At 37.5% G+C, this 144,179-nt stretch overlaps 1 protein-coding gene across 3 annotated transcripts; it reads right to left on the bottom strand.

Moving 5' to 3' along the window:
• Positions 1-71,737: 71,737 nt before the first annotated feature.
• On the bottom strand, positions 71,738-128,410 carry GMPS (guanine monophosphate synthase). Of its 3 annotated transcripts, none has more exons than XM_031449601.2 (16): positions 128,075-128,410; positions 108,865-109,046; positions 105,645-105,759; positions 99,225-99,322; positions 96,788-96,891; positions 88,957-89,150; positions 88,543-88,708; positions 86,188-86,339; positions 85,523-85,696; positions 84,064-84,169; positions 82,596-82,711; positions 80,214-80,339; positions 77,418-77,533; positions 74,195-74,325; positions 73,072-73,244; positions 71,738-71,857 (listed from the first exon to the last, which is right to left on the bottom strand). In XM_031449601.2, exons 1-16 carry the CDS (start codon positions 128,099-128,101, stop codon positions 71,756-71,758), a joined length of 2,082 nt encoding a protein of 693 aa, XP_031305461.2. In that variant the 5' UTR covers positions 128,102-128,410; the 3' UTR covers positions 71,738-71,755. The 3 variants fall into 3 exon arrangements, with proteins under 3 accessions (XP_031305461.2, XP_031305465.1, XP_064348275.1); XM_031449605.2 differs by lacking the exon at positions 128,075-128,410 and adding an exon at positions 127,878-127,959; XM_064492205.1 differs by lacking the exon at positions 128,075-128,410 and adding an exon at positions 115,585-115,641.
• Positions 128,411-144,179: the final 15,769 nt, after the last annotated feature.

The following is a 144,179-nucleotide window of genomic DNA, read 5'->3' as shown; positions in this document are numbered from 1 at the left end:
CAGTTGTCTACTTGAGAAGGGAGTTGTGTACCCTCATAAACCCGAGAACAATCCACAGAAATGTGAGAACATTGAAGCTACTAAGGTGAAAGAGAATTGTAACAGGGATAAGATTTATAAAAATACGAGCGTTTTCAATCTTGCATTCAACATTTCCCCCACCCACTGGAGAGAATTTTGCCTTTGCCCGCTCAGCTCTCCCCTCCTCACCCTCCAGATGCAGATTTGAGAGAACAGGTAGAAAAAGGTCGAGAATAAGAAGAAGAGAAACAAAAACAACAACCCTGTTGACTAAGGTTCAGAAAACATTTGAGGCATTTGGCTGGGCAGAGACTCTAAAAGGAGAGTATTGTGACATAAGAAAAAGTTATTTGGGATGAATTTGTGGTATGAAGTGGATCTCTTCACTGGTCTTTGAAAGATGCAGGTTAAAACTGGATTCCCCCTCAGTCACTTCTGCCTGCTGGACTGGACTGCTCTTGATGTAACTCTGTGCAGAGATGGGGCCACGTGGGGTCCAAGGATTTGTTCCAGGTGACATTGTGCTTGTTTTCCATTTGCGAAAATTTTTATGTTTTGAAAATTCTCTTTTAAATAAGTTGCTATTGAGGGCCTTTTGGCAAAGGACAGGTACAATTTGTGTTACCTTTAACAGAAGGTAGAGATAAAAATAAACCTGCTCCAACATGCTTCATGAGGCTAAGCATATCAAGCCCAGCTAAAATTCTGGTCACAGAGAGCAGCAATTCAGCAGGTAGTAGTGAAAAATTCATAGAGCAGTAGTTACAGAATTCAGCTGTCCTACAAATCTTGAGTAATTATGGTCCTAAGCCAATTGTCTTTAGAGATGTAATTCTAGATCTTATATTTCCAAATTAGGGATAATTCTGTAAAACACAGAACTGTAATTCACTTACTTATTAATTACTCACTATTTTTCCATAACTAATGTTTAGTCTACTTCAGAACTTGAAATAATTTTAAATACTTTTTACAAATCCATGTATTCCTATTTCACATTTCATTAAAAAAATTGTTTCCTCTCTTACATTCATGGACACAGGTCTTTTTCCCAAATGTAGCAGCCTTAGAACTAAAATTCAATGTTATATTTTTTTCACTGAACAGAACATCCAATAGTTTGGATGAATTATAATTTTTATGATAAGTTGTCCACATCTATTTACAAAGATGGCTCCAAGGCCCTCTTTGCCAAAACATGTTTAACCTACTTGCATTTTAATATCAATTTAAAAAAATGATCATTTCTACCTGGTTCCCATGACACATGTCCATCAGCACATGGGATGCAGTCAAAGCAGCATATTGGTTCCCCCTGATGAATCCCCGTCCAGGTCCCGGGATGACACAGATCAGTACACACTGAATGGCGAAGCTAGCAAAGACAAATACAATGCGTGTAACAAAGCCCTTTGTCTCTACCACTTGCCAGGTTGAGAAAGTTTCCACCTGGATTTCCTTGCCTTTTTTTTTTTCATTTTTGTTGGTTCTACCTCCTCTACCTACCTCATTACTGTGGGCATTTTGGGGTTTTATCCTTGATCCTTTACTTTTATCTCTCAATATAAAGCAGCACATTCATTCTCTTGTCTTCAACTAGCACCTCTACATAAGAACTCCAAAATCTTGACTCTAGCACCAACTTCCCCATCGGACCTCTAATTCCATATGCTAACCTTCCAACATGCCCCTACTCTGAGATTCCACCATCTCCTCAAATTCAGCATTTCCAAAACTACCCCCATTAGCCCAGTCCTCCTTCCAAATTCCCCATTTCTGTCACTGGCACCACCTGTCTCATCCATCATCTCCAAACTTATCTTCTATTATTTGCCTACATGTACCCTCTCCTTCACTCAGGCCCATCTGCTCACTGACCTTCAGACTCAGTATATTATCATGAGTTAAATCATTCCTTATACCATTTACTAACTGTTGATGCAGGGCACTTCCAAGTTCACTCCATCAGCAAATCCAGTGAATGCTACTGTTGTCCCCTTCAGTCTATTTGCAACATGGCAGATAGAATAATCCTTTAAACTCTAAGTCAGATCACGACTCTTCTCTGTCAAAAGTCTTCCATGGCTCCCCATTTCACTCAGAGTAAAAGCCAAAGTCCTCCAACAGCCCACAACACTCGATGTGCTCTGACCCTCGCACCCCTCTCATCTCCTCTCCCACTGCTCTCTCTCTCACTCTTCCCAGCCACACTGACCTCTTTGCTGTTCTTCCAAAATGCCAAGCACAACCCTGCCTCAGGGTTTAGAAGTCCTGTTTCCTCCACTTAGAATGCTTTTCCCCTAGATAATGCATGGACTCACTTCCTTTCAATTCTTTGTTCAAATGTCACCCCAGTGAGGACTTCCCTAACTACACAATGTGAAATTACAACACTCCCCCCAGTACCCCTTGTTTCAATCCCTGCTATTTTTCTCTCCCTAACATTATCACCCATTAAAATACTATATCACTGATTTATTTATCTTGTATATTGCCTATTTCTTCCCACTGAAATGTTAGTCCCAATAGGTCAAGATTTGTTCTATTTTGAACACTGACATATCCTCAGTTCCTAGAACAGTGTCTACTACATACAATATTGTGCTCAATACATATCTGTTCAGTTAATTAATTATTAGATGGTAAGTGCTGTGAGGGCAGTGGTCTTTTTGCAGTTTTTAATACAGAGGTGGACTCACTGTAGATGCTTAGTGAATCTGTACTGAATTACATTCAAACCAATTCCATTGTACAAATATAATATAACCCTAGTTTTGATAAAGATGAGAAAAATAAAATTATTATGCTTTAATGAAACATTATTAAAATAGAAATCTACTACTACATTTTACTATCTTTCCATCAATTTTTAGTAGAACGCACATCATATGAACTTTGTATACACAAGTAGTAACATTTCTTTTTTCATGTAAAACATTATATTGAGCACCTGCTATATGGTTAGCCTAGGAATACAAAAGTGAAAAGCCTCAGGCCCCGTTCAGGAAGAGAGCTCTGGGCCACAGAAGGTGGTTTCTACTCCAGGCCTAGGGCAGCCCTGTCTTCCTGCAGTGACAGAGTGTTATTGATCTGTGCTGTCCAGTATGGCAGCCTCTAACCACATGTGGCAGTTGAGCACGTGACATGCAGTTAATGTGACTAAGGAACTGAATTTTTAATTTTAATTAATTTTAATTTTAAAAGCTACATATGGCTAGGGACAACTGTGTTGGACAGAACAGCTCTAAGTCAAAGAAATAAAATGCAGAAGAGAGCTGTGGCCCCTATAGTGGCAAACGCTAAGGTTTTATTTTTGTATCCTGCCATAATGTATTCAAGAGCTGCTTAAGGATGGGCCCAGAAAGGGAGGAACTAATGTGTGTGTATGTGTGTGTCAGCATGTATGAGTCTATGTATGTTTACTGCTACCCATGGAAAGCCAAGGACCAAAATCAGAGATAAAAAGAGACTTTTTAAAAAGATCCCCTAGGTACCTGGCACAGCATAGGAGCTCAGAAATCTTAATTTTTTTGTCATATATTCGTATATCCTTTCTCAGCATGATTTGGAAGACTATCTGGAGATCTCTGATCTCAGATCAAAAGGCCACATGAGAAGAGGGAAGATACATTAATAAGAAACGAGATGAAAAAAGACATCCTCCCCCACCAAGAAAGTTCTTGCATTAGCAAAGAAGAAGCGCCGGCTGTCCTGACACCTACTTTCAGCTCTCTCTCCCTCCTGCGGGTTCCTCCACCCTGGGATTCACGTGGAAGACTAAATTGCCAGGCTCTTCCACCACCCTATCGCTTTACTGTAACACTACAGGTAAACACTAAACTAGAATATGAAAAGCCCTACAGTTCTACTCTCCAGAACTAATATTTCATTCAGGGTAGAAAGTTCAGCCATCTGACAAGTGATGACGCTTCCTCCGAACTCTCCTCTCCTAGCTTCTCTAGGTGTTCTCTTTGCATTGCGTTAACCAGGGGACCCAGTCTCTAGCTTCTCTTTTAAAATGTTCAGAGCTGCAGTTCTGTATATCAAAGCCCTCCTGTTGCTATAGGAGACAGAGGAATCAAAATTGTAATAATAATTAATAATGCATTATTATTAATGAATAACAATAATAATGAAAGTAATAGCTTTTTGTCTGGGATAAGTACTTTATAGACAAATCCTCAAACCTTACGTCTACTACTTTCCAAAACAATTTTAAAAACAATTCTTAAAAAGAATTTTAAAATTTATGAAACTCATCTTTTTCTCCTAAATAACCTCTCAATAAAGGACTTTTTGAATGACACATTAAAACTTATTGACATGTTTGTGCGCCATATATACATATATATACCATACTGGAAGCTAGTGTTCCCTACATCAGCTTATGTTATGAACTTGTAAATCCTTCTTCCCATTCTTTGACCCTGGGAATAAATGAGAAAAAAAGGAGGAAGAAATGAAGTTCCTCCAGGGCCACAGTCAGACAGGGAAGGGAAGGACTTCTGGGTTACCCCAGAGTAATGGTAGCTGCTAAACTCTGAATCTCTCCACCCATTCTCTGAAAGAGACCATACAGGTTTAAAAGGAAAAAGAAGTCAATAAAACCACACATGACCCATGACTTCAGCATCATAAAGAGCCTGAAAATACTGTGAATTTCAGAGTGCGTATAACTAGAGAAATAGCCATTAAATCTCAGCAAGGCCATCTCTAGACTCCCTCCTCATCCCTAGAGGTGTGGAAAAGGAAGAGAAACTGGGAAAACTGCAGAGAAGAGTCAGGAAAGCAGACACCCAAAGGTTAATGGGGGAGAAGACAAAATCATTCCTAGAAAGAAAATGCCCATCCTACATTAAAATAGATCCAAACTTTGTAGAGACAGCACTGGCTTTAGGGCAAGGTCTTGAAACATTCAATCCCCAGTACCGCCATTTAAAAAGAAAAAGAAAAAGAAAAAAAGATATGTATTATATTTGGGAAGATTAACTTGGAATCACCAACTTCAGGTTTCTAATATTTCATAACACCTGAAACAATACAAAAATGCAATTCTCTGTACATATAAACAAGATAAGATGTCAGAGTAACTAACCTCCCATGATTCCATCTTCCAAAATATTATCGCGTTCTTATTCATCACGAGTTCAGATTTAGAGTTTGTGAATATATGTTCTCCGACCTTCACAAAGGCAGTCTCTCCATTATCATCTAATTGCCAGTTTAGAATGTCATAGTATCCAGTCACATCTCCATTATCATCCATTTCTGTTCTCATTCCATTATGGGTTGTAAACTTAAGTGTCTTCAAATAGTACATTAACTAGAAAACAAGGGGGGAAAACAACAGAGGAAAAAACAATTGTAAAAATTTGATTGCCTAGAAAACAGGGTTTTTAAAGAGACTAATCTCAAAACTCATATTTCACTCATGGGACTGAAGTTTTTCCTTTTCTTCTATACCTCTGCTGTCTAATACAACTTCTGGCCACATGTGGTCATTGCAACTTGAAAAGTGGCTGGCCAAATTGAGATGGGCTCTAAGTGTAAAACACCTACTGGGTTGCAGAAAGTTCAAAATAATGTAAACTCTTTCATTAGTAATTTTATATAATCATTTTAATATATTAACATGATGCTAAAATATTATTTGGGGTTAAATAAAATATACTAAATTTAATTTCATCTGTTCCTTCTTAGTTTTTAATTTGGTTACTAGAAAATTTTTAATTACCCGCATGGCTTGTAAATTTCTATTGGACAGGCACTAAGGTAAAATGGTGCCGAATATCTCCGAATACCTACATACCTAGGGAAGGGAGGACATTTCTTCTTAGATTTCTTCCACATGTAGGCTTTCAGGGACCAGTCTGCCCTCCTACCACCACTCCCGCCCCTGTTCGTCAGGAGCTAGAGACAGGAAAGTCAACAAGATCCATTTCTTACCCTTGCAAAGCTCACGGTCCAGTAGAAAGGCTAGACAAATAAACAGGTGCTAATAGTAAAATTCAGTCTACTTTCTGTTGCTGTTGTGGAAAGAGGGTTAAGAGGGCATAGATGAGGGAGTGGCTAACTAACTGCTTAGGAAAATTGGAGGCAGTTTCCCCAGAAAGTGGCCGTGTGAGCTTTAAAAACTTAGTAGCACTCTGCCTGACGATTACTGGGGACAGGGAGAATATTTCCTAAGCCAAGGGAGTAATATGTGAGACAAGGGAGTGCCAAAGAAGCCATGGCCAAGAGTACAGTGGTAGATGGGAATGACTGTACACCAACAGAATGCTTTTACAGATATCAGCAAGAATCCCCTAACAAAACAATACCTCTCGTACTCTTGCTTCACCCAGTCAACCTTAGCTGGAGTAAGGGCATGTATTCCTCAGTATGAAGGTAATCAGTCTGCACTGGGATATATCATATGCCCTTGGTTTTTCTCAGAACCACATGCTGGACTTATGTTCCCAACCAGAGACCCAGTCCAATCCCTAACCCTCCACAAACCAGAGAAACCACCCAACATAGAGGAGGGAGCCTGAATTATGGTGTCTGATGATTCAGAGTCATATTTTGGCTCTTGTCAAATGACATGGCCTTGGGTAAGTCATACATCCTAAATAAGAATTCGTTTTCTGGTCTCTAGAAGGGAAATCATTCCTGCCCTACCTCTGTCATGGGGACTAAGGTAACACAGCTGAAAGCCGTTAGTAAGTCAGTACGCCAAGGTGCCATAATAATCACCATGCACCACGGGGGCTCCTCCAGGTCACTTGCACGTTTATCTCCCCCTCGCCCCCTTTTACTGTGTGCTAGTCTCAGTCATCATGAAATCTTCACCAGAGTTCACAACAAAGTGACTTTCACTGCCAAGTCCATTGGGGAGAGGCACATTTTTCTTTTCCAATCTTCAAAAGAGTAAAGCAAGGAAATTTTAAAAGGCTGCCACTTTACAACCTTTCCATAATTCTATCTGTTTATCATCATTGGATGGTAGGACACAGTTCCCTACCACCAGGCATGCAAAAGAATTTAGAAATGTCTAAATAAACCATAAGAGTAAAAGGGTATCATGAATATATATATATATATATATTTTCTGACCAAGCCTGATAATGTGATAAGCTGAGGAAAATGAGTATGGAGTGCATTATCATTTTGGTTTTAAATAAGTCACAATTTCTTACTTTGATACATTTATGAAGCATTCGTAAATGTGCCTATTAACCCTCTCTACTGTGAGGTCTTTTTTTTCCCCCAATTTTAACTTACACCATTCAGGGAATGAGTCGAGGAGCATGAATTCTCTCTTGGACTAAACCATCAACATTCACCTTGACACTGTGTGGTCTCTTGACCCTTCCTAAAAACTCTTTTCTCTGCAGTCCTAAGATATATTTGTTGCTTTTGGAGCAAATTTAAATTGTAATATTGATATCTTCAAATAATAAATTAGAGGGTTGTTGTTTACCATCAATAAGGATCCTTTTATTAAAAAAGAAGTACTCAGAGGATTTCTTTTAAAATTAAAGAACTCACCTATAGCATAACTTAATTTCTCATTTTTAATTTACCACAATTTCCCCAGTACCAGTGAACAACTTAGTACTCAGATCTTGCTTTCTAAATTCCATTCTCCAGTAAATGGAAACAAGACTCCTTGGAGAAATGGCTGACTACAAGACTGGGGCAGAGAAATACAAGATGAGCCTGGAACACCTTGGGTTCCAGAAAGTAAATTAATCTGAAATTATAGTGATGTGTCAAAAGGAAATAGGAGGCAACTCAAAGTGGCTGCCAATGGTCAAACCTGAATTTTGAGCAACAAAATACATAATGATAGTTATGAACTATTATACTCATAGAATAGAAATAAATACCCATGAGACTATATTGATATAAATAAATTAGTGAGGAAAAAGTATAATTCCAGTTAATAAATGTAGAAGGAATGAGGGAAATAGAGAAATCACTGTTTTTAAAACAATACAGTAATAGTTGTTTCAGGCAAGAATCATCATCAATGGATGCTAAAATTTGTAGACCAAAGCCTTATGAAAAACACAATATTTACAGAGCCTCAAAATATTGCCAAAAAAGATAATTATTAATTACAAAGGGAAACATAGTAACCTTATAATGGAAAAACATGGTGACATCACTATCACTAAATAATCCAAATTAATGTCACCATTAATGAGACACAGTTGACATCATATACCTCCTGCTATGAGGCATAGAAAAGGATACACATCACTTTTACAGCATTCTTGCAAAAATGCATAACCTCAACCTAATCTTGAGGGAAGAAATTAGACAAACACAAATTGAAAAACATTTTATAAATAGCTGGACATTACTTATTAGAAAGCAGCAGGTTTGCAAAATACAAGGGAGAATGGTAAACTGCCACAGACTGGAGGAGGCTAAAGAAACACAAAACCAAATGCAATGTGGGATCAATTTAAAAATAAAAATAAAAATGCAGATGCAGTGGTTCTAGCCACTGTGGAGTCTGTTGGGAGTGACAGGTGATTTGGTGTTGCTGGAGAATAAAGTGCTAAGGGTCATGGAAGAAGCAATGGAGTTAGAGATGCTGACAGTGCCAGACCGGGGATGCTCATGCTCTGCCCTTTATAGGAGAGGGGAGGGACTCAAGGATGCAAACAGAGGAGCACTCTGATTAGCTGTGCATCTTGGTGAGACCATTAGGGCTTCTGTACCCCAAATGAATTGCTGGGACATCAGATCTGAGACAGGCGATATGAGTTCCAATCTCCAAGGTGATCCCAGTAATATTCACGTCCTAGACATCACACACTAGCATGGCCCCTCTAACGCTACACAAAGACTACATCTTCCCTTTGCAGTTAGATGTGATCATATAACTAGATTCTGGCTAATGGGGTGTAAGGAGAATTGTATGTAATTTCCAGGAAATATTCTTAAATAGAGAGATATACACATCTTTGTCCTTTCTCCTTCCTCCTGGTTTAGTGTGGACATAAGGGTTGAAGCTCATGTAGCCATCTGGGATTATGAGGTGAACCCACAGATTCAGAGTGGTAAAACAGCGAGGTAGAAGGAATCTTGATCCCCAAGCCACTCTTTCAGTCCCAGAATGCTAATCTTTGAACTTCATTTATGTAAAGGAAAAAAACCTATCGTTTCATGGTGCTGTTTGTTCTTTTAGGTTTTCGATCATTCACAACAAATCTAGTAATAACTCTGTGAACAAATGGAAACTCTAAGATGTGCATTTAGGTCACAGAAGGAAGTCATTCTTTTAGGTCTCCATGTGATAAAATCATACCTATTAAGTACAAAAGCAGATCAATGGTTTTAATAGTATGGATACTCTTCATGACAAACTATATCATGAAGTAAAACAAACAATGACTTACCTGCCAAGGCTCAAAATCAGGTATATATGCACAGGTGTTTCCTGGAATATGTGGTCCGTATCCTTCTTCACATCTACTTAGATGATCCAGGGTATATGCCATAGAGTACACAGCTTGTTTCACATTGTTTGTAACTCTTAGCTGAGACACATCCAGATAAGTGTTTTTAAGATCTTCCAACTTCTCCTCTCCAGTACAGAATTTATCAGACATGGCATGCAATCTGTCCTCTTTACCAGTCATATTCATTCTATGGTCAATGTTGTACGGAACACTACTATTGGGCCACGTACAGTTAAAAGCAGTTTGCCAAAATTCAATGGTCAGGACATCATTTGGATCCTTGCTGGGATGGACATCATAAAGAAATTCCTTTAATCCTGATATATCAGCTCTGGGTACTGCAAATCCAATACTTCCACCAAAATATGGGAAATATTCAGGCTTTGCAATGAGGGCTGAGGTGATCCAGGCTTCACTCGCTATCCATGTTCTGTCAGTTATGTTATGGTGAACCATTTCCAGCACAAAAGGACTTAGGTCAATATCAGATACATAAAGCACAATGACTGGCAGTGGAGTTCTTTACAGCATTAATAGCTTTCTGCATTTTCTCATTAGAATGGACCTTGGGAATGATTTTGGAGAATGCAATACAGAGGTTGGCACTCTCCTTTTTTTCCTTAAAGATTTTTACTCCGTATTTTCCATAATCATCATCAGCTGCTATGGTGCCTATCCAGACCCAACCAAAGTGTTGGATAAGTTGTACCACGGCCTCCGACTAGATCTTATCACTGGCTACTGTGGGAAGATAAGATGGAAACTGGTATTTGTCACTGAGAACTGAGCAGGTAGAAGCACAGCCCACCTACGATTGAAAATATTCATGTAGTTATTAGGAAGCAGTAGCCAAATCCCAAATGACACCATCTCTGTGTATTTGTACTGGAGAAGGGGGGAACCTAACAGTTCTCCCTTTGTTCCCACACCCTTCCACAGGCAAAAGGACTTCTCCTTCTCTCCCTACTCCACGGGTGATGGGGACTGTTAGAGGGAGCACTCTGGGCTTTCCTATCCCTCCTTCTCTCAACCCAGCCCAAGGGAGTTGGAGGAGCTAATTATTAAGATGATGACATTCAATGCACCACTTTTCACAGGTGGGGTCATGGCAATGAAAAGGAAGTAATCTGCCCTCTTATCGATGTTTTCCTGAGACTAGGTGCGTGATTCAAGCCATGCAGGCTCTTTCTCAAATCTAACTCCTCAACCACTCAGATGATGGCATAAGTAGACTCACAATTTATTTGGTAGGTCCAGTTTCTCCCCGTCTCTCTCCCTCTCTGTCTCCTTCTCTTTCTCTCTCCATCACCACCACTTTCCTTCTTTTTCTCCTCTTCTCTCTTTCTCTCTGCCAGGACTTCTGGGTATTTAAGTCCTAAGATTTAGCTTGAGAAAGATGGTAGGGAACGTCACTTTAAGCCCAACAAAGTTCTCCAACAAAGTTACTAGAAGCCTTCAGTTTATAAGCACTTGCCTAGATATATGAACAGGCATTTTTCTCATTTTGCCAGTGATTCTTGTGCATAATTTCCATGAGTGAGAATTTAAGAATGAGCGTGGCCAGTACCATGAATCTCTCACAATCTTACATACGTTTCTGTTGTACCTCACCCTTAACCTCAGCAACTCTGCAGTTTAGAAGACATGCCGCATTTCCCCAGGCCAGCCCATCCCATGTTATTGCCGCGTTACCTCCAGGAAGAGCTCCCGTAGTATAATTCCACAGCTCCATCACTGCCAGTTCTTTCATAAGTGACAGGTGATTCCTATTTTCTCTTTACCCCATCCTTTGTCCTATTCTTACTCCGTTGGCTCAAGTTTACATTCTTCTTTGAAACCTCACAAGCAGCAACATCATGGAAGTCATACGTAGGAGAGAATCTCTTTTAGGAAGCAGAGGCACGTGATTTCTAATTCTGGCTACATCATCATGTAAGATTGTGGACAAGTTACTTAAACCTTCTGAATCTCAGTTTCCCCGTGAGAGAAATCGAGCTTATGACATCTACATTTTAGGGTTGCTCAGCATACTAAATGAAACAACAAATGTGAAAGTGTCTATTGTATATAATATTTCTTTTACCTTCTTTGCAGATTTACTACAGGATTTAAATGAGAAAAATCTATCTAGAGGTTCCTAGCCGGTGCCTGGACCAGAGTCGGTATTTTGTGGCAGACAGCTCAGTGCAGCAGCAGTTTGTCTGAGCTGCGTGAAGCTCACACCAAAGGTATCAGCTGTGTCACTTGGCCCTTCCTCTTGGTTCTGTTTCTCAGTGTTACCCTGTTCCTCCTACATTTGTATTTGCAGCTGTATACGCTGCAATGTAAATGCTACTTTTTACAATTATTTCAACTTGTCCCATTACTTCAGTAACACAAATAAGCTTAATCATCATCCACTTTAATAAGTCCTGACTATTGATACTTTTGTGAACCATCCCTGGAAATGAATGTAGAGCTTTATTCATATTTTCTTAATAATCCATTCTTCCTAATATCATCTTTCCTTAGATTGAAATGTGTCACTATCCCTGAATTTAAAATATTCTGTACATTAGCATCCCAACACCGTCTCTTGTAAAATTCCCAAGCTCATTTCAGTAGCTAGTGTATGAACAAAACAGGTCATGATTAATAAGTATTAATAGAAGTTAGTAAGTATTAATAAGAGACAAAATGAGTTCCTATACCACCTATCAATCAACCAACAAGTACTTCTCAATCACCTACTCTGTGCTTCAGAGTGTACTGCCTAGTGAGATGTCAAAATACAGATCACCGGGTCCCAACCCCAAGCTAAAAATTAAAGCAGGATCCTAAGGGATGTAGAAGAGCCTGAAACCACCAGCCACACTTGCTGAGGCCAGACTGAACAGAACAACTAGGGGCATCTGCATCACCACCATCATGTCTGTCTCTGCAACTTACCCCAGCCTCACCTGAGCACCTTACTTTTTGCTGCAATTTCCACAGACATCGCTTGTGTTTCTTTATAAGTGAGTACTCAGCACAATATTCTGAAATACCGGATGTAAATAACACAGCCCTAGGATTCTTGAAGCAGCAGTCAGCAAGGATGACCCGCCTGCTCCAATAACTCCTGCCAGAATTGCTCCAGTCCTGTTTCTGAAATTGGGCTTGTTTTCTTCCTGCCTGGTAAGGAATACCAATGCCGCTTCCACAGATTTGGAGACGGTGAAACAGTTACAAAGATCTAATAGCCCAAAGTGACTTGGGGCAAAATACCCTCCCTTTCATTAATCTCCTTGATGGAGTGGATCATGGTTTTCATCCAGCGGAATCCCCGGAAGTTGAACCTGAAAAGGAAACAGCTTTTATAAGGCCTTAGTCAGTTGGGGGGTCTTTGAGGAGGAAGCAGCTTTTAGCTGGGGTTGGTGCTGAGGGTGTTTTGCCAAAACCTCCCATGCAGGCACCAGTGGGCACCTCCCTCATCTGAGCATGTTAATATTTCATAAAAGATACTGTAAACTTAAAGGGTCTAAGTCTGAATCATATTCATTATTGATCGGTTTGGGTTGGGAAGCACCTTTTTGGACATTTTCTTGCTCTGTATATCTTTCTTGATATAGTCTCCCCTAACTGCTGATTATCTCTTTTCACAAAAATATTCTTATAATCTCAGTTCTCCCCACCACGTGGGGCACCGCTCATTTTCCCCCATTCATTGGAAGTCCCTTGGTACCATATGAGTCTCCTTTCTCTCCTCCTTACTTTCCTATAGGTTTCTCTTGTTTTCTTTTGGACATTAATTATAATAAAAAAATTTTTTTGAAAATACACAAAAATGCTTATGATACAACTTCATAAAAGCAGTATATAAAATTTATATATACTATATATATTATGACTCTGATTAGATCATTTTCCTGCCATAATTTGATTGTTAATGTTGAGATATTTTTCAGTTGAAAAATGTCTTTCCTACCATTCTCACATTTAACCATGAGTAAGATGCCTCCTCTCTTCCATTCCTTAGCCATTAAAAAGGGAAACTATTTCTCCTGTAGTCCACTGTCACATTTTTTCAATTTCCCCTCCATTAAAAATAATTACTCTAGTCCCAATTTTATTTCTTCCCAGTTTTAACCAAACTGTAACCTAGTTTGAAAGCAAGGACCTCAAGAATGTTTTCTCTTAATGTCCTCTGTAGCTATAGCATCTAACTCCGTATCTTCTACTCAATAAATACTTTTGAATTAAATATCTAATAGCAAATAGCCCTGTTGGCAGAGTACATATTTCCTCCATGTCTCTTTAATTGGGTTTTTTAGTTTAGTTTAGCTTTGTTTTTCATTAAATATGCAGTTATTGAGTTCCCCTGGTGCTAGCCACTACAGCTACAACAGTGAACAAAATGAGCACTGCGGTGTCTGGGTGAAGAAAAAGGACAATAGCCCGACAAAAATGATAAACACAGTGACCACGGCAGACATAAGGACCATGGGCTAGAGAAAAAAGAGGTGCCTCGCCTTGGAGGACTTAACAGCTAAGCTGAGGCTTGACGGGTGACATAAAAACAGGGGACAGATGCTGCAAGCGGAGGGAACAGTACATGTGAAGACATGCTAGGTGCAGGCAGATCAGTACACTTGTAGAACAGAGTAGAAACAGATATGACACCAGGAGAGGAGATTGGAGAGCGAGGAGCCAGAACATGAAGGGCTTTATCGTCTCAAGACAGCCAGCTTCTAAATTTACAAGGGTGGCAATATAAACTGGCATACACATTTTTGAAATAAATATAGCAATATCTTTTAAAGGTGAGATAGCAATACATTTCAAGAGCTAGAAAAATGTTCACTTTGAATCAATAGTTCTACCCCAGAGAATTTATCTGAAGAAATTGTTCTTCCCAGAGGAAAAAACTATGTATATCCCAAACTGTTCAACACGGATTTATTTATACTATTGAAAAACCAGAAAGAACTTACATGCCCAGCAATAATAAATTATGGTACATTGGCATGATGGGAACATTTTCCATCATTAAAAACTCTGTAATTAGAGAAATTACACTGCAGCATGCATATAATATTAGGTGAAACAGCCTGTATGCAGTTGTTTCTATGCTATAATTAAAACTACATATAGAATTTTGCACTGCAAATACAGTACCTTGCAAAACATACTTCCCTTAGCTTGTATACCAATGAAATCTCATTTCAACATTAAAAAAAAACCACATATAAATTATGTGAGCATTTGGATAACTATCAACAGGAAAAAATTTTAACTGAGCACAGAATAATTATTGAAAGGGTAGAATTTAGGGTGATTTTTCTTTCATTTGTTGATTTCCACGATGACACCCACAGTACTGTTATACAGTGTATATACCTTTCGTTCCCCAGAAAATTTCTCTAAATCCTAACTTTGTTTAGATTAACCAAAACAAGAATTAAAATACTCCCTCCCTCCTTCAGTTTTACTGCCTTTCTCTGCTCTGAACAACATTTTCAAAATAATAAAAAAAATCTTCCTCTTCTGTACACTTAAGCTGATGGCCAACCAAAACTAGCATCCTGTGAAAATTGTAGGTTTAGAAATGAGACTTCTCCAAACTCCAGTTTGCATATCTAGACCAGTTATAGGTAAAAATTAATGATGCCAAAATGAAATTACTATCAGATTAGGCCCAGCCTGGCTCCTGAATGCCACCCACCCAGGCCCCTGCGAGGACTCTCCAATTAGGAGGGAACATTGTATCAGGTGGAGGAAAATTGAGAGGCCTGGAAAAATACTGGGGTTGGGCACAGATGTTGATGGTTATGGGTGAAAATGCATTACATAGTTCTAATTTTAAAGAAAATGTATCAAACTATGTAAATATGGACTATTGTTCATGTCCAAAGCATACAGGTGTGTTTAGGAAGAATTCAGTGCTGGGAGGTTTTCTCCTGATACGGCACAAAGATGAGCAATGTGGGTTTCAGTCAACAGTCTGGGAGACAAGCAGAGCCCCCACAATGATGTCTTGTGTCACTGATCCACATTAAGGAAGAACTGGCTTTTAAGAAGCCCTGGACCACACGAAACAAATTTCACACAAAATATGATGAATTAGAATGTCATCAGACATCTCAGCAGCAACACTGGAAGTCAGAAGATGCTGAAGTATTCCTTTCAAGGCTACTGAGGCTTCGAGTTAAGATGGAGTAAGCACGCACCACCCTCTCGCTCACTGATTACAGTTAAGATCCTGGGACAGAACATACGAAGCAACTATCAGACTACTCTGAAAACTAAATAAAAACAAGTAGACTAGAGAGGGAAATCAAAATATCCCTGATACAGTGAATTATTTTTTAAATGGGACATACTTCTCATCACTGTGTCAACCACAGTGGATAGGTCAAACTATGTTTTAATGGGGAGGGGTAATTTTTACTTAAAAAAAAGTCTATATTGGTTTTTCTGTTTTACCTTGCTGGGAAGATAACCTTCAGAAGTTGCAATGAAGGGTGAAGAACAAGTTAAGTAATTCCGTTGATGAAATATTAATGTACTATATACTATGACAAACTCTGGTTTTCATTTTATGTTATTAAAGATTGAATAAGTGAAAACTCCTCTGACAAATAAGCCCACTCTAAGTAGTACAGCCATGAGCAAAAGCACTTTTCTCCCTTCCCTTTGCTTCACTGTAAGAACGGAAAAGAATTAGAAGGTCCAGGAAAGAGTTAAGTAGGGACTGACTACAATCCTTCCCTATTGCCAGCAATATTACAGTATGTTCATCCCTCTAGTGAAATTTCAAAAATGTAGCATGAAATACAATCAAAGGAAAGGTGCTGTGATCAGTAAGGATTTAATTGTATTAGAAGTTGCCAAAATTTTTACAGCATGCATTTACAATTATAATTACCATGCAGCAAGCATCATGGAAGTGATTAAGACATGATGTAAAATGCACAATATAAAATTGTGTCTATGCCATGGCCACAACTATGCAAAAATTATGGTTGCATTTATACGAAGGGCTGAGAACGAACACAGGGAAATGAAAAGGAAAGAGCTGCTCTGTTATGGTAGTAGAATAGCGTGGACTGTTTTTCTTTCTTTCTTTCTTTTAATTTCTGGCATTCTTTTCATAGCAAAAATGTGTGTGTGTGTGTGTGTGTGTGTGTGTGTTTCACACCCAGAAATATAACCCATGTTTGCCTCTCTTACAATGGATCTTAGCAAACTCAGATTACCAGTCCTGGATCCCATTTCTTGACATGACAATTCTGGGGTGAGAGGAGTAGGGCAGAAGCCTTGCAGCTAAAGGAAGCTCGCTGTGAACACTAGCTCATGAATAAATTCACATCCCCACACTGTGTATTTTCACTCGAGGAGACTTCAGTCCAGCAAAAACTCGCAGTAAAGCAGCAACACTGCACAATTCTGCACTAATGCTTCTCAAGCCTGAATGTGTGTGTGAATCATCAGGAGGTCTGGTCAAAGTGCAGGGTCTGCTCCAGCAGATGTGGGATGCAGCCTGAGGTTCTACTTCTCTAACAAGCTCTTAGGCGATGCTGATGCTGCTAGTCCACAGACCACCCCCTGAGGAGCAATGTCTATATCATACAAAACCTGTCTTTTTAATTTCTTTCTTGTTTCTTCGCAATCCTAGAATATCTACTTTGGAGAAACAGGAAGTACTTATCCCGAGTCAAATAAATAGGGTCATAGTCAGGGCTGGCATCACGGCTCCAGTCCCAGACCCACCACTCCTTCACCCCCAGCTCCTGCAACTGATGTAGACAAAAAGAAGACAGAAAAAATGGCTTACTCTTCACATTTTGCTGATACTGGCTCCAAAGTAGTCTTGTTAGCTGGGATGGTCCTGGAGTGAATAGGTAACAGTCCTCCAATAACAAGTGAATGGTTTTTGGCATCTACATACCCATTCAAATCAAACTTGCCGACAAGTCTGTTCTTCCTCTTCTTTGCCTTCAATGCTCAATTCAGCCCATAAAAAACCAAGCAATCCTAGAACCAAGCATTTCTTTCTGCCAACCATTTAATAAGTTTGGGGGAAATGACTAGTGTTAAGTTTTAACGCGGCACCTTGATACAGTGTTACAGTGAGTGTGTGCATGCCACATCCCAGTGGATTCAGCTTGCCACTACTTGCTACCTGATTGTCATGACTCCATCAATCACAGAGCCTCACACTCACCTGCAATTTATGGATCTGCACTAGGAGCAGAGCCTCCTAAAAATCTCTTTTATGCTCAGCAATAATATATAATGACATAATAGTGGTGTTTGAATTTAAAATAGAGTCTTTCACTTTGCAGAAATTGTCCCTTTCTTGTTTCTCAGCCTCATTCATTCTCACTTCAGCCAGGCTTGTGGGAGCTGCTCTTACCCTAAAGATGAGGAAGGGCATTCTGCTTCATCACAAAGCGTAAGAACAGGTGACATCAGGCCAAGCTCTTTCCTTAGGGGTATAGGAAAATTCAAGTGGAGAATTCATGGGGGATTCGCACTAGAAGACATCATTTTGAATCTGTGTTTTGCCACTTTTATTAGTGTGATGGTGGGAAAGTCTCTCTGTGCCTCAAGTTCCTCATTAGTGACTAGGATTATAATAAGCTACGCTAGAAAAATTCTCGAAAGCCAGTATGTGTTCAAGAAACATTTTTCATACATATCATTTTCTTTAACCTCCTCTTCAAGGTCAGCTCATTTTCCTGACTTTATCACCAGTTCAGGCACAAATCCCTGGGAATTTCTGGATTCTTCTTTTCTGAGAATCCTCTCATGTCTTCTTGCTTGGCCCCTCTCAGAGAGACTCCCAATCTCTTTCTCCAGGTCAGTTCACCATGGACTCCCAGCCTCCTTCTTTGTCCCTCTTCCAACATCTACCATTCACAAAGTATTTTCAGAATGCAGTCCAGTAATATGTATTAGGAGCATGAAAAATGTGTATATCCTTTGATCATGTGATTTTTCTTCAAAGCACTTATCCCAAGGAAGCAATAGAGATTCACATAAACACGATGTATCAGAATATCAAGTGCAGTGTTAACTATAATAGTAAAAAACTGAACAAACTAAACGTACACAATAGGAAACTTCTAAAATCAATTACAATCTATTCACATGATGGAAAACAAAGGAGCCATTAAATCAAGTTTTAGAAAAATGTTTATTCACAATGGAAAAATCTCAATACGCTTAATGTGAAAATAACAGAAAACAAACCAGCGTACACAATTGTACTCTTTTAAGTTTATAAAATTTACCAATATACTGCAGCTCTCTTTCATACATATATTTCCATTAAAAGCACTAGAAGGGGGGGTGGAGGGTGGGAAGGGATAGACTGGGATTTCAAAATTGTAGAATAGACTACACTGTATATAGCACAGGGAAATATACACAAAATGTTATGATAACTCACAGAGAAAAAAATGTGACAATGAGTGTGCATATGTCCATGAATAACTGAAAAATTGTGCTGAATACTGGAATTTGACACAACAATGTAAAATGATTATAAATCAATAAAAAATGTTAAAAAAAAAAAAGCACTAGAAGAAACCACTGCAAACTGAAATCAAAAGAAAAAATCTCTTTACCCACTATTTTAACAAACCAACGATCTTCATGTTTCCATGCTCATTTCCAGCCCAGATTGACACCCATGCAGTACTTTTAATTACTTTTTGGTGGTAAATTGTGGGTGATGTTAATTTTTTTCTTTCTACTTTTCTATATTTTCCCACATGTTCTACAATATTCCTGTATTTCTTTTGTAAACAGAAAAAAAATGCTACTGTAAGAAAAATCCTGTTTTAAAACACATGCACACTCAACAGTAATCCCCACTACACACACACACACACACACACACACACATATTTACCCCTTAATATCATCAACAGTATCAGTCACCTGGGTCCTACCAAACCTTCCACATAAAAGTCATTTCCTTTACCTCATCCCCACCGAAGGATTTTCAGCACATGTATTGGTTAAGGGTAATCTCTACCTGACCCTGGGGAATCCCAAAAGATCTCTCATTACCACCTCACTGGTGAAACTGCAGGCCTGCACCTCCATCCCCCACAGCAGAGTAGACCTTCACAAGTGAGCTAGTGGATGGCACACCCTTGGCCCCTGACTGGGTGATATCTCAGTCTGTCGAACAGCTGACTAGCCTTAGTTTTCTAAAATGTGCATGATCCACAGGGTCCACCCTCAGACTTTCAAAATGACACAGAAATGACTTAAAGGAAAAAAAAAAAGGATTTCCAGGAAAATCTCTTCCCAGACAGGCTTCAGAATCTGGCTTCATCCAAACAAAATGGCATTTCGGGTGACAGACCACTCCTCTCCAACAGCCTGAGAACTTCTCTCAGGAGCAGCAAAGGTTTAGTGCAGGCCTTTCTCAAAACTATTTGGCACTATTCCTCACTTATTTTTGCTCTCCCTTTTTACCAGAAGGCAGCTGTTTCTAAGCAATTACCCCTCTTGTTGCCAAGGGCTACTCTTGCACAAAGATATGTTTTTACCAAAGCTGTTTTGTCTTAATTCTCTGGGCAAAAGCTACACTAGACACCCTTAAAAATCATTAAAAATTGATTAAGTTATATTAATAATAACAAAAACTAGCATTTTTATAGCATTTTATATCGTACAAATTGTTTTCACATGCATTATTCTTCCTCTAGGTCAGGAATTCAATTCAGCATTGAGGCTTCTGATTTGTGTAGCAGCATCTGGTACCCAATGTTATTGTAATTCCCAGGATGATAGTATACTTCGTCGGGGCCATAATGATTACTTCCTCCCAATGTAGTAGAATTCATCAAAGATGAGGCAGAGAATAGGAAAAACAACACCCGTGCTCTTATGCAGAGCGTTCTTATTAAATGCACAGTGATGAACGTTCAACATGTCACCTTACCCTCAAAACACCCTACGTGACTGGTTTTCTTTTGTTCACTTTGCAAATGAGTTCACATGGCTGGTACGTGCTCACACACGGATACCAGAGTCCTTGCCCTTTCTGAGGCTTTGCAGTACAGAGAAAGGACACAGAACACGTCCAGGAGGGTGGGCCCTAGATCTAGCTCTTCGCTGTCCAGCCCTCTCTCCATCTCTTTGGACTGCCAGTCCCTCAACCCAAAGGACTGACCACCTTTTTCAGAGTCTATGGACCTAAGGAGTCAGCAATATTCTTTCCAGGATCAATTCAATGATAGCTTAATAAGATGCTGTCAGAGGAAGCAGTAGCAAGTTGTTTTGTTAATGGTCAAGGTGAGATTGTTTATTAAATAATACTTTGAACCTAATTACCATTTCCACAGGACTCTGACTTCAGGAACCCCCAATGAAGGCAAAAGGCCTCAGAATGTTGGTACAAATGGCCACGGGTTTTCAGTCCCATGTGTCACACCCCGGCTCCTCGATTTGAGTCCGTGAGCTGTTATGTTTTCAGCACCTTCTCCCAGACTTGTTTGATCCTTGCTGTTCTCCCAGGGCCCTGGAGAAGGTCAGGCTCCCTTCCAAGAACAGTAGCACATTCTGCCCAGGCTTGTCTCTGCCTTCAAGCAAAGGAAAACACCTGAGCCTTTAAAGGTTATGAGAACCATCTTATTAACAAAGGCTAAAAGAGCATTTAAAGGCTGTTGACATGGTTTCCAGGAAAAGCTCGAAGTATGTATCAACCGTAGGTGAACACTGCTGCATGCTTCCGCAAAGCCCCAGCACGACAGCGACCACAGTGAGCTCTCGGCGGGTTTCAGCCTCTTCGTCAGGCTGAGCTTGTTAGGTATCACTTGGCTTTTACATTCCCCTCTGTCACTCCCTTACCTTCATAATCATTTAGAATCCTGGGCAATCCTCATGCCATAGCACCAGATGAAGGAATACACTAATCTATTTTCTTATTTCCCATGGGGAGCTGTCCTTCTAAACAATCAAGGAATGAACCCAACACCTAGTTATATGTGTTTAAGTGGATGTTTTTACTTTACAATATGTATACTAGTTTTTTAATGTATCTCTCCAACAGTTAAAGATTATCATCTGTATTGAGTTTTGTAATATTATGACACTATGGCTCGCTTGTATCTTTCTCTAAGAAGAAAGAAGACTAAAAATAAATCGGTTTTCATACGTGTATTGTTATATGAGGTGCAAGTTATTGTTGAGAGGCCTTGGAGTGCGTAGGAAGTAGGCTTTTGCCTTTTTTTTTTTAACATGTCAATACTAACCACTTGTTACAAAAGAGCCTCCTGTACGTCTAACTAGAGAAAGGCCTCAGTTATAGCCAAGGAGAGAGACAAGCACTACAGGCGTAAAACATTTTAAATAGCTGCCCTGCTGAACTGAGAAGGCACAGGTTACTATCTCTTCTGCTGTCTCTTTTTTCAAGGAAATAATCTGACAGCTTGATTAATCCCCTGCCTCTAAATTAGCTGACTCACTAAGGCATTAAACTCAAAATACGGAAATGAAAGCATCCTTTCCCCTTGGATGTATCACCTGTTACACAGGTATAGTGAGCTGCGGCTGTGACAAAAACGGTGACAATGGTAAGCAGTTGACTAGGGAAACCATTATCATCACAGTCTTCTAGAGAATAAACATGTTTCTATTAAAATTTAAAATTGAAAAAAAACTGGCTAGTTTTAACTCTCATTGGAAAAACTTAACATGCCTTCCTGCCTCTACATTAGCCCCTTTCGAATCCATCTCCACACTGAAGGAAATTGACCATGTCAATCCTCAGGCCATTAAAAAAGTTTTTTATAGCCTTATTGAGGTATAATTTATATATCATAAAATTCACCTATGTAGAGTGCACAATTCAATAGTTTTTAGCCATAGTTACAGACTTGAGCAGCCATCATCACAATCTAATTTTAGAACATTTCCATTATCCCAAAAAGGAATCTCATTTCCCAATCTTCCCTCAACCCAAGCCCTAGGCAATCACTCAATCTACTTTCTGTTTCTGTAGATTTGCCTCTTCTGGACAATTCATTTAAATGGAATCATACAATATGTGGTCTTTTGTGTCTGACTTCTTTCACAAAGCATAATGTTGGGAGGTTTATTCATATTGTAGCATGTATTAGACTTCATTTTTAAAAGGTTAAGGCATAATTTATACACCATAAAATTCACCCGTTTATAATGTATAATTCAATGAGTTTTAGTGTCCTGACAGAGTTGTGCAACCATCACTACAGTTTAATTTTAGATCATTTTCATCATCCCAAAAAGAAACCCATACCTATTAGCAGTCACTCTCCACTCCCTGCAGCCATCACCCCTAGCCCTGGACAACCACTAATCTGCTTTTCAGCTGCTAACGATGTCTCTATCCTGGACATTTATATAAATGGAATCACAATGTGTTCACATTACTGGCTTCTTTTGGTTAGCATAATGTTTTCAAGGTGTGTCCATGTTTTAACATGTATCAGTACTTTACTTTTTATTGTTTATTTTTGTTGCCAAATAAAATTCCATTGTATGGATATACCACATTTTATTTGTCCATTTATCAGCTGATGGACATTTGGGTTGTTTCCATTCTTTGGCTGTTATGAGCAGAACTGCTATGAACGTTATTGTACAAGTCTTTGTGAGAACATACGTTGATTCTCTCGGGTAGATATGTGGAAGTGGAATTGCTGAGTCCTATGGTAACTATATGCTTAATATCTTGAGAAAGTGCCAAACTCTCTTCTAAAGTGATTGTACCATTTTACAGTTCCACTAGCAATGTATCATAGTTCCAACATCTCCACATCCTTGCCACTGCTTTTTATTATCACTCCTTTTTTATTCTAGCCATTCTAGTGGATACAAAGTGGTATCCTGTGGTTTTGATTTGTGTGTCCCTAAAGCTAATAACTCAAAGAAAGCTATATGTGTTCTTTTAGATATTTTCAAATTATAACTCTTACATTTAGGTTTATGATCCATTTTGAGTTGATTTTTGTTATGATTATAAGAAAAGGCCTAAGTTCATGTTACTGTTTTTTATTGTAAATAACCAACACTTCCTGCACCATTTGTTGAAAAGACTATTATTCCCTCATTGAATTATCATGGCAACTTTGTCAAAAATCAAGTGACTGTAAATGGGAGGATTTTTATTCCATTGGTCTATATACATTTATCCTCATGCCAAATTGTGCTATCTTCATTATACTAGTTTTGTATTTGTTTTGAAATCAGGAAATATTAAGTCCTCCAACTTTGTTTTTCTTTTTTAAGATTGTTTTAATAATTCTGGGTCTTCTCCATTCCCATATGAATTTTGGGATCAGCTCATCAATTTCTGGGGTAGGGAAAGCTGGAATTTTAGTACAATTTGTGTTGAACCTACTGATCACTTTGGTGAATGTTTCCGTATTAACAATATGAAGTTCTTATTCAGAGGACCCAGAGCATTTTCAAGGGCCCCTGCATCTGCCTTAAGATAAAGTCCATAAACAACAGGCTTTACGAGGTCCCTCTTGATCCAGTCCCTAGTTACCTAATCAGCTTCCTCTTTTGTAGCACCCCCGTCCCACTGCCAACTCAAAACACACTTCTAGCCACATAAACCTGCCTTCAGTTCCTAAACACTCAATGCTCTATTTTAGCTCCACGTCCTTCCTCACTCACATGGGCACCACCTTCCCTGTGTCAGGAGCTTCCTCCCTTACGTCCCATCACCTGATCGATGTCCTTCCGCATACCTCAGCTTATCTTCCAATTCCCCTGAGACTTGGATCCTGAGATACACAGCCCCCGCAGTCTGCCTGACTTGCCTTCCTTGTACTTACATAGTGGGCTGCAGGTTATTTGATGGAAAACAGGTCGGTCAAGACTTAAAACTGGTTAAAATGCTTTGGTTGAAATGGATACAAAGGGTCCCTATTTTAGGCAGTATTAGAAATTGTGGCAGTTTTACCAGTGTTCATATGTCCTTAAACGTTTTTAATCACTTTTCATAAAATTTCAGGATTTTTTTCCCTAGTATTTTCCCCAGACTAGACTACCAGTTTATACCCTTTATACTTTTTGTTACTGGCTGAACGATGGCCCCCTCAAGATGTACATGTCTTAATCCCTAGAACCCAGGAACAGGTTACATTATATAGCAAAAGGGACTTTGCAGGTGTGATTAAGTTAAGGATCTTCAGAAAGGGAGATTTTTCTGGATTATCCAGGCAGGCTCGGTGATGTAATCACAAGTGTCCTGATAAAGGGAAAAGAGGGGGAGATACATGCTGAAGAGAAGGCCCTGTGACAAAAGCAGAGGCTGGAATGCCGGCAGCCTCTAGAAGCCGGCAAAGGCAAGGAAATAGATCCCCTACTCAGGGCCCCCAGAAGGAAACAGCCTCGCTGACATCTTTAGCCCAATGAAATCGGTTTCAGCTTTCTGGTCTCCAGAACTATAAGAGGATAAATCTGTGCTGTTTTAGGCCACTAAATGAGTGGTAATCAGTTACAGCAGCAATAGATAATACAATAGGAATGAGTTGGAAATAGCCTAATGTCCAGCAAAAAGGGTTAGTTGGAAACCTAAATGTCCATGGGATGGAACTGGTTTATATAAGTCCTGATAATGTGGAAGATTAGGTGTGACTTGGTCATTTTTTAAAATGTGCTAAAAGTGCTCTAGAAGGCTATCTGTCAAGGTATTAAAGTGTATGGATAATGGGTATTCTTTATGATAATTTTTTATCTGCAGTGAGACTAAGGCTGCATTGTTTTTGTAATAATAAGGGAGAAAGGCAATAAAATAAACACAAGCAATGAAAGAAACAAGGATATAAAGGGAAAGGATTTAGAAGATTTAAGAGCTTGTTTGGAGTTCTTAATTTTTAATTTAAATGCATCCAGCTTTTTCTACATTATTTGCTCAGCATTGTTTTCAAGAACTTTTCCATCTTGCAAATGAGTTGAAAATAAGTACTTCTAATCTCCAGTTCACATTTTTATAGCTTTTATATGTACTAGACATGTATTAGAATCTCTGCTACAGAAATGGGTATTTATGTGCCGTAAGATACAGTGTCTGCCTAGAAATGACCATTTAGATGGTGCAAATCAACAAAACTGAGTAAAATAATTTAAAATGAGGCTATATGCAATAAAATATTGAGTTATACAGCTTGGATTTTAGAGAATAATGAGAGAGTGTTTGGTAAAACCAGACACACAGCTTTGCATGTGCTTATTTATCTACATCAGGATCCCTCAACTATTCATCCAAAACATACCAAGTAATAACAACAGTAACAGCAGTAGCACGAACAGTAAGTGCTATGTTCCACAGTCTGCCTGTCTCAGCGCTCACCAACCCTTGCAAAAACTATGTAATGTACTATTCTACTATTTTTCCATCTTATACATGAAGAACCTGGAGTTCAGAAAAGCTGAGCAATAATCTCAAGGTCACAAAGGTCCTTAGTGGTATCAGTGAATTTTTTAGTCAGTGACCTGCCCATGGGAGTACACATATCCAGCTGCCTGTCTTTAAGAACAAAAAATAGGAGGTATTACCAATAGCTCTCCCACTCCACTGGGGGTTTCCAATGAGGAGAAAAATGTGGCCAGAAATTGCTGGCTGACATCTGCTCAAGGCTCAAGAAATTTCTAGTGCCTAAGGAGTCATGCTGGTCAGTTTGTTTTTAAGGGAAGTAGGTTACTGCTCAACTTGGCAGAAGTGACTTCTAATAGTAATGTCGTACATCAATGATATAGCAGAATCAGTTTATAATGATTCAGATGTGCACTGAACGTAACTTTATTTTCCACAACTGTCCTCATCTTGCTCCAGCTTGCTCTGGCTCCATTTCTGCTGATGGTTACACAGGTAGGGTTGGGATCATGTTGAGGAGGAACACTTGATTCTGCCAAATAAATGTAATAGCATCTCTTTGCATTTTTAATGCTCTCTTAAGGTAAAGACCCAGTGCATTTCATTTACTCTCTTTGTTATGGGGGTTTCTGTCCTCTAGGAGTCTCCCTGACCAATTCTCCTTCCTCTTTGTCCAAGGGAACTTCATGACAAGGTGGGGAAGAGCCTCTGGTCCACGTGGCACCTTCTGGGTCCTTGTGGGCTTCACTCCATTTGGTCATTATTGTGGCTGTCACATGGGTACCCACCAACAAGGTTGCAGACTTCTAGTCATGCCTCCATTCACGAGGCCCTGCACTCTGCGGCCTCCTTTCTATAACTCCAGGCTTCTTCTAATCTCTCAGTTCTCTCAGCTTCCATGTTCCTCTTCACTTCGCACAGTCTGCAAGCACTTGTGACTCTCCAGTGTGTGATGGTAGGCCACAGGGAACAGGGGCGCTATTTTAGGCCCTCCATGGAAACACCTCTTTCACTTCTGAACTGAACCCATTCAATGGTGCCATGTTGAACAAGATGCCATCACACACCCAGGGTTTCCCTCCACAACTTAGTCTCCCCAGCCTGGATACTATTTGACACCCCCAAACCTGTTTAGATGTTTACCCACACCCACTTGTGTTCACGTTTTCCTTTTCTTGGCATAAAAAGCCTCATGGTCTGGCCCTAATGGTGCAAGGATGACAGTAAAAAAAATTTTTTTTCAATTACCAAGAGGCAAGTACATTCAGAATTATTTTTTAAATATCCGTTTCTTGTCCTTTCTCCCTCATTTCACCCCAGAAGCTGCTCCGAGGGCTCCTCCTTGGATAAGCCTTCTCTTACAATCTACTATGGACTGAATTGTGTCCCCCACAAATTTGTATGTCGAAGCCCTTCACCCCAGTGTGAGATTTGGAGATGGGGCCTTTGTGAGGTAACCAGAGATACATGAGGTCATGAGGCGGGGCCTTCATGATGGGATTAGTGCCTTTAAAAAGAAGAGACGCCAGAGAACTTGATCTCTCTTCCCTTTCTCGTGAGGACACAGCAAGAAGAGGGTCCTCACCAGAACCCAACCACGCTGGTACCCTGACCTTGGACTTCCAGCCGCCAGAACTGTGAGAAACAAATATCTGTCACTTAGGCCAAAAAAAAAAAAATCCATTTCTTTACAACAGCAGTGATTAAGTGTGAGGCTCTGTCTCCAGGATTTGGAAGCCTGGCTCTACGACCCACCAACTGCACAACCTTGGGCAAGTCATTTGACTGTTCTCTATTTCAGCTTCCTCATAAGTAAAGTCATACACAATAGTACCAAGCTTGTTATGAGGAGTAAGCATGACTGTGAAATAGCAGATATAGCACTTAACACAGTCACTGGCACACAACGAAGGACCCAGCTAACATTAGAAATGAACAGTGCTTCTTTGTCCCTTAGGCATTAAGGTAGTCATTCACTTAGGTTATTAAACTTCACATAAGAAATTCAACAATGTGAATAGCAGAAAAGGAACACTAAACAAACAAAGGATACCCATTATTTTCTTTTCCTACAACAACCACAAAATTCTCCCTCCAGTGTTTTAGATCTCCTTGCAGGAGTCCATTGCCAAGATGCCTGACTAACCCTAGATGGCAATGTTGCATTGGATAGGATTCATTAAGACCTTGGAATGTGGATTCTGGCTTTCTGAGAAAGGGCATAGTTCAGATCAACCTGACAAAATCTTAGGTGAAAATGAAGGGTCTGTCACACACATGTACATTAAAACCAAGCAGAAGATGTATCTTTAAAAGGTAGTTAAACTTTTTAAATGATCTACTTAATACTATATGTTTTATTAGCATTGAAAAATGTCTCTTTTATATTTTAATAAGTGCTGTTATCAGTACATAGTTTTCTGTATACATTTGTTAACTGTTTAGTAATATCTGATTATTGTAGTTTAATTGTCAAAGTCACTTCTGGATGGACCAGAACTTTGAAACCTGGCTAAAATAATTTATCTGGTTGTTTGAATGTAGTTCAGTAAAACAATAAATTTCCTTGGCTCAAAGTCATGCTCCCTAATCTAAGTTTATTTAATAACAAAAAGTTATCACATAACTGCCTTGAACCAAATGCAGTTCTTTAGAAACCACCGTTATGGAGAGATTTGGAGCAGAGAAGAAGTTTTATTTAATTGAGATACATATAATAACTCAAATTGGGCTATGATATTCCTTTGTTCATTGGTTCATTTATTCAAATTGTGGTTGAGAGACATAGTCAAAGTAAGACAGATTTGCAATTTTAATAACCTACACCAGAATGCATAATTTTTCCATTTTCCTCTAAACCTAGCAGTCTAAATAAGAAATACGTGTTTAATTCAACTAAATTTCTAAACGATATTTCCAGGATGCCTGGAATATAGTTGCTCTTATAAATATAAATCAGTAATATCCCAGACACTATCAGAGTATTATTTATAGTATTAATTTTCACTATCCATGGAGAAAGGGTTTGCTAAGCAAACCTCAGACGGTCCCTGTGGAGTTAAGAATGCGTGGAGCCTGAAGTAAGGAGACTCTATAGCATTTAGAACCAGAGTCAGACTGTTCCCCTGGAGGGTACGTGTCTTCATAATTAGCATGGTCTACTTCTTTGGTTTTGCAGAGTCTGCATTTGAGGAAATGTGAACAATATTCGTCTAATAAAAATTTAGACATTTTGGGTGTAATTCTTTCAAAGCAAAGGAGAGGACTTAGAAAAAATTTCACTGCCCTCCCTGAGTCACAGCACCTCCCCCCTGCTACTGGGACATATACTGTCCCTGGGCAGCAAATAAATACTGGGAAGAATCTGACTGATACTCCCTCCAATATGTCCTTCTAACTTTATTTTAAACTTCCATTTTATTTCCATAGTCAGGAGGAATTCTGTTTTCTTTCCGCAGTTGCGTTTTGGCAATAAATTGGTTTGGTTTGTTTTGTTTTGGGAGAAGAGTAGCCAGTGTTCTTCTCTTTTAAAATTATAAAATAGCTCTTTCAATTTTCTTCTCTTCTCATCCTTTTCCTCAAATTTAAATTTCTTTTCCAAATAAAACTCCATTAATTCTCATTATAGACGCAAACATTACAGCACAACATTGGAGTGACATGAAAAATAGCAAAGAAATGACAAAGAGGGAAGTGGAAAAGCTGGTGAGAGACATAAACTCCCTTAATTTTCTTCTTTCAAAGGGATCGCCTAGACATAAGCATGGTTTTATAACTCTTCTCCTATTGACCTGTCCTCACCAGTCCCACTCTCCATCCCACCACCTTACCCTTCCTGGTTGCAATTAAATCATACTTTTTAAGTTTTCTTCCACTAGGGGGATGGGGCATGTGTGTGCGTGTGTGTGCATGAGTGTGCGTGGACATCAACTTAAAAAACCCAACCAAACAGATGTGGATAATCTTATATATAGCGTAGAAAGAGATTCTTCTTCTGGTTAAAATAGATCAGGTTAAGATTAGGCATGTTAATTTATTTTGGTAAGTGGTATCAACTTTTCTCTGAAAAATATGCCCAATGCAATAAAAAAACCATCACTTTAAAAAAATTGATTTAAAAAATTATCTTGTTTATTATAATAGATACTTGCTCTCTGCTCCATCTCAAAAGATAAAATGAAAAATAAAAGTGAATTTTAAACTATCCCTTGATAATTATGTCATTAATATGTCATTCTTGAAATTAATGATTTTTTTTACATTCTTTTGGGGTTGGTAATTTATCACCCCAAACATAAATGTCAAAATAAAGTGATGACAAATTCCCTTTTCTCTTTTAAGACACAGAATCTTAAGTACAGATCTTGGGTGGGAACACCTGAATTTTAACAAGTGTTATTCTGAGCTGGCAGGAAAAAAAAATGTGAAAAAGTTTAAAGCAGGCAAGATAGATTATTGGATGTCCTGTCTAGTGCATCTGTATGGGCTGTGTCTGCCTTTCATTGTCTTTGAACTATTTTACAGCTCTGTTCATGTCAACAACTAGTCATCTGCAAACGACTCTCATCCATAGACTGCAAATGAATTTTGTCAGGTAAAAGTGCAAACTGATATCCTTTCTTTCCAAGAAGCCAGTTTTATACTCATTAATCAAACCGAGTTCAGCATTCCTAGTTGTCTAAATATGTGTCTGCTCTTTGAATTCTCTTGAACTGGTTATAAATCTTACTGGATCCCCACTAATTAATGAATCAAGCAGAAGCACTATCTTTCATTTTATATTTGTATGAGAATCATGATTTTTTTTAGCTTTTAATCAAAATTATCTTTTAAACAGATCCAAGACACCTACGCCGACCCCTTCACAAAAGCAAATCTTGAATTTCCCTTCTGAAAAAGGGAACTATTAATTCTGAAACCATCCCTCGGGGAGCATCACCAGTGGCAAATCACATGTTCCACCACCACCGCCATATCTTACGCTGTTTCATTTTTGTTTTTAATGATCTAATTTAAAAATAAATTGACCCATCAACTTTGAATAATATGTAAGTGTATTAAGCAGAGTGATGACTTATCCCCGAACCCTTAGGTATCCCTTCCCTGAAGTAACCGGTGTTAATAGTTGACCACTCCCATTTTTATCTAGATGAAATGAAGAGTATGTATATAGATGTAGACTATACAGAAAAGGAATCACTGGCAGTTAACAAGGAGGTGAAAGGGATGACTTTGTCGAGGTGTTGGGGAGGGAGTCTGGTCTCTGGATTTAAAGTCAGGACACTGGAATCCTGCTGCACTCCTCACATGTAGGACTCCTCACGGGCAGCCATGTGGAGACATAGACTTAAAGGAGAAGCTGCACTCTGCCTCTGGAATTGTTTCAGGCCCACCCAATTATTCACCCCCCCTCCCCCGATATGCCCCACTCATTGGTTTTTAGTGGTGATTATTGTTCCCCATTTTGGTTCTGTAACTTAACTGACGTTCTTTATATAACCAGTTAGAGACCCTCTATGCTAGAGTTCAGCCTTGGCACACCTCTAGATGTGACTTCTTCTTTGCCTTCCAGAAAAGGGGACACATAAATATACCTAAAACCAGGTGAGCAAACAGCCCTGCTGGCAGCTAGGCCATGATGTTCCCAGTTGGAAATAAATCACATTCACAGAACAGATGTCTAAACAAGGCCACTCCACGGCCATATTTAGAACAAGACAGAATAAGGCCACTCAGCAACCACAAAAATGGTGAAGCATCCCTCTCTTCTGCCTAGCAAGACTGACTGCTGCTCCTTTACCGTCCAGAATGGCCTCCACCCGCCTCAGCGCACCTTGAATCATCTAGCACACACCCATATCCTGTAAGAAGCTTCTCCCAGTTCCTCCTGGATACTTTGGAGTGCTTCAGTCTTGCTACAGCAAGAAACAATAAACTTAATTTGTTTTTACTACAATAAATGTGTTCCTGATAATCTTTTGTTGGTGGTTTTTTTAATTTTTAATTTTTTATTGAAGTATAGTTGATTTATAATGTGTTAGTTTCTGGTGTATAGCAAAGTGAATCAGTGTCATATATATTTCTTTTTCATATTCTTTTCCATCACGGTTTATTACAGGATACTGAATATAGTTCCCTGTGCTACACAGTAGGATCTTGTTGCTTATTTTATACATAGTAGTTTGTATCTGTTAATCCCAAACTCCAAATTTATCTCTCCCCAACCCTCTTTTCTCTTTGGTAACTCTAAGTTTGTTTTGTATGTCTGTAGGTCTGTTTGTTTTGTAAATAAATTCACTTGTATATTTTAGGTTTCATATATAAGTAACATCATATGGTATTTGTCTTTCTCTTTCTGACTTACTTCACTTAGTATGATAATCTCTAGGTCTATCCATGCTGCTAACAAATAGCATTATTTCATTATTTTTTATGGCTGAGTGATATTCCATTGTATATACACACCACATCTTCTTTATCCAGTCATCTGTTGATGGACACTTAGGTTGCTTCCATGTCTTGGCTATTATAAATAGTGCTGCTATGAATATTAGGGTGCATGTGTCTTTTCCAATTAGAATTTTTGTCTTTTCCAGATATATGCCCAGGAATGGGATTGCTGGATCATATGATAAGTCTATTTTTAGTTTTTTAAGGAACTTCCACACTGTTTTCCATAGTGGCTTCCCCAATTGACATTCTGTTGATGGTCTTTAATAGGGAAAATTTATTTACTTTAAGGGAGTATTAAATTTAATTCTGATCTTCTAGGAACCCTTAAAAATGCTTCTTGTTGTATGCTTTGTATTCTTCCATTTCTAATAGTCTTGTTGCAATGCACTTCATATGCATTTTTCTTCTTTAATCTAGCATTAAACATGTAGAGTAAATAAAATAAGTATTTTTGTCCCCAATATCCATGGAGGTTGATACTTGTAAAAGCTCATGCGTGGAGTTGTAAACAATACCATGTAGAGCTCTGAATTCTCCACTCCTGAGAATACTTTAACACAGGAAGAGTAGTCAGGGAAAGAGCCAGAAGTTTCAATTTACTCCTTCAAAAATAAAAAATACATTGAGGGATGCAGGAGCTTCTGGAGGGGCATTCCAACTGAGTTGTGCATGGTTCAGGAATAGTGGTCACTGATACCTGAGCACTGGGCACTCCTACGTCAAGGTAAAGGCTAGCCAAATAAGCTAGCCCTGTTTCCTCCAGGTCCATACATACATCATTTCATTAGGGACGGTCAGACTGGAGAGACAATCAGGACCAGAGGTAGAACAAGACCTGTATCCTTGTCCCAACCCTGCTATTAATTAGTAAGTTGCTTCTTCAAGAGGAGGAGTGATTAGGAGTTTCCAATCCCTGACACCTTTAAGCATCCATCAGTCCCCTTCTCTAACTGTCACCACACCTGGAGTTACAGTATTCCCAAACCTCCACACTCCCACCTCCACAACACCCACCCCATCACCACAATCTACTCCTGAAATGGAAGCTCACAAGCACCACTTTGTGGTTTCAGAATAGCACAACCAGCCCCAGAAGCTGATCACTGAAGAACCTGCAGCTACACTGCCCCTGTGTGTGACTCCAGCAACTTTGTGAGATATAAAGTCAGCAGAGATGCAGTGTGTTATTAAGAGTTCCTTCAAAGTGTTGCTAAGTTCACCACCAAAGAATAAGAATTAAAGTTTCAACTTCAGACACAAACTATGTCCAGAACCATCTCCACCAAGATAATTGAGGCGCTGGCACAGGGCTAGGGTTCACCTTCCTAATAAGTGCCCCTTGGGGAGATCCTGAGTGGCCTATCTTATCCAGCTCACCACTTGGGATGATTCCAATCATCAGGGATATTTTAATAGCAGTTAACATAAGAAGGGGAAAGTATCGATCCTCGATTCTAGAATGTCCCATGTCCCCTACACAAATGTGACTGCCACCACCCCAGCAAATTCTGAATACCTCCTTCCAAGGAATATGGATTAGAACCTAAGTCTCATTAGATTCAAGGCCCTTGCTTTCTTCATGGAACCTGCTGGCATAGACCAATGAGGATTTTAAATATCCACTTCAAAAAGAGGTCCCTGATAGAGACTGTACCCACATGGACCCAGCACTCTCAAATGACACAGTCAAGCTCTGCTGCCATGATCTGCTGTCACCACACCTGGAGTGGTGTGACAAATAGCATGAGGACATGTCAGTGTAAGGAAGGTTTTCAATTCTTTTAATACAGAAAATGGCAAAGGAAATTACTTTTCAGTGTATACACATTAAATAGAATCCCTTCAAACAGATTCTTATTTAGATAATTATTTGCAAACACTAGAAATAACATGTTCTATGAGCTGTCACCAGGTGAAAGTTCTGATGGAACCCTAAGTCACTATAATGTTCATGTGGGTGTGTGAGTCTGAGTGTGTTAGAGCCTAATTTAAAATTCAAGTGCTTCGCTTCCCCCAAGAAGAAGGGTTGTTTATAGAAAACCTTCTGGACATCAATTACAAACATCAAGTGTATACACATTTTTATGAGAAAAGTCCATCTTTCACAGCCAGAATGGGTGGTAAGGAGGGGACAGAGTTAGCTAGCTCATGCTATTTAGGTTTCTTCTCAGAGGCACTGTGCCTGGTGACTTCACAGAGTCGATGTCTCATCTTCCTAACTAGACTCTTAGTTCCTGAGGACTTCACCTGGGCTCTCTACTTTGATGTTCCTCTTAGGCAGCCGAAGGGGACAGTTAACGAGCTCCTACTGTACTGAGTGCCTACAGTTCCTCACCCAATTTTTTTTAGTAACTCCAAACACAAACATTCCTATAAATTTTAAGTAAAGTTAGGCACAGAAATTTAAGACACTTACCCAAGATCACGAGGCAACATAATAGCTAAGGTGATGCTTGAGATACTATGTGAATCTGAGGTCCACTACTATACTGTACTGTGATATACTAGACTATCAAACACTACACCCTTCCATACCACACCACCCCATGCCTCACTCCAGCACGGTGTGAAAAGTAGCTGATGTTTACTAAAATCTAACAGTAAAGATTACTGCTGAGGGAGAATTTAAGAGTAATAAAGCACCCCATTTCTTCCTTCCGTTTCCAAAGACATCAACTCCCTATGTAACAATTTGAAAAGCCATGTAGCAAATTGACAATAGATTGGAAACTTCATTTCCAGGGTTTATTCATCTCACAGAAGTACGATTAGAACAGTTCATAAAACACAACCCAAGAGCTCACCACCAAAGGAAGAGGACAAGCCAACCATTACCTGGTAAAGGTTAGAGCCACATACTTGACACAAATGCTCAGGAACTACTTACTGAATGAATGAAGGACTCAAAACTAAGGGAGAATCTTGCTCTAATAAGCACTGTAGAATCATTTCAGTTACTCCTAAGTTAGAAACATTAACTTGAAGCGTAATATTCTGAAAAAAACTGAGATGTAAAGTATACTGATTCAGTTTTTTTGTTTTGTTTTTTACAAAATCCCAGCACGGCAAATGTGATGTCCCTTTGGCTGGGGAGGTGGGTACAGGAGACCTAAGCAGAGGTTGCTATGCAGCCAAGTTGGAAGAATTCAGCAGTTGTTCTTGGGCCCCAGGGGACTAAGAATGCAGTACAATTTGGCTGAATTTCTCAACCTCAAAGACTGAACTAGTAAAAAGTATTTGGAAATCCAAATGGTGAATGAAGGAAAGTGAAAAATCCAATAAATCCAGCCTGCTAGGAGGACCCCTGCTGCGAAGACAGGCGTCCCCTCCATTTCCGTCCTGCCTGCTTGTTCTCTCTAAATATCAGAGTTGCTGCAAAACTTTAATTTGGCAAAGGCCAGAAGGGACTTCCCAGACTCCACAGATGAAAGGCAGTATGACTCTTTAGAGACCTAGATTTGGGCTTATCATTAACACAGTTCCTTGGAGGTGCTTCACACACTTAGCCAGATCGGCACGGAGAGGATTAATGTAAAAGCAGGCAGAAAATGAAGGCAGAGGGCGAAGGGGACTTGTAAAATCCAACCACCATCTGCCACTTCAAATTCAGCAGCACTAAAGTAGCTTAATTCGCAGGAATTTCCCTTCTGGTTTCTAGGAAAAAACATTGCTTAGGCCAAGGTGGCGTAGATCACCTGGCAGTTATGCACAGGAGGAGTTTATTGAGTGGAGATAAAAGAACACACAGAAAACAACAAAATAGGAGGATCACAAATGTGTGCCTGGATGACAGGAAATTGCAACCGCTATATTAGTGTTTTGCATTGGAGCTGCTCAAATCAGGCCAAACTCTGGAATTTATTCCATCTTTACAAATTAAAAAAAAAAAAATTAAAAGAGTTATCTTTGAACAAAATGTAAAGGAACAGTAACTCCTTCTGGTCAATGACTTTTATAACTTTAGGTTTACAGGTGAATGGATCATACTCTTCAGTTCATAGTGTGCTGTCTCGGTGGCACCTGCAAGGCTATCATATTCTATTTCAATTGGTTTTTTTTAATTCTCTTTATTCCCCATTCCAAGTCCCAATCTCTTCTCAGGTATTGACACCAACTCTAGTATATTTAAAGTTTGTTCTTTCAAACAATCTTTCATACGTATTTATTGAGATATATGTATACATATAATGATATGTAAATCTTATTTATTAAGCTTCTGCCTGCTGCATAGTATTTCATTAAATGCATATACCACATTTTACTTAGACATTCCCCTAGAGATAGACATCTATGCTATTTCTGACCTTTATTTGTTAGAACAAGTAATACTGCCACAAACATTCTCAGAAGTCTTTCTGAGGATATCTTTTTGCAAAACTATGCAAGTGGTTCTCTGGATGTTAACATTTCTCTGGGCGTGGAATTTCTAGGAACAGGACATACATATTCTTAATTTCACTCTGCATTGCCAAGCTTGCTTACTGGAATAGCTGTTTATACTTCCACTAGCAACACAGGAAGATTCTCACATCCCCACAAATTTGGTCAGTATTTGATGATATCTGACTTCCTAATTTTGTCAACTATATTGCTGGGAAATGGAGTCATGTTAGTCTAAATTGCATTTTTCTGATTATATTCACTTAAGCTATTTCATAGTTACACAATTTTTCCTTTCTATTAATTACTTATCAGTGTGTTTTCTGACTTTCCTTGCTATAAGTTAAAATTATGCTCAAGAATTCCTTGAATATTCTAAATATTAATTCTTTGTTTGTTTCATACATTTAAATTAGCTTATCCAAACTGCTTTCCTATAGGTTGCTTGTCTGATGATCACTGTTGAATAAGAATCCTTACTTTTGATAAAAAATAATTTTTAATGGATATGGTAGAAGATCTGGAGTCATTTTAAGAAATCTGTCCTCAGATAGTATGACAAAAACATTCTCCTGTGTTTTCTTCCATACACTCTATTTTTTAAAGTTTTATTTTTCATATTAAGGTCTTTAATCCCCCTAGATTCCATGCAGAGAACGGGAGATTCATGCTACTGCCCAAGGGGATGACAGCAATGCAGCTCCAGCCAACGTTATCAAATCCAGGAATGTCAGCAAAAATTGAAAATATTTCATTTTTCACAAGAAACCAGAAACCTGTATTCTTTCTATGTAAAATCTCTTGATATTTAAAACATAGTATCCCCCCCGACACACACACACACACACACACACACACACAAACATGTAAAGGGCCCAGACGCATCCTTGTGAGCTGCCAGCCTGTGACCTTTAAGTCACAGAATTTCTCTTTAATATTTTGACCTGACTTTTGAAGCTTTGTACTCTAGTTATTGCCAGAACAGTTTTGGCTTTTACTGCTTTGCATTTTCTCTACCCATTTATTTCATACAGCTTACCTAACCCTAACCTGTTCCTAATTCTTCCCACTTATTAATTTTATCCCCATCTCTGTACAGATGAAGTAACTGACCATCATTCAGTCGACGTATTTCTTCATCATTACACGAATGCAACCTGACGGCAATAGGGGTAGCCACATGCTTCTCAAGATCCAAACTCTGATGTGGCATAAAAGAGGAATCATTTTTCCATTATGTCTCACAATGCAGATTCCAGGAATGTATGCTTACGTCAAGGACTGGCTGCAGAGTGCTGTTTTGTAAATGAGAGCAAGTGCTGAGCCTTCACTCCCACCCAACACCCAAAAGCCCCTCACAGAAGCATTTAACTGAGGATTCCTTTGTCTCCTCATCCTCTAGCAAGAGAATGTTACCAAAAAAAAAAAAAAAAAAACCAAAAAAAAAACTCACCTGCAAAGTAGGTATGAAGGAGGCCAATATAAACTTTGCACAGTAGTAAGCACAGTCCTAGAACAACTTAGGTAAGAGAATTCTAGTTGGCCAACTCAAAATAAACTAGAAAAGAATTTGGTAGGAACTATATGATAAATTGTATTAATACTCAAAATATCTGACATCCTTTCTGTAGGAAAATTTCACCTATCTTCCACCATACTGACATCATACGTGACTTTTCCCCTTTTATGGAGCCTACCTTATTGAACTCAGGAGTAGCCACATGACTTGCTTTGGCAAAGAAATGTGAACCGAGATTCTGTGTGCCTCTTGAACAACATCTTCTCTTTTCCTTTGACTGGCATGTTGCAGAGAGAGCCCATTCCTCCAACCTGGGTTATAAAATAAAGATGACATGGAGCAGCAAAGCTTCCGCTGAACTGCAGTGGAAATGCAGCATGAGTGAAAAAGAGACCTTTGTTGTCACAAGCTACGGAGATCTGGGGGCTGTTTGTTGCCACAGCATAACATAGTGTAAGGTGACAGATAAAATGTACAAAAACCAATTCATGATACTTTGCATTTAAGACATTTTTCTTCCAAACTATCCAAAGTGCTTCATGTTCCCTCACTAATTCCCCTAAAAACAGTGATTTTGTTTTGTTTTGAAATTACCTTTTAATAAACACAATTACTTTTATGCTACATCTGCCTCCTAACACCAAGTACTCTTTTCCCCAGACTACTAAGCACACTACTTAATGTCCCTGAAAAGTACTTTGAGAATTTAGGAATAAGTTAAAGTTTTTAATTTTAAAGACTTCTTTGACATACCAACTTCTACTTTACAGTCTTAAAAGTACTTAAAAGTCTCTGCCAACAAGTAAAAAGCTGAACAAATGGAGAAACTAACTATTCTTCTTAGATCCACCAGAAAAGAGAGGTCACAGGGCAAATTGCTACTTCTCAAATTGCAGAGATAGACAGGCAGATACATAGAACCACAACTTACAAGAGCAGAACCAGGCGGGCAGACACCTCCGCAGGAAACAGCTCCAGGGTAGGAATAACCAGAACTGTAACTGATGAATTGCTTCAGGCTCAGTGTGGACAACTCTGAGAGCTAAAGCTCCGGGGGGGCAGAGAGGGAGTCTCCACACTTTTGTGAGTTTTACCTCTTGAAGCTGAACTAGGTTCTCACAGTGAGTATCAGAGGAAAATCCTCTTCCAGCAAAGGGAAGAGCAACTGAACCATCTTGAAATATAGCAGAGATTCTATTCTTTTTAACAAAGCCAGCCCGCGAGACAATGTTTTACCAGAGCCTAATCTACTGGCGTTTAATCAGAGCCTAACTGGCCTGGGGGAAGGGAAATAGCCAAGTCTAGCTCACACCAGCCATCTCATCCCACCTAAGGGAGTGGGGAGTTGGGGGTGGGACAAGAAGCACTTGTGAAGTTCAGAGCCCTGGGCCACAGGCTCACTAAAACACTGAAACCTACTGACAGGAATAGGGAACATTGCTCTTACCCCACACCTTATCACCACATCACGAAAGGCATCTTTGTTAGAGTTCCTTTCACTCAGTACATCATGTCTGACTTTCAGCAAAATTACAAGTCATACCAAAAGGAAAAAAACACAGTTTGAAGAGGCAGAACAAGCATCAGAACCAGACTCAGATATGGCAGGGATGCTGGAATTACCCAATCATGAACTTGAAATATCTGTGATTAATATGCTGAGAGGTCTAGTGAAAAAAGTAGACAACATGCAAGAATAGATGGGTAAAGTAAGCAGAGAGATGGAAGTTCTAAGAAAGAATGGAAAAGAAACGCCACAGATCAAAAACACTGTAACGGAATGAAGGATGCCTCCCATGGGCTTATTAGTAGACTGAACATGGCTGAGGAAAGAATCTCTGTGCTTGAAGATATGGCAAGAGTTCTATTACTAGGGGCTTTAAATATAAAAATAGAAATTAAAAAAAATAGAAATCTCTCCACTTGGAATCCTTGAGTTTCAAAACGTCATCTCTATAGGGCAGTTTCCCTTTGAACATCATTCAAAATTATGAGATGGAAGAATATGGGGAAAAAAAAAACACACAGCCAACACAGCTCTGAATAGTCCAACAACCATTTCTGCCAGTAGAAAAGTAAGGTTCTGCTTGCTATTGCATTTGTCACCCTCTATGGTAGAGGAGCCAGTGGCATAGTGAAAATGAACCACTGAAACACCAGTAAAGTACCTTACAATACTCTCCCCAACATCTGTTTGGTCCTGAAGCTCTGGAGACAATCTTGCCAACAAACAAAGGTTTAGCTTCTTGTAGACATTTAGAGGAATACAGAGCACACACAAAGGAAATTCATAGATTTTATGGATTTTATGTCCATCTTTGAAAATTCTTCTTTATATCCCATCTGACTTCCTAGACAGAAAACATATCTTCTGGGCATCCAGTTGTTACAATCAGTATTTCAACATTCCATAGTTATTTTATAAGGATACTGAATCACGCCTACACTTTGACACTGACATTTCTAAGGTTTATAATATTCTAAATTTATGATTCAAGTGGAAACATTGAGAAAATTTAGAACTTTGGATCATAGCCAGCAGCATCATTCAACAGTAAGTAACACCTGTTTTTTTTTTTTTTAAGGATTATAAGCATATTATTTTTTCTAGCTTTTAACTTAATAGACTTTATCATTTGGGGATTTCTGAGAAGGAATTTGAGTTTGGGCATTATAGACCCACTGGCCTCATCACCGCATTATTCTCACAGTACCTGGGAATTACAACTATGTGACTCAACACAGTCTGGCACCTTAGGAATCGTGTCCTTTACCACTATACTACAATGCCTTTTCCAGAGAACAGAAAAAGAGGATATACTTCCCCAATTCATTCTATGAAGTTAGTATAAACTCAAGATCAAATCAGACAAGTAGAATATGGGAAAGGAATATTACCCACTCATGAACACAAAGCCACTCATGAATATAAATGCAAATATCTTAAACAAAGCATTAACACAACACACCCATAAAAATTATAGTATAGTTGACCTTCGAACAACTTGGGGGTTGGGGCATCACCCCCCAATCCCAGATATTTAAAATCTGCTTGTAACTTTATAGTCAGCCCTTTGTATCTACCATTACACATCCATGGATTCAACCAACCTTAGATCATCTAGTACTGTAGTAGGTATTTATTGAAAAAAATCCATGTGTAGGTGGATCTGTGCAGTTCAAACCCATATTGTTCAAGGGTCAACTGTACATCTTGATCAAGTTGGGTTAATACCAGAATTGCAAGGACAGTTAAACTCTGTAAAATCTATGTATGTGTCTATCATGTTAATGGATTAACAGAGAAAAAACATACATATAATCATTTCAATAGAGGCATAAAAAGCATTTGATAAAATCCAATATGCAATCAGAATTTAACAACAACAAAAACCCTCTTACCAAACTAGGAATAAAAAGAAACTTGCTTACTTTGATAAAATACATCTAACAAAAACCAAGAGCAAACATAATTCTAAATGATAAAAGTATTCCCTTTAAAGACAAGAAAAAGATAAAGACACCCTCTGCTATAAACTGAACTGTGTCCCCCCAAAATTCATATGTCAAAGCCCTAACTCATAATGTGACTGTATATGGAGATAAGACCTATAAGGATGTAAAAAAAAGTTAGGTGATGTAATAAGGTTAGGGCCCTAATCCAACAGAACCAATGTTCTTATAAAAAGAGGAAGAAAGTTGTGGTATATTTATACAATGGAATACTATTCGGCCATTAAAAATAAAATAATGCCATTTGCAGCAACACGGATGGATCTGGAGATCGTCATTTTAAGTTAAGTAAGCCGGAAACAGAAAAAAAAAATCACACGATGTCACTCATATGTGGAATTTTTAAAAAAACAGACACAAATGAATTTATTTACAAAGCAGAAACAGACTCACAGACATAGAAAACAAACTTATAGTTACCGGGGGAAAAGGGTGGGAAGGGATAAATTGGGAGTTTGAGATTTGCAGATACTAACTACTATATATAAAATAGATAAACAACAAGTTTTTACTGTATAGCACTTACAATGAAAAAGAAGATGAAAAGGAATATATGTATGTACGTGTATGACTGAAACATGATGCTGTACACCAAAAATTGACACAACATTGTAAACTGACTATAGTTCAATAAAAAAAATTAATTAAATTAAAAAAAGAGGAAGAGCTCACTCTCCCTTGATGTGCACAGAGAAGAAGCCATGTGAGGACACAGCGTAAAAATGGCCATCTGAAAGCCAGGAAGAGAGTCTCACCAGAAAACCTCCTGGCATCTCTGCCTGAGACTCCCAGCTTCCAGACCTATAAGAAAATTAATTTATGTTGCTTAAGCCACCCAGTGTGTGGTGTTTTGTTATGCAGCCCCAGCAGACTAATGACATTCTCAATAATTGTTTCAGTTCAACTCTGTATTGCAGGCCTCAGCCAGACAGATTAACAGGAGAACACTCTATGACTTCAGGATAGGGATGTAAGCAATACAAAAGAGTGCTATCCATAAAACAGAATATTGATAACTTTGAAACGGAAAAGACAAGCCACAAACTGGGAGAAGATATTAGCAACACATATATCGAACAAAAAATCAATACCAAGAATAAAAGGACTAGAAATCAATGAAAAAGGATACAATAGAAAAATGTACAAAAGAAAGCAACAAGTGTTTCAAGGAAGATGAAGCAAGAGTGGTGAATATAAATACAGAAAGATGTTCAATCTTCTCAAGGTAACAGAAAGTAAATAAGACACCATGGTATACCCACTGCTTTGTCTGACAATAGCAAGTATTGGGAAGGAGTAGATGAGTGGAGTTTTTTTTTTTTTTTTCACACATACACACACCCCTATAGACTATCTGGAACTATAAACTGGTACAGAAACTTTAAAAGATAATTTGACATAATCTTGTAAAGGTTAAGTATATGTGTATCTTACAACTCAGCAATCCCACCCCTAGTTACATACCCAAAAGAAAGTCTTATACATATGTAGCAGGAGACATGTATAACTATTTTTATACTAGCATTGTTCATGATAGCAAAAAACTTGGAACACTCAAAGGACCACTGACAAGAGAATGGATAAGTAAATTGTGGGGTATTCCTACAATGCAATACTATATAGCAATGAAAATCAATGGCTCACAGCCACAAGCAACATGAATGAATCTTAGAAACAAAGTTGACTGAAAAAAAAACATGTTTTAAAAGACTACATGCAGTATAAAAACCATTTTATAAAGCACTAAAATAAATGATTTAGTGATGTGTATGTGACAAAAATATTTTTTTTAAAAAGCAAGGGAATAATAAATCTAAAATGTAGGATAATGTCTACCTATGGTGGGAAAGGCAGAGGGATAGGCTAGAGAACACTGACAGGTTAAATAGCACTGGCAAAGCTCTTAAACTGGGTTGTGAACTTGCCAGTGCTCATTTTATTATTATGCCTTATAACTTTGTTGTATATATTTATATATAAATTAAATATTAAATAATTTTTAAAATTTTTAAATACTAAACTGACTTCTGACTGGAAAATTCAGGCTGAAGTTGAATTCTGAAATAGCCTTGTGAAGTAGGGCAGCTCCTTGGTCCTTCAGTATACGACTCCTTAAGAGCCTTATGTCTTACCTCTAAAGCAAGTCCTATATAAGACATGTTATGTGCTATCTGTAATCTGAATTTTGATTGCTGAGGGTATTACGATCTACTGCTAAGGCTTCAGAAGTTCTGATTTTTCCTTTAAACATTTTATTTCAATTGATCACATTTGCATGGATATAAAGTGATTTTGTAGACTCCTGTTTTGTGTGTTCAGAAGATTTTAATATATCTACTTTATACAGCACTGTAGCTCATCACATGTGTGTTACTGAGTTGAGTATCTGATAGATGCTTACTCTGGTTTTTGCTTTTTCCACTAGAAGAATAGTTCTTAAAATGTGGTTTGCAGATCCCTGGGAAGACCAAGACCCTTTCAAGAATTTCACAAGGTCAAAACTGCTTTCACAATAACACTAAAAAATTATTTGCATTTTTAAAGGATGTTAACACTTGCACTGATGATGCAAAAGCAATAGTAGGTAAAATGCAGGCTCTTCAGCATGAATCAGGACAGTGGCACCAAACTATGCTGGTGGTATTGCATTCTTCACCTCCACGTACGTGCAGGGTCTAGGGCCTGGTGGGGAGGAGCCAGGGCACTTATTAATGTCCTTGATGAAGCAGTAAAAGCAATTACATTTTATTATAGCCGACTTGAGCACATGTCTCTTACACACTCTGTGGCATGAAATGGGGAGTACACACAGAGCCCTTCTGCCTCATACCCATGTCTGGTAGCTGTCTCGAGGAAAGTACTTGCACAACTGTTTGATTTGCAAGCTGAACTGTTTTTCGCATGGAACACCACTTTTACTTGAAAAATAGCTGACAGATAAACTAGGTTATTCAGATTTGAGTCTGGTAGACATTTTCTCAGAAATGAACAAAGTGAGCCTGTCACCTCAAGGAAAACAATTGACAGCATTTGTTGCTAATAATAAAATTCAAGTTTTAAAGATGACATTAGAATTTTTGGAAACTTATGATCGCCACCACAAACTGGACAGTTAGTTTCCCAGTCCTCAAGGGCTTTTCTGATGAGATTGGTGGTGACATTAACAACTATGATTTCCTTTTATTGTATATGGAAATGCGCCACATTCAGAAGACCTGTATAACGGCAAGCCAATATTTTCCAAGTGACTAATGCGTGACATTACAAAATTATGCACGGGTCAAAGGTCAATTCATATTGCAAAATAGATTAATTCAAAAGTAAGACAGCAGGAAAAATAATAATCCTGTGAATATTACCAAATCAGACTATTTTAACAAATTTAACAAAGTTATTTCCCTCTGTAACTGCAGAGGAGAGGGACTGTCTCTGCTTTCCTTTGGTTAATAATGAAGACTTGGGGGTTTTTGGGGGGTTTTTTGGTTTTTTTAGGATCTTAGCAGTTATAAACCAAAACAAAGCCTATGTAAAACTATAATGACATAAAGCAGATCAGTTGTTCCCTGGTCCTGGGGGCGGGGGACAGAGACGGGGGTTGACTGTAAGGAGCCAGGAGGAACCTTCTTAGAGTAAAGGATCTATGCTATACCTACATTATGGTGGTGTTACATGGCTTTGTGCAATTACCAAAATTCATCAAAATAATATCATAAACAGTAAGAGGGGAATAACTAGCCAGTAGGGCTCAATTATACTGTCAGAAGTTGAGTAAGAGATGAATAGATTTTACTTAAAAAGATGAAATAACGCACATAGAGCTTTTTCTTTCTATGAAAAAGCTTTTTTTGCAGGCCCAGGTGTCTATCCTGGAGGTGGAATGCATAGTGGTTACAAATTCAGATGTTCTAGTTGGACAGTCCTGAGCTTGAAACCTGGTGTTGCCATGTACTATCCATGTGACCATGGGAAGGTCACTTTTTCTAAGTCTCACTTTATCTGTAAAGTGGGGATCAACATACTACGTAGCTCATTATTTTAAGAAGATAACGTATATAAAATACCCAGCCCACAGGAAATGCTCAATAACATTTGTAATTACTTTACTGAACCATGTAGACACTTGATTGATGCATGCGTATCCCCTTAGATGCTATGGTTTGAACTGTGTCTCCCCACAAAAAGATGTTGAAGTCTTAACTCTAAGAATGTGACCTGATTTTTGGAAAGGAGGTATTTACAGAGGAAATCAAGTTAAAATGAGATGATTTAGGGGCAGGCCCTAATCCAATATGACTGGTATCTTTATGAAAAGGGGAAATTTGGACACAGATACAGACATGTACACAGCGAGAACACCATGTGACCTGAAGACAGACAGAGGATGCAGCTAAAGCAAAGGAACGCCAACGATTGCTAGCAAAACACCAGGAGCTGGGGGAGAGGCAGGAAATAGATTCTCCGTCACAGTCCTCAGAAGGAACTCATCCTGCCAACACCTTGATCTTGAACTTCCAGCCTCCAGAACCAAGAGACAATTTGCTTCTGTCATTAAGCCACTCAGATTGTGGTACTCTGTTACAGCAGCCCTAGCAAAGTAATAAAAGTGCTAACTGTATAGAGGCCAACCCTTATTAACTCCGGGTCACCAAATAACTCAGAGAGACTGTACAATATGAACATATATAAGTCACTGCAGGCAGAGTGAAAGAAAGGAGAGGGGGAAGGGAAGGGAAGGAGAAGAAACACAGAAACAATGATTGGGACTCCAAAGGCAAAAGAGGAAAAGCTGAGAAGGGAGCAGTTTGCATTTACAAGAAAGGGGAAAAAAAAATAAAAGCACAGAATCTTACCCACTGCCTCTATAGGCTTCCAGGGGCACCTCATCATGGATCACAATCAGTGTCTGTATAACAACTCACCCCCAGCTGGAATCCATTTACTGGGTGAATCAGGATGTCTGAAGATCAGGTTTTTGCTTCTCTTTTCTGCTAGAATTTCTTCATGGGAGGAAGGTCTCAGCTCACTTCCCCTTTATTAAACCACCTTCTAACCCCTGTCACCAAGCTCTGACTAAAACAATTAGACCCAATGCTTCCAGCAAGTATGTCCTTTCCCTACAGACTCAGAGGGAAAGGTTTCCCAGCCAACCTTTATCACTGCACAGCAGTCACAAATCTCCACAATTCACTGGCTGCACAGATAATGGACTGTCTCCTAAGGTTTTTTTTAACAAGAAATATTCCTATTTTTGTTATAAATTGCCCTGCACCTTGAATTCAATTGAATAGGTCTGATTGAGGAAACTAGAATATCCACTTTCACAATTTTCTTAAAAACATGGCCTAGGAGAAACAGCCCTTTAAAATAATCTGGTTTAATTCGATCACCAAATATTTAAATTCTGGTCAAGAATACAGGAGTGATAGAGTCAGGACAAGGATTAAAGTCCACTCAAACTTTTAGTACAGTGATTTTTCCTATATATCATGCACTCCCTGTAACTTTACAGTAAAATAATTGGGTTTCACGATTAAATAGGGCCAGTCTGGATGCTGAAGTTGCCCTATTAAACAGAGTATAAACTCTCTCCTTTTACAAGAAAAGCTAGTTTTACATATACCTTTGCCTGTTGTATGAAAAGTAGGAAGCAAATGTTTGACAAATGTTCATACAGATGTTGGCAGCTATCTGTCCCTTTCTGTTATAAGAACTCCGAAGGCCAAGTCACCGTGCCTCCGGGCACCAAGGCAATCACAGAATGCACAGACCAGTGGCAGGGCTCGAAAATGCCCGTGGCATGCACTGTCTATAGGGTCGTGCCGAGAAATAGGTCAAGGAGAGACCAGAGGAAGAAAGATACATATTCAAGCAGAACCCTTACTCTCTGTCTATTGTTGGGACTAGGCCTCCAGCAGCTGAGACTCTGAGCTGTATTCATTCTAAGGTGAAAATATGAAATGACAATTAGCAAATCACTAGCTCCCACAGCATCTAAAAATGTATCTGTGCTTTCTATGTACTACACCCTGTTCCAAGCACTTTACACATACTAACTTGTTTCCTCATCAACACTCTCCAGAGGTAAATATTATTATCCCTATTAAACTGATGAAGAAATTGAGGCACAGAAGGGTTAAGTAATTTGCCTGACATACCAAAGCTAGCAGCAGCAAACCCAGGATTCAGAGGCAGTCCGGCTCTGGGGTCCACATTCTACATTACCTTCCTATTACCCTTACCTCTCTCCTACCCGCAGTGGTGTGCTGGTAGATGTTTAACAACCAGTTCTCAGGGAAGGGGAGCTAATTTATAGCATTTGCCCGTTTCCACCATGTAGCTTCTCCCACTATGGCCAATTCCAAGCTACCAACATGATATCACTGAATATAAAATGGGTGAGAGCCAGCTCCAACACACCAGTGAGTTGAGCCAGAGAGTAAGTGAATGAATGAATGAAGATTGGGAGGCAGGGACTAGAATAATAAAGCATGCCTTCACCATGCTACCCCTCCTAGCAGCAAGGCCTGAGGAATTTGCAGCTATCACAGGGAGGATCCCATTGTTTCTGACACCTTATTCACTAATAGGTTCTTTCTCACCACCAGCCTGAGACATGGCAGTCTTGGGAATGTAACCAAAACATGCTGGTGCCAAACCATGAATAAAAGTTTGAAGGCAGCTGGGGGAAGGGTTTTTGAGGCAGTGGGAGAAGTGTAAAGCCATGGAAATGAGAAAATATCATGTTTTCAAAGAAAGTAAAGGGTATATACAAAACTGTACGGTTTATCATGTATTTTTCATATGCAATTTCTCATTTTTTCTTCCACAGATTACCTTCTCCATGGAACAGATAAAAAGCAAGTTATAGCAAGTTTGAATTCCCTGCTCAAAAACCCAGAGGACCTTAAATGCAGGAACATATCTATAATCCAAAAAAAGCTGGGTTTAGTGGAATATTTGCAAGCACAGAAAGCCATGGGCCGTCTCAGTAAGAGTTTCTTGGGAAAAGGTTATTATATGATTTGGGCTTGTGTTAGATGTTTGGGGGAAAATCAGATGAAGCATGGTTTTGTTCTGGATTGAGTGCTCCCAGGTAGTGGGGACAATTGTATACTTGGATATGTTGCTTATTTGTGTCTAGTAGGCAGAAGGAACACAGTGGGGAGAATGCTGTCATCGGTAGAGAAGCAATGGTCATTTGTCAGAGCCAGGTAAGGGGATGTTTGGTATTTTTGCATTTTGCACCACTTTCTTATTTTTGTCTGTGTTTAGACACGATTACAGAGTGGTCTTGTTTGTCTCCCTCTATTGCAGACACAGAAGGCCCTTGTCAGACACTCGTTTTGTAAAACTGTTAACATTCAACAGGAGAACACCACAGACTAGCAGTGCGGACCAGGCCAGCTCCCAGCAGCTGCTTGTATCTTTCTCATGTAGCTGGGCTCAAACCCCTATCTTGTCAAATTGGTACAGCCACTATGGAGGACAGTATGGAGGATCCTTAAAAAGCTAAAAATAGACTTACTATATGATCCAGCAATCCCACTCCTGGGCATATATCTGGAGAAAACTGTAATTTGAAAAGACACATACACCACAATGCTCATAGCAGCACTATTTACCATAGCTAAGACATGGAAACAACCTAAATGTCCATCGGCAGATGACTGGATAAGGAAGATGTGGTGTATTTATACGATGGGATATTACTCAGCCATAAAAAAGAATGAAATAATGCCATTTACAGCAACATGAATGGACTTAGAGATTATCACTTATATGGGGAATCTAAAAAAAAAGATACAAATTCTATTTACAAACCCAAAACAGACTCACAGACATAGAAAACAAACTATGGTTACCAAAGGGGAAAGAGAGGGAGGGATAAATTAGGGGTTGGGGATTTACAGACACACATTACTATATATAAAATAGATAAACAAGGAGTATATAGCACAGGAAACTATACACAATGTCTTGTAGTAACATATAATGGAAAAGACTCTGAAAGGAAAACATATCTGCATGTATAGGTATAACTGAATCAGTTTGCTGTACACCTGAAACTAACATTGTAAATCAACTACACTTCAATAAAAATTTTTAGAAGCAACCCTATCCTATGGTGGCAGGCCCCCTGCTCCTCCTGCTTCACGCCCGCTCACCAGCCTCTCAGGTTTGCCGAGCTGCAGCAGTTACTGGGCCTTATTTGGCAGTTCTCCTAATCTCCCTTCTTTTCTGTTCCAGTTCCTTCTCCCACTTTTTTTTTTCATTTCCACTTTCTGATTATACTGTATATATTTTGCACAAAAATGAAAAATTGTAACCACAAAGGAGAACAAATTTGTACAATACAATCACTTACGAACCCACCTCCCTAACAAACCGTATGGTTCAGTTTTGTATTCCCTTCCAGCTCTGGCCTACGAGCATCCACATTTCTATCCAGGCATGATGACAGGGTAAATATAATTCTGCATTTTGCTCTTTTCATTCAATGCTACATAAGAACTTTATTTTCCCAGTTACAAAATTACACAGCATAATGAAGAGCAGATTTGAATAACTGCCCTTTTAAAGTATCCACACATTTTGGTTGGCTGTCAGTGGGATTCCACACCCAGGATGAAAAACATGAGGTAGAAAGTACACAAGTGGGTCTAGTGGTGGGGCTAAGCAGAGCTGCTGACTGACTGAATGACATCCGAACCCCCAAGCTTTGGAAATCCCATAACTGGGTTCTTGAGCGTTGGAGCACCTTTGGAGATATGAGAGTTCCCTGGAGGCAAGGATAATCTGGGGATCTCTTCTCCTGGCTCAGAGAAGAGTAAAAGGAAAGCTTAAAAGGAAACTTAAAAGATGATTGCTCCCTTAACACCAATCCAGAAGAGAATGAATAAACTCTCAGGAATTTGGATGAGGTCCACTGCTAGGGAACTTAGTAGGTGTTGCTCAGGCCATGGGACGGTAAAAGTGGAATTCAGAGTTGTAGGGCCTGCTGGAACCCAGTAGCCAGAGAAACACCGCACCCTGGGGACTGAAGACAGGCCTGTGTTTTAGAAACCAACTTCTCAAGGAGAAAGTCCTCCCACAGGGACTGCGAGGTGTTTGAGGGTTGGGTACCATGTGTCCTAGCCATCTTCTAGAACTGTGCTTAGTAGGGTCCCCTTAAATGATTGCTGAATGACTGAAACTGGCCCACAAGAGTGGCTACAAAGGGCAGCACCAAAAAAAAAAGCTCTCCTGATAAACAAGCTGCTGCTCCCCAGCACCACCTACCGAAGTCCTCGGGAACTGTGACAGGAGCCCCTGCCTAGAAACCCTGATGGGAAGCTCTAGGCTCTGCTCAGAAGCTAGGGAACTGTGGGCAGGAGAGCACTACCAGCTTCAGGACTGAAGCAGCACCGCTCTTGATTCCCAGTGAGCTCCCTGGCCATATTTCCTACTGGGAAAACGAGGGGGCAGAGACTCCTGATTTCTTTATAATCAACAGATAATGGTGGGGAGGGCAGCACATCCAACTATGAAGTGCTCTGGGAGCTGGGCTGATCAAGGTGGTTGGAACTAGATGCGTGGCTGACACAGATCCACAGAGTAGATAAGTGTATAAGGACTGTTTCGGGGAAAGAGATTCATGAAAAATATTTAACTCATTGCAAGATATTGTAATTTCAATTCACTTCATAATCTGTGTATATGTACGTAATGGTCAGTTCCTTAACTAGCTAGTGACTTTGGCTCTGGCTGCTGTAAAAGACATTTATTTACCTTGGAGATCTGAGGTTTCTGGGTTCCTCTTCTTTACGCAGGAAAGAAATTTTCTGAGGATTGAGCTGGGTATTGAGATATAAAGAAAAATGAGACATAAAGAAAAATCACTGCACATGGTATAGTTAAGGAACTCCTCTGTTCTAGGAGAAAAACTGTTGCCAGCCTTAGGATATGACAGAGGATTGATGCTCCAGAACCTTAAGGTTTCTCTTAAGAAGGCAGAGTTTCTCAAGTGTCTGAGGGAGCTCTGTGGAATGGAGGGGCCACAGGATAATTGCAGATTCAGTAACAGTGGGCTGGGTTGGGAGGGGAGATGTAGTGTCTGTTTTTCCTTTGCTCATGATACAGAGAAGGTAAAGGTAGGGGCAGGGGATGGAAAAAAGGCACATGGCCATCAAAACCATATGTTGAAGCATGAAGTGGTCCAAGACTAGCTTTTGGAGAACTAGCCACTTCTTTCTAAGTCTGGAATCAGATCATAAGAACGGCTCTGTTGAGTTTTAAGAGAGTAGCACTCACTTCACTCTAACAAGAAAGATTGTCTAAACCTATGTAGACAATGGGAAGGAAAGAGGTGAAGGTGTCAAAAAGCAATGAGATAAGAGGGTGCAAGGAAAGGGAGAAGCTATCAGACAATGGCTATGTCACAAGGGTTCTAGTTTTACCCCTTGAGTATCACCTCTGGGGCGATTGGGAGGATGTCCAGTTTGGAATCCAAACTAGATCTGGGAGCACTGGACTGACAAGTATCAACACTGGTGGGTTGGTTTCTGAGCATGGATGGGTAGGGGGGGATCTAAGGACAGAGGCTGTGGTGTTGCATGGGGAGTCCTCTTCAGCATGTAGAGAACTAGGATCTTAATTGGGCAAAGAATTGGGTCCTGGAGTTACCTCTTTATAAAAACAGTATGCTTGAATCCAGAGAGCCAGGTGGGGCCATGTTAGTGAGGACTGAACCCCAGAAAATGTCAGCTCCCTTGCTAATGATAATTGCAGGAGTCTAGGAGAGACTACAGAGGGAGGTAGAGTGAAACTTTGATATGACAAAATTTGGGTGACCAATCTTGGTTAACAGGGACAAGCCAGGGAGTGGTCATATTAGGTAAGGAAGTGGTGCTGGAAAATGTTAGCTCCTTTGTTGATGGTAATGGGAAGAGCTTTAAGGCAACGAAAGAGATTGAAGTCAATAGTAGGGAAAAGCTTGGCCATTTATACGTAGGAACCAACTATTTAGTGCTCACATTAGGTGAGGAGCTGGGCTCCCAGAAACATTAGTTCCTTTGTTAATGATAATTGGACTAACTTTATGGTGATTACAGAGGAACCTAGAGAGAAACTGGGTTGGGATAAAACCTAGATATTCAAGTTGGGTTCAAAAGGATGAGACTGGGAAAGAACTAATTTCTTAAATCTACTAGGACAATGATTTCTGCCCTTATGGGTGGTCAAATGGGGAGGTTTCCCATGAGATCTGCTCCTTATAGTTTAAAATTTTTTTCTAAGATAATAAAGTGAGACAGACCAAGAGTTTGTCACACAGAAAGAAGCTTGAAACAAACAGTAGAGTTGAAGTTGATATTGAGAATAAAAAAAAGAAATGTAGATACAGGAAGAGAGAAGGAAAAAATGCATACTAGGAGAAAGAGTCACAGTATTGAAAAGATGCTGCTATCCAAGTGCCTTTAGACACAACTTCAAGAGGATCACTCAACACTGCAGGGTGTAAGGGCAAATTTGCTACATCCATACTTGTGTCTAGGGTTTGGACTGGGCCAATTAGAGCATCACCAAACTTCAATCTGGGGCAACCTGAAGCAGACAGCTGAGAAAAGTTCACATTCTTAGCATTACCAGCTAATATATTATTCTTTAATATATTATTGATTGGTGCTCTATTTCCAAAAGGCTTTTGAGGTAGCTTCTGTTGGTACTGGCTTCCCATTGTCACTTAATAAGGAGGAATCCTCTCCAGGAGAAAGAGATGAAGACAGATACATTTTAATGGGAGCAAGTGGAACAATAAAGTTGGAGTGTTAACATCACAATGGAGGCTCTTCAGAGGCTACAGGCCACTGGAGAAGAGTGGCCCATGTACCAGATCACTGCTCAGAAAGAGGAATGGGAAAAAGGATTTCAAGAGCGAGAAAAACTTCTCTTCAGAGTCTTACAATATTCTATCCATCCACTCAAAAGATTAGGGAACACTGTATCCCTAGTGTGGACTTAAAAAAATAGTAATACAGAAATGGAAATAATACATTGAGTTATTCTCTTGAAAGGTTCTTGAATATAGAATACAAAGTAAAATGTTGAAGCCCTAATTTCCCCCTCCACTGACCTATCCCAAATGTAACTACTTTAGACAGTTTACAGTTCTTTTTTTATGCATTTACATAATTATATTTTTTCAAATGTAAGTATGATTAGCTATATGAGTTTTTCTAACAGTACATAGAGCTTGTTCTTTTTAGCAGCTACGTGAATACTAGACTATACATGAACCCTATTTTGTTGGCCATTCTCTGGATGGAAAATGAGTTTTTCCCTATCATATATTATTGAACACATTTCTGTCATGATAATCCTTATGTAAGTCAAGGATCTGTGTGTCTTAAATCATTACATAAACTTAAGGTGAATGTGAAATTAAAGCCAACTCAATAGTTTTCCTTTATAAAGAGAATTGTGAAAAGTCACAATAGAATTAAGCCCAAGAAACACACTTTTCATTAAATATTTATAAGTAATTTTTAAAATAGATATCATTTCTCTAGTATGCATAGAGAAGATAGTCCAACAAGGGAGAAATAGGGACAAGCAGTGAAGTAGAAAGGAAGAGACAGATAAAATCAGTACTCTTTCTGAAGCTCAGTGGGCCAGGTATTAATAACACACTTGGTCAACACATTTTCTAAAACAAAGCTTCTTAGCTTTTGAAAGTTCAAAAATATGGATAAATTTGCCAAGTTTTAAAATTCTTACTTAAAATAATGAGAGCAGAAACTTTCCTCAGACCCCCCATTTTCTGGATTTTCAATGAGAAATATAGCTCTGTGGACTAGAGAAAATGACTTTTCAGATTTTAGGAACCAGAAATTGAATTTCACAGAATACCACCCTTGTCCTACAATCCCCTAAATTCTAGAATATTGTTACAAAATACTTTGGAAAACTGCATTTTTGTCGACATACGTGGGCCAGCTCATATTAAAACCAAGGTAGAGATCATATGGGGGCTAATTTCTCCTCTCCTTCAGGCCTAGTCACCAAACTTGGAGTTCTTTCAAGACTGTGTTTACCAAGAATGTGTGATATTGAGTGATCAAGAAGCAACTGAGGATTTGAATTTTATTATTAGTCTGAACTTAATTCACTTTATTCTTTATTCTTCAGAGGCTGAAAGACAAACAAGGTCACAGACACAATATGGTCTTAATCAACTCTAATATAGAACTTTCTACAGCCCAGGCTCTGATCAAGGGCTTTGTGCTATGCCTGTTCCTTGTCTGTAAACTAGGGATAATGATAATAATACCTACTTCGCAGAGCTGTCATGAGGTTATATGAGCTTGAGTAACTTGTCCGAGGCATATATCCAGTGTCATGCTTCACCACCTTTACAATTGGTTCAACTTCTGCTTCCATTCACTACTGGTGCATTCATTCTCCAATTTACTGCAAAGAATGATGGAGGTGAGATGTGACCTAAAAGTTCATTCAATACTCTTTTTACTCATCTGCAAGTTTTTTAGCATATGTTCTTAATGAGTGCTCAATTGCAACTAAGGATATAAAAAAAACTTTTTAATATTCATTTAAATCTTGATCTAAAAATCTCGTAGTGGGGAGGGTATAGCTCAGTGGTAGAGCGAATATTTAGCATGCTCGAGGTCCTGGGTTCAATCCCCAGTACCTCCATTAAATAAATAAACAAACCTAATTCCCTCCCCTCTACAAGAAAAAAGAAAAAAGAAAAAATCCTAAAAATCTCATCATAAATACAAAACCTAAATGAAAACCTAAATGAAAAAAAAAAATAAGGAATCCTAAAATAATTTTGAGTAATTGGAATTTTTATGTAATTTTGAGTAATTATGAAAGCTTCCTCCCTTTCCTTTAACCTTTATGTGACAAGATTTGATACTTGGAATAGAAAAGGAGTTTGTGCGGGCTCTGGTTGATTTGGATCAACTGTAAACCAGTTTGGGTTTTCCTAAATAAACTTTCCTGGTTAGGGCAACTGTTAACCTCATGTTAATTAGTGACAGTGATTCAATACTAAAATTCAAAAAACCTAACCAAGAATAAAACAATGCATGTCCAAGTATGTCATTACATGTAAGTCCCCTACACTCATTCCTCCTGTGTGCACCTCTCAAGAGCCACTGCTTACCTTCTATAGAATGGCATGAGCGTACTCCCCACTTATCCAGACCCCTGGCTGTGTGGCTTCTAGCTATGGATTTAATCACATTAAATAACAGGGAGCTCATTCCACTTCACAAGGTGCCCAGGGTCCCCAGGCACAATAGTTTCAGTTTCCAACAAATGTATCAGGCCAAAACACAAGGCTGGAAGTTTCCTGTTAGGCCACTGCTTTTCTGTTTTGTTTTTTGGTTTTTTTTTTTTCCCCCATCTTTTCTTGGGCTTTCAGAGAATTCATACTCCCTTACCAAGTACCAAAGTCTTTTATCAAGACATGTCCTTTCCCATATACCCCGAGGCTCTGAAAAATCTCTTTTAACCCATTAATTTCATCAAAAAGTCCTATTCCTGGTTTTCAGCTAACGGTTAAACAAAATTATAGTCTAATTAAAGTACCATTAGGCCTTCTTCTCAGAGGATTATCTACTTCTGTTTGGTGAGAATTTTTTTTTCTTACTGTAAAAGCATGTGTTAATTTTGGGTAATGTAGAAAATTCAAGCAAAAATGAGAAAATTTAGAGTTCCCTCTAATCTCCTTATCCTGAGGTAACACAGCATTAACATTTTAGTGAATATCCTTACAATTTTTCCATATGAACATTTTTGCAGAAATGGGTTCACTTAGCACATTTTGTATACAAAAACTACTTTCTTACAACAATGATTTTCTGTAATATCAATGATCATGAATGTGCTTTAATTCATTTAACCAATATGCTATTGTCCTCAGGTTACCAGACCCTGAGGACTTGCACCTAGAAGAGAATGGACATCAACTAAAGACCCTGAGAATGGAAGCCCCATGGTGTGATGGCAGTTGTCTTCTGATGCAGAGGGAGAGTCCATCTGTGGTTAAATGTGGTTAAAAGTCATGTCCGGTGGAGAATTCTTTAGCCAATTCCACTTATGCAACAAACAGTTCCATCCTGTGCCAAGAAGCCATAGTGTTTAAACACTAAACCTTTCTTGAGGTGTTTGCCCATCTCACTGTGTATTTCTTTAAAAGTTGATCTTACTTCAAAGTCATGTTTCGTGTTAGACACAGACACTGAAATAATTATAGACACATATATATGCATGGGCACATACATGCATTTCCTAGCTTGTCCACTGAGAGCACCCAGAAACAGCAGCACAACACGCAGAAGCAACAAGCACACCCAGCACCCAGACCTTCTAATATCATTATTTAATGAAAGAACCCAGGCTCCTTGGAGAAATGGATAATTCTAGGGCTGGGGCAAGGAATATACAAGATGAGCCAGAAATATCTTACAGTGACAGGTAAAAAGGCTTTAAAAAGGGCAGGAGTGGGTACACATGTCAAAAAGACACAACCCAGGAGCCAACCTAAAAGGGCTTCCAGTGGCTAAAACTGCAACACTCTGCATAACAAAATAAACAGCATGGCCCCAAAGTATAAAATCAATATCCATGAAATATCTAAGACATGAGGTAAATATACTAGTATAAATAAATGACCGAATGGGAGCAAACCAAATCTCCCACACAGAACTCCAAATAATTTATGTAAATACTCCCACCTTCCACTCCCCACCCCCACCCCAATTGCCTCCTAAAAGTAGGGTATGGAAAGAAGGGGAAAAGCAACTTTACAGTGAAAAAGCCTGGCAAACACTACCCTGACCAGGTAATCAAGATTAGTATCACCAGTGATAAGTCACACAGATAGCACGTACCCCTTGTTAGGATGTCATGAGGGTGCTTCACCCATATGCCCTTCCTCCAAAAAAAACCAAACAAAAACCAAAAACAAAACTATAACTCCATTTTAAGTAGAAGAAAAAAACATCAGAAAAATCCAAATTAAGGAAATACTATTTGGCCATAAAAAGGAATGAAGAACAGATGAACCTTGAAAATACTATGCCAAATCAAAGAAGTCAGTTGTAAAAAGACTTATCGTATAATTCCATTTATACGAAGTGTCCAGAATAGGCAAATCCATAGAGACAGAAAGTAGATTAGTGTTTGCCTAGGGCAGGGGTGTTGGGGTGGGGGAGGGAGCACTGGGAATGACTACTGTTGAGTATGGGGTGTCTTTTTGGAGTAATGAAAATGTACTAAAACTGATTGTGGAAGTTGTTGCACAACTTTGTGAATATACTTAAAACCACTGAATTGTACACTTTAAATGGGTGGATATTATAGTGTAATTTCTATCACAGTAAGGCCATTACTAAAAGAAGAAAGAAAAAACAAACTGAGGCATACTGAACAAAATACCTGACCAGTACATCTCAAAGCCATCAGGTAATCAAGAACAAAATGTCTTAAACACTGTTACAGACAAGAGTGGGCTGAAGCGACATGACAGCTAAAAGTAAGGTAGTATTCTGGATAGGATCCTGGAACAGAAAAAAGATATGAGGGACAAACTCGTGAAATATGAATAAAATGTGTTTAGTTAACAGTAATGCACCAGTGTTAGCTCCTTAGCTGTGATAAATGTAGCTCAAAAAATGCACTCCAGTCTGACTCAAGTTGGTGTTTAATCCTTGAACACCTTGCCTCTCTCTCTTGCAGCCCAACCTGTGGGAGTTGAGCCTTGTTCCTGCTCAGGTACTGCTTCAGTTTGGGGCCACCCCCCCACACTGACGCTGGGATTCGTGGACAGTGGGGGTTGGAGATAGGCCTAAACCATCATAGGTAGCCAGCCTGACCCCAGCCTTGTTGGAAGCTTACCCCTCTCATCCAGGCCTACCACTGAGATTCCAGGGGTCCTCATCAAAAAATCCTCACGAGTTAAAAAAGAAACATCACTTCCTTAGCTCTATCTAGAAAGAGATTAAAATACAAAGTAGAATCAAAGTATCTGAGAATCATACCATGATTCTCTTCTGTTTGAGTGTCATGAGATGATTCAAGCATGGAGTGAGCATTCAAATGCTGAATTATTAAATTAGCTTTTGAAGGCATTAAATATCCTTTTTCCAAACATAAAAAGTTAAAATTTTACCTTCTAAAAAGACCTCTAAAAATTGAAAAATCAGTCTCTATAATCTGATAAAAGTTAGCTTGAAAGAGATCTTGAGGTAGTGGTTCTCTCTCCGCTAAAAGGACTCTGGTCCTTCTTTCAAGAAGCAAGCAGGATGAGTTTCTTAGTTTTAAACTACACTTGACAGGGAGGCCCCAAATGATATGTCAGTGACCCAAGACATAGACTAATGGGAACAGACACCTGTTCTCAAGTGGGGTGGTAGGTGGTGGGAGGTGGGAGTCTCTCCCTGACCACTAGGTTCTACAGGGCTGAGAATCTCATGCAGAGAGAAGTGTTCCCTAGAATGGAGTTCTATGTGCAGCTCCACCTTTAACCAGCTGTGCAGTCTTCCCATCGCTAGACATGAGAACTTCCTTTGGGATAAAATACAACTCTTTTTCCTTACCAATTCTCTTTTAGAAATCTGAATGAACTCAATAAGCCTCGAATAACCTTGAAGTCAACAGTATTTCCTCCCCCACTAAAGTTCTTTATAGGTTAAAGTTATCAAGAAGTAAAATTTAGTGTTCCTATGGCTTTTCCTCTTCTTTCCTTCCCAGTGACCAAGAAGGTAACAGGCAGTTCAATAGCTAAAGACAGGCAGTAAGAAGACAGGGAGCAGAGGACATAAATAATTAGGCTTGCATAGCTGAGGGATAGATAGATATCAAAAAGCATTTTAAACAACTTATAATTGGACCAGGTCACACTATATGAGCACCAACAGCTTGTACCCACCAATCAATACACACTATTTTTGTTTTTCCTAGAAGCCAAAGGCTCCAAAAGAATGATAAAAATCCAATTGTTTAAAACAAAGAAAAACTGACTTCACATCACTTTTTTTTCAGGCATCTGGTAGCAAATGTGTTTTAAATTGAGACAGTCTGACTTCTGATGTTAAAGGATGAAAGGAAAAGGAACCAATTAAAATAGAAACTCTTTTGTAGGCTGAATCAGAAACTAAGCTGGTAAAGAGTTCTGTGTCTCAATCTGGGTGTGGCAGGAAGGAGACGGGGAGAAGGAGATACGGGGAGTGCTTAACCCTTCTTGTACAAAGAGAACACTTAGATAAATCTTAGCGTTACTTCTGAACTATCAGACCAGGATAGGTGGATTTTATTAGCCGAGAGTTTCACTGCCTAAACTGCAAGACTGAACTAAGATTTTTTTTCCCTTTGTTGCTCAAATTTTCAGCATTTGCAGTATCATTTTGATCATTCAACTTCAGCTACAAATTGCATAATCTGTGTACCACTGCTCTCCGGGTTTGGTTCCTTTGGATTCTAATGCCAAGCTTCTATCCATCATAGGAGTTGTGACTGGGTTCTAGCTGCCTGGCACCCTATACCCTGGTGCCCCAAATGACCATATTTGAGCCTCCCAGGGAACCAAGACTGCTCCTGTCATGAATCTCCAGTGCTGTAAGGACTGGGTCCCAAAGGCAAATGGACCAGAAGATCACATGCAGAAAATTCCTCAAAAACCCCGTCTAGAGTAGCACACCAGGCAGCAACTAGTAGAGCACAGCCTGGATATATGAAAGGGGCAGAAAGATGCCTAAAGTTTTAAGAGATCCATTGGCTGGAGGATAGAGTCTCAGAAGATGAAGATGGAAAAATAATTGTGTGTCAGGTAAAGCAGTCTGGGCATTATTCCACAGACACATGAGGTTACTGATGTGTTTTAAACAGATGAATATGATGATCAAAACTTTTTTTAAAAAATTTTTTTAACATTTTTTATTGATTTATAATCATTTTACAATGCTGTGGACCAAAACTTTTTATGAGTCCATCATCTGTGTTTTGAAATGGAGATACCAATTTGGAAAGGGAAGAAACCAGGAGCAAAGAAAACCCGTAGGCTGCACTGCAGTGAGGTAGATCTGAGACAACCAAGGGCCTGGACTAGGGTGGAGGCTGCGAATGGAAAGAAGATGACTGAAGAGACATCTTGGAAGGAGGAGCAGTCATTTAAAAACAAACTAGATACAATGTGGAGGGTTGGGTATGATGAGGGAATCAGAGGAATCAAACATGACAAGATCTCCTCCAGGCGTGAAGCCTTGTTCTCTGGAATCTAGTGCAGTGCCAGGCAGGTACAGAACAAGTGCTCAACCAGTAGTTACTGCCATGAATGAACTCATGCTTGCTTCTTGAAGGATAATAAATGTCAAGTCACGTACACCTTCTCTTTACTGAATAAATGCAAAATGTTTAAATTATTACGATAGATAATAAAATCTCTTTTACTCTTCTACCACTAAGCCACAACATAAATGCAGCCTATAGTTGCCTCACATTTGCCAGGCCACCCAGCAGCACCCACTTTTGTGAGTAATGAACTTAGTATCCCCCTGCTGCCACAGAAGCTGAAATACTCTCAACATTAACTGCTTAAACTTCTTTTCCAAAATTCTTTTATCTTCTGAAAAAAAGAGTGCTTATAAAATGTCCAGAGAACTAAAGAGCAAAACATTTTCTAAAGGAAACCTGGCCTGCCAACTGGCGTGTCTAACCATAAGCACCACGGAAATTGTTCAGACCACCTGAAGTCAGGCCCACCATTCCACTTCTTTGAATTCTGTAGTTTTCTGCTTCCCAGACAGGGAAGCCCTTAACCACCCAATCTCACTGAACAAATACTCAATAACTGAATGCTATTCTCCAAGGACTCATATTTTAATTTGTAATTCAAACAGAATTTGCCACCAAAAACAGACTGCCTAGAGTTTTTTTAAAAAAGCAACAAAAAAGGGTGAAGCTACATATATAGGGAAAAAATATAAGTGGTTTCCCATTTGGTGGTATCGGTGTGGAAGCAAGGGTGCAGGGTAGGCTACCTAACAGCCTAGCTTCTTCACTTAGGTGTCTGTTATCTGGAATTCTACTATTAGACATTTATTCCTTTAAGTAAGCTTTGTCTTCTTCTTGAAGGTCTTTTTTTTTTTAATCATTTTTATGTTTTATGAACCAAGCTCTGAAAGTTCAAAGATGAGTAAATCACTAACCTGCCTTCAAAAGTTTGTATTTATTTTCTTCAGCCAGACTGTAAACAAGAGAGAAATAAGAAATAAAATATACACAAATAGTGATGGAATTCCTCAACAAGTAGTAGGAACTTGAGAAAGGATATTGCATCCTACAGATGTGAGGAGGGACTGTGAAGTTTCCACAGACGAGACCCCCATGAGTATTGGAAATTGTGGCTAAGTGCAGACATTAAGGGTCCTGGGGCTGCCACTCCAGGCAGAGGAGCAGTGGGGCAAAGGTGAGAAGTGGAACAAAAAGGGGCATGAAGGACCCACAAGTGGACCCACCTGGCTGCGGAAGGCAAAGTCAGGCCTGGCTGGTGGGCAAGAGTTAGGCTGCGGAGGGCCTTACAAGCCACACTAAGCACTTTTCTCAAAGATACAGCATGTCACTTGAACCACGTAAGTAGCATGGAAATAGTTCATGTGATTGACTAGACTGACTAGAGATTATCACAGACCACATTTACAGCAAAGGAAATGGGTCGATGCTACTTTCTTACAGAGTAGCTGGGCCATCAGTTCTCCACTCCTTCTGGCTTCTCCAGTACACACTCCCAAATGAACACAATTCAAACCCTTGGCTCAATCACAGCCCTCCACAGTTTTACACCAGCTCTCCAGTTCTACCTCTTAAACAACACAGGCTGGTCAAAGTTTATTCACTTTTGGCTCCTTCTGGCCTCCACCCACCAGAATACTCAACACTTTCTACCTCTCCATAGCCTACCTCCGAGACTCAGCTCCAATCCAAAGGGTAACGTAAGGCACTTGAACATCATATGAGCTTCAGGTGTTCTCCCTCACCTCTCAACATCTTACGGAAATTATTGCTTGAATATTTTATTCTACAGCTACTCATATGCTGACTTACCACATCTATTATTGTCCCAAACTTCTCTCCCCAACCACAAGATTTATAGAGAGGACAAATGTTTCATTATTGCACACACCACTAGAATCAGAAGAGAAACTGGACATACAATTTTAGTACTTTTCAAGTACAAAATTGGAGATTAAAAGACGGACCTGTTCCCTTATGGCAGGGTTAATATCAGGTGGTATAAATTTCATAAAAATGAATATATAGCCCTTGTACAACTGAAAGCTATAACTCTCACCCCACCCTCAAAATCTGGAGACCTGGCATAGTGTAAATGTATCTGAATTGTCCCAGCTAATTGAGCACAATGGAATTATTAATCCATAGCATTTGTTTCATCTGCACTGCCATCTGTTTTAAATAACAGATCATGCTTATACTAGCATTTTACAGATAAAACATTTTCACACATAATGTATTCATTTTTTCATACTTAACCCAAACAGGTTTGAGTTAACAGGTATTTGAGTTAACTGTTGCCCAAGAGATTGGTGCCTTGCCCAAAGTAATATAGCTACATGGAGTTAGAGTCAGAAATAAATCAAGTTTATTAGATTTCAGGCTGATGTTGAATCAGCAGAGTTAGGAACAAGTATTATTTCTAAAATACATTCTCAAAATTATACCTAACAACTAAACTAGGAATCTTACTCTATGTCATCAATACTCTTAAGATTTCATGGTAGATTCTTATTCTCATGCCTCAGGAAATTTTTACATTTTCTACAAAGGTTCTCTTCTGAGATTTAAGGTTAAGAAAGCACACAAAGGTGAAACTATATACAAGAGAACTATGCTCCTTTAGTAAGTTTTAAGTTCAATCTATTCCCAAACTAATGTGAGCTGCGCTGATTCCCCGCTCTGCCTTTTCTTACAAAGAGAAATTAATGTAGTAACAAATGTGTAGATAGCACATTAGCACAGTCTAAATCCAGTAAATTAAAATATTCACTTCTGTAGCATACGACAGTTTTAAGCCTCTGTAGCAACAAGTTATCTGACAAAGCAAGCTCCAAGCTGAACAGCAGTATACATCCAACTTGGATCCAGGCACATTCTATACACGCATACTTTATGTAATATATGGCATGCCTGTTTCTACACTCCTAGGAAGATGCATTACGATTTTAAAGTATCTTTATTTTTGCAAAATACTTCAATTCTTAAATGTCAAAACCAAAGACAATTCTTTCAATATTAAAGACACAAGTATATTTTAGATGTACCCTTCGAAATTAAGGAAAAAAAAAAAAACATTAAAGCACTGAGACCCCATGGTTCTCAACCTGTTCACTGAAGCACTCCAAGCCACTGCAAACTCAGACACAAGAACTACTAGCGTACGGTAGTTACGGGACCATGCTACATTCCTTTCGATGATGCCGTATCTTTGCAAAGCCGGGTTTTTAGTGGTTGTTGTGATAAAAAGTACTATTCAAAAGTCAGCATGGAATGGAAAATGAAGACCGCAGTATTCAACCTATTCCAAGGTTTAGTAAGCTGTCCAATACCCAAGAAATACATACACCCCAATAAAGATTAACTCTAGTTACTTATGAAGTATTTTTTTTTCTTTCAATGTATATATAATATATTTTTTCAAACAGCTACTATGTTGTTAGGACCTAAATACTTTTTATGTTGTTTGAACATTACTATCACTTTAAGAAATTTAACTGTTAGATACTTATTTTGGCCTAGGGTCATTATGAAAAAAAATTACCAGTAGAACTGTGAAAGGAGAAAGTTTGAGAACCTCTAAATTCACATGAGGTACTTTTAAGAGCTGAACTAGAAAAGAAAGAAAGAAGTAAAAATGATCTTTCAAAATGTTTCCTATTCAATGGTAAAGCCTTAACTGTTTCTCTTTAAGCACAAATCTGACAGAAAATAGGCCAGGAACGCAGCATAAATATTGAATTACTTAAGGAAAAAATAATCCAAGATACCTCACCTATTTAAAAATCTCTGGGTACTTATTACCAGCTTTTGGGAAGTCTCAACTATGTGCTGTATGGTTTTTTTCAGTCATTAAAGTATTATTCTAATTCTTGAATCTGAGTATTAGAAATATGGAAAAATGCTAAATGTTCTACTCTACGTTTGTGTATGCTTGAAAAACTTTAAGATTGTTGAAAACACAACGGTCATTTTATATATAATTCTTGGTACTTTTCTTTCCCCACAAAATAAAATCAGCACTATAAATTAGAGTTCAATTCATTACATCCTTACCACCCACATTGTAACAGAAGTTGCTTTCCAAAGAATCAGAAGATAGAATTTTCTTGCATTTTGCTAAATACTAAAATTTAGTCCATTGAGACTTTTCTTATTTAAAGCAAATATCAGTATCCTAATGTAATTAGGGAAAGGCATCTTGACAAAAGGCTCTCATGTTCTCTACTATTTAATGTAGCCACATTAAGTGGAGATTTTAAAATAGTTTTATCTATGGTGTTCATTTTTTTAGAAAGTATGTGTTGGCAGGTTACATATTGTCTAAAATAGTAATATACAACTACATATGGAACAGCATCCTAAAATATTTAAAAAGCATTTAATTAGAATTCAACACTATATTTGGATATCAGTGAGGTTTAAGTGGGATTCCTAACTGCTCTTCCTAGTATCTAATTTAATATAACTCATAACTCACTAAAATAATTCACTAACACTCTACCAAAAAAAAAAAAAAAAAACCTTAGCTATGGTGTGAAATATAGCTTTTGATAAAAGCAGAATTTTTTAAAAAGGCAAAATGACATATTTATGAGGATAAAAGATAAAACTCAGTAATATTTTTTGTTTTGAGTAATGTTAAAACAGTAAAAATTTACCAAATACAGTTGAATCAAGTACTGTCTTCCCAGACAGCAGAAGGCCAGACTAGGTCATTGATCTGAAAGGACTGAGCTACCAGAGGAATGTAGCTACCTGGAAGTAATTCCTGAATTCCGTTTCTGAACATTGCTATTTCCTCTAATCTTCATTAGTAACTCATTAATACAAACATCTATTTTGATGGGTTTGATCAACTCTGATAACATAGTTCCAAACAATGAAAAGGACCCAATTTTTGAATTAAATTAATAAGCAATTTATGTTTTAAGAAATTGAGAACAGTTTTTATCAAATATTAATGAATATTCAAGAAATCAAATAAGTATATGTGTACATACATATGACTTTAATTTTGGAAACACAAACATCTTTAGCTAGTCATTTAAGTATCTACCCAGTATTTTATATTCACTGTGTCCACTGTTAACACTCTGGGCAAAACACTGACACCCTCCTATATATCTAAGAGAAACAGGTTAATTTTATTACCCAGAACCCCCTGATAGCATATGCAATTTCTTATTTCCCACATCCTGATAGTGTCCACCCTATTTGCTCTTGCTTCTCTAATGAACACTGACATTTAATGACAAATTACAAAAGTCATCATTTCCTCCTTTATGAAGTTTAGTGAAGACAAAAAAAGCATTGAAGTCATTTGACATTAATTTAGCAAAGCTATTTTATGCCAACAATATTGCCACAACATACAATAGACATTTCAGTATACCATGAACAATTAGTGATTTCACAACTAGTTACTCCAATTAACAAAATATTTTATAAAAAATCTGTTCAAAAAGACATTACATTCACTTTTTCATTTAGTATAAGGTTGCAACAATGGTCATAGTAGATTCAAAACCAGAAAATTACTTACCTTGGACATTTGTATTCTCCAAAGGCATATACTCCACTTGAATTATTCAAGGTTCAGGTTTCCTGGAACACTCACTCAGAGGACTTTGGAGCTACTGAACTTAGCATACCCAAGAAATAGCCAAACTCCCCCCACAAAGTCTTGATTTTGCTAATCAATGGGCTTCTAGCAAGGTCAAAAGAAGCCACAGGATTCACCAGTGAACAAACACCCTAAATGAAAAAATTAAGATGGAGCTACTCAAAAGATTTTCATTCAGGAAACTCAGGTTACAGGTTGGTCATCTCTAGCTGTCTAGAGAATTATATCCAAATGGCACAGCTCCAGAAGCATTTCTAAGTAAGTGTAGTAATCGTTTCAGCTCCATAATCTGGCTTAAATCTGATCTGGAGACTTGGCTGCAGCCTAGGGGTCATTCCTCCTCTTTACAAAGGCAAAAAGCAGTAGGAAGAAAGAGATTCTCAAAGAAGCCTGTATAGTTGTTGCAGAGACTTCAAAGCAAGTACTATCTATGTCCACTGCACTATTACCAAACAAGCCCTTGGAGTGTCTCATCTACAACACAACACAGGTATTCCCTGGTTTGAAAGTTCACTTTACGCCACTTCACTTTTGCAAAGATCTACATTAATACCTGTTTTCACAAACCAAAAGAAATCCAGAAAGGATTTAAGCTTTTATGAAAAAGGACAAAATGTAAAAACAGCATTCAGCGTTTTGTTTTGCAGGTCAGTAGAGACAGCGTAAACCTCAAGCAGCAAGAGTGGAACAGCCAAGCTCCTTCCCCAGGGAACCACACTCAGCATCAAGCTGCCATAGCTTTGAACTATGTGTATAAACACCTGTTCTTTATCTAGATTTATTTTGTGCATCGTTAGCAAGATGTGTTCTAAAGTAATTGTTCCTTTGCTTTACATCATTTTGGCTTATGGAAGGGTTTCATAGGAATGCTCTACTTTCAGATATCAGGGAAAACCTGTATAGGTAGCATCATTCCAGAGTCTGGTCTGTAGCTTTAAACTAATTTAGCTACAAGATCTTTAGCAAATCAGTATCTTTGGCCACCTCTTTTCACCTATATGTTTGACTAAGATTTTAAGCTGTAACTAGAGAGGCCAGGTATGTCCCTCAGTAACAACTTATTCCAGCTGGGATATGGTTAACCATCAATGCTTGGGCCCCACCAAGATACCAGTTTAACTGACTTGATTGTAGGGTCTGAGCATTATACAGAATTAACCCAAGTGGTAATAACAGGTATTCCGGGTTGAGAACCGCTAGAAAAGTTAGAATTGGGTGGAATACCTGGGCCTCTTCAATATATAAGACTAGGATTGGGTGCTGGCATTTTGGTAATTTTGGGGAGATTCCAAATCTCTTCACTTGTCACTAAATGAAATATTTGGGAATATAAGAGCCAAGGATGCCACCATTACTGTTGTCAAAGCCCTACATTGGTAAAAAAGATTTCCTGGCTCCCAGTATCACCTGTGTGGCAGCTAAGTTACCTAAGGACAAAAGGGGTGCTTTCCAAATGTAGAGACATCCACCTTGCATTCAGTTCCCTGTTAAAATCTAAACTGAGCCAATGAAAGGAACATCCACCATGGTAATGACTAAGATGTCTTCTCACCACATTCCAACGAGAATTCAGGAAATGGGGAGAGGGGGGTAAGAAAGCAGTAGGGGGAGTAGCAGAGGAGAGTTGTGTGGAAAGGTAGGAAGAAACAGAGGTGTAACATTGGGCATAAAATTATCAGAGGATTTCCGAGAGACAGTACTATCTCCAGAAACCACTCACTCACTTATTGTAACTAAGATGATTAATACTTTGGAAGCACATTTATCCCTGATGGTCAGTTACACACTGAGAACTTCTTGTTAAGCCTTGCCTTGAAGGGCTCTGGAGCATTGCCTCTTCAACACAGAAAGCACAAAGCCTGGATTCTGGCTCTGTCGACAGCTGTATATAACTGAGTATGGGAGAATTTTCATTAGTCTCAAAGTCAAAGCATATTCTCTGTCAACTTTTCCAAAAACACATAGTAAAGAGACTGCCACTGGGAACATGTTGACAAGTATCTTCCAAGTGTCATGGTCACAACAGAAGATTCTCAGGTGGTCAAACCTTGCTGATCCATGCCTCAGTTTCAAAAAAACGGGTAATTAATACCTGATTTTACAATGTATTTTGATGCTTACTGTTGACTGGGTCATATCTGATGCTAAAAGCACTTTAAGAAAGAAAACTATCCCATTTTTCAACTCATCTCCTGCCACGTTTTTTCTTGTTAATAAGAATTTAGGGCTGGATTTGGTGTAAATATAATTCAACTGCCTCATCTTACATGTAAAAAACAAAAAACAAAAGAAAACAAAAATTCTGAAATGACCAGTTTCATACAGCTGTTTAATGGCAAGACAAAGCACTAGAGATGAACAGCCCACCTACCTAACCTGAAAGCCCTCATTCTCTAGAGGTTTGATTCAAGTTACTCAATAAAACAGACTAACAGGAGATAAGCCCAAACACAGCAAGGAAATAAACTTTTATGACGCTTGTTTGGCTACATGCATGCAGCTACCTTAGGATAAAGGAGCGGCAAAAGATGGAAAAACTTGGATAACCCTATCTCCCAGATATATTTAAAGACCTGCTCTCAGAAATTATGCCAGGCTGTTACTTCTAACAGAGCTGACGATCATAGATGGGGCCATTAAGGTGAGACTAGGTATTTGGTTCTTGAAAACTTTTGCGCCTACCAATCGTAGGAATAGATGATGCTTTCACTAACCTGTCTCCCTTCTTCTATAGGTACAAAGAAACAAAATACGTCTCTTAGATGGAGAGGTAAGTAGGTGAGGGGAATGCAGTCAAGACCTGCCAAGGATAATCAATGATAAATGTTATTGGTCAGGGAGTCACTGTCTTAGACTTGGTCAAAAATAACCATTCCGCAATTTTATATAATTTTAGGTGCCAGAATTTACTTAAACAAAGGATAACTGGGAATACGGAAACCCTACGTTTAATTCTGAAACTCATTAGGTGACCATTACTAAGTTGACCTTGTTTTCTTAACTGTAAAACGGGACTGCAATCTTAACTTTTCTCAGGTCCTCAGATAAAATACTGTGAAGGTACAGAGTAAATGTCATATGGCACAAAGCAAAAAGTGCTTTGTAAAAAAAGAAAAGACACTAAACATTAGGAAATTTGAGTTCTGGAATTTTTTTTTTACTATATTATATAAAGATATGTTTTGGAGAAACCATTTTTCAGTATTAAGATTATATAAAAGGGGTTTAGTGGACAAGTATGAGGAAAACAATAGGTTTAAAAAGTTTAACCATTATTTCTAACTTTAAAATTTCTCAGAGCTCTGAATATAATGTATACCATAAATGTCCAAGACGGAAGAACAAGTGAGCAGCACTTTCCAAACTTATATGACCACCCTACCTTGTATCTCTGTGGAATACTATTACACAGAACATACTTGATGGGAAAAAAAAATTCTAACTATATATTCTTCCCAGATTCCTATTATTTGCTTGAATACAAAATCGTAAGACACTTTTGCTAGAAGAATTCTTTGCACATAAATGCAAATGTTTCTAAGCCTTTTATAGGTTGTCTGTTTCACCTCTAAAATAAATTGACTCCAAATCTGTTAAGGCCAGGCCACTAACAAACATATCCTCTTTGCAAAAGGATCCTCTCTGCATTATGAGTATCTCATCATCGGGACAGAAAATGAACCCTTCAAGTTTTGTAGAAGTCAAATACTCCTTTGTCTCAGATACAAATATCTGTTACAGTACACAGAAGCTTCTCCGTTGCTGGCCCATCAACACAATTTTCTTATCCTCTAGGCCAACCAGAATGAAAGGAAGACTTCTGCCATGTGTATTTTATTGTTCAGCTAACACTGAATCCCAAACAAAATTGTGTACCTGATCCAATGCCAAAGATCCAGAAAATCAGGTAAGAGGCAGCAACCTGAGATGAAACTGGTATGAGAAATATATGGTAATGTTTTTAAATAGTAACATGAGCTAAAATACTGAGAGAAATGGTTGTAGAATTTAAATCCAGTGCTGTCTATTTTTATAGTGCTTACATGAATGTTATAAAAGCGTCTGTTAGAAACTGGCAGCAATGGCAGAGCCCTACACCAGTTCTTGGATCTTCTCTTACAGCTGGTAGAGAAAAGTACAAAGTTTGGCAATACTCTGCATGGACCCAGACTGGTCACAATCTTCAGAGCAGTAGGTAATAAGCTCGTCTACCGATTACATGTAAGAGTTCATCTTACAGCTCTTTACTAGAGCATGCAAACTGCAGGCATGCATTTGTAAGCTGTGCGCATGCATGATGGTTTCTGTGATCTCAGAGATATCCTCTGACCAAACAACATTAAAATGCTCAAATTTATCTATGCTAGACCACAGTCTCTTCTGGAGAGAGAACAGGTAACTTCCTCTGCAAGGCTATGGAAGTTGGCAATATAAGGCTGGGAAGATAAAGCTCCTTTACTAATGAACAGGTTGACAGCGATGTGGAGCATGATTTGAAAACATTTTAAACTAAGACTACTCAGTTCCTTCCTCCCATGGCTGTGATGACATAAAATTCAAATTAACTCAACAAATTCCTGGTCTTTTCCATCTTAAGGTAGCTTACCACTTCATAGCCCCAGTGTCATGCAAAAGTGGCTGCAACAGATACACGTTTATCTGATATGTTGATCCCTTCCCAGAACCTTTGGAGGAATAAGGTTACTTAAAAGGAAACTCAGATTCTCCAAAAGGTATACATACTAATTCACACTGGTAGATAATGGGTGTTTCTACCATCACTTGGAAACTGGCAAGAGGACAGAAATCTATTACTAGATCGCAAACTCACCCACATCCACACATCTTTGTTGACAGACATTTCAACAGCAATAGTGAGTTTATACATAAAAAACAAGTGAGGCAAAGGCAAAAGCAGTGTCAATCTGAGTGTAGGCAATGGTGCTTTGATTATACCCGTACAAACTCTTCAGTCCCTTTTAGTTATCCCCAACTCAGCTCTTAAGCCATAGGTTTTTGCTGTGGAGAACTCAGATGTGATGTAGTCGTTTCAGTAACTCTTTCGACAGTACTGCACTTCAATACTGGGAATGGTTTCTAATCAATTTAAACTCACACGGTACTTTAGTAGAACAAGTTTATTACTCCCACTCAGTAGTTCCTGGGGGCTTTGATGTTAAGTCGTACATAATTCGAGAAATGCCAGGAATCTTCTTAATCTCAGTGACCATCTTTAACACCACCTGTTATAAAACAAAGATTATAAATACAGAGCCAGGGTCCACTGCATGTCCAACAGACCTAGAAGGCTTGCGTTTGTAATCTGAAATTAAAATGTGATCTATTTTTACTATAATCCTCTATGTATAGGAGATAATCCCGGATTAATTCATGTAGTGACCCTTTATAGATTTAAGTGACTTAAACTCAACACTACTCAAAGTGTAGTCAGCAAACTGGTGTCAGTCTGCAAATTATGTTTATTACTGGTCCATAACAAGTGCTTAGAAACATTTATAGCAGTTTGACATTGCTGTGGCATCCAAGCATGTGATTTTATGGGCGTAAGCCAATGCTTCACAAATGACCTGTGGCCTACAACTCCAAGGCCAACAAGATGGCACATGATGCACTATAGTAATAACCACTGCTGTGTGGACATAAGAAGGCCTGGTCACTTGACTGTCCAGAGAGACTTGGCAAATGTGAGCCTAAGGGAAAACAGACTCTAAGACACATTCCCCTACCCAGCTATCTAGCTATAATCAGAGCCTTGGAGCAGTGGTCCAACTAATAAAGTCTGACTTTGATTTTTATTTGCTATCATGCAAATAGCTCCTTTGAAATACTCTGGTTGAAGAATAACAGGAGAGGGAGACGGTGATCAAAAGTGCAACTGACAGTAACAAGGGCATTAAGAAATTCAAGGGTGCTTGGCCATAATGCCGTCAAATCTCATCCTTGGGGGAAGGGTACAGCTCAGTGGTAGAGCGCATGCTGTCTGTACGAGGTCCTGGGTTCAATCCCCAGTACCTCTGTTAAGTTAAAAAATAAATAAACAAACAAACCTAATTACCTTCCCTGCAAAAAACAAAAACAAAAAAATCTCATCCTTATTTCTGATAAACTCTTCTTCATTCCAAGGATTTTCTTTTTTACTTGGAGAATACTATTTATAAAGTAGAGGTTGGTAAGATTAGATAAAATGATAGATTAGAGTTGGTTACTCTCCACATAGTAATCAGAAATCTGGAGGGTTTTAATAAATGTAAGGCCTTTTCCTACTATAGTGCATTAAGTAATCAATTACGTGGAGATAAAGAAAAAAAAGAACCTGTCTTGTGAACAGAAGACCAACCTCAGAAACATCGACACTGTCACAGCCTATCCCATTCACCATTATTGTAAAATGTATAAGGTATTAAAAATGTACATTAAGAAAAAATACATAAATTACCTCCACAGGGATCTCATTGCCAGGGGTTGCAGGTATACCAGTCATGAAATCACTAGTAATAAAGGTTCTAATAACCACAGATCTCTGGCATGAAGGCTGCTTCTGAAGTGGGTCCCGATCAAAATGTAATGGTGTCAAAATCACCGGCATCTGGCTGATTTTCCCAGCATACCCTAGAGAAATGAAGGTAACATGCAGAACCAATCACTACATCATGGAAAAGCACTCTAACCTAGTTCAATTAAATCCTCCCGGACAATATCTAAAATTGCCTACATACACACACCACTTCTTCAGACTGTCATCATGTACTATTCTCAGTTACTCTCATAGCATTTTAAGTAAACTCAATCACAAATACAAGTAACAGAATCTGATAACAGCAGTGGTATGTGACAGTGATGTGAGATATATATATATATATACAGTCAATTCATTATTCATGGTAGTTATGTTCTGTACCGCAGACACTAAGTTAGGGAATACTGAACCACTACTCCTAGGGGAAACAGAGTTGGGTTCCTGCAGGCCTCTGGTCATAACATTTTCATCAACTGATCAATACACAACCTTGCTTAATGTGTGTTTCTGTTTAAAGACATCTTATTCAATATTTATTGTGGATTCATTAACATTGGACTCACAGCCAACAACACCATAACTCACGGCTGAATGAAGCTTATCTAACACACGTATTTTCTCAGTAAGGCACTGCACAGCCTTCCTGTGCTTATCCCAGACAGCACCTCAGCACTATGCTTGGGGAACATTTTAAAGTGAAATCACCAGCAAAAAGCACAAAAATGCAAAAAACATGACCTTAAATAGACTATAAAAAGGATACATGTTTATAGCAAGAGAGCTGAAACAAGAAGACAGAGGGTCGCCTTGTTCAGCCTCAGCTGGGAACATGCAAGTTGGGCAACTCAAATTTTCTGCCACTTTGTGCATGTCCACAAAAGACCACAAAGATGAATAAATTTTATATAGATAAGGCAGTATCAAAGAACTACCCAGAATTTAATAATAAAACTAAAAGCTGCATCTTCCTACTAGACATCATAATGCCATGCTTCCAAAACCTTGTTAGAACGTGCAGTGATAAACAAAATGGGCAACCTACCAGACTCCCTGAGAATGTTATGGGCCTCAAAATCAGCTTGGCGTAAAGTACTGAGCACCCCTGTTGTCAAGAAAGTGGGAGTAACGTCTGTAGGAGGTTCTTTAACTGGAGGGCCAAATATATAGACAACTCTAGAAGTGGGGGAGGTGAAAATTATACAGAAATTATGTTTTAGTATGAGAACCAAGACACATAAAGTAACATTCTTTCCATTTATTCTTAGGCCTCTCTCTTACCCACTTCAAATCCCCAAATGAGTAGGACAGGATCTAAGATTATAGAAGGTCTATATTCTATGCACCTTCTCAAAGTATATTCTCTGGTATACTCGTATCTCAGAATGTGCAAAGACTTTTGAGTATCACAATCATCTTTTCATATAATGTACTGGATTCAAGAGTATCCCCAGAACTTCATGTCCATCTGGAATCTGTGGATGGAAACAGGGTCTCTGCAAGGTCAAAAAAAGGTCATAATGGCTTGGGGGTAGGGAGGGCGTTAATCCAATGATTGGTGGGTGTCTTTCTAAGAAAAAGGAAATCTGGAAACACAGACACACAGAGAAAAGAGGGCCATGTGAAGACGGAGACAAAGACTGGACTTAAACTGTCACAAGTCAATGACTGCCAGCAAACACCAGAAACCAGGAAGAGGCAAGGAAGGATCCTTGCCTAGAGTTTTCAGAGAGAGCACAGCCCTGCTGACACCACCCTTGATTTCAGATTTCTGGCCTCCAGAAATGCCAGAGAATAAATTTCTGTTGTTTTAAGCTTCCCAGTTTGTTGTAATTTGTTACAGTAGCCCTGGGAAATTAATCCACATAAGGCTGGGGAAACAATGAATAAACAGGTTTTATGACAAAACTTCAGAAACTGCAATATGCTAGTATGCACTGGAAACCTCCAATATGAGGCTACAGTGAATTGCCCAAACTTAGTTGGCTGTCAACTCAACCTTCTTTATCATTTTGGGAAACACTAATCCAAGAAAGATTCTTATTTCCACTTTATTAAAAATGTCACCAAAGTAAGATCTGGAATCTTACTACTTCCTTCCAAAAGGAATGACTGACTACTGCTTTAAGCAAATGTCTGTTTGAAAGATATGAAGATACACTGCAGGTGTTAATAAAAGTACAATTTGAAAGACAGCTTGAGGAAATTAGACTCAAATAATTACAACTTAAGGGGACTCCTGCCACTAGTTAGGGCAATCCGTTTCACAACCTTCTCCCAGAAAACAAGAGGCAGCAGGGGTAGAACTGAGTGCCACCTAGCTCTTCCCAATCCAACTCTAGCCAGCAGGCAACTGTCCCTTTTCCTTAGCCCTGTCTTTAGCAGAGAAAATAAACCCCCCCTGCAACTACCACAGTTGAGGTTTAGTAATGTTTTTTCTTTTTTCTTAATATGTATTTAGAATAAAACGTAAGAAAACAGCATCAGGTCAAAACCACCACTACCACCAACTACTTCATTGCCTCCTTCCAAACATATTGCAGCAGGAAGGTTTTTGTGTCATGCACAGAAAGCCACAATTTTAAACAATACAGTTCCTAGAGCTCATAAAAAATCCTTAGAGGAAAAAGCTACTAGGCAAAAAAAAAAAAAAAAAAAAAAAAAAAAAAAGCCATGAACTTATTCTTTTTATCTTATTTCTTTCAAACAAGAGTGACCAGATTGTACAGGGATAGGCAGTCTTCCACACTGTATAGAACAATAAAACTGCAACAGTTCTTCTCTGTACAAAGATTCAATCATACGAATTGGGGGGGGGGGGGGCGGTGCTGGCAAAAATTGAAAACTTTTAAAAAAGTTCTTTAAATTCCAAAAGGACTCTGGCAAAGAAATAGAAAATTCACCAAGACTCTTTAATGGCCTGCTAGGTTCATATCTTAAAATCTAGTTTTTTGTTTATTGGTTATTAGACTGTATTTTTTTTTCTCTTTTGGGGAGGAAGGAAGGGTTAAGAAAGGAGGGAGAGACAAACAAAGAAAAAAGAAAAGATAGGCAGAGAAACCAGCATATAAAAGGACAAAGATAAAGTGTAAGCATGAGTGAGTACGTTTAGCAAAAGAAAAAGAGAGAGATGAAACTATAAGAATGTTGTGAAATGAAAAACATACTAATTATACAGTAAAAGCAGTGGAGCCAAACTTAAGGAAAAGGAACTTTCTGTATGACCTATAAAGTTTATTTAGGTAGTAACATTTTTCAAAAGATGTATGATGAACTATTACTTTAACCATGACAGTTACCTCCATTCAAAATAGGCAATTACAAATCTACCATTATTCATTAATAAGTCACTTTTTTCAGTATATTAAACATGCTTCTGTATCTGAGGGCTTTGGATTCATCTGAGTAAGTTTTTTAAAGGGCGTGTTCCTATCAGTAAAAATGTGATTTTTCTTTAACTCTCTGTCTTAAAGGTCACACCAGCAGACAGGTATAAAATATACACACCCTGTTAGGTGAACATCAATAGGTAGATTTATAATTTCTGTAGCTAATTTGAGTAAACTGAAGTTTCAAATAATACTTTTTGGCTGTTATCTGCCTGATACTCATTAAGAAAATAGAAAAGAGTAAACAACTGTGAAATAAGAACATTTAATTAGCATCCGGTACTAAACAAGTATGATTTTTTTAACTATACATGAAACAATGCAACCATTACACACAGATTATAAATCAGCTGTTGATATACCCAACAGAAGAAATTAATGTGCAAATTAAAGGAAAACTGGATCTGAAAAACTAAATTCAACGTCAGTTATATATTTAATGCAGTTATTTTAATGATATCTGGCATATGTTTTTCTTTTGATTTACTCTAGGATTATTATTAAATTGACCAAGTCTCTAATGGTAATTCTATAACCTGTATAATTTTTTCAGTCCTTCTGGAATAAAACATGTTACCATTAAACAAATAGGTAGTCTAAGCTCCTAATCAGGAAGACATGTTTTAAAGCTGTTTTTAATACTGTATACCAAAATGCAAGACTTTCGTATTTCTCCCTTAAACAACAAAAAATTTTAATAAGCAGATGACTGCACTGTAATGAGAAAACAAAATACAAGGTATTACCAAATACCTGCTGGATTGTGACCTCAGCACATACCTGTATCTACACTTGAGCCACTGGTCTCTCAACAGTGGGGAGACCTTAAAAAAACACATCGTTCCATTACATCTCTCCCCCACCCGCTGCAGAACACACCTGTTAATGTTGTGACACATGCGAGGTATAAGCCTAGCCAGAAAAATAAGGGATTCCCAGTCAGGCTCATCCTTACTGGAGATTCCACACACGTAACTGTAAGAACGACAGTCACCCTAAAAATAAAAATATAATTGATCACTTTTCATGGTTTTATAGAAGCCAAAAGGTGAATTGGAAAATACTTCATGCATGGTAACACCATTAATAGTAATTTAAAAAATCTTTTGAACAAAAACATACTTGAATAAAAGTATATATGGATAGTTTACTAATAATATAAATAAATCCTAAAATTAAATCCCCTAGTAAATCACACCTAAATCAGTTCAGACATAAAGAAAGTGTCAAAGTAATTTCAAGAATTTATTCAACATGCACCAGAGATCCATTGCGATTTCATTCCAAATACCTGCCCAACTGTAGGTGGCCAGCACACTTAATTTGGCAGACAAGATCTGCCCATGTTTATTAGGTGGATAAAGGATTTTCACGTCAGAGATAAAAATAATTTCATAAATATTTAGTTATTAATTCCTTTAAAATGAGCAAAGAAAGTTAATTTTAAAGGAAGTGAATAAAACTGGTAATACTGATTCTCATTTCCTTTGTCCTGTTTAATCCAAATAATTTGCTTTAAAACAAAAAAAGCCAAAAAAATTAAACTGAAAAGCAACTGAAGAGTAAGAGTCATTAGATAACTACCTAATACCCAGTATACTGAGAATATGAGAATTCAGGCTATTTTAATGCTAATAGTATCTATCGAAGTTTAAAATGTATATGCTCTTTCATTAAGGAGATATTACTGAAACACATGAATAACTGCTTGAAGAAATAAGATATTTCTTATTTGTTACTTGCTGAAACACCTATAATAGTGAAAAAGTAAAAATTATTTACATGTCCGTTGGTAAGAAAATGGTTAAACAAATTATGGTATAACCATACATGAAATGTAAGGCAGCAGTTAAGAATAAGAGTCTACTGGTAATGGCATGAAAAGATAAGAAGTTCATGATGCTCAGTTAAAAGAAAAAAGTGATGAACAATGTGTCCATAATTCCCTTTCATTTTCTTTCCAAAATGTTTCTAGAAAGAACATTTAACTGGTGAGCAGAAACAGAGAGAATCTTTTTAAATGTACTGCATTTTGAATTTTTTTCTTTACAAGTACAGTTTGATATTTAGAAAATAAACTTCACTGCTATCATAATCATGAATTATGATTTTTATCTGGGTTTATAAGGGTCTCAGCTTCAAGGGCCTAAGAGACTAGATAAAGTTAAATAACTAACAACAAAAGAAACTTTTATTTTGAAAGGAAAAGTAGTGGAAATTGAGTAAGTTTTATTTTTTAGAAAAAGAAATCCCTCATCCAACCAATTGTATTACCTCAAACATTTATTTATCTATGACATTATCTACGACACTTATCCAAAAAGGGGAGTGAAGAACTAGGTCAGTTCAACTCCCTGTCTAGCAGTATACAGAGCTGGAAGTTCTCTGTAATAGATCCATTTAGGACTGAGGAAAAAAAGAAAGAAAGAAAAAAAAAAAAAAAATCAACCTATCTGCTCTTCTATTTTTAAATAGTAGAGTAATTTCTGCCTGTAAATCTCGTATCATGAACTTTAAAATGAATTTGTTTATGATAAATGAGATAATCTATACACCATTGAAAGAAAATTATTTCTACAATTCCGGGAAGGGTTATTTCAACAGTGATTTAAAAACAACATAAGTAGCTTACACACAGGGCCTTTAAAAAGGGGAAGAAAGAAGGGGAAAGAGTCCTGTAAACAAAATAGCTGGCCCTATCATTTCCCTAAACCAAAATATTTTAGTTTAATTTTAAAATAATGAATTTTTATTGTCTTATTTATAGACAGAGCTACATGAATTCAGGAGGAGGAATTTAAATGGATAGCTCAGATTCAGATATTTAAGAAAAAGTATATTTATCAAGTTTTAGATGAATCTCTAAAACAGATTTAACTTCTTTCCACACATAATTTTACTATAATAGAACATTATAATATAAACATATTAACCCACTAACTGGCACTCATGCCATTTTGAGTTGAATTATTGACACGATTTCTAGTTTTCAAATTCTAAATCACAGAAAAGAAACCTTCCTCTTCCTTCGTCTCCCAAGCATCTTCCCCCTCAGAAACTCACTTGAGGGTCACATAAATAAAGGAGAACTTAATATAATCTATTTATGAATAGCATTTCAATAGTGAGAACTATATTATCCTCACATGCTTTAACACCTGGAAAGACAACAATAAATACAGAAAATGTTAGCTGTACATTATCACAGCTAAGAGAGCAAGCAAGGACACAATGAAAAGGCAGAGGGCACTGGTTTCAGGAATACACAATCTGAGAACAAGACCTAAACGGTTTAACGTGTTCATCCAGGGACCTTCTTGCAGTTAAAGACTTCTAAAGCCACAGACCATTTCATATCAAGAAAGATAAAATGAGGACATGACCTCTCGGTACCTGTCCTTCAAGGCAGAAGCAAGCAAGCCAATCCTATAGCAAATCATTCTTTGAATCTTTTTAACTACAGATGACATGTTTCAAAACTACAAAATCTCAGTCTGTATGTTTCATTCCTATTACCTTACTCACTTCATAAACATTCTTTAAATTTTGCCTTTTTACATCTAAATTTGGTGTATACACTTTCATATTTCATTTGCCTAAGTCATTCCTATTTTAATATGAGCAGAAACAGCAGCAGAAAGTTATGTCACAGGTCAATGAATTCACACAACTCACCTGCACACCCACAGTTTTAATTGGTAGCAGAAAGGCATTCAGTGAATGCAGGCTTGTAATTTGCATCAGCTTCTCCTGATCCTCTTCGGTCGTGCAGGCTTTGACTCTTTGTAATAATGTATGTGGCTGGGAAAACCAAAGACACACTTCTTGGGGTTTCAGGAAATAAAGTACTCACTCTTTTGGTACCTATTACTATTTTATGTGTCTATAATTACTGGTTTATAGCAATAGATCCTATTTGGCATTTCTCTCTGACTTGTGTGTGCTATACATTGTATCAGGCAAGTCAAACTTTCTCCTTATCTCTAATAAAACTTTCTGCCATAAAGTCAACTTTGTCTGAAATTATCTTCATCTATTTCCTTGTTTTCCCTGGTGTAGGTTTTCCTTTTCTTTTTTTTTTTTTTTACCTTCACTCCTTCTATCCCTAGATAAACAAACTAGTTAGAGTTATTAGTCCTTTTTAATCGTGGGTTAATAATATAGTTGAATGCCATCCTACCATTTTATTCAGTAGCTTCTATTTGCCACACTTTTTGTTTCTTTCTCCTTTTTTATTTTCTTCTGAACTGATGATTTCTGACAGTTCATTTATTTCCCCTTTGCTAGTTTTGAAATTAAACTTTCTATTTTTATTCTTTAACAGTTCCCCTTCAATGTTATCAGGATTAAGTTATTAAGGATACTTAACAAAAGAGAATCAACCTCTCTGTCCACCTGGCGAACAATACAAAGCATCTTCGAATGCTTTAACTCCCATCAGCCCCCACTGTGACTTATACGTTACTTTAGCTATACAATGTTATACTGTTTTTAAAAATAAACATCAAAAATCAGACCATTATTTTATACAGTCCATGTCTGTTTAATTTTATCCACTTACCATTTTATTTGCTTACCACTCCATTTTATATCTCAGACCTTTCAACCAGGATCCTTTTGATTCTCCTAAAGTCAGTTCTTTAAAACAGTGGTTCTTAACCCTAGCTGTACACAAATTACTTAGTATGCTCAGGTACCATCCCACATCAATTAAGTAAGAAATTCTAGAGAGAAGGGGCCCAAGCATGGATACTTCAAAAGCTCCCCCTGTTGAATCTAATACACAGCCAGGGTTGAGAACCACTGCCTTTATCCTTAAGTAACAGACTGCTCGTAATAAATTCTGTTTATCTGAAAATATCCTTATTTTGCCCTAGTTCTTTGAGACAGTTTATCTGTTCACTATTATTCATAATTATTTTCTCTTGGCACTTTGAAGTCTTTCTGCTTTTACTGTTGCTTTCAGTAATAGTCTTTCCTTTATGTGGAAATCAATCTTTTTTCTGCAGCTGCTTTGTCTTTCACATTCTGCAGTTTCCATAGGTAAGCCTACTGGATGCCAAATTCTTTTCCTTTATCCTGGTTGGGATGTTATTATGTTTCCTGAATCTGAGGCACGGTGCTTTCACCAATGTGGAAGAATTAAAATACTTTTGTCTATTATCTCCTTCTAGACACACATTAAAGCTGACATTCTCATTCTCTCTTAACCTCTTCTAACCATATTTTCTCTTTGATGCTTTGTTCCAATTTCCGGATAATTTAACATCTGTCTTCAAGTTCACTAATTCTCTCATTAGCTTTTTTTAATTCCAGTTATTTCTAGAACTTAATTTTTTTTCCAAAGCACCCTAGCCATTTTTTTATTCTCTTATCATACACTTTATTCTTATATCAATAGCTTCTTTTAATTCTATGTACTTTACACATTGTCAGTCTGCTAATTCCAATACCTGAAGTGCTTGAGGGTCTTCTGCTAGTTGTTCCCACTAGCTCTCATTCATGGTGCCTTACTTTTTATACATATTTTATAGTTTTTTATTGTAAGCTCATACTTGTTGGAACTCTATCTACAGGAATTCTTTGAGACCTAGTTGAAGATATTCCAAAGAGAATTTACACTGCTTCTTGCCTGACACCTGGAAGCACTACCAACCAAAGTTTAACACAGATAATAAATTTAGGCACCAAATATATAAAGAACTGGAGACTTTTCCATCATCCTCAATTTAGAACTAAAATGATTTCCCTTACTTTCTTGCAATACGTATGGAAAGGTGTTTTAAAATACTTTATATCTAGCATTTTTACCGATTGAAGGTATCTGTTAAAATATATGGAATGGCTGGAAAGAGAAGTCTGCATTTAAGAATCTCTGTAGAATACTTTCTTCATAGTCATTTCAAAGATTAAATTACTTAGAAATTTCAAATAATGAAACCCTAATCACTTCACTATAAAAACTGGAGTAAAACAAGAATCCATTCAATTCCTTGTACTGATTATCTGTGTCTGTTTAAAGCTCCTATAATATACATATTCAATGTAAATTACTACCTTTTTAACACTTGCAGAAAAATCAGCTACTATTTTCAAAATATTGTTGGTTTCAGGAAAATCCTTACAAATATAAGGTTCTTCAGCACATATTACTCTGATTGCCAGGCCAGGACCTATAGAGAACAGTTAACAGTGGTATTTAATTTAAAGGTTATGTTAAATATAAAAAACTGACTTAAAGTCACTATTCCCAAAATATATTTTTATATTGTATTTTTTACCAATCTTACTGAAATATAATTGACATATACAGTGTAGGTTTTTTCAAGTGTTTAATTTCAAATGTAGCTATTACTTTCCCATCCAACTCTTCATTTTTTAAGAATGCTTCAATTCTCTTTAAATCAATGATTTCTGTCTCCTATCCTGAAAGTTCATGTATTAAGTGTCACAGAATTCTCCAATAAATATTTTTAATTCACAATATGTATGTCAATCTGTTTAAAATTACTTATATACACAATCCTTTGCCAACATACATGTTAGGGACTGAGAAACTTAAATTACTAGAGTTTAAGTTAATAATGTAAACAAGTGCTAATATCCACATGGGTTATACCTTTGTGACATTGTTCATGGAGATAATACAGTAGCTAGGAGTAACAAGCTCTGAGGTGAGATTTTTGGGACTAGAATCCTATTTCCAAACCCAACCTGCATAACCCTTGGCAAACTATCCTCTGTCCCTAAATTTCCTCATCTGCAAAACAGATTCTATTGTGAGGATCAAATAAGACAATGTGTGTAAAATACTCAGCAGAATGCCTAGAACATGTTAGTATGCAAGAAATGTTAACTATTATTATGTTTTTTAATTTAATTAGACCATTCTCTCAATTCATCACCTAATGACTATGTAGAGGCCTAGAAACTGAAGTGTAAGACTTATCCAAGCTCAAGAACCATAACAAAAATATGTTTAAGACTCTCAATTCTAACTTTCAACAAATATTAACTCTAATTATCTATTTTTTTATACAGCAAAGTATTTTAAAAACTGACTATTTTTATTTGTTCATGAATTAGTTACATAAAGCACTGTTCAAAGAAATCGTTCCTCCATGTAGACAAGTCGGCTATGGGATAAGGGATTTCAGAGAACCAAGTTTTAACCCCATCTTCCATGGAATATGTCGTAGTATAGTAGAAGGAACATAAAAATCCCAGCTCTAACACTAAGAGCTGTGTAGCAGTGTTATTAAAATATCTCTATTTCTTGGTTTTCTCATCTGATGGCAACATTACATGCCAATCTATACAAAAATGGTTAGATGAGTATTTAATAAAAAATGAAATATATACAGTAGGCTCTAAAAAGAATGTTTATTCCCTACCCATCCTTTCCTTTCTCTCAAGTTACATATGTCCTAAGATGATAAATTACTTCAAAAACTGTCTGAGTTGATTTTTCTTCAACATTAAGGCCTAATAACAAATCAAACAGAACTCAGTTCTGTTTTTTCACCTGGAAACGGATGCCTGGAAACTAACTCTTCTGGAAGTCCAAGTTCTCTGCCTAAAATTCTTACTTCATCTTTATGAAAATCTTTCAGAGGTTCTATTACTTTTCCCTACAAAGAAGAAAAAGGCCAATTAATACAAAGTAGTAACCAAAATGACATGGAAAACAAAAAGTAATTACTGGCTTTTCCTGTTGTCTTTTACCTTAAAAAATCATTTTTCAAAACTCGACCTTTTAAAGTATTTCCTCCTATATGCTTATAAAGAGTTAGATGAATATTTTAGTGATCTTCATATTTCTCTTTGAAACACATTTTAAACATAAACCTCTTAAATAGAAATAAATCAGAGCAAACATACCCACTCAACTCTGATCTAGTTCTCATCTGAAAACAAGGCAATTAGAAAATACCGTGCTAGTGCTTAAAAAACTCACCAAATGATACCATGAATAAGTGAAGACAATCCACAGAAGGCAAATCATATATCTAATAAAGGATGTGTAACCAGATTATACAAAAAACACGAATCAATAATAAAATGATAAATAAGCCAATCTAAAAATAGGCAAAAGATCTGAATAGGTATTTCTCCACAGAAGATATACAAATGACCAATAAGCACATAAAGATGACTGACATTACTAGCTACTAGGGAAATGTAAATCAAAACCACAACGAGATACCACTTCTCATCCACTAGGATGCCCAAAATAAAAAGGGACAGATAATCCTCAACCCTTAGAATGGCTACTCTCAAAACGAAAACAAAAACCAAGCAGAAAATAACAAGTGTTGGGCATGCTGTAGAGAAAGTGGAAGCTCTGTGCATTGTTTGGTGGGACTGTAATATGGTGTAACTGTTATGAAAACATTTAAGGAGGTTGCTCAAAAAATTAAAAATAGAACTACTGTAAGATTCAGAAATCCCACTTCTTGGTATATATCCAAGAAACTGAAAGCAGGGGCTCCAAGAGATATTTGCAAACCCATGTTCATAGCAGCACAATTCATAACAGCCAGAAAGTGGAAACAAACCAAATGTGCATTGACAGATAAATGAACAAAATATGTATATACATACAATAGAATATTATTCAATTAAAAAAGGAAGGAAATCCTGTCACAGGCTACAACATGGAAGAACCTTGAGGATCTATTATACTAAGTGAAATAAGCCAGTCACAAAAAGACAAACACTGATTTCACTTATATGAGGTATCCAAAGTAGTCAAATTCACTGAAACAAAGTAAAGTGGTAGGTTACTGGGGTTAAGGAGAAGGAGAAAAGGGTAGCTGTTGTTCAATAGGTATATAGTTTCAGTTTGGGAAGATGGAAAAGTTGTGGAGATCTGTTTCACAATACAAATATGCTTAACATTACTGAACTGTACACTTAAAAAATGATTAAGGGAGCGGGGAAGGGAGGGAGGATTTATGGCACAAGTTCTCATAAGCTCTTACCTCCTCTCTCAACTTTCTGATAAGCTCTGTGTCATTGTGATGGGTTTTGATGAGTTCAGCTTTGCCACTTGCAACAAGGGATGCACTTTCAATTAGATCAGGCCGTAAAGTACCTTGGGCAAGGAAAACCTCCTCTGGTTTCAGGTTCATTTCTCCAATTACTTCATTGGCAATCTATAATCAACGGGAGTAAACAGCCTTTTAAGAAGTGAATTTTTTCTAAAAGACAACAGAAGTTTATACTTTCAGCTAAATTTTTCAACAGTCCTTTTGCAATACTGACCAGGAGATGAAATCCACCAGTCCCCAAAATAAACTCCTTTAGAACATATCCTTGACATGATTCAAAAAGTTATGCCAATATTCCCATCAAAAGCCTAAAAAAAAAACTAGCCACTGAAATACCCAAAGAACTAAAATATAATATCAAGTGAAAACACCTATCCTTAAACAATTAAACCAATAGCCTGACAAAATAAGTACACTTGTTTTTTAAAACATAAAACGCTTTCTACTGGTCAGTAGGATAGCAATACACAGTAAAACTCTTAGCTAACAAAGGAATTAACATTAGCCAGAAAATGTGGTTATCTGGTATAATGACAAGAAAAAAATACTAAAATTCACATCAAAAATAGTACACGTTGAGGATGTTAAAAAGGTACCTTAACAAAAGTATCCCCAATGATTTTTCTTTTCTCCTCAGGACTCGTAGTCATATTTAATGTTTTGCTTATTCTTTTTCGTGGAGTTCTGTCTTCATCTGATATTGGTAGAGTTGTTGTTCCATTATAAAAAGAATGAGCAGCATTTATCACTGGGGAAGAGGGGAGAAGCATGTTTTAAACTCATAGAAGATTGTTTTAAATCATAAATAATAGGTCAAACAACAAAAAGAAAACCTAGACAGATCCTCTGATCTCCCTTTAGTTTGCCTACATATTTCAGAACCACCAATAAACCATGAGTCCACACACAGGCACTCATTAAATTTTATTCTTTTGAGAATCCTGTCGCATTTAATGATCTTGGCCCATAATATCACAAATTATGCTAATTGCTTTCCCTCTATTCAGTGTTTCACCAGAGCAACAGCAAAAGCCCCAGCAAGAAGCAAAGCCCCAAAGGAATTAAAGCAGTAGCAGATATACAGGGATCAGAGTTCTCAGAATTTCATACTGACCAAGTCTCTTAAAAACTTGATGTCTATGAACATATATTCAGCGATCCTTGGCTGTCCTTTTATATTTAATAGTGAAATATTTAAAAACAACTAACTAAAATCTCTATTTGGTAATAAAGCTGAACAACTGCTGGGCTTCGCTGTAAGATGCCAAGGCAGCTGGCTACTTCACTCGGGACCACCAGTGAATTTGCAGGTCTTTCTCTTAAGCTGGTCATTTATCCCAGAGAAGGTATCTCCAGTTTCCTGCCTATCAGCATTTTGGTAGTTGAACAGAGGAAGTTGTGGGAGGAGGGAGATACCAGGAAATTTTTACTTAATTTTACTGTTTTTAATGTAGAATATTACTTCCACCCTCAACTCTGCCTGGAATTAATATGCCCAAGTCCAGAGTTTCTCTTGTTTAGCCTCTCTTGATGAAAAGGGATAGCAGCAGTGTGTTCCTGTTTTAAGGAAAAAGATCTGCTCTCAGATTTTTAACAAATCAGTTTTAAAATGACTCAGTGAGCCAGGCCCAACAGGGAAGCCAATGTTCCAACTCCTGAGCTTCCCCAGAAGTGTTGCTTTTTGTTGGCTTCCTTCCCTTACTCCCCACACCAAGGTTGTGAAGTTTCTCCTATGTCAGTTAACAGGGACAGATGCAGGTTTTTGTGGGGCTGAAACATTTACAATTTGGAGGCTTCCTTCGAGAAAAAGAATTAACAAGAGACGCATTTTTTTAAATCACAAGTTAAGACTAGGATAGCTAACACAAACTATATACAGAAACAATTGCACATTGCATATATAGCACTAAACCCCAACTAAGTGTACCCCCAACTCAACTTTTCCTTAGCCTAATCTTAAAATGCCTACACCCCAAAACCACCCAAAAGAAAGCGAGTTAGATGGAAAGATTCAGTAAACTAAATTAATTACAAATTATTAAAATATCTTACTTGCGAATTTCATAAAATTTATGACCACGTGAAGGACACTACTAGGGTCTTTCCCCAGGTTTTAGAAAAGGCTTCGCTAATGAGGATCCTGAAATTTAAGTTTCATTAGCTTATCAGAGAAACTTTGCATTATCCGTCTACTTTCCACATTCCAACATTTTGTTGAAACCATTAGACTGCTATCACCTCCTCTCTATTCCTTATTATCCTTGTGGCATTACACTTGTTTTAATGCCTATACTGTTATTTTAGTGAAGTTTCAAAAGGGGAAAAGAAACAGATTCATCTTTACTTCATTTTTAACTCTGTCTTCATTTTATATTCGCATCTTTTAGCAACAATTCCAATTAAATCAATAATATGTAGTTTATATCATTAAACTATTGACTTAATTTCACTCTATTGATTATGTCTTGTCTTTAAAAAGTATACAAGATATCCACAAATGTAAATGCAGTTAAGGCTTAAAAAGTTTACTAGTGGCCCTAAAAAAAGTGACTTATAGACGCTTCACTCCTTTTCTCTATATAAGCTCTTTTATCTGTAAAATAATCTGTACATCTGTATCTGTAACAGGAAAGTTTGGATATTCTCATGCACAGATATTATGGGTGGGAAAACATAATTTAAAAAAGAATGAATAGAAAGAACAGAATGGTAGCTAGAAAATGGTAACTTGTTGATCCATATAAAACATTAGGAGTAATCAACAGTTTTAAAATTTACACTGGAACCCCTCTTGAACCAGAATTGTAATGTAAAATTAAGAAACATTTTCAACCATAAGCTTATTGGGAAAACTGTACTTGGTTAAGGTAATGCACTTACTTAAACCATAGGCTAGATTTGATTTAATAAGCCCTGACACGTAAACTAACTTTTCTGGAGTTCATCAATACCTTTCACTTGAATTCCAAGCTTTTTGAGGGCCTCTTCTACAGACTGACTTTCTCGTTTTCTCATAAATCCATTATCAATGTGCACAGCAATGACCTGATCTTGGTTCAAAGCACGATTCAACAAAGCTGTACAAACTGTTGAGTCTACTCCACCACTGAGTAAAACCTAAAAGGTGAAATGAAAAGAAAAACTGAGTAGAATAAGGAAAAAGATGACAAAAGCTATCATCTTAAATCACTACCTAAAAAACACTGTTATCAAAGGTAGGTACGGTAACTGGAAAAGCGCTCTGAAAGTGCAACTCACAAAGCACATGATCACGCAGCCAACATTTAAGGGCTATGTTGAGGAAGCCAATTCTGAGTTCCAACATTATTGACAAAAATTTAGACTTACAGGTGTAAATCGCTTACCAAAACTTTTGATGTACCCACTCTCTCTTTGATCTCTCGAATGCACTCAAGTTCTCTGTTCTGCACAGTGAAGGTCCCACTGCACCCAGCTATATCATAGAGGAAATTCTTCAGTATTACTTTCCCATTTTCTGTAAGGCCAACTTCAGGGTGGAACTGTGCTCCATATAATTTTTTAGACTCATTTGCTATACCTTTATAGAGAAAAATAACAAATTAATTTTTTTTCGCATTGAAAGGACTCAGCCATCGCTTCTCGGCCTTTTGGCTAAGATCAAGTGTGAAAGGACTCAGCCAGTACCCACAGTAATTCCTCACAATTTCTTCCCCTATAAATGTGAAAACTGACACAAATTAGTCAACTTTTAGCTATAAGGGGAAAAAAACACAATACAAAGAAAGTCTACATTGTCATGATCTATCTTTATAAAAGTCTTTCTTTATGTAGTAATTAATGAACAGTATATATATGACAGTAAGAAAAGTTCTACAGAGATTATTTCATAGCACCCTCACTTCTCCACCCAGGTTACTGCAATTGTCTTGTCTATTTAATGCACTGATACTCAATTTTGGTTCTCAGTCCCATATGCTTCTCACATGCAATGTGCAGCTACCAATTTTCTATATTATAAGATCCTGAAACATTAAACCTATCAGAATAATCTAGTGTGTTTCTTCCTCAGATATTATTAACCACAAATATAACTTCAGGGACTTGATTAATGTTTCTGACAAATTATTATCTATAAAGCAGCAGATGTTAGGCTAGATGTTTTTACATACAGCCCCTGTTTATGGCTCTGAGATATCAAGAAACTTGCCTGAATTCCCAGCTAGTTAAGTAGTAAAATCAGGCCTGCCAGACTCCCAAACTTATACTCATCGTACTCTATCAGGGAACCTCACACTTTCTTTACTCAGCTTCTAGGACACCACTCTCTTGGTTCATTTCTTATCCCTTCTGAATCTTCTTTGCTAGCTCTTCATCTTATCCATCTCTACACATGAAAGTCACCAAGTACTCAGCCCTTACATCTCTTCTCAAAACACTTTGAGTGATCCCAAACTCTCATGACCTTAAATTCTGTCCATATGTTGGTATACCCCCCAATTTATTTCTCTAGCCCAGTTTTCTCTTCTACTGTCTTGACTCAAATATACAACTGCCTATTCATACCTTCATTTCAATGTTCAATAAGGCATCTAGAACCTCATAAGCTAGCTCAAACTCTTGCATTCCCTCCCATCAGATAAACAGAAATTCCATCCTTCTGATTGTTTAGGCTGAGAAATTTGGAAGTTAAAACTCAACTGTCTACTCTCTCTTTCCCACACCACATGCAATCCAACAGCAGATCCTTTGCCTCTGCCTTCAAAACATATCAGAATCAATAATCAAACACCTCCCCAAAACTGGCAGGACCAGATGGCTTTACCAGTGAACTCTACCAAACATTTAAAGAAATAATACCAACTCTTATCCAACTCTTCCAAAAAAATAAGAAAGACAAGAACACTTCCAAACTCATTCTATGATGCAAGCAATACTCTGATATCAAAGCCAGACAAGAAAAGATGACAAGAAAAGAAAATCACAGGCCAATTATCTCTGATAAATATAGTTGTAAAAAGTCCTCAACAAAGTATTAGCAAACCAAATACAATATATTAAAAGGATCACATGACATAATCAAGTGGGATTTATTCCAGGGATGCAGAGATGGTTCAACATCTGCCAATCAAGTGATACACCACATTAACAAAATGAAGGATAAAAGTAATATGGTCATTTCAACAGATGCAGAAAGAGCAACAGATAAAATTCAACACCCATACATGACACAAACTCTCAACAAACTGGAGACAGAAGGAATGTACCTCAACATAATGAAGGCCATATACAACAAGCCCACAATTAACATCACACTCAATGGTGAAAAGCCTTTCCTCTAAGATCAGGAACAAGACAAGGATGCCCACTCTGGTCACTTTCATTCAACATAGTACTGGAAATCCTACCCAGACCAATCAGTTATGGAAAAGAAATAAAAGTGATCCAAACTGGAAATGAAGAAGTAAAACTGTCTATTTGTCTCTATTTGCAGATGATGTGACATTATATCTAGAAAACCCTAAAGACTCCACCAAAACACTATTATTACTAATAAATTATTTTAGCAAAGTTGCAGGATAGAAAAATCAACATATAGAAATCAACTGTGTATGCACCAACAACAAACTATCAGAAGGAGAAATAAGAAAACATTCCCATCAACAAAATTAAAAAGAATAAAACAGGAATAAATTTAACCAAAAAGGAGAAAAATCTGTACACGGAACACTCTAATACCTTGATGAAAGAAACTGGAGGCATAAATAAAAAGATATTTCATGTCCAAGGATTAGAATTAATATTGTTAAAATGTAAATTCTATCCAAAGTAATCTACAGATTCAATTCGATCTCTATCCAAATTCCAATAACTTTTTTCACAATAGAAAAAACAATCCCAAAATGTGTATGGAATCGCAAAAGATCCCAAATAGCTAAATCAATCTTGAGAAAGAATAATAAATCTGGAAGCATCACATTTCAAAGTATACTACAAAGGTTGCGTCATCAAAACAGTATGGTATTGGGATAAAAACAGACCTATGGAACAGAATCAAAGGCCCAAAAATAAACCCACAGACATACAGTCAATTTATGACAAAGGAGCCAAGAATACATAATGAGCAAAGGATAGTCCCTTCAATAAATGGTGTTGGGAAAACTGGATAGCCACATGTAACAGAATGAAACTGGATCCCTGTCTTAAACCATACACAAAATTCAATTCAAAATGCATCACAGACTTTAATATGAAACCTGAAATCATAAAATTCCTAGAAAAAAACATAGGGGCAAAGTTCCTTGACAATGACCTTGGTAATGGTTTTTTGGATTTGACACCAAAAGAAAAGGCAACAAAAGCAAAAATAAACAAATCAGACCACCTCAAACTAAAAAGTCTTTGCACAGCAAAAACTATCAACAAAACAAAAAGACAACCTATGAAATGAGAGAAAATACTTGCAAACTATCCAGTAAGAAGTTAATACCTAAAACATACAAAGAATTCACACAATTCAATAGCAAAAAAAAAAACCAAATAACCCAAATAAAAAGTGGGCAAAGGATCTGAATAGACATTTTTCCAAAGAAGGCCTACAAATGGCCAACAGGTACATAAAAAGGTCCTCAACACCACTAATCATCAAGGAAATGCAAATCAAGCCCACAATGACATATCACCTCACACCTGTTAGGATGTCTATTATAAAAAAGACAACATACCAAATGCTGGCAAAGATACGGAGGAAAGTGAATCCTTGTAGACTGTTGGTAGAAATGTATACTGTAAACTGGCAGAGCCACTATGAAAAACAATATGGAGATTCCACAAAAAATTAAAAATAGAACTACCATATGATCCAACAATCCCACTACTAGATATATATCCAAAGGAAATAAAGCGAAATCTCAAAGAAATATCTGTATGTTCACTGTAGCATTATTCACAATGGCCAAGGTGTAGAAACATACTAAGTGTTCACTGACAGATGAATGGATAAAGAAAATGTGATAGACAGACAGACAAACAGACAGAATACACACACACACACTCTGGAATAGTACACAGCCTCAAAAAAGGAAATCCTGTCATTTGCAACAACATGGATGAACCTAGAGAGCTATAAACTAAGTAAGCCAGACAGAGAAAGACAAACAATGCATGATATCACTTAGTAGAATCTTTAAAAAAAAAAAAAAAAAAGCTGAATTCTAAACAGAAAATGGAAAAGTGGCAGCCAGGGGTTGGGGGATGGAGTGAATACAAAGAGGTTGGTAAAAGGGTACAAACTCTCAGAAGATAAAGTCTGAGGATCTAATGTATAATATGGTGACTATAGCTGATAACACTGTATTAGATGATGGAAACTTGCTAAGCCAGTAGAACTTAAATGTTCTCACCAAAAAAAAAAAGAAAGAAAGAAAAAGAAAAGGAAATACAATTGACCCTTGAAAAATGAAAAATGTGGGGCTTAGGGGTCCCTAACCTTAGTGCAAACAAAAACCTACATACAACTTTACTGTTGGCCTTCTGTACCCACAATTTCAACCAACCACAGATTACACAGTACTGTGATTTAGTGAAAAAAATCCACATATAAATTGACCCACACAGTTAAAGCCTGTGCTGTGTAAGGATCAGCCATATGTGATGTGATGGATGGGTTAGATTAACTCAGTGGGGGAAAATCCTTTCACAATGTATATGTACATCAAATCATCACACTGTACACTTTAAATATCTTATAATTTTGTCAATTATAATTCAATAAAGCAGGAAAAGTTAAATTTTTTTTAAATGTTAGGAGAAAAAAAACCACCAACCCAGAAGTCTGTGCCCTGAGACATTATCCTTCAAAAGTACTGGAAAAATAAAAGATTTTCTCAAACAAAAATTGAGGCAATTTGTTGCCAGTAGACTGTCTTGCAAGAAATGTTAAAAGAAGTTCTTTAGAGAGAAGAAAAATGATAAAGATCAAAAACTTGGATCTACCTAAAAAAAGGAACATCAAAAAAGGAATGTAGGCAAAATAAAACCTTTTCCTTCCTAATAGATTTAACAGATAAGTTCATTCGAAATAATAGCAACAATGTATAGTTATGTATGCTTATATATACAGATAATCTTATTCATGCTTACTTCTAAGTGACATGAATGACAGCAATGTAAAGGGAATAAGAGGGAAGAATTAGTTTTATTTTGTTATTATAAGGTACACTACCTGTGAAGTGGTGTAACATTATTTGAAAGTGAACCTGGGTTAGTTGTAAATGTATATTGTAAAATCTAGGGCAACTTTTTCTGAGAAAAGTAAAAAAAAAAAAAAAAAAAGAAGTATAACTTACATGTTATGAAAAAAGAAAATGGAATCATACAAAATGCTCAATTAAAACCATAAAAGGCAGAAAAAGAACAGAAAAACAAAATAGGAACAAAGAACAAAAACAACAAATATAAGACAGTAACAGATAAGAAAGATATTAATCCAATCTTATCAACAATCACTTTAAACACCAATGGTCTAAATGCACCAATAAAATACAGAGATTGTTACCGTGGATCAAGAAGCAAAACCTAAATATGTATTGTCTACGAGAAATGCACTTTAAATATAAGAACACATACAGATTAAAAGACAATAGACAGAAAAAAGTATTATCATGGTAACACTAATTATAAGACAGCATGAGTAGCTATATTAATATCAGAGCAGACTTCAGCCAAGAAAAGTTATCAAGAATAGAGGCATATATACATATATATGTAAATATAAAGGAGTCGTCCATTCTCAAAGAAGAGATGAATCCATTACTGTATTACAAAAAAAAAACTAAACACCAATATCTTTCATAAACACAGATGTAAAAATCCTCCCCAAAAATGAAACTAACAATGTATAAAAAGAATTATACACCATGACCAAGCAGGATTTATCCCAGCAAGGCTAGTTCAACATTCAAAAATCAGTTAATGTAATCCATCACATCAGTAGGCTAAAAGAAACATTACATGATCATATCAACAGACGCAGAAAAAGCATCTGAAAAATATCCGAACACCCACTAATGATTAAAAACTCTCCACAGATTAGGAATAGAGGGGAACTTCTCCAACTAATGAAGAGTATCTTTTAAAAAACCTACAGCTAAACATCATACCTAACCATAGAAACTCAAAACTTTCCCACTAAGATCAAAAACGAAGCAAGCATGTTCCCTCTCACCACCGCTTTTCAACATACTAGAAGTCCTAGCTAATACAATAGGAGAAGAAAAGGAAATGAAAGATATACAGAATGGGAAAAAAGAAATAAAACAGACTTTGTTCACAGATGACATGATCGTCTACATATAAAATTTGAAAAAATCAACCAAAAACACTTGGAATCAGTAAGTGATTACAATTACATAAAAGTTCACTGCTTTCCCATGTACCAGCAATGAAAAAGTGGAATTTAAAATTAAAAATACAATTCAATTAATATTAGCACCTCCCCCCCAAAATGAAATACTTAGGTATCAGTCTAACAAAATATGTAAAATATCTGTATGAGAATTCAATCACCCCTGAGCACTTGCACCTCCACCACCCGGTTCCTTGCACATAGTCTCCTTTCCTGATTACTGTAATATATAATAGACTTCTAGCTGGTCTCTCTGCTTCTACATTTAACTCTGTCTCTTTTTTCCTCACTATAACCAGGGTAATCCTGAAATCAGATCATGTCTCTCCCTCCTTTGTTCAAAACTCCACCTTACTATGAGTAAAGCCAACATTTTCACAATGGCCTCAAAGGTCATGTTCTAACTTTCAAAACCTCTCTGACCTCAACTACCACACTCCCCTATGCTTACTCTGCTCTAACCACACGGTTTCCCTGCTGCTCCTCAAACATGGTCCCATTCCAGGAGCTTTGTACTGCCATATACTCTTTCCCCAAATATCCAGAGAGATCAGCACTTACTTCCTCCATGTCCAATATCATCTAATAGAAACACCTTCTCAGAATATCCTATATAAAAGAGTAACTCAACCCTAATCATACATTTCACAACACTCCTCTCTTCTGTTTTTTCAATGAACTTCAACATTGTCTAACATCTGACATTCTGCATTTATCTGTGTACTGTCAGACCCATCCATAACCCACCCCTGCCCTCACCAACTAGCACATTAAACAGAGATTTTTGTCCATTTTGTTCATTGGCACCCGGAACTTTGCCTGGCATATGTGGGTACGCAAATATTTGCTGAGTGAATAAAAATAAATAAACCTACCTACCACTTTTGATCTTTCATATGAAATTAAAACCTGACAACATGAAAACCATTCTTGATAATTTTGATGCTAATATATTAGTCTATCATTGAATTGCAGGCAAATTACTCAATTCAATTTATCCACAAATCTTTTTTCCAATTTTTCAGGTGTGGCATTTCAAACAAGAACTTCACTGATAAACTCACTTTTTTATTTTACTGATATCCAGGATTACTGGTGATTATTTATGTTACAATTATTCAAGCAAGCAAGGGAAAAATCAGAAACTGTCAGAAAATCAACTCCTTTTCCTCAAAAAAAAAAAAAAAAAAAAAAAAAAGAGAGAGAGAGAGAGAACAAAAAATGGTTTAGAACGTGAGTTGGCAAACTTCCTACAAAGGGCCAGATAGTATAAATTTTAAGCTTGGTGGGACACATACATACAAGTCCCTGTCTTTTATTACTACCTTTTAATAAGGTAAAAATCATTCTTAGTTCCTGGAAATAAACAAAAACAGACTACAGATAGATCTGACTCACAGGTAACAGTCTAACAACCCTGGTTCAGAGAAATGTCCTGAATGCTTAGTCTGGTATATACATGCCTATATATACCTAAGAAAGTCATTAAAGGGGGGGGGGGCAATTATGAATATAGCATGCTAGAAAGACAGTTCTCAAATTTTTCCTGAGTTGTAATAGCTGTATTTTATATCTGAAAAACATATCAGAATAAACATTTTTAAAAGTATTTTATAGCAAACTAGTGACTTCTAAATAATCCTTCTAATATTAAATAAATACCTTTCGTAAATTAATGGTTGACCTCATGACATTTACATTATCTTTACAAAATAAGAAACATCAAAAACTGTACCTCATACAGAAACATAGCTTAGACTCTTCAGATAAACTTTTAAAAATTAAATTTGCAAAAGTTTTAGAATTTTCACCTGCCACAATGTTCCCAGAACGTGCCACAACCTTGAATCCATCAGCTACTTTGTCTACACTATCTCCATGGGTAAGCAAAACAATTTCTTCCTTCTGAAGGCCCCTAAACACATAAAAAATAAAACACAATACACAAATAGCTTAATTATAAGACAAGATTAATGGAATATTTTGCTTTGTTTCTAGCTTTATTGAGATATAAATGACATACAACATTATGTAAATATGCAATGTGATGATTTGATATATATAATGTAAAATGATTACCACAATAAAGGTTAGTTAACACATCCACCACCTCACATAGTTAGCATTTTTTGTGTGTGGTGGGAACATTTAAGATCTACTCTCTTAGCAACTTTCAAGTGTACAAATACAGTATTGTTAACTGCAGCCAACACATTGTACATTAGATTCCTAGAACTTATTCTTCTTATAATTAGAAGTTTTGGGCTTTAGAAATACTAGCTTGTTCTATGTATAAATCAAGAAAATAGAGAAAGTATGTAACAGTGCAACACTGATAGAATTTGTTTATTCTGTCCATTATAAAACCTATAATAATATGAAATCTCAAAAAAAGACAATCCATAAAAACTGAAAACTGAAACATATAAAGTTGGTGGTATAACCATACACATAGAAAAAGTTTCAAGAGGCCATAAAATTAATAATTTCAAAATTACATCTCTGTTGGGATTTATCTTAAGAACAGCCATCATTAATGGCATAGTTTAAAACGGATGTAAGTAACATCAAATGCAACTGTGTGAACTTTCTTTGGACTCAGATTCAAACCAATCAACCATAAAAAGGTATTTTCTACATTATGAAAAAGTCTGAACAAGAACTTGGTATCAAATAAGATTAAGAAATTAAAAATTAAAAATAAAACAAGAAGATAAAGTACATTAAAGACAAAAGGATATTTTGGGGTGGTTATTATCATTACCATTGTTAGGAAGGATTAGTGTAGGTTGTAACTGAGTACCAGAATTTTACAATTAGAAACACAGAAAAACTTTAAATCTTAGCCAGATCTTTACATTTAAAGCCTCTTGTAGTATCACATACCACCAGCAAGATTCCTGAAGCAGTTCTCACAAGCAGTCACTTGAAATACAGCTGAATGCAAGCAACACTTCTCCATTATGAAGTAGAAAAAGCATCGGATATCAAAATGTATTTTGGGAATGAGTAGCTTCAGTTCATAAAATTATTTTGAGCAACTTTTGCTTTTTTATTAATATTCCTTTGAAAAATGAGAATCTTTGAACACAGATACTTTTATCTTTGCTCCTTCTAATATTGAAGAAGAGCCAGCCACAGCCAATTTTGTGTAAAAACTGGGATCATATCTCCATTTCAAATAAAAACAAATTCTTAACTTGGACTTTAAAATTTCTGATATGTCTAATTTGGAGAAAACTATTCACTAAAAATTAACTTCGGCACAACTCAATAGAGCCTTAAGAATATCTGTAAATAAACAAATCTGTAACTAATAATAATTAGCACAGCTATAAGAAATGAAAATAAAAACTACATGTGCTCAGTCGTTGATATCAGCCTGCATTTTACAGATTTAATACAGTTAGGGGGAAATGTGATTTTTAAATAAAAATGAAATTTAGGTTAAAAAAAAAAAGTAACTCCACCAATACACCAGTACACCTAAATGGGCAATACTCAAAACATGGGAAAACCCAGAAAAGGAAAGCAAGTGACCAAAGCTTAAGTTTTCTAGTCTTTGAGAAAACTGAATGAAAACTCAGCCTTTTTATTTTTTTAAGTAAAGAAAATAAATGACTGTAAGAAGCTACTGAACAGCTCATTCACCAATTTTTAAATATATTAAAGCTACTGCACCTAATCGATTATCACCTAGCAATAAAAGCAATTAATGCACTTGCTGTATTTAAAAGAGAATATATCAGGTACAGTTATGCTCAGGTACAGTAGAGAAAGTGAAGAAGAGAGAAATAAAACACATGTTTAGTAATGAGTCCAGCAAATGGGTACCTTGCTAAGTACCGAGAGCAAGAACATGGAACAGAGGCAGAGGTACACAAGTGCAGGACAGTTTAACTTCCAGCTGCCACATGTGTCACTGTAATGTTTAGAACCACAATTCACAGGAGTGAAAAGGGAAAAACTACAAATGCTGGCATCACAATACGTAATCCCAAATGGGGGTCCAAGAAAGTAGTGCTTTTAAATTATATCATTAAGTGCTTTTCTTATTCTTTATTAGTATCACCATCCTCTGCCATCTTGACACTCAATTGGAAGACAAATATGACAATTAACACCTTTGGCCACTACTGTAGCCTTAATTTTGTCTCAGAACTACAGAATCTCCAATTTTGAAGAATAACATTCCCAGCTTTAAGTTAATCTACTAACATTCTTATTTATTAAAAATATCTGTAATACCTGAATAATGAGCATGTGTTATCCACACTAACACTGAAGACTCCATCTTCTCTAACACTTTTTTTGTGCACAGTACCTCCAAATACCTTATTCATCATCTGTTCCAAAAGAAAATAAATTGATGTTAATATAAATCATAAGAAAATTATCCAATTTATTTTGCTAATTTAATCATTTATATTTCTTGTTTTTAGAATAGCTGTTATTTTTGTGCCCAAAAAATAAAGGAAGTTTGTGAAATGTAGATAACTTGGAATTATTATATATAATTATACAGTTCTTAAAAGGCCTAGTTACAAAACAAAACTAGATTAGAAATTTGACCTGAGGTTAATTTCTATTAAACACTGGCAAATTTTCCACTTAATGTACTTTAAATTAATTCATCTGTTTAAAATAAAGATTTCTTTAATACTTACATCTGAGTTTAATTTAAAAGCATTTTAAAAGGTACTCTGAGCTTAGAAAGTACCTAAGTTGGTATTAAAACTAGGCAGATATAAATTCCTCCAAGCTTTGGCCCCAAAGGAATAGTCTGCAGAAAGCTGTGCTGTGGAGATAGGATATTAAAGCCAAAAGATGGGCAACAGAGAAAAGAGGTCAAGACAATTCACAAACAAATGAATCCATAATTACTATATTTATTTGGCTATTCTTATCATGGAAGAAAATTCTGAGTTGAAAAGAACTTGCTTCTGACACTAGAAAAAGCAAAATACTGTAACATGTCAATTAATAATAATACTATTTAACTCAGGGAATACTTTCCTAGCCAACTCAATTTCCAGATGATGTAGTTAAATAAGACACATTGTCAAAAATTATCTCAATTAGAAAATAATTTTGATTACGGGAACCAGGGATAACTTTTCTTAAATGTATTTATTTATATTGTCACCTCCTCAGTAAATAGATCTTACTGAATAAATCATTCTTTGATAAATGAGAAATCATCATGTTACTGGCTCAGTAAGATCTTTCTTACTTAATAATCACACTCATCTGATAAGCCTATAGTGCACTGTTTGAAAATGAAGGAAGCAGAAAAGGTATCAAAGTAGCCAAAACAGATTTCCAAACATTTAACTCATAGAAGACCGGCGTATATGAAGACTTCAATTAGTCTCTATTTAGTCTTGCTTTTGATACGACTCCAAGGAACATATACTTATTTTTTCCTTCCAGTTCTATTGAGATATTATAAAAGTTTAAGGTGTACAGCATAATGATTTGACCTTCATACGTCATGAAATGATTACCATGATAAGTTTAGTGAACATCCATCACCTCATATAGTTATGAAATTTTTAAAAAACAGAAAAAATATTTATCCTTCTGACAAGAACTCTTAGGATTTATTCTCTTAGCTTTTATATATAACATACAGCAGTGTTAACTGTATTTATACATGTTGTAGATTACATCTCTAGTACACATTTATCTTAAACCAGAAGTATGTACCTTTTGATTGCCTTCATCCAATTCCCCCTCTCCCTATACCCTGGGTCCAGGTAACCACAAATCTGATCTCTTTTCTGAGTTACTTTTTGAAGTATAATTGACCTACAAGACTGTATTAGTTCCTGTTACACAACACCCTGATTCAGTATTTCTAAACATTTCAAGGTCATCACCACAGTAAGTCTCATGACCATCCATCAGCATACTACCTAAGAATTGACTATTTTTCTCACTGTACACTTCATACTCGTGACTTTTGCATCTGAAAGTTTGTACCTCTTAATTTACCTCACTTATTTCTCTCCTCTTCCCATCCTCTCCCCTCTGGCAAACACTTGCTTCTTCTCTGTAATAACTCTGTTTCTGCTTTGTTATGTTTGTTCATTTGTTTTGTTTTTTAGATTCCACATATCAATCTGATTCTGTCAGACTTATTAGCATAATACCCTCTAGGTCCATCCATGTTATGGCAAATGGCAAATGGCAGACTGCAATCTTTTTTATGACTGACTAACATTCCTCCGTGTGTTTGTGTGTGTGTGTGACATCTTATTTATCCACTCATCCGTTGATGGGCACTTAGGTTGCTTGGCTACTAATAATAATAGTAAATAATGCTACAATAAACATAAAGGTACACGTTTTCTAATTAGTATTTTTGTTTTCTTCAGATAAATATCCAGCAGCACACCCTGCTCTAGTCACCAGAGCTATATGTTCTAGGGGTGCCCCTGAAGTGGGTTGTACATGCTCTTCTGTTGTGGTGAGCTGACTACTGTGTGCAGTCGGGCAGGCATGGCTCGTCCCCAGTCCTGTTGGTTGTTGCCAGGCCTTGCCCTGCATAGAGGCTGCTGGTGGGCAGGGACAGATATGAGGCAGCTGATTGCAGAGCCCCGGAGGTCCCAGGGCTAGTGCTGGTTGCAGAGCCAGGGGTACCAGATAGTGTCAGCCTGTTGGTGAGCCAGGCTGGCCCCTGACATGGCTGGCTATGGGGTTCAGGGTGTCCCAAAACTGATGTTGGCCTGCTAGTAAGTGGGGCTAGATCCCAGGGCAGCTGGTTAAGGGTCCCAAGTCGTCCCAGAGCTGTTTCAACCCCCTGGTAGGCGGGGCCAAGCCTTGGGCCCTCTGGTGGGTTGTCCAGATCCCAGGGTGCTGGGTGGTCAGGGGGTCCTAATCCCTGGCCCATTTGTGGGTGGAGCTGTGTTTCTGCCCAGCTAGCTGCTTGATCTGAGGCATTCTAGCACCGGTGCTCAGAGGCTGGTGGGTGGGGCCCATTCCCAGCACTAATAAGCTAGAGAGAGGATTCCAAAATGATCTTTGCCAACACCAGTGTGCTCCTGGAAGAGTGAGCTCCTCAAAATGGCTTCCACCACCCCCACATTCCAGGAGTGTTCATCTACATGAGCTTTCCTGGAGGCTGACATCTTGATTGGATCATTAGCACCAAGACGTAGTCCCACCCAATAGCCTGTAGGGAAGCCTCAGGCCAAACAACACACAGGGTGGGAACACAGCCCCACCCATCAGCAGACTTCCTAAACCACAAAGGCCTCTAGACACAGCCCTATCCACCAGAGGTGCAGGACCAAGGTTCATCCAGCAGTGGCCAGGAAACCTATATAATCCTCTAGTTCAGCCTCATCCACCAGGAGCAGATACCAGAAATAAGAAAACAACAATCCCAAAGCCTGTGGAAGGAATCCACAAACACAGGCCAGACTCTAAACTGGGACTGGCTGGACCCTGGCCTGTGATAAGAGAGGAGTGTACTGCTGGGGGTATACCTCTCCAAGGTTAAGAAACGTAACTAATCTACCTAAAAATACAAATAGATAGACAATATGAGGTGGCAGAGGAATATTTCCCAGGCCAAGGCACAAGATAAAATCCCAGAAGAAGAAATAAGTGATGAGCAGATAGGCAATTTATCTGAGAAGTTTACAGTAATGATGGCAAAGATGTTCAGAGAACTCAGAAGGAGTACAGATGCACAGAGCGAAGTTTTTAGCAAAGAGTTGGAAAATATAAAGAATACCCAGAGCTGAAGAATAAAATCACTGAAATGAATAGCACACTAGAAGGAACCAAAAATAGACTAAATGAAGCAGAAGAAGACAGATTAGTGGAAATTTATACTGCAGAATAGAAAAAAGAAAGAATGAAAAGAAATGAGGCTAGTTTAAGAGAATTCTAGGACAACATGAAGTGCACTAATATTCACATTATAGGGGTCCCAGAAAGAAAAAAGAGAGAAAGAACCTGAGAACATATTTGGAGAGTTAACTGAAAACTTCCCCAACCTGGGAAAGGAAACAGTCACCCAAGTCCAGGAAGTGCAGAGAGTTCCACACAGGATCAACCCAAAGAGGAAAACACCAAGGCACATAGTCATCAAATTGACAAAAATTAAGGATAAGGAGAAAATATTAAAATTAGCAAGAGAAAAGCAACAAATAACATACAAGGAAGCTCCCATAAGGTTATCAGCTGATTTTTCAGCAGAAACTCTAGACCAGAAAGTAGTGGCACAATATATTTAAAGTGATGAAAGGGGAAACCAACCAAGAACACTCTATCCAGCAAGTCTCTTGTTTAGATTTGATGGAGAAATCAAAAGCTTAACAGATAAACAAAAGCTAAAAGAATTCAGCACCACCAAACCAGCTTTTACAACAAATGCTAAAGGACCTTCTCTAGTCATCAAACCACAAGAAAAGATAACAAAAAGAAGAGGCAAAAAAAGACCTACAAAAGATTGCTTTGGCAGTTCAGGGTCTTTTATGGTAAATTTGGAATTGTTTGTTCTAGTTCTGTGAAGAATGCCAATAAGTATTTTGACAGGGGTTGCATTGGATCTGTAGATTGCTTTGGGTAAAATACGGCCATTTTGATAATGTTGATTCTTCCAAGAGCACAAGATATCTTTTCATTTCTCTGTATCATCTTCAATTTCCTTCATCAATGTTTTACAGTTTTCAGAGTATAGGTAACCTCCTCAGATAAGTTCACTTCTAGGTGTTTTGTTGTTTTTAATGCAATGGAAATGTTAATGCCAGTTATAAAATTCTGGTTTTTGAAGGAAAAAAAAGAAAGTGAATGAAGGGCTACAAATGGCAGAATATCCTTTTTTATGGGTGAGTCGTATTCCATTACATATATATGCTGCATCTTCTTTATCTATTCATCTATTGATGTGCACTTATGATGCTTCCATATCGTGGTAATTATAAATAATGCTGCTGTTAGTAGCGGGGTGTATGTATCTTTCTGAATTAACTCTTACTTTGTGGTTGGCTTAATTCTTTTGATAACTATGTAAGTTTAAAAAGATAAAGCTCTAAACATTCTTAGAAACAATGAACAGTACATATATATAAATTTTTTTAAATGTGCAGTATATTGTGTATATGTATTTACATGCAATATATTGTATATGTGCACTCAAATTATAACAATACTTAAACTGAAAAATGAAAAAAATGGGGAAGAAAAAAAAAAAAAAGGCCACCACCAGCGTCTGTGTCTCCATGGTGAGTTTCAGTTGCCTCCTGCCTCTCTGGGAAACTCTCTAAGATGTGCAGGTAGGTTTGACCCAGGCTCTTTTTAAATCACTGCTTCTGCCCTGGGTTTTGGATCTTTTAAAGATTGTGTTTGTACCCTTTAAGAGTGGAGTCTCCATTTCCCACAGCCCCCTGGCTCTCCTTAAAGTAAGCCCTATTGACCTTGAAAACCAAACATTGTGGGAGCTCATCTCCCCACTGCACGACCCAGGGCTGGGGAGTCCAATGTAGGGCTCCAAATTGTTGCTCCTTGGGGAGAACCTCTGCAGTGGTAATTAACCTCCCAGTCTGTGAGTCGCCCACCTAGGGGTATGTGTTTTGACTATACTGCAACTCTGCCCCTCCTACCCATCTTGTTGTGGTTCTTTCTTTATTTTATTTAGTTGTAGAAGATCTTTTCTGCTAGATTCTTGTCAACAGTTGCTCTATAAATAGTTGAAATTTTCATGTGCCCGTGAGAGGAGGTGGACTTAGGGTTTTCCTACTTCACCATCTTGGCTACTCCCTAGATATAATTAATTAACTAACATTACAGTGAAGACACCTGGCAAACACCATCTTAACCAAATGATGGAAATTAACATCACCTATCATGGTATTAATTGACATTTTGTGCCTCCTAAAGAGATGCTCTAACAGGAGCACAGCATCACTTCTGTGGCATTCCTGCCCCAAAATACATAACCTGAATCTAACAATAAGGAAACATCAAACAAACCAAAATTGAGAGCTATTCTACAAGGTCACTGAAATGTACTTCTTAAAAAACTGCCAAGGTCACAAAAGAGAAGGAAAGATTGAGGAATGATTCCAAACTAAAGGAATGCAAAGAGACATGACAACTAAAGACAATATACGTTCCTAGACTGAATTCATGACTTATAACAGACACTAATGAGACAACAGTAAAATGTGAATGGAGTCTGTGGATTAGACATTAACAATGAATCAATATTAAGTTCTTCATTCTGATAACTGTATTGTGGTTACATAGGAGAGAATCCTAGTGCTTAGATAATACAGGTAACAGAAATCATGTCTGCAATTTACTCTCAAAATGGTTAATAATGCCAACAATTGGGGAATTGAGTAAAAGTGTACAGGAGCTCTGTGTACTGTTTCTGCAACTTTTATGTATGTCTGAATGTCTAAATTTTGTTTGTTTGTTTTTTAATGGACAGTGTTTTGTTGTATGCAGTAATATAATTAGCTTCTTCTCTTAAAAATCCCCTCTCAGGTCAGTTCTGCCATACTAGTATTCATAAACAGTTGTAATATAAACAAATTACCTCATACAACTAAATATCCTAAATACTCTAAAGACAAAAAATACTAGTATGGTAGGAATGATACAGAAAAAAATTAAGGCAACTCAAGGCAAATTCACAGATATATGTACCTGCATGCCATAGCAAATTCCAAGAACAGGCTTGCCAATGGTGAATATTGCTGGATCAAACCAAGGAGCATCTTCTGCATACACAGAATTAGGTCCTCCAGAAATGATAATGGCACTGTAGATTTAAGGAAGAGAATCAGTGAAGAATCTCTAGCTGCTCATTTTTATACAAAGTCTATGCCCTCTCCTGCTTGTACCACTGAGAAAAAGACTTAATACAGGTTCTGAGATTTTGTTATGTTTCCAGTGTATTGTAGCAGATCCAGATTCAATCACAGCTAATTAACAGCCTCCTATACAGCTTAATTATGTTTACTTATTGCAATATGTGAAAGTTTATCAATTAAACAATCACCCGTTAATAAGCACAAACGTCCAAATATGTAACACCAATGTATCTATGAAGGTTAGCCTGAATTTGTTTTGTTTTCCTCATCAATGGAGAAAGTAAACAAGAATTCTCAAAGGAGACGGAGAAAACAGAGGTCTTCTGCAAGGTAAGGAGTAAAGTAGGTCACAGGAGGACAACTGACAGTATTATGAAGGCCCTGAAAGACTCAGAGCACAATACTTTACAATAAAGAATGGCAGAGAATGTGAAGAATTACCTAACTTTGCCTGTTTAAAACCTGTCCAACGTTCCCAACAGTTTTACCTGTGACCCAGGAATGGAAGCTAACATGATTTGCCTCACATGCCCTGCTCTCAGAGCCCAAGTCAAAATTATTACTTAGCTACATTATAATTTATGGAACATTCTATGGGTTAATTTGGGAATAGAACTATTATTATAAAGAAAGTTGAACACTGAGGCCTATATCTCTCAACCTCTGATACATCTAACTTTGGTCCTCAGCATTCAACCAAAAGAATTTTACAATACTTCAAATATTTTGAATTTTACATAAAAATTCAGATTTTGAGGTTTCCTTTAGGAAAAAGGAGGGGGGAAAACCTGTCAACACTGGACCTTCACCCTCACGTGGCTACAAATAACTGGAATCACAGGGAGACTTGCACCTTCAGACTACTCATGCTCTCCAGTTTGCCACACATGCCCAGTTACACAGTACAGGCATACTTATGCTCTTTACTCAATTTAAGGTATTTTCAAACTCTTTTTAAGTTTGAATTTGTAGAAATTCTAATTTATCTGTATTTCTAAAAGAAAATGCATTCCAAGATCTAACTAAAATCTACTTACAAATAAATTTGGACTACAATTCACTTTATAATTAGCAGTTGCTTGCCACATAAAAACATATAAACCAAAATGTTAGACTTATAATACATCCAGAAAAATAATGTAACTCAATTTCATAAAAATTACAAGCTAGCATATAGTTTTTTAATATATAACAATAATTTCAGGGAGCGCAAAAGCCCTAATCTTTGAACTTTGTACTGGTAACATGAATTATGGTACACATTACATCAGTTAGCTTATTTCCTGGCAAAAGAAACTGATAACAACCTACTCAGATGATAAATGGGACATCTTTAAGATAACAATTTTAAAGGGATGCGGGGTTAGCCCAAAGGGTAAATATATAACATAGCTCCTTAAAAATGCAGAAGATAGAATTCTATAAAACATGTTTAATAATCAAGATCTCTAGAATTTCAGTATGTTTTATTTAGTTTTATAAAGGATAAGCACCATGGGACTGCCCAGCATTCCTCATTAATCTGCTAAACAACTCAAGGCTGTAAGATTCTTAATACTATTAAAAAGAAAAGGCAATGGACTTAGTCAAGGATAAAACTCAAGCAGCACTTAAACCAATTATGAAAATTCTTATCTCAATAAGTCTTAAGATGAGCTAATCACCCATTCTGAGTTTTCTATTTCTATTGTGCTATTATTTTGAAATTAAATTGCAATTACCAGGCCCAGTAAGCCCCCCAAGGCATTCGATACCAATTTTATGTATTAGACAGATGAAGGTTCTGAAAACAGGTTAAGATGTCTCTCATGTCATAAACCTAAAACTTATTCTAGAAAAAGGGTGTCAAATAGCTATCTCAGCAAAAAGGATTATAGCAATGAAGGCCTCAGTACTATAGTTCCTACTCTTCTACACAGAGAAGAAGCTCTAGGCATGAGCAGGACCTAAGAACCATTTATGAACAGGTAATTAGGTGACAAGAAAAAAAAAAAATTAGACTTCTATTACCACGAATTGGTTACCCTATTCTAAAACATCTGGTCTAGATTAGTTTGCTGGGGCTTTGTTTGTTTTGTTTGTTTGGGGTGGCGGGAATGAAGGAGCTTGGATTTAACATTCATATTTCTTGCAATTTTTTGATTCCCTTAAAACTGGTTCTCTCTGGCAAATCAAGACAGTTGAATTAGATGAACTCAAAGGATCCCTTCTTGCCCTAAAATTCTACAGTTTAAAAGGGATAGCTGTTTTAAATCTGCATCCTAAAACTAGAATAGGGTTAAATTTAAGCCTGCCTTTTCTGATTTCCAATTCACTCTATTTCAGAAATAAGAATCACAAGAAAATTTATACACGTCTATGGAGTTTTAAAGTTAACCATTTTTCTAATGGAAAAAAATGTGTTTTTAAAAAGAACACATTATATTTTGAAAGAAACATAGCATTAAGGTTTAAGAGCCATTTAAGGATATAAACTGCAGTTGCCTGCTTCTGAATAACGCTCTTTATAAAGAATGAACATTAATTCCATGAGAGAAGACACTGCATCAACCCGAAATAGTTGTTAAAGGAAAAAGCTATGTAAGTTAGATGTCGTTTTGACTAGATTTAAGAGTACATGCTGTGGAATTAGCCCTTATATTAGACTTAGGAAGTCTTCATACTAGAAACTAGTCTCTGGGGATAAGAAGCAGAGACATATTGTACACAGGATCTAATCCAGGTATTCTAGCTATTATATATGTTCCTTTGATCAAATGCACTGGGATCAATGAATGAGTGAATGACCATAATAGTAAATCTAAGCCTGACCGAGAAATCCTATAAAACATAAGATATTTAAAATATGATATGATAAATTCTTGTAACTGTGCATTTAAAATTAAGGTAATCTTTTCCTTTTTTTTTTTTTAAATCAGAGCCATGAGAAATTTCTTGTAAAACCATTCCATGTCTTATTTTCATTAAAAAATTCAGCACCCTGGCAAATTAATAATAAAATATCCCACAATCTAAGCTCAACCTTCTCAGAAAAACGTAAGTGAAAAGTCTACCGGAACCCTTGCTCCTTTATGGCAAACGCTGGTGTTTCCAAGGGGAAGATTTCAGACTGCACAAACAGTTCCCTCACTCTTCGGTCTATGACTTTCCCGTATTGAGCACCCGCATCCAGAATGACAACAGCTCCTTCATAGTGGTGGTGGCCATCCTTAAGGTCTCCTCCGGCATTCTCCAGCTGCAAATATTAACACAAATGTCTACTTAATTATAAAAATTAGAGCTACTTTCAAAAATTGTGATCACAGCAGCTCCAAAAACACACAGAAACAAAAATGGTTAATTTAGGATTTTGAGTTGCCAACTCAAAATACTTCTTTTAAAGGAAAGAGTTTTACATATATTCATCCACAGGAATAAATAAAAGCTACCATCTATTGACTACATGATATAGTCACTTCATGTTTAAAGAATCTTCTGCACATTATCCAATAATAGGGTAAGCATACAACCCAGCTAAGTCAAAATATAGTACTGGTTTATGCCATGCCTGTTATACTGGCATTATCATTAATAGTGCCTCCTTCAAATTTCAAAAGCATCCCAGTTTGGACAATAAATTATATGACCGCCCTATCTAATAGTCACAGCATCCCTGTGAGGGACATACTGATGAGGAACTGAAAGTTCCCTGCCAGAGTATAAGCATGCCCAAATTCACTTTACTAGCATTTTTATATTACCTGAGAAAAATTATACATATGCATCTAACCCACAAGAGTAAAATTTTAAAAACATTTTTTAATCTTATCTCTGACAAGTGTGCATTGAGAACATTTTTTTGGGAGAGCAATTCGGAAAAACGTAAAACCTTAACTCTGTGTGCTGAAATATTTAGCCGGAGTGTGCTAAAATATTTACCTGGAACTGGTTTCAAAATAAAGCAAAAGTAGGTAGGTATGGATGAAACAAGATTGCCTACGTACTGAAATCATTGAAACTGGGTGATACATACATTGTGTTTACTTTAGTCTCTCTCCTGTTTTTATAAATTTTACGTGAGAAAAAGCTTTAAAATGTTTATGTACCCTGGAAAGTCACTTGGAGAAAGCATATACAATATGATCCCATTTCAAAACATTTTGTGTAAAAGTGCAAGAGTGTATATGTATCAGAAGAAAATGTATAGACAGATTACACACCAAAAGATTAACAGAGGCTGTATCTGAGTAACGAAACTAGTAAGCTATTTAAAATTTGTCTTTTAGACTCTTCAGTATGTTCTAAATGTTTACAACAGATGTATTTTTGGAGTTTTCCCCCCTCCAGTTGTAAAATTTGTACATTAGAAAACCTTATAAACCAGTTCTTAAAGGCACTTACACAATCCTTTCACCCTTCTTGCATCTCCATTTATGTGAGATGCAGACCTCACACCACCACTCACCCTTCTGCAGTAAGCGAAAAAGCAACAATCATAGCCACATCTACAGAGGAGGATTTGTGAGAGGGACCTAACCACAGTCCAGAAGGAATTACTCAGATCACAAAAATGAAGGTTTTAATCACATGAACACTGAACAATGTAGAAAAATCAGATCATGGAAAACAGAAGTTTATAGAATATATTAGTTCAAGAAATGCTAAAACTTTCTCCTTTCATACCATTACCTTTAGTCTTTCTGTATACACACCCTTTAAGATTAAGGAATTTATCTAAAAATTCTTAATCTATTTTTAGTAAAGATTAAAGTATTTTTAAAAGATTACTATGTTATTGTGTAAGTTTCTGATACGGTTCCATTATCACCTTCAAAATTTTCATCAAATACAAGGACAACCTATTTTTTTCATATTACAAGCAGAGTTCTCACTATGTATAATTTTGAAATGCATGAATTTCATGCTATGTTTTATATCAAGGTTTAGTTAACGAAAAACAGTCCCTAACATCATGGTTCAAATTTCAGTTAACATATATTAACTGTAATTACATACAGTACAAACCTTGCTCATCAATCCACAAGTTATCAAGTAAATAGCAGGTGAACATCATGATCAGTGACCAAGCCCGTTCTTTCTTTCAAAGTCTGTTGGTGACTAGTCACTGCACAACAAACAGCCAAGAGTGTGGTAGTGTTGCCTCCTTGTTGTCCGGCGGTAAGTCCACATCACATTTTACACATATGGATAAACCAAAGAAGTGGTCTGACAAGCAAAATCAAAGTGCAGCAAAGAAATGAAAAGTGATATGCTGGAAGTGAAATTCGAGTCCAGCGTGAATGGAGTTATAGAAGAAATAGCTGGCCGCGGCAATGTTGGCACTGCTGCTGTGTGAGCCCCTCTAGATGTGCAGTCAGACCCACTTAGTGAAGGAAAACTTATCAACATCAATGAGGGAAGCAGTTGTGATAAAAAGGATGACAGTGTCCCAGAGGAAATGACTCCAGGGAATTATTCCCAATTAAAGAAACTCTGAGATATTTCATGACATGCAAAGGATAAAATATTGAAAACCATCAAAGCACAGAAAAGATGTGAAGGGAAACACTGTGTAAAAAACTTATCAAGAGTAGTTTAAAAAGAAAAGCAATTCTCAGTGTTTCTAATGTTTTAAGTCATACCAAATAGTAGTTTCACTATTTTCCCTATCCTTTTATAATTAATAGTAAGACTTAATATGTCAACAAAGTTTTGTAAAAGTCACAAAACCATCGTAATTTTTCCATTGATTTTAAGATTGCTTTGCATGGTTTCAGCTGGTAAGATCATTTTTATGATCATTTTACTATTGTGCAGCAAGGACTGTCTATTTGTTTAAATCAACAAATTTTTACTTAAATAAATTGATTTTAAAAGAAAAGTTTTTGTTTCCTTAGTATGTTTTAAAATGTTCAATCAAATGACACCAGAGATCACTGAGGAAACACGGTATCCTTGGCCTCATATCTTTCTACCTCAGCTATCAACTTGCCTATCCAGCACAAAGCTTCAACAACTCAGGGAAAAGCAAAAAGGTCACCAGTAATAAAAGCAAAAGTTTCTTTCTCTTTCCCTGAAAACCTTGAATCTATTTACTCCTACTTCACATAAAGTTGAAAGTTTGATCATTAGACTTACAAAACTTCACCAGATTAGAAAAAGTAGCCTAATGAGAAAAATAGCTCAGTAGTCACATCAATAGTAGAGACAAATGAAATTCCACATCGCAAGACAGAAAAACCTATTTTATCTGTCTATAGCATCTATTAAAAAGTAAAAACGAAAGTCTAAAGGTTTAAGGTTAACCCCCCTCTCAAGTGACCTAGGTAATCACAATAAAGTAAGTGATGTTCATAAAGATATCTTTTAAGACAGCAAAAAAAAAAAAACACTAAGGAAAAACTAAACCATATTCAGAACCCTACTGAAGAATAAAGCAAAAGAATCTTGCAGATTCTGTAGAGATGGAAATGGCACTGGGGAAGGGTATATATAGCTCAAGTAACAGAATGCATGCTAAGCATACATGAGGTCCTGGGTGCAGTCTTCAGTTATCTCCATTAAAAAAAAAAAAACCTAATTAATAAATAACTAGACCTAATGACCTCCCCACCTCCAAAAAAAAAAAAAAAAAAGATGGAAATGGCATCATTTGGGGATCTTCTTGAATTCCCAAATATCACTGAACAACCAGACAGCAAACCAAAACCCAAGACATACATAACTAAATGACAAGTTATTCCCCCAAGAATCCCAAAATGCAAGCTGGTGGGAACTAAACAGTCACAATCCCTAGTGTTAACAGCAGCTGTGTGCCTCATGTAACAACCAGGTCTCATAAAAGAATCTGAGGATAGAATTCCAAAATAGCCAACAGGTACTAGCTAGAAAGCACAGGGGCCAATGTAAGAACAGTAGCTGCACTGGGAAGTGTGCCCACTCTTAACGGTGCACAGGTGGCAACAAACAGGCCAGAGCTCCCTTCCAGGTCAGAGCTCACAGTAAGGAGCAACTGCTGGGAGCAGAATCAAAATTAAGTAGGATAAGGACAAGGCAAAAGGAAAACAGAAGGGCCAGACTTAAGGAGAATGAATCAGTGCCAGGAATGCTCAGAAAACAAACTGCCATGATTTAACATAAGAGGGAACTCTATCAAAAGTTGCAGACATTATCTGAATATTCGTTCTAAAAATTCAAGAGATTAAATTTACATAAAAGAGAAACAATAAGCAGAGAAGTTAAATCCCATACAAAGTTACTAAAAGTAAAAAAGGAAATAAGGAATAAAATAATATTTCTAAAGAGAGTAAGTCAGAAAGACATACTCAACAGATCAAAACTGGAATGTATTATTTCTAAGTGAGCTAAAGACATTAAGCAAATTATGCAAAGCATGAAAGAATATGAATCAAAATTTGACTATGAACACAGAATGACCAATCCCAAGACATCCTCTTAATAGTATTATGGGGCTTTAAAGAAAAAATTTTTTAAATATTTTGGGTAAAAAGCACACAACTTCTAATTCACTCAACTGAACACTCGTTACGTGTAGATTTCCTTATCTATGTTTCATTTTACAATAAAGAAAAAGAAGGGAATTAATATTTAGTTTGTACCTATTATTTAAGGTGTTTTACATATTTTCTTATTCATAAAGTATTTCTGTTTTACAGACAAAGAAAATGTTACTTCCCTGGTAACAGGACTAAAATGGTAGGTCTTTTCAAACTCCAAGACAATTAGCACTACAGAAGGTAGTAATATAAATATGCATCGTATTTTTGGAAGACTACCTTCAAAGTTACTTTTTTAATATCTTGGTGCCTTATTAAAAGGGGTAAAGCGTTATTATTTTTAAGTTTGCTTACATGAGTGAAATAATGTTCTGCTGATGTCTGAGAAAATATATAAATGATTTTGGAAACTGAATTTCATCAACACTAAACTTACTTGGGTAGATGCCTTTGAAAGGCCTTTCAAAATAGAAGACTTCAATTGTTGAAACAAAATTAAAAGTTTCAGGATTAAAAAAGATTTTAAAAACACCTACCCACACACATTTTAGTGATCTGGGATTCTCAACTGCCCAAAATAATCCTTTCATTACCAAAAGGCTACTGGAAGATTGACCACAATACTTAATCCAATCTCACCACACCTGTAACTAAAAAAAACAGTACATTCACATCCATAACTAAAAAAATAGTACATTTCTTCACAAAATTATCCAACACCTCAGGTACTTTAGATGAATCAACTTCACTGAAGGTTTTTCACAAGAGACCATCACCTCACATACAACGTTGAAGTCTGAGCTTACAACCAAAGGATTAAATCAAAGAGTCAGACTCTAGCTCTTGACCTTATACTATGCTTGCTCTACCCTCCTTTGATTTTGAAAAATTACAAACCTACAAAAAGTTGAAAATCAAAAGCATCCTCTACCTAAATTTAACAATCAGTAGCATTTTAGGGGGGTGGAGACAGCTTAGTGGTAGAGCTGCATGCTTAGTGTGCACGAGGTCCTGAGTTCAATCGCCAGTACCTCTATTAAAAAAAAAAAAACTAACATTTTGCTTCATTTGTTTTATTTATATTTATGTATACTTCCCCGCTCCCTGAAAAACTGGAGACTAAACTGTAAATACTTAGCTCCCCAAAAAAACTTTCCATCATGTAGCTCCTACAAAGAGGGATATTCTCCTACACAATTACAATACCATTATCACACCCAACAAATTTAACACTAATATTATGTATTTCCCCAAATGTCACAAATACCCTTATGGCTTTTTTAAAAATTCCAGGACCCTACCAAAGACAACTTTGCACACACATTAATCTAGAACTACTCACCTCTTCACCTTTTTATGGTCCTTCACAACATGGACATTTTTAAAAGTTCAGAGCAAGCTTTTTGCAGAACGACCCACAACCAGGATCTATTTGTTGCCTCAAGATTATACTCTAGATAAATCTTTTTTTTTTTTTTGTAAAATTGGCAACAATTTTACATTGATGATGATTTTACATTGACTTCTCCTGATGTGATACAACGGCAAGGACACAATGCCATTTTGTTCCGCTACCAGGGATATCTACTTTGATCACTTGATTCACATGACTGTGCGCTTGAAAGAAAAAAAGAAAATCTGATTTAAGCCCTCCCCCTGCTTAAAATCCTATAGCAACTCTCCCTTAGAATAAAGTTCAATAAAGGCGAAAATACTTTCGAAGCCCTATGATGCCTTGGCCTACTCTTTTGCCTAAATTGTCATTTTAAACTTTCCACAGCCCTTCAGAGTCGTATGCTGTCCTCTCTGGCTGAAAAATCCCAACATGGATGAATCAATCTCAGATACGTCAACTGAAAGGAATCAGACATCTCTGAAATCATGCTATAACTTAAATTTTCCATTAGCCCAATGACAAAACTGTCATTGCCAAGGTCATAGTTACATACAATTTGACATAAAACCCCTTAGGGGAGAGTGATTCCCAGAATCTCTCAGTTAATTTTCCTTAGAGCAGAAAGATGCCCCAATAGTTCAGGGAAAGAAACACAGGTGAGCTTGGCTGAAAGTCATCTAGAATAGACATGCTGGAGCTTTCTGTAATTCATCAAGTATGTCATTTCCCTATTCATTCTATGCACAGTTGAGAAAGATCCCTGGAAAGTACAGTGGCTTGTTATTCCTACTGGTATCACTGAACAAGTGCAATCCCTTAACATTTCAGTCAGCAAAGCTTTTTACAAACCATTTGAAGAAGGACTGAGTTCTGGTTATTACCTGAAAAACTTCCATTGACATCTTCTGGTAAGATTAAGGAAGCACTAATGTCAAAAATTCCAGAATGAGTTGTCAATGGCCTGGAAAAAAAATCCCAGAAATAACTGAGCATCCTCAAGAAATACTGAATCATCAAAATTCTTGATGGAATAAAAGATCTGTGGAAAAACAGGACCTGGACAACTCAAGTCAAAAAGTAATTCAGAAGAGGCTAAATGTGAATAAGGTTTAGAAACACTAAAACTATTTCATATAAATATAGAGATCTTTTATCTACATCTAGGTGGTATGTGATTCTTTAAAAAAAAAAAGTAAGTCTGCTACAATATATAAAAAAAATTCTAGGTGCAATTACTGAATACAGGTGACAGTGATTCAGTTGTTCATTTTATGTAACAAATGTATAAAATGCCTATAGTTATACACCTAAGAAAAATCTAGAAGTCATGCGACATCCCCTGATGCAATAATACACAACACTGAATATACATTTAGTCGTTTAAGCAATGCTTACTTATTACCGACCGTTTCACGTTACCTACATTATGATCACTGACTTTTGTTCCATTTGTCCTATAATTTCAACACATTTGTAGATATTAAATATTATAATTTTGATCACTCAATTTGTTTGAATTCATTCTCTCTCTCGTTTAATCCAAGTATGCAACCTATAGGCCTCAAATGGAATATCTTCAATAAGTTACTATGTTTAAGTTTTCAGTGTTCAACAAGTTTGGGAAATACAAGTCCCTAGTGAAATATGGTGTTGACATAGCCGTTCACTGTTCTTGGTTAGTTAATGAGTTCATACATTGAGGAAACACTCTTCCCTAATGAGATTTCAAGCCTGTAGTTATTCATCACTCTTATTTTGTTTCTACATGTTATTTGGGGCCATGCTACTATCATTTCGGTATTATCTTTCTAATTTCTAATTAAATTATTTTTTCTCCTTTTCTGAACTAATCTGTAGTACTTCTGATTAGAACATCATCTTCTCTTGAGTAAACAACTGTAGCTTTTGATTCTTCAAAGTCATTATAAATCCTCTTCTCCCCTATCTACAAAGGTGCGAACAGCTCCTTTCAAATTCAAATGGGCACCATTCCTGAACAGTCTGAACGTATTATCTAAATCAATGAATTAAAAAGCAGTTTAGCTCAGACTCAGATACTACTTTTAGCAGCCACTTAAAGACAGCCATAACCCATATACACAAACCCTAATCATGGAAGTGGTTGAGAAATTTCAGCTTCTCAGATAAAATATAGCATTAATGGGTTTAATTTATACATATGATCACTGGGTAATAAAATAAACACACAATTCTAAATTATCTTTCTTTTCTAACTTCAAGGGAAATAAAAAATTATTCCAGTGTCACAATTTCTAATTCTAATTTTTAAACCTTTTGAAATCAATGATCTATTTTCCCCTTTGATTTCAATGATCCTAAAAGAGGTCTTTTGAGAAAGTTATAGCAATGTTATTTGGTTGACAAACTATAACTAAGAAAACTTGGCACTGTTGATTAAAATCAAAGTACACTATTCTTTACCTCATTTTAAATCCTTAAAAAGTTTTATTATAGCTACTTTTCCCATTCAATGGTCAGCATTAGCCAACTGAGAAACAAGGTGATCTCTAGATAAATCAAAACTACTATTAATTAGCCCAAATCATTCTGGGTTTTTTTTTCTGAAAGTTGGCAATATACACACCCAAACAGCATTCAGTAACTGTTGTCATACCACTAAAATATCAGAAGGAAAAGTTCTGAATTATGTTCAACCTGATTTTCTTAGTTACACTCCTCACAGGTTTTTTTCTTTATGTTAACCTTTAGTTTTCCTGACTGACTCTGCATTCTAATTGTGGCTGAGGTCTATTATTTTAACAAAAAATACTGCCTTGGATTGAATGGGCTACACGACACTATAGAACCAAAGGTTCCTTGCAAAGAAGCAAACAAAGAAACAGAAATACAGTTTTAGCCTCCCTTCAGTTCATCACCTCATACTATCAGTATGACCTCAGATGACAACACTTTTCAAGCAGAGATGAAAGATAATCAAAGGGCTATCTCTTTAAATATACTGAGTTTGTGAAGAGCTTCAATTTTGCCTCTCTTATAAAATCACTATTCCTAAAACACGTTTAAGAATTAGTTTTAGCTTAGAAGAGATCTATACTTTTTTCCGTAAGAAAAACTATAGTTTAAGCAGTAGAATGTCAGTTTTACAGGTATTCAGCACACAGTCCATTTTTCAAGATGCTACTATTATACTTCATAATCCCAATCTCCATTCTATATCTTGCCCTTTCAACTGTCACATGTGCCTGAACTATACTTTATTGAAAATAATGATGAGTTAATAGAACTTGAAAAAACTATGAACCAAATTTGTGAAAGTTATGGGAAGGAATCAAGTATACATTCTGCTTTTTTAGTATCAACTCTGCCACAAGTAACCATAGGGTTAATGAGAGAAAGTTCTTTATAACAGTTCCAGAAAAAACAGAATTAGAATATCACCACTTTGCAATCTCTTATAAAATAATGGATCTAAGTTACTGTGGTCCACAAAAGGACCAGTGCTGGTCTGCAAACTGTCACCAGTCCATAATAGGAAAATGTACATAAGTTTTATATAAGCATTTATAAACTTATAAAACAAGTTGAGAGAGTAATTTTATTTCCTTGAATCTGTAATAAAAATTTAGGGCTTTTATTCTCTGCATTAGATTTTTTAATTATAAATATCTAAAAAGGTATTTTACAAAAACAGTAGTTATGGTGGATTGGAATTTTTTAAAAACTGGTTATTTATTGCAGATCTGTGAGAAGCACTGAATTAGATATTAGCTATTAAAATCATTAGGTAAAAGACTGATGAGGCATTTGACAATGGATGGATAAGACAGCAATGCCCTGAATCAAATGACCAATCTTAACCTACAAAAATAGATCAGACACATTTAACTTACTAAGGCACTAAGTAAACATATATGAAGGAATATTAACCACATGTTTGTAACTGCTAAGCTGAATGATGAGGACATTATAGTCTTTGCTCTATTTGTAGGTATTTTTAATTTTCCATATATAAGAGACTACACTATTCTTCACTGTTTCCTATGTACATGCCTTTTGTCAAGTCACTTTGCAGTTTGTCCTATTATAAGCAGAATATATTTCCTCACTCTTGACACTGGGCTCAACCATGAGACCTGCTATGACCAATGTAACGCAGGCAGAAGTGATACTGTGCCAAGTCTTAAGCCATCTTAATGCTTCCACTTGTCTCCTGTACTTCTGCCATTATTATGAAAGCACCATGAGCCTACTTACTCATTGAAAACGATGAGAGCGGTGGAGCTCAGCTGAGTTCAACCACAAACTCCTGGGCATGAAATTAGCATCACGTCTTTCTGAAAATGTTTCTAATACTACCTAAGTGAAAGTTCAAAGAACCATCTAACACCAAAGTATCCATGGCAGGTTATGAATCAATAACAAATTGTAATTCTGCTTTCTCTGGCCATATATAACAAATACATAAGAATGTAGGGCAGTGGGGGAGGGTATAGTTCAAGTGGTAGAGTGCATGCTTAGCATGTATGAGGTCCTGCGTTCAATCACCAGTATTGCCTCTATAAATACACACATACATACACACACACACACACACACACACACACACACACACAAATCTAATTACTTACCCCCCTCCAAAAAATAATGTAGGGCAAATTGTACAAAATGGTTATTATTATGCTTAGTTTTCTGTGACCTCCCTCAACTTCAAAATATACATTACACACAGGGGGAGGGTACAGCTCAAGTGCTAGAGCCCATGCCTGAGGTCCTGGTTTCAATTCCCAGTATCTCCTCTAAAAAATAAATAAATAAACCTAATTATCTCCTACCTCAAAAAAAAAAAAAAATATGTATATATATACACACAGTACACTGAATATTTAGCTTTAGTGATTAAAATATAATTGTATACTTACCTCTTTTTTTTAAGGAGGTAACTAATGAAGGAAAAACAACAGTGAAGAGAAACCACATAGGGGCACTACTAAATAAACTCTTGAAAAGCTAGGCCTGGTGAACTCAAGAGGCACCACAGGAGACAGGGTAATATGCCTCACAAACAAACTGATAGAAATTTTCTTACCAAATAACCTGAAAACAACTTTCATGTGAAGATACTGCACCAATGCTAAGGTTGTTCAAAACATCTAATGTTATTAAATCCAGAATGCTTCAAGTTCTATTTATTTTCATCAGTTTTATTGTCAAATTATTTTTTAATTTAAAATTCACAGATAAACAAGTTCATACCGCATAGCACAGGAAACTATATTCAATATCTCACAGTAATCTACAGTGAAAAAGGATATGAAAACAAACATATGTATGTATACGTATGACTGAAGCATCCTGTACATCAGAAACTGACACAACATTGTAAGCTGACTGTACTTCGATAAAAATATATATATACAAATTTAAAATTAAAATTGCTACTATCAAATAAAGTAGTGGTTCATTTCTCTTGGTTTTTATAAACCTATCTAAAAGGAGCTTATTTGTGTACAAACCATATACTATTTTCATTAAAATACAGCTGAGCAAGATACTTTTAAAAATATCCTTAAGCATAAAATATTATAATAGAACTTTTTATAAGTTTGTTCTACTACACCAAGGTTTATCTCTTCCAGGCATCAAGGAGCCTATTACTACAGTCTAAATATTCCAAGCTGGAGGAAATGGGAAATACCAAACCTATTAAGGATTATCCTCTGATCCAGCAATTTCACTCCTAGGTATTTATACAAGAGACATGAACACCTATGTCCACAAAAACTGAGAACAATCCAAATGGCCATCAACATGTGAATGCATAAATAAACTCTGGCATATCTATGTGGAACACTACATAACAATAAAAATGAACAACTGATACACACAACATGGATAAATCTCAAAAATACTGTGTTGAATAAAAGCCAAAATCATTGTGTGATTCTACTGATACATAATTCAAAAACAGACAAAACTGATGTATGGATATAGAAATCAGAACAGTGGTTGCTGCTGGAGAAGTGGAGGGGCCGACTGTCAAGGGGCATGATGGAAATTTGGGAGTGATGGAAATGTTCTATATCTTGATTGGGGTGGTGGTTACATGAGTTATATATATATATATTTGTCACAAGTCAAATTGTACACTTAAAGATCTGTGCACTTCACTATATGTACAGTTTACCTCTATACAAATAAGTAAAAAAAAAAAAATCACTTATTAGTGACTTTTTCAAACTACCATTTCTCTCCACAAACTAAAAGGCAATGCTACAATAAGTAACTGTTACCCTCAGCCTTCAGGAGCACTGGATGGTCATGGTCAGTAACACTGGATGGTCATGGTGTCAATAACAAAGCCAACACTCATTCAAACCTATGAGCCACTCTTGTTTCAAAACCAAAGTCCATCAAGTTAAATCCACTTAAATGGACTGATTAATCACCCATTAAAACTTTATTCCTAAAAATGTTCAGTCTAACTCAAGCTATATCCATTCAAAGTATAGCAACTACCTCCAAAAGAACTATCTTCTTCAGCCGAATGCTCTAAGTCTTGTGCAGCAATATGAAAATGGCCCACCAAAATGTAACCAAGGGTCCGACTCCAAAAACTGATCACATAAAGCAAATTTAGTAAAAAGTGAATGGTATCCCAATTCATTCTATGAGGTCAGAATTGTCCTGACACCAAAACCAAAGACATTATAAGAAAACTCCAAGCCATTATTGCCTATGAATGTAGACGTGAAAATCAACAAAATTAACAAGTCAAATTCAGCAACATATAAAAAAGGATTATACATCATTACCAAGAGAGATTTATCCCAGGAATGCAAATTTGACTTAATATCTAAAAATCAATTAATCTAATTTATCAATTAATACAATTAAGAACAAAAACCATATAATCATCTGAATATATGTAGAAAAAAGTATTTGTCAAAATCCAATATCTTTTCATAAAAGACAATCCACAAACTAAGAATGAAAGGAAACTCCCTCACTCTGATAAAGGGCATCTTTGAAAAACCCACAGCTAACATCACATTTAGTGATGAAAAACTAACTGCTTTTTCCCCACTAAGATCAGGAACAAGAATTTCTGCCCTTACCTAATTTCTATTCAGAAATGAAGTAGACATATTAGCCAGGGTAATTAAGCAAGAAAATGAAATTAGAAGTACCTAGAGTGGAAAGGAAAAAGTAAAACTATCTCTATTTGCAGATGACATGATCTTACATAAATAAAATCCTGTAAGTTCCATTAAAATACTACTAGAATAAATAAATTTAGTACGGTTGTAGGAAAACAACTTTGGAAAACAGTCTGACAATTCACCAAAGGTTAAACAAAGAATTAGAGCACATGACCCAGCAATTCTACTCCTAGCTATATACCCACAAGAAATGAAAATTTATCTCTATACAAACACCTATACAAGAAGGGGAGAGTATAGCTCAAGTGGTAGAGTGCATGCTTAACATGCACAAGATCCTGGGTTCAATCCTCAGTACCACCTCTAAAAATAAACAAGTAAATAAATAAATAACCATATCTCACCTCCCCCCAAAAAAACCTGTACAGGAATATTCATAGCAACATTATCCATAATAGCCAAAGAATGTAAACAATCCAATATCCATCAACTGATGAATGGATAAATAAAAGGTGCTATAGCCATACAATGGAATATTATTTGCCAATAAAAATGAGGTACTTATACATGCTACCGGTTTGATGAACTTTGAAAGCATTTATGCTAAGTAAAAAAAAGCTAGTCACAAGAGACCACATATTGTAAGATTATAGTTATATAAAATGTTCATAATAGGCAAATCTAGAGAGACAGAAAAAGATTAGTATTGCCTAGGGCTGGGAGGGTGCAGCAGGTGGGGGACAATGAGGACTGATTGCTAAAGGGTACAGGATTTCTTCTAGGGGTGATGAGAATGCTCTAAAATTGACTGTGGTAATGGCTGTAGAAATCTGTGACTATACCAAGAACTGCTGAATTGTACCCTTTAAAAGGAGAATTTTATGGTATATGAATTACATCTCAATTAAGCTAATATAAAAATCTTTAGGAAAAGTGAATGGTAAAATCGAGGTGGTGAACACAGATGTTGACTAAAATTTCTTTTTAACTTGTCTGAAATTTTTCATAAAACGTTAAAGTGGGAAAAAAATCATAGCATAAAAAAAGTTTCACTATTATCAATAATGTATCAAAACAATGACCTACCTACAACTATTTTTATTCATCTAAAATCTCCCAAATTGATTAGGGATTGTTCACCCCAAATTTGTCCAAAGTGGATTTTAGAATTCTGGAGTCCTAGATTTACATTCACAATGAAACTCAGAAGATAAGGATTACTAATATTAGTTTTCCAAATTACAGACAAGGTGAAGTTAAATTTACATAATAAGTCTCCAAGAGTTTTGATAATAAAAAGGATTCTTTATTTCCTGTTGACAAACAGGAGAAACAGAGAATTTTACACGTCCAGCCAGTTTTAAAGGTTTCAAAACATTCTCTGCAATTGTTATGGTAGACTAGGGCAGATTATATTACCTTTTGATCAATTTCAACACTGCTGGTTTTCAAACTTTGGAAAGCAACTAATTTGACACTCAACTTTTGAGAATTTTAAAATAACTCTCTTAGCACAGTTACTAATTTAAAAATAAAACTATTTTAATGTATACACATTAGGCTTGTATTTTAGCCAAATTTTAAATACACATCACTAGAGATGAAGATCGAAATGCAAAATAATACGTACTCTACAACTGGAGTGACCATATGGCCCAGTTGGCATAGGACTGTCCTAATTTACAACTGTTATTCCCACATCCTACCCAACTTAACATCTGTCTCACGTTTTTCATTTTTTAACATATTATGAATAACTGCGTTAGAGTAAGATAAAATGGGCTTGTTACATTTCCACTTTATACTTTCACCTTCTACCATGGGTTTGCCTGGTACTCTGTGGAGTGCAGGTGTAGTGAAAGCCAACCAGAGAGAACCCATCTCTCTTTTGTGATCTTTTCCAGATAAAATGAAGTACACTTGGACACTGGCAATTAGGGTTAGCTACTCTATCCAGTCATGGGTGCTGACAGAAAAATGTTAGACGCTGCTGTCCAGGGCAGCCACTTGGTATACCAGCCAGTTGTGCCACAGCCATTCCTCAGCACAAAACCTCCAGGTCTTTATCTGCTGGGTTGGTGGGATATGTAAGGTGTTTGTGAAATACATACAGGAAAGAGATTGTGTGTTCCTGTGCATAATGTACGAAGAGAGTAATCTGAACACTCATGCTACATAAGTCCTGCCAAGTATTTGTTTGCTATATTGTATAAATCCAATTATGTATTTCGTTTGGTAGCATTTTACAGCAAATATAAATTTAAATTATTTTTAGCACCTCCTTTTATGCTTAAGTGCCCCAGTTTAGGCAAAGAGTACATGGTCACCGTACTATAACCAAACACCTTATTCCTATCAAGTTGTAGTGGACTATATTAAGGAGTGTATTGTCCTAACTACATAAAGCATCTCCTAGGTCCTCAAAACCATGAACCCAAAGGGATGGCAAGGGTTGGCCAACGAGAAAACCAACTAATATGAGACTATCATTATAGTAAAGCTATTTTTTGAACTGCTGTGACTCATAAATAAATACAAAAAACTCTATTCCACAATAAGCATGGAAAAAAAAGAATATTCTACACAACCTAGAACTATATATGTGATACACAAAGATTCTAAATTCTCTGAAGCAATTACTTTTTTGTTGATTCACAAAGTACTTCAAAATCATGTATTAATCCTGAGGACTTCATTCATTTTGAGCATCTAAACAGAGTTTAAGTTAGAAAGAAGCATGAAAACAGCTCAAGTACCGTAACAGAGGAAAATTTCATCGTTGTGGATAGCAAATAATTATTCATTATTTCAAACAGCATCCTTTAAAATATAATTCATTAAATAGCTTTAGAAAAGTATCAAACACATATGAATGAGTATAGGACACATATGTACTTTTTTTAATTCTTAAAAGACAATTATTTTCCTTAAGTGACAAGTTGGACCATGCTAAAGACAAGGTCATCTGAGGCTCCCGGAAGAATTTCAAAACCTTTCAAGTCTAAGAACAGAAAACAATAAAAACCATTCCTTTTGTCTGTAACAGCTCTTCCATTCTAGATGAATATCTTAACAGATGGAACAAAATCTGGAGGGAAAAAAATTCATCTTTGACCTTTGGAAAAAAGGTACTATAGGGTTATCATAAAAGGACAGTTGTCAATTCTCAATGCATCCCTAAAAATCTCAGGTCATCTTTCCATTCAATTCAAAAATAAATTTTAAAATGGCAAATCTTGATTTTCAACATTAGATGTCATTAAAGATCCTATATCACATGTAATCAACAGGTATTTTTTTAAAAAACCTTTAATCCAAGTATGATATATCCTAGTCAACATCTCAGTGAAGGTGGTGGGGCAGGCAGGTCCTACCTCTACTCCAACCAAAAGCGTCTAAGGCTTAGATGGGGCCAAAGGTGGTAAACTTGACAAGTAGCCCAAAGAACATTACTCTCATAATCTTGCCTTAATAAAACTGAAAAAAGCCGGTATGTCTAATATTTGCTATATACATACAAAATACATCTAATAGTTGCTATATTCATACAAAATAATGAAAAGTTTCAAAATTTTTTTAAAGAAAACCTGTCTATGCTCTCTATATGAAGACTTTAACTAAATAACATCATTTCAGCTCTTTAAGGAAACAATAATCTCTACCTTAGATGGTTAACCAAAGTACTCCTGAAGAAAAAGAAAAGCCAGGTTCTAACACCAGCTGTTTTTCCAGCTTAGGAAGCAGAAACACATAAAGGTCCTTTCCAGATCTAAATGACACTCTGTGGATAAAACTAATGAAAACAACCCAAATGTTTTTACAGAATTTAGGTAGGTTTCTCCCTAATTTCTATCACACAGAAATGTCATTTCAGAAAATCCTGAAAAATACTGAAACATACGGAAATTCAAAATCAGCTCTTTCCTCACCTTAATTTATCAACTAGGATTTACTACAACTGTCAGAGGCACAACAGATGTACAAAGTAATCTTGGGTCTGGTACTTGTATTTCACGCCAGAGGAAAAGGTGGCTCTGTGGTAAGGTATGGAAAACAGATGCCTACTCAGATTTCCAGGTGGACCTTTCATATCTTACTTCACCTACTTTACTCTGCATGTCCCATTTTAAACATCTCTTCACTTGGAATGCTTCTTGTAATTAATCATTGTTTAATCATAAGGTTTATTTTTCCTCCTTAGGAATACATGAAATAATCACAGATTTGACAAAATGTTATTTCCCTGTATTGCTTCTCTTGAAAATGCTTTCAGTTCGGTTTTCAATTATTAGTATGGTCAAAAAAAAGAGAGGCATGCTACAAAATAAAGGACCTTGAAATAAATATAAGTTAATCAGCAAATCACCTGAGGCTCAAATATATCAAACTGATGAAGATTCTCTTTAAAATTCAAGTCGAACAAACAAAAAAACTACCAACTATGGAAAACAGTATGTGTTCTATACGCCTGACTCATAAACTCAATCTGAGTTTTAAGATTCAGAAAACTGAATCTTTAACTTTCTGCTGTCATTTAATATGAAAACACTGTTTTCAAATCAGCACATATTTTTCAGTCTGTAAATTAGGTTTGAGCCCTCGTAATAACAAGGTCATTTCCTCTACCAGCACAAAGAGGAATCTTTTCAATGACTTTAAGGCTCCAAATTAAGGAAAGAAGAAAACTGCTTTGTAAGTTAACTAGTATACACGAAAGAGCTGTACACTGAGGTTTATGTAAGCTTCTGAGGTCAGAAACTAAAGGTTCAAGTATCTTCATTTACCTGTATAATCCCAAGAAAGAGCCCCAACTAGTCTTGAGCATCAGTTTCCTTGGTTTAAAAAGAGTTCATCTACTACCTTATAATCTTTACTCATTTGCTCAACAAATACTTTTTTAATGTTTACTAGAGACTGAGCCAATTACGCATGGAGAGGACCCACTAAGATGTGACTTAGGCACCACCTCTAAGACAATACTGTCTGAAAAGGCACTACTGCCTGACTCAGAACACCAGTTTCCACCTGACGTTTAAAAGTCCACACACCTGAATAAAACGTAATGCAGTAATTTCTTAAATCTAGGCCCAAACATCTCGCTTAAGTAGATCGCAATTCAAAACCGCGCAGTTTCCCGCTGACAAAACTGATTTTGCGCGGGTCTGAAAGAACTCCAGACCAACGAAAATTTTAACACAAGTGAAAGCGAAGGTGCTCAATACAGAAGCGAGACGAAGAAAAAGTGAGCTGGAGGTGAGGAGACGCGCAGCAGCGGCCCAAACGTGCTCTCCGCACTCGGCACACCAAGTTAACTTCTCCCGCACCCGGGACTCCAGACTTCCCCGGCCCTCGGGGCGCGGTGGCGGAGGCCAGCGGCCGGGAGTGGGTCTCCCCGCGGCGGGGAGCGGGTCCCACCGCAAACCAAGGCGGAAAAGGAGAGAGCGGGATGGGGGCGGGGCTGGACACAAGCTTACCCCCTCGGAAAAGGATGGGGGGAGGGGAACGAAGTGAGCGACCCTCCGGCCACCGGCCCAGACTGGGGAGGGCGCCGACGGGGGCGGGAGTAGGGGGTGGGTGGTACAGTCACGCGGCCTCCTCAAGGGCCGGCCTCGCCACCGCGGACCCAAAGGGCGCCATAGGGGAACCAGGAGAGCCTCGCCGAGGGCAGGCGGGAAACAGGGTGGCGGGAAGAGAGGAGGCCGGCGCAGCTCGAACGCCTCACGCGAGGCCCCGACCCTGCCCTGCCTTCGGCGGGCCCCGGCAGCTCCACAAAAGGCCCCAAGGATCCCGAAGGGACGGGGCGAGGGCTGAGGAAGCCCCCCCGCCCCGCCTCACTCTCTCTCACACTCACACACACACACACGCTCGCCTCCCTCCCCCCACCTCGGGCCGCGCTCCGCGGGCTCGGCGCCCCACAGCGGCGCGGGGGAGGCGGGGGCCAGGGCGCTGCAGCGGGAAGCTGACGCCCTCCCCGACGCCCGGAGCTCAGCGGGCGCAGGAACCCCGACACGCAGACAAAATCAACAAAGCACCTGCCGCTCCCGAGAAGAAAACATGCCACAGGCCCCGAGCCGGGGCTCTGCGACGCGCCGCTGCCCGGGCCGCAGGGCTGCGCTGGCGGGCTCGGGGGAGGAGGCGGGGAAGGGCCCCGCGCGGTGGCTCCCGGGCCACGGAGCCTCGCTTCCGCCCGGATGCGGTGAGGCAGGGACCCCCCACGCCAGAGACTGACCTTGGAGTCTCCGTTGCAAAGAGCCATCGGGGCTGGGGCCGCGGTGGCGGCAGCCAGAGATGAGACGGGGCGGGAAAGGGTCGGTGGGGTCGACGCCACGGGCCAGGACTGAGAAGGTGGCCTGGTCGAGTAGCTGGCGGGCGGGCGGGCGGCGCGGAGAAGAGCTGGCCGCCTGCGAAGCGCCGATTCGAGCAGCAGCCTCGGAGCGCGGGCCCCAGCGCCGCGGGAGAAGAGACCAGCAGCGCGCACGCTGCCCCCGCCTCCTGCTTCCGCCCCGGCCGGCCACTGGGAGGAGCCAGAGCCCGTTTGGCGAGGCTGCCGCGCCGCCGGCACTCCCCCAGCTGCCGCCGCCACCAAATAAGCCCGCCTCCGGAGGTGGGGACTTCGGCGACTGGCCCCGCCTCCAGGTCCGTCCCCACCGCCGCCGAGGCCTGCCCCCGGAGAAGAAACCCGCGCGTCCCCAGCCTGCCCGCCCCTGAGAGGAGGGTCCTGCGGCGTCTGGCCCCGCCCCACTCCTGTCATGCCGCCCCTGGCGGGGAGGAGACCGCACCGCCCAGCCTGGCTGCCCCTGTCCCGCTCCCGCACCCGGCAGCCCGGCGGGAGAGGAGGAGCCGGTGGCGCCCCGCCCCACCCTGGCCGCTAAAGTGGGCCTTGGCGAAAAACCGGAGCTGCGACCCGCGTGCCTTTGGCCCGCCGGCCCGCAGCCTTTGACTGCTGCGAGAGGCTGGTGACCCTGAGGAGGAGGCCTCCAGAGAGCTGGGTCACGGGGGGATCTCTTCGCCGGTGGTGCAGCCTCATCTCAGGTTGCGGGTCATGGGGGAGGCCAGGAGTGCTTTCAAGAGTTTCGTGGTGACATCGCCGTGGACTTAAAAGTGGTATCTGATCACTTAGGCCCCTCAAAAGTTCTACAGCGGATGCAGAATTTCCACGAGGAAGGGTTAGGGAGCGGCAGTCTGGTGGAAAACTAGACCGGAGGACTGCAGCTCTGTTTGCACAGCTATGTTTTTATTTGGATTGTTTGTGGGGAAGGAGCTGCAGTTTTTCCAGCTACTCCTTGGCACCCGTCAATGCAAAGTCTTTCAGTACCTTGAATTTGGTCACCTGGGGGGTCTAAATCACTGTTGGGAAATAAATAATAACACCTGAAATGGCCTTCCATTTACAAAGGCTTTTAACAAATACTCAGTTGTTATAATACAGCCAACATTTGCTGAGTTCTTGCTATGTTTCAGGCTCTAGTCCTGGTATTAAGGAGCTAGAGAGACAACCCTAACTGCCAAAAACCCACTTTATTCTAACTAATCTCATGGAAGTGGTGTAGTAGGATTGATGGTCTTACCCACTTTTTACTAATGAGGGAATTGAGGCTCAGTGACATTATGTGCTTCTGCCTCTCTATATAGGAGGTGAGGGGCACCCGATCTGGGAAAGAATAGAAGTTGTTAGTAAACTATTTACAGGAACAAAAGGCCCAAGGCCCTCATGGGCCTCAGACTCAAATGAAGTATCTCACTTACCTTTCTCTGAAGTGAAAAATGGACACTTGAATCTTCTAAAGCCATGGAGACTGTGCTTTCTTGGTAGGTCTGGATGAACAATTGAGAGAACCATGTAGTAACCAATAGAATTGGTTCACCTGCAATGGAATGGAATGTGATGTGACGGCAATAAGGATTGGCTAAATTCTGTCTGTGTTAGATGATGCCCAGTTTAAATGTATTCTAGTGGTCACTTGTGTTTATGGCTAAGAATGTCAGCATTTACTGGCATCCTTCTAAGGCTTCTTCCTTTGACTCTATTCACCCCTTCCTCTTTCTTGAAACTGGATTCCCCTTACAGGGCCCCACAGGGGTGTCTTTTCACCTCCATGATTATTTTCCGCCACCTTTTCTTGTCCCTCTGCCTATGTCTGTCCTACAAGAGGAAACTTTGGTATTGGTTTTCTTCAGTATTTCCATTACTAGACCTCTTCTTATCTTACTTTTCACCTTTGTTTCCCTGGGGCACTTATTTTAAAATATAGACTTGTTTAAAAACACCTTAATAGGTTCTATGTCATGACAGCTCTCTGGTCTGAGCTCTGGATCCATATTACAGCGTACATACCCAGTTAGACGTTCAATGTCATAGTGGGTCCCAAACTCAACTCCAAAACACAACTTTGTTCAAGACTATTCTTGCTAATTTTCTGTTCATTTGTTCTATCAATTATTGAAAGAGAGGAGCTAAAATCTCCAACCATAATTGTGATTTTATCAATTTCTCCTTATAGTTCTGTCAGTTTTTGCTTTGTGTATTTTGAAGCTCTGTTTTTAGGGTCATAAATATTTAGAATCATTATTAATCCCTTTATAGTTATGAAATTATATTTTTTAGATTCCCAGTAATATTCTTCACTCTGACATTTACTTTGTCCAATATTATAATAGCATGCCTGCTTTTTCTGACTCATTCTTGAAGTAATATATCTTTTGCAACCCTTTATCCTGTTTGTGTCTTTATGTTTATAGTGTTTCTTGTAAACAGCACATAATTGGGTTTTACTTTTTATCCTATCTGCCAATTTCTGTCTTTTAATTGGAGTGTTTGGACCATTTACATTTAATGTGATTATTGATATGGTTAGGTTTATTTCTTTAATCTGAAGAATCTCAAGGCAATAAACTGGGACAATTGAAGGGTTCATCTCTTGTTTCCTGTCTCTCATGGATCACTGTCCTCTTTTGCTTGATATCCAGTATCTTGAAACCATTGTTGCACATATTTTGTCTTGAGTTTTTTGTTCTTATTGCAAGCAAGAGGGTACATCCAGTTCCTGTTACTCCATTTTTGACAGAAGTGGAAGTCTTTTAATGATTACTTGAGGCATCCTAAACCTATAAGGTCGTCCTTCTGTTACGTGTCCTATAATAGTTTTATATGCTTATAAAGATTAAGGGTGAAGATTGCCCTGACTTCAGAACAACTTAGGCAACATAGACTTGTGGTGCTGATTCTTATAAATGTAATTGTGTGGTTTCTGGGACCATTACATTTTAAAAGAAATATTTCATAAAATCACAGAGAGCAAATTTACATGACTTTTCAGATTTGGTGAGTAGTATGTCATGAAATATTTATTTCTGATATAATCCATGGTCATCTTAGTTCATCTTTCAAAACATTTAATATTTTAAATCTCCCACTAACAAAAAAATTAACTTTTAAACTTATGAAAAATATTAGCTGTTAACTTAAAACATAGAAGGAAGTACATAGTTTTTCAAAATCCTTTTAGGATGGTATGTGAGTTAAAAAAAAAATGAAGACAGCTGTTATAAATTTGATCATATATCCTTTGCTAAGAATCTTCTCAATGGCTCCCCTTTCCTCTCAGGATAAACTCCAAACTTCTAACATTGCTCACTTGGTACTTGGAGATTTGGCCAGCCCATTTTATATATTTACCTTGTAGCCTTCTCTTACCACTGCCCCACCTCACTCTACTCTCAAGCCATATTAAACTGCTTTCATTCCTTCAATATGGTATGTTCTCTCTTGACTTGGGCATTTTGCACATGTCTTTTGCCTAGAATGATTCTGTTCCCCTCCCCACAACTCTGCAGTCTTGGGTTAGCTGCCTCTTCCTCTTTTGTGCGCCCATAACCCTTTCCCCTTCATTAGTACTCACCACCCTCTACAGTGTTTACCTGTTCACTTGTCTCTGTCTACAGAAAAGCTCTTGTAAAAGTATCATTCCAACAAGCAAATAAGGACCCAGATACTGGTTTCTAAATAAGTGATAGGAACCAGAACTTCTTGAAGAAATGACTGATTTCAGGACTGAGGCAGGGACAAGGTGACCAGGAACATCTTTTCGTGCCAAGAAGTAAGGAAGTGCTCAGAGAATGATGGGGACATTTCAAAGGGACACAGAAATCAGTATGAAAGGATTTTACTGGCCAAATCTAGGACAATATATCAAAACAGTGATGGTAAAGATTCTATCCTCTGATTAGGTTAGGGCTCCATCAGTCTATTATGATATAAATAAATGAGTAAATGGAAATAAAACCCTTCCTTATTATGATAGAATGTTAACTAATAAAGTTCAAAGGAATATTTGAGTTAGAAAATTATCATTAGGCAACCATCATAGAAATAATAAATTCAGACAAGAAACATCAGTGGATGGTAAAATTCATGGGTGAAAGTAGGATCAAGAACAGGATTTATTTACATTGTCTCAAAATATGTCTCTACAAAATAATTATTAATTATACAAGGAAAAAGAGTAACTTTACAGTGGAGAAACCTGAGGACACCTCCTAACTCAAGTGATGGAAGTTAGCATCAACAATAATGGAAAAAAAAAATGTGTTACCTGGTGGATGCAGTAAGCCGAGGATGGTATTACTTCAGCAGTGCTTGCCTAAAATGAATTACCTAAGGGTGAATAAACACCAGGCAAAGCCAAATGGAAGCACATTCCAAAGAATAACTGGAACAGTTACAGACCTGTTATCTATTGCTTTGCAACAAACACCCTAAAATCTAGTGGCTTAAAGCATTATTGATTTTGCTGCAATTTGGACAAGGTTCAGTAGGAGCAGCTCTTCCCTGCCCTAATGCGTCAGCTAGTGCAGCCCAGAGTGCAGCTCCACGAGACCTCACACAGGGGCTCAAAGGCTGGGAACCAGAATCACGAGAAGGCTTTCACACATCACACAAGCATATACACATCTCTAACACCTAAATGGGAGGATCCAAACAGCTGAGAGCTGGAACAGCCACAGCCCACCTGGCATCTCTACCTCTACCTCTGTGTGGTCTCTCCATTACCACAGCTTCACAGTGATTGGATTTCCTAAGTGTCAGCTCAGGATTCCCAGAGAGTGTGAGTGTGTGTATGAGAGACCGACACAGAGAGAACTAGTGAGAGCCAGGTAAAAGCTGTGTGGCCTTTTCTGCCTAGCCTTGGAAGTCACACAGTGTTTTTTCTCTGCATTCTCATCATGGAATGAGTTGCAAGTCCTGTCCAGATTCAAGGAGAGGGTTCTGGAAGAGCACGTGGAACTGCAAATGTGGTGCAATGCTTGGAAAATACAACTAGCTACAGTGAAGTGAAGGTTAAGGGAGGACTGAGGAACTGTTCCAGATTGAAGGAGAATAAAGAGACATGACAGCTGAGTGAAATACACACACCTAGATTGAAACCTTTTGCTATAAAGGCTACCATTGGGTCAGTTGGCAAACTTTGAATGTTCTGTCTAAATGAAGTTTTTATGGGGGGGGGTTGTTATATTATTCCAACTTTGCAATAAGTTTGAAATAATAAATAATAATAAAAATGCACCATAAAAGCCTATTGTTTAAAAATCTTACAGTTAATCCTTTCATAAAGCAGCAGATAATTGTGTAATAAATTCACCACCTAAATATGATAAAATCATATTTACGTCACATTTTATTAAAGCAGATCATTGAATGTTATTATCATAATTATATTCTTATTGATTACCCCTGCTATGCCCTTTGTCCCAACCGTTCTCTCAGATTTTGGTTACTTTCTCTTAAAGCCAAACTGACATCCTCCTGGTGAGGACTGATTCAGCCTTTGCCTTCTTCATCTCTAGGAAAAGCAGGAAAACAACTTTTGCTGTCTTGCCTTTGAAAAGTTTCTAAAACCGGTGATGAAGAAAGCCCTTAACAGTAATAGTAACAGTAGCAGCAGCACTTCCCGCGCCAAGGCACTGTTCTAAACTCCTTACGTACATCAGTCCATTTAATCCTCACAGTAGTCCTATGGGGTGGGTACTATTATTATCTTCTTGTTTCCCCTTTATGATTGAGAAAAGTGAGAGTCAGACATTAATTAGTGGAAGGCTATACAGCCAGAAAACTACAGACCTGAGATTCAAACTAGCCTTTTACTGTTTATTAAACATTCAAAATATACATTGCCAAGCAATCTTTAAAGCCATAGGTATCACTAGGCACATTTTAAAGGAGAGCAATGTCCCTGTTACTACTGTTTCTTTCATCTGTTTGCAGTGCTATGATTTTGATGGATTTTTGAATTGGCTATCCTTAACAAAATTCATGGCACTGATTCACTGGGTATTTATATAACAGATTTAACTGTGGTTAAAAAAAATACATAATGTGAAATTTACCATCGTAACCATTTTTAAGTGTACAGTTCAGTAGTGCTAAGTATATTCACATTGTTATGCAACAGACCTCCGTAACTTTTTCATTCTAGAAAACTGAAACTCTATACCCATGAACAACAGCATCTCATTTGCTCCTCCTCTCAGCCTCTGATTCTGTTTCTATGAATGTGACTACTTTAGATACCTCATAGAAGTGAAATCATACAATATCTGTCTTTTTGTGACTGGCTTACTTCACTTAGCATAATGTCCTCAAGTTTCATCCATGTTGTAGCATATGAAAGGATTTCCTTCCTTTTTAAGACTAAAAAAAAATTCTGTTATATATGAAATATATATGTATTGTTTATCCATTTAACTGTCCAAGGGCATTTAGTTTGCTTTCATATCTTGGCGACTGAAAAATGCTGCTGGTTTTGGAGTGTTCATAAATTAAAAACTGAAAATATAAGACTGAAACATGGTAATTCATAAAATAGCTTACAGTGAGGGTGAGGAAAATGAAGCTCTTTAGGTTTTTAATGTAGTTTGCTTTCTGTTCTTGTATAAGTAATGATAACACTTTTCAAGGAATTTTTTAACTTAGGACTTTAAGCTGTTTTCATATATCCAAATCACTTTTTGCATAATGTCCGTGAATTTAATATTCTGGCAGTCAGCACCATAATATTTATACATGTAAATGTTGGCAAACTGCTCTTGGGTCTAATTGCCCACAGCACAGCAAAGGCAATTTACTGACACCAGGTTGAAGTGAAGGAAAGTAGTATTTATTGCAGATGCAAAATGAGGAAAATGGGCAGCTTACACTCAAAAGACCTGAACTTCCCTATGGCTTTTAGGGAAGGGGTTTTTAAAGGCAATATTTGGGCAGAAGGCTGCAGGGTATGTGACTTTCTTCTGACTAGTTGGTGGTGAGGTAACAGGGTCATGTTTCAGGAATCTCAGTCATCAACCTTCTGGTTCCAACCAGTCTGAGGTCTAGTGCTCAGCATAAGCACCACCCTCCACCTGGTGGAGGGGGTTTAGTTCCTGCAGATCAACTCAAAGATACGTGTCAGATTTTATGCGTATCCCTTGAGGAGGAACTTGTTCTATAACTGAACGAACTGTTGTTTCTTGACTGTTTTTGTTACCTTCACTTCCTTAGATAGTAACTGCTAGAGTCTGCTCTTCAGAACTTGGAAAGACCTAGGAGACCAAAGCCTCTTGCTACAGAAGAAAAAAGCCTGGGGACTCAAGGATGTTTTGTGCCTGGGAGGGCCCCGTGGAGTCCTGCTCAGTTTCAGTCCCCTCTCTTCTTTGATATTTCTCAATCCTGAGGGGAACAGGGGCAGGACAAGAAAGGGAATCAAGTTTTTGGTAAAGTTAATCATAAATTGGGCAGGGAAAATTAGTTTTAGGGGGACTCAATTTCACACAGATTATGGGTCAATTTGAAACCACTAGCTTGATGTTTTTCAATTTCAACATCTTCTTAGTAATGAGCTCTACATTCAGAGCCTCAACCAAGATGCCACAAATGTGAGGTGGCTAAAAAAAAACAACATGGCCCAACTTTCCCTAAGCAGTGTTACAAGACTAGATATTTTTACCGAAAGGAGAAACTTCACAGTCTACCTTTCCAAACCTACTCCCATTTTACCCAAGATTTCTTTCCCTAGTGGTAGTGTTAGTTGCCCAGAGTAAAATTCCTTCTCTAGGAACAACCTGTTGGAAAAGATAGGTAATCAGCATTTCAAAAGATTATTTAAAAATGTGGAAGTATATTGTAAAGATTCCCAAGGGAATGTTTACCCAATACTCATTGAATGGCCACTTCCCAGCCTCCCACTCACACATTTGTTACCTCTTTCTCCAACTGTCTCCATCCCTTAGTCAATTCCACACATATTTGACTGTCCTTCTATTGCTTATTCTTACTACATTTCTCTCTGCTCTTTAACTGGCCACAATATATATGTAAAATGATTCTTTGGTTGTGGATGGTTGTGTTTCTTGTCTTTCAACTTTTTTTACACAGAACTAGAAATATATATGAAAACACTTTGTAAACGATAAAACACTATATGAAATATTAGTTATTTTCAGAATATATTCCAGTGCCTACCACATTGTGGGTACCCAATAGTTTAGTAAAGCATTCTGTACTCTGTTCTAATTTTTAAAACTGTGTACCTTAGAACATGACAAGAGATGGGGAAATTTTAACAGCAAAAGAACAGATATGTTAATCTCTAAAATATATGGAACATCTTATAATAAATAAAAACAAAAATTACCAAGGCCCAAATCAGAAAGGGGTAGACAAAATTCACAAATTAGGCAGTACAAATAGTTAATTAACATGATATGCTATTTCAAATATTTTGGTGTCATTTCCCCAGCTTTCTGAAATCTCATAAAATGAGAGAAGAAAAAATTTAAAAGTAAAAGATGGCAATATTGGAAAGACAGGTAGGAGGTCATAAGCAGAGAAAAGTGTTTCTGGCAGGAGTGCAAAATGGCATAACAGTTTAGAAAACATCTTGGCAGCTTCTTATAGAGTTAAATATACACATATCATACAACTGAGCAATCCTATCTTATAATTGCCCAAGAGAAATGAAACCTACGTTTACACAAAAACCTGCAGGCAAGTGTTTACAGTGACTTTATTCAGAATCACCAAAAACTAGAAATAATCCAAATGTTCCTGAACTCTTCAATGGATTAAAACATGCCGGTACATCCATACAAGGAAATGCTATGCAGCCAAAAAAAAGGAGGGGTTCACGGTGGAGGGGTGGGGTACTATCAATACAGGCGACAATATGGATGAATCTCAATGCATTATGCAGACTGAAAGAAGCCAGACTCAAAAACTACATATTGTATGATTCCATTTATATGACATTTTGGAAAAGACAAAACTATAGGGAAAGAAACTGTGTCAGTGGCTTCCAGGGGCTGGAGACTGAGTGGAGAGGCTGACTTCAAATAAGCCCAAGAGAATTTTTTGGAGTGATGAAACTATTCCATATCTTTGACTGTGGTGGTGGTTACACAACAATTTGTCAAAATGGTTGATATTTCTCAAAACTCATAGAACTCTACACTAAAATTTTACTATATGAAAATAATACCTCAATAAACCTACCCCCCAAGAAAGCAATTAAAAAATTCAGAGGAATATATAGATGATATCACTCAAATGATAGTGAACTGGAAAACCAGTCAAGAAATCTGCAACCACACGTAAGTTTAGAAAGCAGCCACTAGATGGCAGTATTAATCTTTGTAATAGAGCCCAGGAAAAGAAGCTCAGAGATCAAAGGCTTGGCAGTGGAGCATTTTTTTGAAAAATTTCCTATAAATCCATAGCTATAGCTATGACTCCTGCTGTCAAGTCTCAGGCTGCATTGGTTTCTGTGTTGTTGCTAAGCCAGGTCTCAGCCTTCCACTGATTCTGGGAGGCCATCAATATCCTTTCAATAAATTCTTTCTCCCTCTCTCTCTCTGCCTGCTTATGTTTTGTTTTTGTTTTCTAAAACAGACTGAATAGCAGAACCACTAATTGCTGTTAACCAATTTATTTTTTGTTTGTTTGTTTTGATTTTCTTCTTTTCATTACAGAGAATTTGGAACATGTACAAAATAAACAGAATGGTATAATGAATTCCAGTATCACCAAGCTTCAATAGTCATTGATAATCTGCCATTCTTAATTCATCAAACCTTCATCACCTCCAACCCCTGTGCAAATAGTTTTTTCTTTTACAGTCCTTTTTCTGAGATAAATTTACATTATTTTGAAATGCATAGATTTTTTTTAAATAACATTTTTTACAGCAAAATTGAGCCAAAGGTATAGCAAATTCCTATGTGCCCCTTGCCCCCAGATATAGCCTCCCCCCATAATCAGCATCCCCCACAAAGTGGTACATTTGTGATAACTGATGAACTTGCATTGACACATCATTATCACCCAATGCTCATAGTTTACATTGGTGTCATACATTCTACAGGTCTGAACAAATATATAACAACAGGTAACTACCATTACAGTATCATACAGAGTACTTTCACTTCCTTAAACATCACCTGTGTTCCCCTTATTCATTCCTCCCTCTCCCTAAGCCCTGGCAAAATGCACAAATTTTAGCTACATAATCCCAATTTGTTTTTGACAGACCTAGTTTGGAAGTCTCTAATAACACAAAGCAAAAAGAAAAGCAAAAGTTGTGAGAGAAGACTAAAGCAATACATCTAGTAAGTAAACAAACTAAAATTTACTAGGATTTCCAGGAGGAGTTAATGAAGAGAAAAGAAAGAAATGAAAAATCAAATACATTATAAAAGAAAATTTCCCTAAACTCAAGAAAGATTTGGAATTTTGTTCAAAAAAGCCTAATAAATGTTGAATCAGATTAATAGAGAAACATACATGCACATACTTTCATACATTCTGGTGAAAATTCTGAACTCAAAAAATAAAGGAAAATTCCACAAGTTTTCAAATGGAAAAACAGGATACCAGTAAAGGAACAAAAATTGATAGTGTCAACTGAAAACAAACACAATGTGAGAGCTGTGAGTTCAGTTGTATTGGGGAACTTACTGAGCACTATAGCCCAGGAGACAGCCTCTCAAAGAGCTCTGAGGAATTTCTCTGAAGGGGGGGGGTGAAATCAGTATACATGTGATTTCAGCAAAGGGGGCACATGCAATCAAGCACACATCCCAGTAGAAGGCTGCTGCTAGTCTCGAAGAGCAGATGTCTCCAGTAATGATTCTAGTGCTTTTCTAGGCAAGAAATTGGGTTCAGAAAATTTTGTCCTGAAAATATCTATGACAAGGCCTGTTCTGCCAGTTTTCCCAGAGCATGGAGTGCCTCATCCCTGATCTCCACCCTGAACTTTGAGGGCGTGTTAAAAGTCAGCAACTACAGTGGCTAGTGATTTCATTCTTGTAGAGTCAGATGGCAAGTGACAGTTTTTTTTTGTCCATAGTAAATAACAACAATATAATATAAGTAACTTTCTCTGGTGTAATTCATACCTTGTTTGTTGTTGTTTGGGTTTTTTTTTTTTTTTTTTTGTGGGGGAGGTAATTAGTTTTCATTTTTTTTCTGTTTTTTTGTTTTTAACAGGTAGTGGGGATTGAACCCAGAACCTCCCGCATGCTAAGCATGCGCTCTACCACTCTACCCTCCCCTCCCATACGTTGTTTTTGAGACCTTCAGCCTCAAGTCATAGAAAAAGAGAAATAATTTTTTTTAATTTTTATATCATGAACATGAACATAAGCTTTGATCATTAATAGAATACAATTAAAATAATATCACATTTTTGTACTTTCATATTGGTGTAGATTGACAAGTTTGAAATACAGAGGGTTGATGAGGGGCAAGCAGATGCAATTAATCATAGTTAAACAGTATGCATTGGTATGAAACTTTTTGGAAAGTTATTTGGCAATATGTTACACTTTAAATATCTTCTTATCCAGAAATTTCACTTTTAAAATAAATATATGTGTATTTTATTTATATTTATATATAATAATATATATTTTATATATTATATATACATTTGTGGGGTATTAGGAAAAGACCATCAAACAAAAAAAAACCTAAATGGTCATCAGTATCATGAGACTGGTTGGTAAATTTTAGCAAATCCATGCAATGGACTCCTATAAGCCTAGTGCAGACCCTGTGTTCACTCTTACAGTCATTCGGATGTAGGCAATGGAGGATGGGGATGGGGCAACTGAAGGCAAAGCAGGATCATGGCTACCATCAGGAGAGTTTTGTGTTTGGAGGTTTCACTAGCTTTACCAGAACACTTCAATCAAGGAAGTCAGTTTTCCAAAGAAAAGGGAGAATGATATTAGCAGAAGTGAGCACAGAGTATGCAGAAAGAGCAGCTGCTCACAACAGTACTGGCTGAGAGTCCTATGATGTAGCAGTCTTGTTTTCATAGCATAGTGACAGTTGTTTCACATTTGCTGAGATACACCGAGCCTGGTGGGGTAGTGCTCCCAGATTTGTAGAGCAGTGTCTCAGTCTGTCCCACAAGATTACCATGAGGCCTTCTTGGGAGGAAATAGCAATTTGGCCATGACTTACCCATGAACACGTGCCTCTGCTCCACGTGATTTCAGCAAGGGTAGCTCAACTTGGGGCTGGAAGATTCACTTCCAAGATCGCTCACACACAGGGCTGGCGAGTTGGTGCTGTTAAAGGGGAAGTCAGCCAGCACTGAGAGCCACAGGCCCTACTTAGTTCCCTTCCATGTGGTCCTTCCTTTAGTGCATGAAACTCAGTTCCAAGAGTGACTATCTCAAGAGGTAGGATGTGAATACTATGGGTTTCATAAGACTAGAGCCTGGAAATTATTCCAGCATCACCTAAGCTGTATTCTGTTGGTCACAGAGCCTAGATTCAAGGAAAGGGACATAGATTCTATCTTTCAAAGAGGGAAGTGATAAAGAATTTGGAAGCTATGTTTTAAAAGTGCCACATCAGGTTAAGGGGGAATAATTTCAGTTTTTAGGGTTAGGTGTGGAACCTCTAAAAAAACCTCAAGGGTTTAGATAATCAATGTGGAGTATGCATTATGTATGACCAGCTGGCTTACTCTGCTTAATATCTGGGATTAGATTACATTGCTACCTTAAACACGTTAAAGGATTGCACCATATCCTACATGAGAATTTCCTAACACATCCCTCACCCCAATGTGCTTTTGATCGAAATTCAGCTCCTAAATGAGAGGTACTGACAAAGAGAGACTTGGGCTCTTTTTGATGCAGTATTATCAGTTGAGTGTCAGTTTGGATATCTACATAGTAACATTTAAACTCTGGCAGATTGTGGAAAACCACATAGTGAGGACAATCATAAATATCATGAGACATCTGGAAACCATTTTGTATTTCACTTTTTAGTTAGCCAGTACCTAACATGGAAAATATAAATCAAGGATCAGTTTGATCAACCTTAGTTAACTAAGTAGCCTTTAAAAAGTGGCTTATCATTTCCTCTTTTTGTTTGATGAGTGTAAGATGTATTAGCTACTGTGTGCATTCTCTTGGCTGGCCTGAAAATTGTCAAGGGCAATTGTATTATTTCGGATGATTTTAGATGACAAATTTATATTAGCTTTTGAATTTCTTAACTTATTTTTTGTGTCATAGTCAGTATGATCGCATGTTTTAGATTAGAAACTTCTAGCCAGCATAGATGCCTGTGTCCTGGACTACTCCTGGTAAGTTAACTGGGCTTTTAAAAACCATGAGTTACTAAGAGGTTTGTTTTAATTCTTGGAAAGGCAGGATGACCTGTCCAAATCACAGGTCACAGTTGATACAGTAAGTACATGAAGGCCATCTGAATACACAAGAATAGTCCTGAGGAGTATTAAGGAGACACAAATTACTGTATGAATTTAGTTGGTTTAATGGACTTCAATATATTTTATTATGGCATCTAAATACCTTTCTCAGAAAATAACTGGACTATAGCATATCTCAGTAGTCTACATTCCTTTTTATCCTTGATGTCCCTGGAGTGTCTTTGAGGCTCTAGGAAACATCACCAACAGTGACAATATCACTATCAGGGAGGAGCTGCGCTGGGTTAGTAATATTAACTACAATAATAGCTATAGTTAGAAATTAATATATAACTATATAATACATAACTATAGTTAATATTAACTCTAAAGGTAACCTATAGGATTTAGGGGCTAGATGACAAAAACAGCAGATTGCAGTTCCAATGATTTACAATACACCAAAGATCTTCCATTGGCACCTACATCTGAGTTGAGCCAAAACTGCACCTTTCCTTCAAGAAAATTTCTCAATTAAAAAAACCCTTAAAAACCTACTGATAAATTATTACATGTAATTTTAAAAAAATAATTGAAGAAAACTTTGCTGAACTGGGAAAAGATTTTTATCTTAAGATTGAAATGATCCACTGATTTCATTGTGATAGTGTAAAAATATGTCTACAAATCCTTTGATACTTTTCCCTTCAAGAGGTGGACCTTTATTCTCCTTGACTGAAGGCTGAACTTAGTGACTTGCTTCTGATGACTAGAGTATGGTGGAAGTTAAAACAAATAATAATAAAGTGACAGCATGTGACTTTGGAGCTTGTGTCTTAAAAGAACTGTAACTTCTGTGCTCTTTTAGATTACTTGCTCTAGAGGAAGCCAATTGCCATATCAGAAAGATACCTAAGCAGCTCTACAGAGAGACTCACATGGCAACAAACTGAGGCCTTCTGCCAACAGGCATGTGAGTGTGCCATCTTGGAAATGGATTCTCCAGCCCCAGTCAAGTGTTCAGATGACTGAAGCCCCAGGTGACATTTTTCACTGCAATCTTACGACAAATACCAAGCCAGAACCATCCAGCTATGCTATTCTTGAATTCCTAACCAACAGCAAATGTGAAATAAAATGTTTGTTGTTTTAAAGTGCTAAGTTTTGGAGTAATAGATAATGAATATAACCAGAAGGGCACATCTAGAAATTAAGAAAAAACTTACAAGCATCAGATGGAAAGAACAAGAAAAGAAAAAAAATCAGGTGAATACTTTTTCTTATCAGTAATAGTAGAAGCTGGACGTCAACAACTACAACTTCTGGACAAGCAAAAGATTCAGTTTACCTATACAATCTGTTTTTTAAAAATAATGGAAGAAATTCTCTAAAATTGAATAGAATTTAATCATGACTACATCAAGATTTTCAGGGCAAGGTAAAGAGCACATCACACAAAAAGCTATTTTGCAATATTTAAATCTAAATGGATGCTGAGAATATGAGTGGGAATTTGTAATGTTATAAAATCAGTCTTGAAACAGAAATAATTTCCACTTACATAGCTTAGTATTAAACTTTCTATTACACAATTCATTGTTCAGCAGGTATTTACATGTAACTTGCTATGCAAATGTACTTAAAATAATTCTCAGCAAGTGCACTGAACTTTGATGCCCACAAATGGAACTTCTCTTAAGAACTACAAAAAACTTTCCTGCAAAAACTTTCCTGAAACATTACATCGTTACTTTTCAGAAATGTACTAGTTTGTACAGTCTGGTGTCCTGTGTAAACTTTAGGTTATATTTAACAAGTGTGTAACCTTGTATTCAAATTTTAATGTCCATCTTCAGAAAACTAATCTTTTCTTCTGAATAATTTTCAGATGGACAGTTATTTTAACATTTGTATTTGGAGGAGGCCAGCAATAACATGCTTTCTCTCTTAAATGGTGTGAGGTTGAGTACATTTAACTTTAATTACAGGTTTTAAGTTTTTGGTTTTAGTATTCAATTAGTTATCCAATGGAAAACACTCTTATTATATATAAAACTTCTATAGGTAACGTATTTTCTGTATATTACAAATTATGCTTTGGTTCCCTAATGTTATTTTACCTGTGATCATTTCAATACCGTATACATGTTGAGTTAGCATGAAACAAAATTTTAATATTGGGCTCTTACAAGATTTTTTACAGTGGCTCAAAAATAGAGGGATGTAGGGAGTCATAATTCCAATCCACCCAACGTAATTATTTACCCAGATTCCATTTCCCCTAAATTTCTTCCACCACATTGGAAAAACCGACTACAGAGAAAACCTAGTGCCTCGAGCAGTTTCATTCATCCTACAAATAAGTAGACACTGTAAGGTATACGCTTCACAATTTAGCCAGGACTTTTTTTTTTTTTTTCTTCCCACCCTTTTGGGGGCACAAAGCGCCCCTGGCTGCTGATAAGGAAATTTCGTAAACTTCCGTCTTTCCTCTCTGTTTCTGCTCGGCCCCCAAAATCCACGGCATTTAAAAATTCCCAGCCTGGAGTTTGGGCACCGCCCACCCCCAGCCTAATGACGAGCCCTGGCACGGCCGCCGCGGCTTCAGAGGGTGCACGGTATTAACACTTG

The sequence above is a fragment of the Camelus dromedarius genome, chromosome 2, assembly GCF_036321535.1.
Source record: "Camelus dromedarius isolate mCamDro1 chromosome 2, mCamDro1.pat, whole genome shotgun sequence".
NCBI lineage: Eukaryota > Metazoa > Chordata > Mammalia > Artiodactyla > Camelidae > Camelus > Camelus dromedarius.
Note: the sequence above shows the minus strand (reverse complement) of the source record. Positions and strands in the feature narration are given on the sequence as shown.

Excerpts from the sequence above, each read along its gene's own strand:
- GMPS (XM_031449601.2), bottom strand. The coding sequence starts at position 128,101 with ATGGCTCTTTGCAACGGAGACTCCAAG. Across the intron at positions 77,534-80,213 it reads TTAAAACTGTGGGTGTGCAG|GGTGACTGTCGTTCTTACAG; the intron begins GTGAGTTGTGTG and ends TTTTATTTTTAG. Across the intron at positions 74,326-77,417 it reads ATGTGTCACAACATTAACAG|AGTTGTCTATATATTTGGCC; the intron begins GTGTGTTCTGCA and ends CCCCACTTCTAG.